Source organism: Ochotona princeps, chromosome 18 (genome assembly GCF_030435755.1).
Source record: "Ochotona princeps isolate mOchPri1 chromosome 18, mOchPri1.hap1, whole genome shotgun sequence".
In the NCBI taxonomy this organism is placed as follows: domain Eukaryota; kingdom Metazoa; phylum Chordata; class Mammalia; order Lagomorpha; family Ochotonidae; genus Ochotona; species Ochotona princeps.
Window position 1 is genome coordinate 174562 of NC_080849.1, and position 132687 is coordinate 307248.

General features: G+C 51.8%; 6 protein-coding genes and 1 long non-coding RNA gene across 11 annotated transcripts in view; 2 read left to right on the plus strand and 5 right to left on the minus strand.

Moving 5' to 3' along the window:
• LOC131482506 (activity-dependent neuroprotector homeobox protein 2-like) overlaps nucleotides 1-8431 on the minus strand; it is a 25722-nt gene extending 17291 nt beyond the window's left edge. Inside the window, exon 1 of the mRNA XM_058676856.1 lies at nucleotides 8087-8431. The gene's annotated coding sequence lies outside the window, so the exon portion shown is untranslated. The remainder of the gene's footprint in view (nucleotides 1-8086) is intronic.
• Nucleotides 8432-24523: 16092 nt separating this feature from the next.
• Nucleotides 24524-33084, minus strand: LOC131482489 (putative ribosome-binding factor A, mitochondrial). The gene is made up of 7 exons (XM_058676759.1): nucleotides 32768-33084; nucleotides 32029-32071; nucleotides 31527-31703; nucleotides 30852-30964; nucleotides 27248-27332; nucleotides 26837-26910; nucleotides 24524-24958 (listed from the first exon to the last, which is right to left on the minus strand). Exons 1-7 carry the CDS (start codon nucleotides 33082-33084, stop codon nucleotides 24793-24795), a joined length of 975 nt encoding a protein of 324 aa, XP_058532742.1. The 3' UTR covers nucleotides 24524-24792.
• Nucleotides 33085-33507: 423 nt separating this feature from the next.
• Nucleotides 33508-45380, minus strand: LOC131482546 (glyoxylate/hydroxypyruvate reductase B-like). The gene is made up of 6 exons (XM_058677081.1): nucleotides 45241-45380; nucleotides 41753-42137; nucleotides 40918-41089; nucleotides 36364-36542; nucleotides 35032-35128; nucleotides 33508-33873 (listed from the first exon to the last, which is right to left on the minus strand). The coding sequence occupies exons 2-6, from the start codon at nucleotides 42132-42134 to the stop codon at nucleotides 33705-33707; spliced, it is 999 nt and encodes a 332-aa protein (XP_058533064.1). The 5' UTR covers nucleotides 42135-42137; nucleotides 45241-45380; the 3' UTR covers nucleotides 33508-33704.
• A 1871-nt stretch (nucleotides 45381-47251) lies between these two features.
• LOC131477913 (thioredoxin-like protein 4A) lies at nucleotides 47252-70269 on the plus strand. Its single transcript, XM_058677001.1, has 3 exons — nucleotides 47252-47514; nucleotides 67552-67655; nucleotides 69988-70269. The coding sequence occupies exons 1-3, from the start codon at nucleotides 47362-47364 to the stop codon at nucleotides 70157-70159; spliced, it is 429 nt and encodes a 142-aa protein (XP_058532984.1). The 5' UTR covers nucleotides 47252-47361; the 3' UTR covers nucleotides 70160-70269.
• Nucleotides 70270-74939: 4670 nt separating this feature from the next.
• On the minus strand, nucleotides 74940-82721 carry LOC131482510 (uncharacterized). The gene is made up of 2 exons (XR_009247060.1): nucleotides 82616-82721; nucleotides 74940-75194 (listed from the first exon to the last, which is right to left on the minus strand). It is a non-coding gene; the product is annotated as an uncharacterized LOC131482510 (long non-coding RNA).
• Nucleotides 82722-87973: 5252 nt separating this feature from the next.
• On the plus strand, nucleotides 87974-112464 carry LOC131482554 (solute carrier family 66 member 2). 5 transcript variants are annotated; one of them, XM_058677139.1, is made up of 6 exons: nucleotides 87974-88315; nucleotides 92136-92269; nucleotides 96438-96491; nucleotides 99098-99133; nucleotides 107245-107461; nucleotides 111594-111922. In XM_058677139.1, the coding sequence occupies exons 1-6, from the start codon at nucleotides 88113-88115 to the stop codon at nucleotides 111799-111801; spliced, it is 852 nt and encodes a 283-aa protein (XP_058533122.1). In that variant the 5' UTR covers nucleotides 87974-88112; the 3' UTR covers nucleotides 111802-111922. The 5 variants fall into 5 exon arrangements, with proteins under 5 accessions (XP_058533122.1, XP_058533123.1, XP_058533125.1 ...); XM_058677140.1 differs by lacking the exon at nucleotides 99098-99133; XM_058677142.1 differs by lacking the exon at nucleotides 96438-96491.
• Nucleotides 112465-112722: 258 nt separating this feature from the next.
• Nucleotides 112723-120058, minus strand: KCNG2 (potassium voltage-gated channel modifier subfamily G member 2). The gene is given in 7 exon segments (XM_058676760.1): nucleotides 112723-113229; nucleotides 113232-113374; nucleotides 113376-113429; nucleotides 113431-113669; nucleotides 119452-119684; nucleotides 119687-119875; nucleotides 119878-120058. Coding segments are annotated over 7 exon segments (1203 nt in total). The 3' UTR covers nucleotides 112723-113065.
• Nucleotides 120059-132687: the final 12629 nt, after the last annotated feature.

The following is a 132687-nucleotide window of genomic DNA, read 5'->3' on the forward strand; positions in this document are numbered from 1 at the left end:
GACCACCAGGGCTTTGGGATCTTGCACCCACGTGTGGGAGACCCGGGGGAGGCTCCTGGCTTCAGACTGGCTCAGCTCCGGCTGTTGTGGCCACATGGGGAGTGAACCATCAGACAGAAGATCTTCCTCTCTGTCTCTCCTCCTCTCTGTATGTGCGCCTTTCCAATAAAAATAAATAAATAAATCTTTTCTGAATAAATAAATAAAACTTTAAAAAATAAATAAGACACCAGTTTGAGTCCCAATTGGCAGTTTCACTGCCAATCCAGTTCCCTGATAATGTGAATGGGAATGCAATGGAAGATGGCTCAAGGATATAAGCCCCTGCCACCCAAGAGGGAAACCTGGACCAAACTCCAGCCCTGGTGACTGAGGTCATTTGGGGAGGAAACAATCAACTGAAGAACTCTATCCTTTCTTCTACATAATTCTTCAAAGTAAATTTGTAAAAAAAAAGAAAGGAAATAACGAGAGCTGTCCAGGAAACAAAAACACTGGCATTCATATAATCCTACATAATAAAATGAAACCATGCAGCCAGTTTGAGAAACAGTCTGACTGGGGCCCAGCGTAGTACTCTAGTAGCTAAAGTTCCCACCCTGCATGCACTGGGATCCCATATGGACGCCGGCTTGTGTCCCAGCTGCTCTGCTTCCCTTCCAGCTCCCTGCTTGTGGCCTGGGAAAGCAGTCAAGGACGGCCCAAAGCCTTGGAACCCTGTACGCTCGTGGGGGACCTAGAAGAAGCTCCTGGCTTCAGATCAGCTCAGCTCCAGCCACTGCAGGTATTTGGGGAGTACACCAGTGGATGGAAGATCTTTCTTTCTGTCTCTCTTTCTCTCTGTAAATCTGACTTTACAATAAAAACAAATCTTTTTAAAAAATAGAACAATCTGACAGTTCCTGAAGAGTTAACTACGAAATTATTAACAGCCCCCAAGAGAAAGACATTCACAAACACCACACCAAGATGCCAAGAACTATATTCTTCACCATGATCAGAAAGTAGCCAGCACCCAGATGCCCACAACAGAATGCCAAGAGCGAAGTGTCGGTCTGTGTGGAGACACTGCAGAGTAAGAACAGTCAGACATTTGGAGAAAATACAGAGTACAGTAAATTCGTTAGACAAAATACAAGAGGATACTGCTGGGAGAGCTGAGGGGTGATGGCAAAGGGAACATAATTTCTTTTTGGAATAATGACAATATTTAAAAATTGTGGTGACACATGCTAAATGTGCTAGAAGTAATTAAATCACATATTTTAAACAGGAGAACTGTACAAAGAGATTTTTTTTAAGATCTGTTTTTACTTGGAAGTGTTACAGAGAGGGAGAGACACAAAGACAGATCTCCCATCTGCTAGCTCTCTTCTCAAATACTGGAAATGGCACAGCTGGGCTGATCTATGGGTGGGCGGCAGCGGCGCTGAGCTCTCGGACCACCCTCCATTGCTCTCCTTGGTGCATGAGCAGGGTGGTGGGTCACAACTGAGCAGCTGAAACTCAACCTGGCTTCCATTTGGAATGCTGTTGCTACAAGCAGAGGATCAGCTTGCTACACCACCATGCCAGCCCCCAAAGCAGTTAAATTCTACACTAATAAAGCTATTGTTAAAGCACTGGAAAAGATATCACTCTAAATCAAACCTGGTATGTCCCTGGACGAAGTAGTGGGCTGCAGCCTGTTTTCAACTGTCAGTGTGTATACAACAACTCCCCTGCAGCCTGGGATACTGAACCCCTCAAAAGCCTGGCTTAGAGCCCTAGCCTCCTACTGAGGCAGACCCTGGAAGCAGGGCGTGGTGGTTCAAGCAGCTGGGTTCTTGCCATTCACACCAAAGGCATGGAAGAGCTCCTGCTTCCTTTGCCTAATACCAGATGTTACAGGCAGCAAACCAGTGGGCAAGACATCTCAGTTCCTTTCTCTGGCTTCCAAATAAAATAAACTCAAAATAGAGATTAATATAGAAATAAACATTGGAGAGGTTGGTATTTTAGGTAGGCTACTGCCTACATGCCAACACCCCATAAGAGCAACAGCTTCGATACCAGCTGCTCCACTTCCAATCTACCTCTTAATGCTCCTGGGAAAGCAGCGGAGTATGGTTCCAAGTACTTGGAATCTGCTACCCACATGGAAGACCCAGAGGAGATGGTTTATTTGTGTTCTTCAGTGTAAAACATCACCTAGGTAGCTCTAAGGCAGAAAACTCAACAGCATTGTTGGTGCTGGAGGGAAGAGGAGGTACAAGGAAATCCCGCTTTGGGGGAAGATGGGCAAGAATATCAGGAGCACATGGAAGAGACATAACGTTGTCTGCATCTCTGGAAAACTGTTTGCTACAGGCCGCAGTCTGTTGCCATCATGATGTATCTGATGCTCACTGTCCCACATTTGCCTATGGAACCCTCTTGAGGCTGTTTTCCTTTGCCCCTTTGTTGACCTGCAGTCTATTTTATGCACAGATGTTCAGAGCTCATCTTGACAATGCTCTGGTCAGTCATTTTCCCAAGGAGTTTCCAGTTATGTTTTTTTAAGGTTTATATATTTTTATTGCAAAGGCAGATCAGGTTTATGGAGGAAAGGAGCCAGGAGCTTCTTCCAGGTATCCCATGTGGGTGCAGGGTCTGGAGGCTTTGGGCCATTCTGTATTGCTTTCCCAGGCCTTAAGCAGAAAGCCGGAAGGGAGGTGGAGCAGCAACGACACAACTGGCCCACATGGGATCCCAATGCTTGCAAGGTGAAGATTTAGCCATTGAGCCAGGGTGCAGGTCTGAGCTTCTGTTTTTGTCTTAAGGGTGAGTTATTTGAAAGGCAGAGCTACAAAGAGGGAAGCACAGATCTTTATCTACCAGTTCACTCCCCCCAAAAATGGCCACTATTGCTAGGCCCCTGCAATTCCGTCCAGGTCTCCCCTGTGGCTGACAGGGTCTCAAGCACGGGGCCATCTCCTGCTACTTTCCAGGCACATCAGCGTGGTGCAGAATTAGGACTCGGGCTGGTACCTGCAGGCTACCAGCATTGGAGGAATCAGCTTAACCCACCGTACCTTGGCGCTAGCCTCACTGTGGTTCTTTCTAACAAAGGTTGGATTTAGAAATCAAAACTGCACCACAAGTCCCCACTGCTACTGAAGTGCAACTGCCTCAGCTCAGCAGACAGAATATGGAATACCTGTATGGATGGGGGGGTGGCAGACTTCAAAAATCTGGATAATGAAGTTAGTTTCTAGAGTTTTGATGGTTCCCTTGTGAGTACAGAGGATGCTCTGTCTGTAATAATGTGCAGTAATGTAGCATCTTTTTTTAGCAACTTACTTTCAAATGATTTGGGGGAAAAAAGCTCTTCTTTATCTCTCTTTTTTTTTTTTCAAAATATGCAAACATTTACAAAATTTTGGAAGCTAAAAAAAATCTATCAGCCAAATGCAATTGGCAAACATTTTGGTTGCTTTATAATTAAGAAAATGCCAAGTAAAATAAAATGCAGGCCTGGCGTGGCAGCATAATGGCTAAAGTCGTCTCCCTGCCAGGATCTCATTCAGGTGTGGGTTCTAATCCTGGCAGTCCCACTTCCCATCCAGCTCCCTGTTTGTGGCCTTGGAAAGCAGTAAAGGACAGCCCAGGTCCTTGGGACCCTGCACCCACATGTGGGAGACCCAGAAGAAGCTCCTGGCTCAGCTCCAGCCGTTGTGGCCACTTGGGGAGTGAATCATCAGACAGAAGATCTTCCTCTCTGTCTCTCCCCCTCTGTATATCTGACTTTCCAGTAAAAATAAATATTAAACATATATATAATAAAAATAACATCAAATGGCACTGATAATGAAAATTTTAATTTCTATATGTTCAGATGGCAACTTGGCAATACCTAATATTTCCAAGGATAAGTTCTGAGCCTACAACTGTGCTACTTTTTTTTAAAGATTTATTTTTATTGGAAATAAAAAGTGTTAGGAATGGTTAGAGGAAGGACAGCCTACAGCGGGCAAGAAGGCTGAAGCTCACACATTCCAGGTGAACAGATAAACTTCACAAACTGAGAGAAGGGGTCAGCGTAGTAGCACAGTGTGTTAAACCACTACCTGAGACCCCCCATATGTGGTGGTCTAAGTCCCAGCTGCTCCGCTGCTGACCCAGTTCCCTGCCAATGCACCTTGGAAAGCAGCAGTGGATGGTGCAAGTGCCTGGGACCTGCCAACTGTGTTGGAGACCCAAATGGAGGGCCTAGCCCAAGCCCTGGCCATTTATGGACATTGGGGAATGAACCAGCAGATTCCTGTCTCTCCCTCTAACCCTAACCCTCTTCAGTAGGTAGCCAGATGACAGCTGGCTAGATAGAGCACTAGAGAAATGTGGAACATATTTTGTGAAAATTCAATATTAAATCAGGTCACAAAGGTGGACTGAGATCCAACTAACTGGGCAAGGGGGAAGAGCAGGAGGATTAACAACTAAGGGCAAGGACTTTCTGGACAGTAACAAGGAAAGCTAAAGCTTTGGAGTAATTCAGCTTCTTCTTAGATAGTGATGTGGAAAGTGTGTCAGCTTTCAGGGACTGTGAGCACTGTAGAACTGGGGGAATACAAAAATTGCAGCAAGTCAAAATGTGCTGAATTGAGTTTTGGTCTTCAGGAGTTTAGGCTAACAGACCTACTGCCAATAAACTGTTGACGCAGTTTAGCAACTAACCCCAAGGAAAGACCCTGCCAATCCCCCACTCTATCCGGCTCCTTTCTACTCACTTCTACTCACTGTCATCACACTCTGTAGGGTTCTTTCTAGAGCTAACTGTTCAAGCAGGACCAACTCCATGCATCTCAAACAAGGAAGCTAAACATAGGACTTCTGAGGAATAGTCTCAACTTACACAGCAAAACCCAATGGTGCTCCAGGACACAGGAAAAACACAGAGTACCAGCACTGCTTGGCTCTGAGGCAGGAAAGTCCTGGGCCGCTGGTCCTCGTGAGCTGGGAGGGACTCCAAAAGTGCTCACAGAGCCTACGTCACTTGTTCAAGGCTTGGCATGTGGGCCAAAGAACTGCAAAGCTTCTCAAATTCAGAGGAAGTATTCATTTTCAAACTTACGTCTGCCTATTCTTCCCTAAGTGTTACTGTGCCCCCCGAATGAACAACACAAATCCCTTTTTACTGTACAAAAAAAAAAAAAAAAAAAAACTTTTTTTTAAAGCAGATTCTTGCTGCTTTGAAGAAATCAACTTTATATCACAAAAACAAAAACACAAGTAAGTTAAATAACTCATATCCTCAACAAATCTTTCAAGATCCTTGGTCTCTTATCAATCATTTTGGGGAAGGGAAGCTCTCTTTTATCTATATTTTTCCCAGTGGAAAACATGATCATTTATCCTTTGATGCATTCTAAGACTTTATCATAACCTGTCCATTCTAAGACACAAGATATCCACACAAAATTCTCAGTGAACACACATGCTACTTTTACTGTTCGCCATTACTCTTACCACTAGGTACAATCTGTGTGCCAATAATCTACCAATCTACACACCTCAGCTCACAGCAAATTACCTTTATTCTCAAATTTTCTGGAGGATCTGAAAGTGCACCACGGACATGCAAAAGGAAATATTATTTCCTCTGTGTTTTTTAGTACTGTGAACATTTAAGGATATTCTTTTATGAGAAAAACACATTAGGGTAGTAATGTGTTCTAAGGCACAGGACCTTCCCTGTGCTTGGCTTGTGCAGAATCTAGACGCCATAAGGGAATTCCTCTGACAGACAACCCAGCACAGCACCAGCCAGGGTTCTGGAACTGCAAGCCGACATAGCTGTCACTCAGTTTCATTTACTACTGGTTCAGTTAGCTTCAGAAAATCCATCTTTCTAGACCTCAGCCCATCACCTACCAAACAGGGAGGTTGGAAACCTCTGCAGAGTGTGTCTGAGCTCATATCTGCAACACATTCCAGTTCATGAGCATTGAGTCTGCTCTAACAACTGGCGCCCTGCCACCCACATGGAAACCTAGATGAAGCTCCTGGCTCCTGGTTGTCTGGCCACAGGCCCAGCAGCCATTTGAGGAGTGAACCAGCAGACACAAGATCTGCCCCATGTAACTTTGCCTTTCAAATAAACTAATCTAAAACGTTTAAGGAAATACACAAGCCCAGCATTGTAGCCTAGTGGCTAAAGCCTCGCCTTGCAAGTGCCCAGATTCCACATGAGCACCGGTTTGTGTTCCAGCTGCTCTACTTCCCATCCAGCTTTCAGACTGTGGCCTGTGAAAGCAGCAGAGGACAGCCCAAAGCCTTGGGACGCTGCACCTGTGTGGGAGACCAGAAGAAGCTCCTGGCTCCTGGCTTCACATGGGCTCAGTTTCGGCCTTAATGGCCAGTTGGGGAATAAACCAGCAGACAGAAGATCTTTCTCTCTGCCTCTCCTTCTCTCTGTAAATCTCCTCTCCAATAAAAATAAGTAAGCCTTTAAAAATAAACAAACAGTAACCTAAAAAGCAGGACTGTGCCATAAATGAAAGCAAGATTCAGAAGGTCCAGGTTCAAACCCCAAGGAAGGATACTGCTCCCTAACCCTAACCCTAACGCGGCCCTGACAGGTCCATGACTCCCGGAGGGCACAGCAGAGAACACTAGGTTCACCTTCTCACACCAACAGCCATCAAGGAGTCACCAACAAACAGCGCGTTGCAATGGGGTAGGTTCCCCTGAAAACTCCTGGGATCCACTCTAGGCAGCTGCAAGTCTACCCCCTTCACCGACACCCCCATCAACCCCAAACCCACATCTGTGTCTTCCCTCCTCAGGGAACACCGGCTCCAGCAGGCACAGCTCCACACCCACCTGTCCCAACCCTCACCGTTCACACAGGGGCCCTTGCACCCCCTCAGATGCTACTCAGTCTCCAAGCTCTGTGTTTGCGGAAACCCGCGTACACAGGTCTTTCGCAACACCTGCCCCTTTACCAGCGTGTGCGGGGTACCGCTGGCCTCAACCCTGAGAGAGGGACCAGCAGAGGACGCGCCCAACCAACGTCCGCAGCCTTCAACAGCATCCAGACGTTCAAACCCATAGAAAGCGCCTACGAATGGAAGACCTATAATTCTGCGACTGAAATAGTGGACCGACAGTTACAATCAGTGACGTTCCAAGGCCAAACGTCTGTAGAAATGTTGTCTACACGGAGTTCGTCGCGGCCAGCAACGGCAGAGCAAGTGCTCCTCCGCTCGTGCGCATCCAGCACGCACAACCCAAAGCTCGAGGTGAGGGCGGGGTAGCCGCGACCCTTTCTCCGGGCCCAGCCTGGGGTCACGGAGGGGGTGCCCAGCCCAGGGCTGCACCTTCTCTTCCCGTCCCTCACCCGTCCGCTCCTCACCTTGCCCCAGTTCCCGTCTCTCGCGTGTCCGCCGTCGCACTCCCCGAGCTCCCCGTTACCCTCGTTCCCCATCCTGCTCCCGTATCCTCAGTTCCCTGAAACCTGGTCCAGTTCCATTCCCCGCCCTGTCCTCACCCCTCGCGTGCCACCAGTCCTGTCCCGCTCCCTGCATCCCCCTGTTCCCCGTCCCGCCCCCCTGCCCCATCCCGCCCGCCCTGCTCCCGTCCAGTTCCCTGTCCCCGTCCCGCCCCCACATCCCCCATTCCCCGTCCCCTTTCCAAATCCCGCCCGCTCCCGTCCAGTTCCCCGTCCCGCTCCCCGCCCCGTCCCTGTCCTTGTCCCCTTTCCCCATCCCGCCCGCTCCCGTCCAGTTCCCGGTCCCCATCCTGCCCCAGTTCCCCGTTCCCTGTCCCCGTTCCGTTCCCCATCCCGCCCCGCTCCCGTCCAGTTCCCTGTCCCCGCATCCCCCGTCCCCGTCCCCGTCCCGCTCCCCGCCCCTCGCGTGCCGCCCGTCCCACGTGACCCGAGGCCAGGGCGGGTCGAGGAGCGTCGGGGGACGACGGGCGCCGTTCGGGCCGCGAACCCCGCGCCCGGAGAACGTCCCGGAGTTCCGGAGGCCGCGGGGGCGCGGGCGGCGCGGGCAGCGCGGGCGGGTGTGGACGGGGCGGGCCGGGGGCGTCGCCGCGCGGGCCGGGGTGGGGGTGTACTCACCGCTGGGCTCCGGCTGCAGCAGCGCCGCGTCCCCTGCCGCCTCTCGCCGCGCCCCGCGGGGCCGACCGCGCCTCGCCGCGCGCGGCGGGACCCCCGCCTCAGCGCGAGCCCACCCCCGGCGCGGCCCGTCCCCTCCTCCCGGCGCCGCCAGAAAGAGAAAATGGCGCTCGAGTGTCTCCGGAAGTGACGTAGGTCCTCATTTGCATGAGGCCGCGGCCAGCCAAAGGGAGCAGAGTGTGCTGGGGGACCCTGGGGCACTTCCCACAGGCCCCCTGGGTCCCTGGCCAAGGCTGTCCTTGAGGCTCTGGGATGAGCGTGGGGTCCCCGGATGGAAGACCCCCTTGACCCCACACCTGGACCAGTGGCTGTCCAGCCAACCTCTTAACACCTCTGTGTAATTCTCACGAGAGTTTGGGTGGGTGGTGACGTCATCAAAGGGGGTGGGGAAGTGTCCACCATGTGATCCATCACGTGGGTCCACCAGAGCTTTTACTTCATTTACATGGAATGGGGTGGAGCCCTAGAAGTTAGTAGCCCCGCCCCCAAGTCAGAACCAATAGGAAAACTGTTTTGAGAACATTGCCTTGCCATTGGCCAATAGGACTTTGGCTATCATAATTCGGACAAGTGTACCCATGATTGGCATATCTTGGTGAAGCGATTGCATTGGGTCTTCTGACTTTGTATTCTTTCTCTGAGATGGTTGCCATGTCTTCCGTGGGATTTCTGTTTAAGTAAGCCCAAGATAATGTGTAGGTAAATTAGGTACGTTTGTCTGAACTCTCGAGCAACATAAAATTTCCCTTGTTCCTAGAATTTTAAATGCTGTATAGGAATAATAGTATCAAAATGAGTGGAAACGTGAAGGAGCAGGCGATTCTGGGTCTTCGTCCACAGAACTACCAAGTTCCCTTACATGGAATACGCCTGTGGAGGCAGCGGGAAGGCCAGACGCAGCGGCCAGAAGAATTTTCAACCATCAGGCTACTTATAGATTGAGATGACGAGTGTGAACCCCTCCCCTGGAAGTGTTGTCCACAGCCTGTAAACCTTGCCTTCTCGGGGGACCACAGTGCTCCAGACCCCTTTCTTGGCCACAGAAGGCCAGAAAGCTAAACTGTTGGTGGTGGACACCGCCCAATGTGTCACATTTAGGCTGTGGGGACAGACGTGCCCAGGCTGCCATGGGCCCGCACACCCTGGCCTCCCATAATACAGTTTCTTTCCATTGACACCTTCCATGCGGATTAGCCCCTGATAAGGAAATGTCCATGGCCTATCAATTGCCTTAGTGCTGTAGTGAAGTAACTTGAAGATAATGGAGGGTTTGCTCTTTGCGTTCTCCTGTGGACTGTGATTTAATTTAGGCATGAGCTACAGTGGTAATGGATATAATAGCCCTAAATGTCTCCCTTGAAGGTAGAGGTGAGGTCAAATTGTGCATGAAGTCCTCTGGCCTCCACGGGTCCAGACAGAGGTGCTTTCTGGAGATTCTAACACATTCCACAGGGCGAAGGCCCCTGGGTCCATCTCCCACTCCTGCCTCATCACCAGCCATTGAACTCAAGAGACGTGGGGAACGCCCAGGGTGCAACTCCTCCCTGCGGCCTCTCTCTGGGCCCCTAGGATCCTGCCTGTTCACTTTATTTATCACACAGTGGCCACCCTGGATGCTGGAATCCCTTTCCACTTTATTCTGCATGTTCCTTGTTCATCCAGACTCACATCTGCACCTGTCCTCGGGGTTGGCTTCCTTCCTCTGGTTACCTCATCAGAGTCCCACCAGCAGCTGGGACTCACCTGAGCCACTGCTGCACACTACAGTATGGGCACAGCACTCCCGGAGCAGGGAGAGCCATGTGTTAAGAGTTAGGGTGGCCCAGAAGCCTGCCCCGCCAACACGAACTCAGCAAGGTGAAGGAGCCCTGGCTGAGCGGAGCCCAAGGAGGTGGGACACCCTTGGCAGAGGATGAGCCTAACAGGCTCTGTGCCTGAGGGCACCTGCTGTGGTCTGGGACTAGGCTGAAGTGAGGGGAGGGCGGGGAATGAGGTCCCTTTGGTCTTTTGAAGGCCAACAGAACACCTAAGCAGTGTTTGCAGGGTGGATCATTAGGTGGCTCTGTATCTGGACATCTGAAGTGCTGCGCCCCCTGGTCCGATGGGGATCGATGATCATCAGGGAAGAGCAGAAGCCAGCAGGAGAGCTAGGAGGCTGCCAGAACTGTCCAGGGTGGAGGGAAGCCAAGCTGATTAGGGGAGGGGAAAAAAGAGGTCAGAGCCCAGGCACTCTGGGCTCACCTGTGAGGGTTTTTGTCTGGGCAGCATTTGCGCTCAGGGGATGTACTGACTCAACCCCGGACTGGTCCTAAGTTGGAGGGCGTGAGAGAGAGGGAGACAGCCAAGGAGGAGTAAAGAGGGAAGACAGAGGGGAGGTGGAAAGAAAAAAAGAGTGAAAGCAAGAGAAAGGAGAGATCACAGAAACCAGCAGTCCTTTGAGGAAGTCTGACCTCTGGGGTCACAGATGAGAAGTCATTTCCTCTCAGGCTCAGCCCCACAGCCACCCTTCCCTTTGGGTCATTCTCTCAACTACAAGCAGCTTGCTCCTTCAAGGCTGTGTCTTAGGCTGTTTCTCATTGCTAGGTCCAAACACCATGTCCTGCGTGATTTACAAGGAAGGAAGATTCCAGAAACCAGCAAATCTGAGGCTGAGGGACTGCATCCAGATCACCTTCCTGCTGGCAGGGGTGTGGCTGCACTGGAAATTACTGGGGAGATAGACAGCCCACACCTCCCAGCAGGGTCAGTGTGTCCCTGATCCCATGAACCAGTTGCCTTTACAGGTAGTCTGGTCTCGTGTGTCCCAATCCCCAATCACACAGGAGGGTGGCAAGGGAACTTGAGTTTCACACTTGGATTGGGATTATATATATAACTAGTTGAATCTCTAATGATTTCTTTGGGCTGATGAGAACTGCTCCATCACTCACAGAAGCTTCTGGTGTCATTTCCCCTGTCTGTATGGGTACACATGCAGCCCTCATCACCTGTGAGTCCCAAGATCCCATTTAAGGAACATGGGCTTGGCCAGAAGTTTTCATCATGGGGGCATGGCAACTGATGTCATTCGGCAAGGGTTGTGGCCCAGTGTGGTGATGCAGTTGGTGAAGTTCCCTCTGGTATCTGTATTGCCTATCAGTGCACCAAGTTCAGGTCCCAGCTGCTTCACTTCTGATCCAGCTCCCGGCTAATGTGCCTGGGAAAGCAGCTGAACATGGCCCAGCGCTGAGCCCCTGCACCCACATGGGAGAAACAGATGAAACTCCAGGTTCCTGGCTTCAGCCTGGCCCAGTGCCAGCTGTGGCAGCCACTTGAGGAATGAACTAGAAGATGGGAAATTCTCTAAGTCACTGCACCTTTCAAGTAAGTAAACATCAAAAAGCAAAACTGAACCAGAAGCCTCTGTGTCGAAGATGGTACTGCTGCTCAGGGGACGGTGTGGGAAGGTGGGCTCAGCCAGTGTGCCACCTGTGAATGTAGCAGCACAGCATCTGGCTTCTGGGCTGAGGGTCCTGGGCACACAGGCCAGAGCTAACCAGCCATGCCACTGACAGAGGCTGTGTCTCCTGAGGGCCACTCACCTGCTGCCTCCCAGGCACATCAGCAGGTACAGAGCTGTAGTCAGTGAGTAGTCAGCTATCTCAGGACACAGACATGGTCACCTTGAAGGCTGGAGGTCTTTAGAAGCTCCATGCTGGGATGTGAGTTTGTGGCTTTGCATCCAGACCCCTGGTCTGTGCTTGGGATGCCCAGGCAGGTGTACCCCAGGAAGGGGAGGGAGTAGTACCTTGAAGTACACACCCTTTGGTCCCCCAGCATGCACACCCATAGGAGTCTCCCTCCTAAGCAGGAGAGGGGCTGGACCTGGGGTGCTGAGTGTTGAGGCATGGAGGCTGGAGTGTTGTGGGTTGTCAGGTAGCAGTGATTTCCTCCAGGGGAAGCCTCAGGGGCCTTAGGGGACCAGATTAGAGCTGGCCCTGTGGGAGCCTCAGCAAGTTCCCAGCACTGGACAAGGATAAACCTCTGTGAGGTTGTAGATTATTAGGTATCCTGGGCAGCCTGCCTGTTGCACAGGACTTGCTATCCCATAATGCTTGTCCTTGCTCAAAATCTGCTGAGCTGCCACTTTTGGGCTCCCAACACACCCAGACAGAATTGGCTGCAACTAGAATTGAGGCTGGAGTCTGCAGAGAGCCATTCAGGTGCAGAGAGAACTGGGGGATCATTTTCATGCTAAAACAGCACCTATGAACCCTGTAAGGCAGGGACTTTTATTTAGTTGACTCTGTCTCTTAAGATTCATTTATTTGAAATGGAAGGAGAGGAAGAATTCCATTTACTGGTGCACTCCCCAGATGTTTGCCACGATCAGCTCTGGACTAGGTCAAAACCTGGAGCCAGGAGCTCCACTGCGGTCTCCCAAATGAACCCAAGCCCTGGGGCCATCTTCTCTTGCTCCCCACTCTCTCCCTGCACAGTAACGGGGTTGGAAGTGTAGCAACAGGAACCCTGGTGCAATGATACAGGATGCCAGCATTGCAGGCAATGGTGAGTTCATGGTGCCAGGGTGCCAGCCCCAAAGCAGGAGCTGTTCCCACAGGTCCCCACTCCTTTTTTTGAGCAGGGAGGAGGGCTTGGGGTTACCCCCTCCTGCATCTTCCTACAAGCAGAAATAAAACATGCCTTTCCCAGGAGGGGTAGAGTCCAGCTGCGCCAGTTGGGCCACTGCTCCTGGACAAAGGGTAGGGCTGCTCTCAGAGAAGCTTCTCACGCAGTCCCTCAAGGCCCCATGCAAACAAGCTCTGCAGACAGTGCAGCAGTCGAGGTTGGGGTACCCAGGAACCCCATGCAGGCTTGCAGACCACAAACCTATACAAGGTTGTCTACCAAGTTGCCATTCACCCTGTTCACATTGTAAGCCAAGTGTGTGAGTTCTCCAAATTCACCGTTCTCACTCAGTTCGGTGTGTGAGTTCACCCTGTTCACAGTATCAGCCAGTTGTGTGTGTTCTCTCAGCTCACACTGTCTCCAGGTGTATGAGTTCACCCTGTTCACAATATCAGCCAAGTGCTTAAGTTCTCCCAGTGCACACCATCTCAAGGTGTGTGAGTTCACCCTGTTCACAGTATCAGCCAGTTGTGTGAGTTCCCATGTACATACTGTTAGCCAAGTGTGAGTTCTCCCAGCTCACAGTCTCCAGGTGCATGAGTTCACCCTGTTCACACTATCAGCCAGGTGTGTGTTCTCCCAGTGCACACTATCTTCAGGAGTATGAGTTTCCATATTTACAGTGTTAACCAAGTGTGAGTTCTCCCTGTTCACACTGTCAGCCATATGTGAGTTCACCCTATTCAGTGTTAATCAAGTGTGTGAGTTCACCCTGTTCACACTCAGGTGTTTGACTCTCCCAGTTCACACTATCAGCCAGGTGTTTGTGTTCCCATGTTCACACTATCTCCAGATATGTGAGTTCTCCCTGTTCACACTAACACCCAGGTATATGAATTCACCCTGTTCACAGTCCCCAGGTGTGACTTCTCCCAGTTCACACTATCAGCCAGGTATGAGTACACCCTGTACACAGTCCCCAGGTGTGAGTTCCCATGTTCAGTGTTAACAAGTGTGAGCTCATCCTGTTTACAGATGTGTGAGTTCTCCCAGTTCACACTATCAGCCAGGTGTGAGTTCACCCTGTTCACAGTCTCCAGATGTGAGTTCCCATGTTCACACTCAGGTGTGTTCTCCAAGTTCACACTATCAGCCAGGTATGTGAGTTCTCCCTGTTCACACCATCAGCCAGATGTTTGTGTTCCTATGTTCACACTGTCTCCAGGAGTATGAGTTTCCATGTTCACACTGTCTCCAGGTGTGTGATTTCACATTGTTCACACTGTCAGGGGCGTTGAGTTCCATGATCACACTTACTCCAGGATTATGCGTTTCCGTGTTCACACTGTTAGTTAAGCATGTGAGTTTACCAGTTCACAAACTCTGTGTATGATTTAACTCTGATCATACTGTCTCCAAGAGCAAGAGTTCACCTACTTCACACTGTCAACCAGTTAGTTCCAATGTTGACACTCTCAGGTGTTTGAGTTCACCTTGTGTACACTATCAAAAAGGTTTGTGAGTTCCATATTAACACTTCACTAAAAGTGTGAGTTCACCATCTCTAGGTGTTCACCCTGCTCACACTGTCAGAAATGTGTGAATTCATCCTGTTCACAATTTCACCAAGTGTGCGAGAACCCTGTTTACACTATCTCCAGATGCAGTTCTCCCTATTCACACTATCAAACAGGTGTATGAATTCACCCGTTCACACTGTCTCCAAGTGTGTGTTCCCATGTTCACCCTATTCACACTACCATCGGTATGTGAAATAACCCTCATCGCACTTTCTTCAGTGATTTCACCCAGTTCACACTGTTGCTAAGTATGTATATTTCCATGTTCACACTGTCATCAGGTGTGAGTTCTGCCAGTTCACAGTGTCAACTAGTGCATCGGTTCCCATGTTTGCACTAACTCTAGGTGTGTGAGTTCCAACGTTCACACGGTCAGTCAGGTATTTCAGTTCACACTGTGCCAAGGGTGTAAATTCACACTGTTCACTATGTCTCTAGGTGTATGAGTTAACCCTGTTCATACTGTCTTCCGGTATATATATATGTTCCCATGCTCCCACTGTCAGCCAAGTATGTGAGTTCACTCTGTTCATACCTCAAGTATGTGAATTAGCACTCGTCACACTTTCCACAGGAATGTGAGTTCACCCAGTTCAGTATCCAGGTGTGAGTTCCCATGTTCACGTTATATTCTTGTGTGTGAATTCACCCTGTTCACAATATCAAAGGTGTGAATGCACCCTCTTCACACTATCAGTCAACTGTGTGAGTTCATCCTGTTCACAATATCAGTAAGAGGAGTGAGTTTACCCTGTTCAGTCAGCTTTTAAAATTTATATTGAAAGGAAGATTTTACAGAGAGGAGATACAAACAGAAACATCTTCTATTTGGCGGTTCACTCACCAGGTGGCCAAAATGGCCAAATATTAGCCAATCCAAAGCCAACAGCCAGAAGTTTCTTCCGGGTCACCCAATTGGGTGCAGGGCCCCAAGGTTTGGGGCCATCTTCTTCTGCTTACCCAGGCCACAAGCAGGTAGCTGGGTGGGAAGTGGAGCAGACAGGACACAAACCGGCACTCGTATAGGATCATGAAGTGTGCAAAGCTAGGCTTTAGCCACTAGACCATCATGCTGGGCCCAAATTTGTTCATCTTTTCAAAAAAAACAAAAAAACAAAAAACAAAAATAACAAAAAAAACCCCACAATTTCAGTGATGTTCACTGTGTTATTTTTAGATTTATTTATTCATTTGTTGGAAAGACATAAACAGGGAGAAGGAGAAATAGAAAGATCTTCCATCCACTGGTTCACTCCCCAAGTGGCCACAATGGCCGGAGCTACACCAATCCAAAGCCAGGAGCTTTTATCCAGGTCTCCCACACAGGTGCAGGGTACCAAAGTTTTGAGCCGTCCTCTAATACTTTCCCAGGTCACAAGCAGGGAGTGGATGGGAGTGGAACAGTCAGTACACCAATGCCTATATGGGATCCCAGCAAATGTAAGGCAATGATTTAACCACTAGGCTGTCACACCAAGCCCAATTCTACTGTTTTTTTAATTCCCCATTTCACTGATCTCTGGTAATTATTATTTGTTGGCTTTGGATTTGGTTTGACTGTCGTTCTCTTTGCTCCAAGTGTAGAGTTGTTGCTAAAGGAATTTTTTTTTCATGCAATGTTAGCACTATGTATATACCTCTGAGTACTTCTTTCACTGGATCCCATAAGTTGTGGCATTATGCTGTGTTTTCTCTCCATTCATCTCAAAATATTGTCTACTGCCCTTGATTTCTTCTGTTTGCTGAATGCATTACAGTAGCGTGTTGTTTACTCTCAGTTGGCAAAGCTTCCTGCTCTTCTATGTTAACTCATTTCTATATATATATTTTTAAAGATTTATTTTACTCTTATTGGAAAGTCAGATATGCAGAAAGGAGGAGAGACAAAGAGGAAATTCTTCCGCCCAATGATTCACTCCCCAAGTTACTTCAACGACCGGTGCTGCACTGATCTGAAGCCAGGAGCCAGGAACCTCCTCCAGGTCTCCTACATGGATGCAGGGTTCCAAGGCTTTGGGCCGTCCTCGACTGCTTTTCCAGGCCACAAGCAGCGAACTGGATGAGAAGTGGGGCTGCCGGGATTAGAACCAGTGCCCATATGGGATCCTGGCGCTTTCAAGGCAAGGACTTTAGCCATTAGGCCACCACACTGGGCCCAACTCATTTCTATATTCTGTGGTGAGCCACGGAGACACTTGGTAGGATTTCTATCTTCTGGAACCTATAACATTTACTAAGAATTCTACTATGGCTTTCCTAATATTCTCCCCTTGGAAAGTTCCTACAAAGATGACTGAATCCTTCAGCAAGAAGCATCCTCAGTCCCTAGGAGAGGGGTCATCTGGGTTAACAGTTGTTACACCCAGCTGTAGGCAACTGCCTAGCTTGCATTGTACCTAGGTAAGTGTTCCACTGCTGGGAGAGAAACACTGACTACTGCCCACAGGTGCACACAAAAGCAAGGGCTGGGAGCCTGCCTGGCAGGGCTAGTCCATAGTACCCACCAAGGAGTGTTGGGGCAGAGCGTAGGTGATGTTAGGCTGGGCCATGACACAAATTGGCAAGAGTGAGAACCAGGTCTAGGGGCAGCGCCTATGAAGGATCTGTGGGCTCATTTCAGTAGAACTGCAATACCCACTGGTTTGCTTGAGAGCTGGAAGTGGTGATGCATCAAGCTAGGCATGACCATGGAACTCACTGACACTAATGGGAAGTGTTGTTGGGACCAGCACCCCACAGGTGCATCCAAGAATTGGGTGTGGGACAGGCCAGGCCACAACATCCACCATCACACACAAAGGCTGAGAATGGGGAGAAAACTGTGTCAGGTAGGAGCCTACCACACATTGACATGTGTGAAGAGCTGGGTCCGGGAGTGGGCTGGGGCGGGGGGGACTTGAAAAACTCCCCTGTTGGCTGTAGCTTCCACTGGTTATCACTGAGTCAGGGCTGGTGTGGGCTAGGCTGGGCAAGGATCCTCCACTTGTTGACAGGTGTGTGGACTGGCTCAGGAGGTAGACCAGGCAGGGCCAGGCCAAACTGCAGCACACTGGCATGTGCAGGCATCAGGACAGAGTGTGGGCCATGCCAGGTTAGTCTATCATACGTACCACTCTGCATCAAAGTCAGGGTTGGGAGCGGGCTGGGCAAGGCTAGGCTGCAAAACTCACTAGCAAGAGTTGGGATTGAGGGTAGGGTAGGCCAGGCAAGGCAAGGCTGCAGCATCTGATGCCAAGGGCCAAGGTGGGCTATAGGCCATATCAGGCTGGGTTAGAACAACCACCAGCACACGAAAGATCAGTGGTGGAGAATGGGCTTGGGAGGGCAGCTAAGTGGATGCCTCTATTGGGATGAAGTTCCCACTGGTGAGTGCAGGGGCTAGGAATTGGATCAGATTGGACTGAACACGGCTGCATCATCCCTCCGTATGTATGTGGGCTGGGTCTGGGAGTGTGCCAGACGGGCTAGACTCCAGGACCTGCTAGCACTCAAAACAGGCAGAATGATTATGGGATGGGCTGGGCTAGGTCATGGCTCCTGCTGACCTACAAGAGAGCCAGATCTGGGGTTGCGCCAGGCAAGGCTGGGCTGTAGCATCCACTAGTGATAGTCGGAATGAGTGTGGGCTGTCTGGCAAGACTGCAGTGCCCGACACTGAAGGTCAGGAATGGAGGCAGGCAAAGTCAGGTTGAGCCAAATATCCATCAGTGTGTGCAAAATCTGTGTTGGGGAGCTGGCCTGATAGGAGAGCTTGTGGAACTGCCCTGTTAAGACACAGCCCCAGCTGGTGGGTGTCAAAACCAAAGCTGGAGGCCCAGCGCAGTGGCCTAGTAGCTAAAATCCTTGCCCTGAATGGGCCAGGACCCCTTTGGTCACCAATTCTAATCCCAGCAGCCCCACTTTCCATCCAACTCCCTGATATGGCCTGGGAAAGCAGTCCAGGACAGCCCAAAGCCTTGGGACCCTGCACCCGCGTGGGAGACCCAGAGGAGGATCAGGTTCCTGGCTTTGGATCAGTGCAGCTCCAGTTACTGCAGCTAACTGCGGAGTGAATCATCAGGTAGATCTGCCTCTTTGTCTCTCCTCCTCTTTATATCTGCCTTTCCAATGAAAATAAATAAATCTTTAAAAATATATAGCACATTATTAAACTTGTGCTTTAAAAAAAAAAAAACAAAGCTGGGGGCAGTCCAGGCCAGGCCAGCTACAATACCTGTCAGCACACATCTGGTTCAGGTTTGGGGTTGGACCAGGCTGGGCCAGTCTGCAACACCTGCTGGCAGGTGCAAGAGTCAAGAAAAGGGGCAGGACAGGCCCAGTTCAGACCCAATACCAGCCAGTTCACAATGGGGCCAAGGCTAGGGTTGGCCAGGCTGGGCTAGGCTGCAGCACCCTCCAGCACCCTCCAGCATGAGCTGGGACTGGAGGGCAGGCCAGGAAGAGTCAGGCTGCAGCACCTGCCAGCAAAGCCAAAGTGAGACAGATCATACCAGATTGGACCACAGCACCCACTAGAACATGCAAGATCCCAGGCCAGGAGTGACCCCAGTGAGGGGTTATGGGGGCTCCCCGGCTGGGCCACTGCTCCTACTGGTGAGCATGAGAGCTGGGACTAGGGACAAACTAGGTTGGGCAGGGCTGCAACACTGTCAGCCTGCATGCAAGCTGGGTTTGGGGGAGGGCCAGGCTAAGCCAGCCACTGCATCCACTGGTGCCTGCAAGAGCCAGGTTAAGTGCCAACTGACCAGGCTTTGCCACAGCATCCATTAACAAGTGCTGGAACAGGGTACAAGTTGTGTTAGACTGGACCACAGCACCCCATGGAAACTGCAAAATCCAGGACTGGAAGTGGGCTTAATAGGGAAACTACAGGTACTCCTCTACTGGACTGAAGCTCCTGCTGGAGAATATGAGCGTCAGGGCTGGGACAGAACAGGCTGGAGAGGGTGGCAGCACCCATCAGCACACATGTGGATTGGGTCATGGGGTGGGTGGGCTGAGCTAAGCTGTAACATCCATAGGTGTCTGGGATGCAGCATGGAACGGCCTAGTCCTCTGTACATACTGGCACGTGCAGGAGCTGGGGCTGGGGGTGGGCCTGGTGAAAGCTATTGGGGGTCCTCTCCCAACTAGGCTGCAATTTTTGCTGGTATGTCAGGTCTGTGGCAGGCTTGGCTGGTTTGGCCAAAGCACCTATAAGTTTGCATAGGAAGGGCTTGGTGCAGTGGCCTAGTGCCTAAAGTCCTCACTTTGAATGCGCTGGGATCCCATATGGGAGCTGGTTCTAATCCCAGCAGCCCCACTTCCCATCCAGCTCCCTGCTTGTGGCCTGGAAAAGCAGTCAAGGACGGCCCAAAGCCTTGGAACCCTGCATCCATGTAGGAGACCTGGAGGAGGTTCCTGGCTCCTGGCTTCAGATCGGCATAGCACCAGCCATTGTGGTCACTCAGGGAGTGAATCATTGGATGGAAGATCTTCTCTGTCTCTCCTCCTCTATATATCTGCCTTTCTAATAAAAATAAATAAATCATTAAAAAAGAAAAGAAAAAGGAAAAAGTTCGCATAGGACATGGGGCTGGGGACAGAACTAACCAGGCAACTATAATTAACAGTGTATGCATAGGCTGATGTGGGTGACGGACTAAACCGGATCCTGTACTGGCCGGCACAAGCCAGAGTCAGGTCTTGGATCACCCCAGGTGAGGTTTCTTTGGGGACTCCCCAACTGAACCACTGTACTCCAGGATCCATAATTTGTGGTCTGACCTTGGACCACATGTCGGGACTGGACCTCCTTGATTGCTGATGCTTTATGCTTTATGCAGTGCATGGTATGCCCAGGTGCATTGGGGGACAAGACGGCCAGCTCATTTAGGCCTGCAGAGGCTATTGAGTGCCTTGTCAGAAGATGAAGCGCGGAACAAGTTGGACAACTGTCCTGGGTAAGCTTTGGCACTAAGTGTCTAGGTGAGTGGATACACAGGAGTGGAGTGTCAGCCAACGGACCTTGAAGGATTTTCTCAACCCTGAGGCAACGAGACCAATGGTGTCTCAGAACTATCAAAATCACTCAAGTGACACCCTTGAGTATTTTTCTCTACATCAGGGTTTCTAAGATGACATCGAGTGGATATCCCCGTCTCCGAGGCTGATGGAGTTTGGCAGCTGGGAGTGGCCTTCTCCTTTCCCCCGCCCCCTTACAGAAGAAAAGGAAAATTGTAAGTATTTATCCCACCTACCTTCCTGCATGCTTTGACCCTCTCCACTCTAAGCAGTGGTCGTTAAGGGCAAGCATCCTTGTCAACTATACACACATCAAAAATAATTTTTAAAAAAGTTAAACTGTTAACAATTAAGAGTTGTTATAAAACCCACTGTTTTTAGGGAGCAGCAATTTAGAATATCCATGAACAAACAGGAATATACAACTATTCATAGGGGTGAGGAGGAGAAAAATCAATGCAAAACATCCCTAAGGAAGTCGACTTCAACAAGCAGATGAAGACATTAGCACACCTGTCTTAAATTATGAATACACTGCAAGAAACCAGGCCCACCAGGAGCAGTCAGGAGGAAAAAAAAAACATGAGCTGCAGAGTCCACCCATAAAGAAGCAGAATTTACACAAAAGAACCATATTCTGGAGTTGTAACGCACAATGGCTGAAATGAAATGCTCATAAAAGACGCCAAGCAGAAGATGTGAAAGCAGACAGGACCCATGCACTTCAATACTGAAAGTGTCTACTGTGAGCAGAAAGCAGACCAGATTGAGGCTCACGACCCACCAGACACAAAATGGAGAAGGGAGGAGGCAAATTCAATCAAAGATAAGTGTACACATTTAGGAAGATCAACAAACACAAGCAGGGAAGTCAAGTGACACACAAGACGCCTTGCAACCAAATGATTATAATCATAGATGGCACCAAGAGAGAACATCACAGGTCAGCAGTGTCCATGGGTGTCTGTGAAGTCCATTAAAGAACCAGATCTAGTAATGAAAGGCAGCTCAGATCATAAAAGATTCCCTAGATGCAAATTCTGAGATAATTACTTTCATGCCAAGGTGACATTAAAATGTAGATCATGGTGGGAACACAAATAATGTGATAGAAGCAGAGTGCTCTTGCTTTTACCTCCCTGCAGATAACCCCAATGAGTGCTCAGGAAGCAGAGGGAGCTTTCACATACTGGCTCTGGACACTCTGCCCCAACAGTAAAACAAAGGAACCTTCTCCCAAGTCACCTTTCTGGAATGAAAACCTACTGTATTTTGCTCAGCCTTCAGCCTGGAGTTGCTGAGCCCCAACAGTCCTTGTCTTCACAAACACCTTAAGAAGTGTGGGGTAAGCAACAGTGTCCGGCTGATGGACATCTCCAGTCACCTCCAGTCCAGGCACAGGCCTCGCCCACCATCACACAGCTCACCCCCAAGATCTATGTCCATCAACATGGGACATTACTTTTTCTTGACTGTGTGTGTGGAGTTCCTCTGCCACCTCATGGTCAAACCCAAGGACTCCTTTCCTGAGCTGCTGGAATTCAAGGAGGAAGCACTGACTAGGCCTGAGCACTGGACAAGTGTCTGCCCCAGACCCAGCTTCAGGCCAGTAAGCAGGGCATCCAACTGGACACCTGCAGCAGCCTCCCACTGTGAAGCACATGTGTGAAGGAGTAGCACTCTTGGATATGAGTGTCCTCATGGGAGCTGACCAAGGACACAAATTTCCTGTTGTGAGCAGCTCCCGCAGCTCCTGCTCTGCTCCGCCTCGCCCCGAAGGCAGCCATCACCCCTGGGCTCCGATGCTCGTCCTTACCTCCTCGCCCTGCGCTGCGCACCCCACGGCCCGCACCACGCAGTCCGCCCCGCGCACTCCTCCAAGGAGCACAGTCCGCGCCTGGCCCGCCCGCCAGGCGCTGCCCCGGCCCACCCGGCCCCGCGTGAGGCCGCCCACCTGGCCCCGCCACCGCCACCGCCACCGCCACCGCCATGGGCTGCCTGGGGAACAGGAAGACCGAGGACCAGCGCAACGAGGAGAAGGCGCAGCGCGAGGCCAACAAGAAAATCGAGAAGCAGCTGCAGAAGGGCAAGCAGGTCTACCTCTGGGTGCTGGGGAATCTGGTAAAAGCACCATTGTGAAGCAGATGAGGATCCTGCATGTTAATGGGTTTAATGGAGAAACATATTATCCCTAGATGGTGGCTCCCGTTCTCATCTTCCCGGCCGCGTCCTATCACATTGCATGCTGGAATGGCTCACCCTTAGAAACTTCTAATAAGAATACTATCCTGTTGCCTGAGGGGAGGGGGGGGGGGCCCTGCTACCTGACCCTAAAGATCCCTGAAAAAACCACCACCCACCACCCAAAAGTGGAGTGAAACTCGTGACTGGCACACACACAAGTGTCTCAACAATGCAGAAAAGGCACGTGCCGAGTGACTGCTTGACAATCACCCGTACCTTTGGCCTTTGAGAAATAAGTCCTTATGCAACCGTTGTGAATTAGATGTGCTCAAGCCCGAACCTACTACTAACCCTGCCTGCACTGCCCTCTGACTCTTCTCAAGTGAATACTAAGTCTTGAGTGCTCAATAAAATTCTCTGCATGTCTCAGCAAAAAAAAAAAAAAGTCCTGTTGTTAAATTGAAGGAGTAGCCAAAGGTTCACAGAGATTAGTACTTTAGAGACAAAATTATGAGTTTTATTTCTTAGGGTCAACACAGTGTGCACAGGCTATTCCTCTATGGGTGCTGGTTCATGCCCCAGCTGCTCCACCTCAAATCCAGCTCCCTTGTGGCCTAGGAAGGCAGCAGAGGACGCTTCAGGTCCTTAGGCCCCTGTACCCATGTGAGACACCTAGGTGCAGCTCCCGGCTTCAGCCTAGCCCAGTCCTAACCATTGTGCCTACTTGAGGAAAGTCAGAATGAGACAGAGAGAGAAGCAATCTTCCATCCACTGGTTCACTTCCCAAGTGGCCACAACAGTTGAGACTGGGCCAGGCCCTCCATCCACGTCTCCCATGTGGAAGGCAGTGGCCCTAATACTTGGACCTTTTTCTGTTGCCTTTCCCAGGCCACTAGCAGGGAGCTGGGGGACCAGAAGCAGGGCAGCCAAGACTTGAACTTGCACCTCTGAGATGCTGACATCCCAGGTAGTGGCTTCATTTGCTGTACCACAACACTGGACCCTCAGGAGCCCTTCTTCAACTGACAGCACACCCTTATCAGAATCTTATTTAGATAAGGTGTAACAACGTAATACAAGTTCATTTTCACGCAATAAAAATGAAAACACAGAAATCCAGTTTCTTCATACTATACATTTTTGGTTGAACTCTTTTGAAGGCTGCTTTGCAGGTTTTCCACTGGACAATTTGGGGACATTTTAAGTACCAAGATAAATGAACACAGTAACAATAAAAGTGTTGAACAGGACATGCTGAGTTTGTGCTGATTAAACTGAATAAAGCAAAGATATACTGAGAGTGAGACATTCACAGAGCATGCTGATCAGGCCCTGCCTGTGGCCACCCTGATTCCCACACGGATGTTATCGGCTCTGGTCCCTCTGCACTGACAGGAACTAGGGTCACGAGTCACACTGACCCATGCTGCTCAGCCAAGTCTTACAGCCTGACCCCAGTGAGGCCAGCAGCCCTGCAGGAGGTGGGGTGCCTGTGGAGGTCGCTGCTCCTGAGGTGCTGGGCCTTTGGGTCTCAGTTGCCTGGTCCTTACAAGCCAAGACCAGGTCTGTTGCACATTTGGGAGATTTTACAAAATAAACCCTAGCCAGGGGCCCAACAGTCAGGCCTCCTAATCCCCTAGCAGACACAGCAGCCCTGGTCCCAGGGTCACCAAGAAGCCCCTGGGAACTGTTGGTGCTAGACTGCAATGCCATTTTTTAATAAACAAACATATACTTGAGAGTTAGAGCTACAGAGAGATCTTCCACTTACTGGTTCACTCACCCAAATGTTCTCATCAGTCAGAGCTAGGCTGTTCTGAAGCCAGAAGCCTGGAGCTTCTCCTGGGTCTCCCACATGGGTACAACTTGGGCCATCCTCTGCTGCTTTCCCAGAGCATTAGCAGGGGACCGGATGAGACAAGAACCAGCACCCTCACAGGATACTGACGCCACAGCGCTGGTCCTAAGATACTGTTCCATGTTGGGCAGGATCTGTGACAATACAGGCATTTGTTTATTTTATTACACACTGAGGAAAAGCAGGAAGTCACATTCAGTCACATGGACAGGCAGACGCTTTGCCACAGCCAGCCCAGCTCTGGCAAGCCAAAGGGGTAGAGCCAGGGCTTCAGCCTTTCCCTCTTAGGCTGCTGCCTCCTCCCTTCACTGCCAGGTCTGGCACTGAGTCCAGACTGTTACCTGTTGAGCCAACAGGTGACTCTTGGGGAAAGTGGCTGGCACAGGGCTTGGGCCTCTTCTTTCTTGCCTGCTTTGTCAGCTTAGCTGCTGGCTCTTGTCATGAGTGAGCCATACCCTGTCCTTTCTCTTCCTCTGTTTGTACTCGGTGATTTGCTTGTTGAGTGCCTCATGATCGATGCCACAGAGATTCCAAGGCATGGTGGGAGCAGCGGTATCGCAATAGGATGGGGAGTCAGAGTCCCTGGGGAGGAGGAGGAGGGGCCTTCGTAAGCAGCACGAGCCAAGCCCGCCACTGCAGCAACCCCCTGTCCTCTGTGTACCGTGAGAGCTCTCCTGGGTGCCTACAGCAAGAGCAAGAGCCAGCAGTGAGCCTCGCAGATCTTGGTCTTGGTCTGCTCTGTCCTCAGAGCACTAGCTGACCACATTAACACTAAACACTCTTTTCCTAACTGGTTGATTGTCCCAGGTCTCTGCCAGCCACCTGATGGGAGTGCCTTACTGCCTACCTGCACATGACCTGAGGCACAGCTTCCAGCCCTGCGTGTGCAACATGACCTCTGACATGACTGCAGGGTCAAGGCAAACAGATGTGCCTTTTAGCCACTTACAGTGTCATTGTTGGCCAGAGTAGCGGGGGAAGGGAGAGGGGATTGTCGGAAGACACCCTCCTGCCCTTCCCTTCCTTACCTTTTATAAACTTGGAATTTGTGCTAACAGACATCCCTCACCAGTTTGTCTCTGGTGAGAACACCGTCAGTGGCCTCAGGGCCTGCTGGCAGGTTTCCCTGAGCCCTAACAGCAAGTTATTTTACGTATTTGAGAAGCAAAGAGACACACGGAGAGCCAAGCACATAGAAAGAGACTTTCTGTCCACTGGCACACTCCCTAAATAAGGAAACAAACAAGACTGGGCCAGGGTGAAGCCAGAAGCTAAAGATTCAACCTGGCTCTTCTAAGGGGGCAGCAGGAATCCCAGGCACACACTTGCAGGAAGCTGAATAGGGACCATAGGAGACTTAACCCAGGTGTTCCAACATGGGATGTCTGAGTCCCAGGCCACGAACCCAGGGGACCCTAACATGGGACATATGAGCTCCACGCCATGAATCCAGGACACCCCAGCAGGGGACGTGTGTGCCCCTGTCCATGAACCCAGGGCCCCAATGGGGGACATGTATGTCCCAGTCCATGAACCCAGAGCCCCAACGGGGGATGTACGTGCCCCAGTCCATGAAAAACCAGGGCCCCAATGTGGGTTGTACGCCCCCGTCCAGGAACCCAGAGCCCCAACGGGGTACATATGTGCCCATCCATGAACCCAGGGCCCCAACGTGGGAAGTGTGCATCCCAGTCCACATTTCTGCTGCTGCTGTGTCAAGCACCCATCCTGTCACCTGCTTGAGTCAGGCCTGGACAGTGCCTTAGGCAGGTGGGGCTGTGAGGAATGTCACTCAGTTCATGCTAGAAAACAAGAAGCAGAGTGCCTCCCCACCGCCAACACTGCCCCTGCAGCTCTCCGCCTGGAAAGACCTCCAAGCCCGAATCAGCCCTCTCTGCCTGGCCTTACACCCCCTCTTGTTGGTACTGTTCTCTGGCACAGCAGGTGGTCAAGCCACATGCTTTAGGCTGAGCCCTCAGGTCCTGAAAAGTGCCCGGGCTATGGAGGCTGTGCCTGCTCTGGCTACCACAGGCTAAGATGCGAACCTCCACAAACACCTGTGTCCTATCGTCATAGCCTTGTTAGTGCCTCAGAGGTTCACCCTGTGCTACAGCAAGCTCCTAGACCCACCTGATCTGATCAGCTCCAAACCCAGAAATACTCCCCTGCCTTCACAGACCCACTCCAAGTGCCACAGCAGGGCTGGGAACAGGAGGCCTCACTGAAGCCATGGAGGCACATGGAATACATAATGACACTTGCTGCTGTGACAACACAGGCTACTGTGCAGATGCATGCCAACCCAGCGATAATACGTCTGCTGTGTGTAGAAGCATACCAGGTCCAGGGAGAACACGGGCTGCTGCCTGCCATGCCCGCAGGGCCCAGAGGCAGGGAGGAGACTGCCAGGAGACAGAACCGTGCAACTGCCCAGTAGTGAACAATGCCCGCGTGAGCTACCTGAGATCCTCCTGCATGGCATCATCTCGTCCACCTGTAGATCCAAAGTCAGCCACTGCTAGCAGCTCATCAACCTGAAAAGGAACCAAGGGTGAAGCAACCATGGCTCCTACCCAGCCCACAGATTCACAGGCTCCAGCACACACCCTCACAGCTCCCCACACAGAGCTGGGATTCTTAACCCAATCCAAGCCCTTGTCAATCACTAGACTGCCCTTTAACCACATTTGAGCCCAGAACTCCAGCCAGATCTTCCACAGTGGTGAGCCATCACCTGCCACCTGAGGCCTCCTAGGGTGCACCATCAGCAGGGAGCTTGCATTGGAGCAGAGCCAGGATGCAAACCCAATCCATGATGGCATCCCAAGGCTGCACTCATGGCCTCTCCAACACGCGTTTCATCAATCTTACCTTGGCCAGGACCGCACTCTTTTTGTCTTGAATGAACACGATTGGAGGGACATTCTGCAGGGTCTGCTGGGCCAGTAGAAGATGCCTAAAGGGACACAACACACCCATCACCATGACACGCACAGGCAGATGCCCAGTACCTCTGTACACAAGCCTCACAAATAGGCCAAAGATCAAAGTGTTCACCTGTGGACGTCCCTAGAGCAGAGGACAATGCATCACAAGCATGTCACTCTCTCCATGTCTCTCCCAGGGCCTGGCCATGACCTCAGGCTCCAGGGCCAGACACTAAGAGCTGCCCTCTGCTCCACAGCCCTTAAGGGCCCAAAGACAGTTATGTCCAGCACCATTCACAACACAGCAGAGGACACTGTGGCTGCACTCACAGGCATTAAGCCTCAACATGGACGGGGGGATACGGGGAGCACAGAGTGGGCAGGTAGTCAGGAGGGACATTTCCCTCAACCAGGTTCTGATGACCTGAAAATAAGAAAGCATCGTGTTGTCCCAACATGTGCTGGGAACCTTAGGTTTTTTCACTTTGTCAACATGAAAGATGAAGAGACTGTTCTTAGCAACTACTGCAATGACCATGTGGCCTGAGCTCAAGCTGGCAGCATAGGAAAGCACTAGTAATTTCCACGCAGACTCCAAGCAGCATTTCTTATTTTCCCCCTAAAAATGGGGGATAATACTGAAGGAACTAGAGAGAGAGCTGAGAGAGAAGGTTTGGGGAGTTTGGCTTCATCATCTGGGTACCTCCATCGACATACCTGAGCAGAGCTCAGAAGTGAGGACCCCCAGGCCCTGGCTGTTGTGACCTACCTACCAGCATTCACTTCACTAGAAACTCAGCTGTAGAACTTAAAACCAAGTCCTTTAGAAGCTACTCAATGGTCTGGTGTGGTGGCCTAGCAGCTAAAGTCCTAGCCTTGAGTGCACTGGGATCCCATATGGGCATTGGTTCTAATTGTGGCAGCCCCACTTCCCAGCCAGCTCCCTGCTTGTGCCTGGGAAAGCAGTCAAGGATGGCTCAAGGCCTTGGGACCCTGCACCCGCGTGGGAGACCCGGAGGAAGTTCCTGGCTCATGGCTTCGGATCAGCTCAGCTCTGGCAATTGTGGTCACTTGGAGAATGAATCAGTGGACGGAAGATCTTTCTCTCTGTATTTCTGCCTTTTCAGTAAAAATAAATCAATCTTTAAAAAAAAGAAGGGAAAAAAAAAGGAAGCAAACCACTAATACAGAGGCCAGCACTATGGTGTTATCAGTGAAGCCACTGCTTCTGATGCTGGCATCCCACATACCATGGGTCTGAGTCCCAGCTGTTCCACTTCTAATGCAGCTTCCTGCTAATGTGCCTGGGAAAACAATAGAGGATGGATGGCCCAAGTGCTTGGGTCCCTGCATCCAACTGGGAGAGATGCATGGAGTTCCAGGCTCTTGACTTTAGTGTGGCCCAGCTCCAACTGTTGCAGTCGTTTGGGGAGTGAGCCAGTGGAGGGAAGCACTCTCCGTGTAATTCTGCCTTTCAAATAAATATATCTCCAAAATGCTTGTGACATTTAAAAAATCTGAAGAATAGCGTTATTCACATTTGCACATAGCCTAGGGCCTAGCTTGGTTGAAGACAGCAGGAATCGCATAGTTGCTTCTGGGTTGTCCTGATTTTGGCTAAAACAAAAAGAAACTCACCATCACAAACAGGTAGGTTTTTCTGGCTGGAGCCCACGGGCAGCTACAGTGTAGGAAAACCGCAGGATGTAGTATCCCTAGCTGCCGCTGTCCCGCAGCGACACTAAAATGACAAGTCATACTCTGAGGGTCTGGGAAAAGCCAGAACCACAATCAGACCCTTCACTGCCAAAAGCGGCTGCGTTTATACCCTTCTCTCAGCTGCCCCTGTCCCCACTGGACTTAGCTTTCCTCCCTGCTTTTCCAGCCCTCTCTCCACTTTCCCCGTCCGTCTTCCCCTGCCCTATTCTTCTCGTTCCGGCCCTCGTTCTCCTCCCCGTCTTTCTCTGTCGTAGTATCTCCATCTTTCTTGTCGTCGTCATCATCCATCCGTCCGTCCGTCCTTCCCTAGCTTTTACTGGTTACTTATATATTGTTCTCCACCAATCACTTCTCCCCAAGGGTCCACTTGGCACTACGTGATACGCCAGTAGCAATGACATAATCTCAGCAGGGGAATTAGCCCATCCCTGTGACTTCCTGTTTACCTGCTGGCGAGACCAACCCCACCTCCTGGCCCTGGGCCAGCTGCCATCTTGCAAAGGCCCCTACCAATCCTAGGAGCTGCTTTAGCACCCCGCTCCCCACACCCAGACACACACTGTAACCCATTGGGGTCTTGCAAAGCCTCACAAACTAAACAGTATGTGTATATGTGTATGTGTTTAAATGAAAGGCAGCAAGCTTATAAGATAGCTACATGGCAGTGTTTCCTCCAAAACCAGATTTGAAAACACAGGACTAATTTAATTATGAATTCCAGTTCAGCTTTTTTATAACTGCAGAATTACATGTTCACTGCCATCATATAAACATAATTTCTAAATGTCCCCTGGAAATAGAAACACAGATTTTAATTGCTAATACAAAGCTAAATTAACACACTTAAAATGTGTCTTTTTTTTGTGTTAAGTTACCTATTAGTCGAATTAATTACCAGCATGTGCATGCCCACATATGCACAGTGTGCATACACCCACATGCACCCACACGCACAGCGTGCATACCCTTACATGCATACACCGACATGCATGAAAACACAGCATCATTTACCCAGATGGACCTATACATACACATATACAGCATGCATACACACGTACCCCCCCCCACACACACACACAACATGCATGCGCCCAAATACACACAGCATGCATACATATATGCACCCATACACACAGGATCAAACACCCACGTTACGTATACTCCCACATACACATATACACAGCGTGCATACACCCACATGCATGAACATACAGTGAGCACACACCAATATGCATCCTCACATACACACAGCATGCCTACACCCACATGTACCCCCCCACAGCATCATACACACGTGCACCTGAATTACACACAACGTGCCTATACCCACATGTATTCCCCACACACACAGCATCATACACACACGTACACCTGAAACACACACAACGCGCCTACACCCACAAGTATTCCCCACACACACAGCATCATACACATGAGTACCCCACACACATATACGCACAGCGTGCATACACCCATGTGCACACACTCAGATCTGTGAGCTCTGCTCCTCTGCCCGCCAAGGACACCATTAAGGAATAGTGGCATCACCTACTTCAAGCACTGGCAATGACATGGCAGTGGATTTTCCTCTGGGGCTTCTGTACGTGCTCCAGGTGTAAGCACAGAATGGTAACAAGTACCAAGAGCTTTCGTCTCACAGAAATCTAATGGGATCAATCTCTGGATCCCAGACATAGGTCATGACCACAAGGAAACACTTCAATATTCAAGACAACACGGCCACCAGCCTCCAATACTCAGTAAGACATCAGGGAAGTCTACTGGCATATAGAATGGAAGCGTGCCTGTGTGGAGGGCAGCGGCCTCACCTCACGTGTGCAGCACTCCTCTGCAGGATGGCTGCCGTGCGCTGGTTCTGGGTGGTGCAGAGACTTGCCTTCCAGTACACGCGGCAGGCAGAGAGGTCTGCAGAGACAGAAACCTGCCACCCACGCAGCCCGCCATCACTGATCGGTTCAGGCAGGCTTTTCAGACGACGTTTAGCTCCTGACACCTTTCCCACTCTGAAAGTTGGTCTCACACAACCAGGCCCACCACTGCTACTGTGGGAAATACAGACATCAAACCTCACCTCCCACCTTCTCCACAATCCACAAACCACCCAGCTAACCAACCCGTGCTGACTTGTGGCAGTTGTCTTTATGTTGTCTGCCCTGAGACACTCAAGAGACATGCCTTCCTGTCATTCTAACCCCCGCAGCTTCCACATAGGTGCAATGGTACATGGGCCTGGGCCATCCTCCACTGCCTTCCTAGGTCACTAAGCAGGAGCTGGAACGGAAGTGGAACAGCCAAGTCTTGAACCAGCACCAGTGTAGGATGCAGCTCCTGCAAGTGGCAGCCTAACCCACTGGACAGAGCACTGATCCTGGGCTTCAGGATTTGATGAGACTCAGTGTGACCTGAGTAACCACCACCAGTGACCACATGCATACTCCACTGGCTGTCTCAACACACCTTCCCATCTGGTGGCCCACAGCTACCTTGGAGAGTTCCACGTTCAGGTCGCAGACCTCCTGGCTCACTTCTGGTGTGCACAGCAAATCAGCCAGCGCTTTGTGGAGAAGGCCGTTCAAGGCCCGCAGGCGCACATGGTCTTCCTTTTGGGCCTTCCGAGGGGTTCTGCCCATCAGGGCCTCCAGCCTGGAGGGTTTGTGGGTCTGACAGGAAGCAAGCACAAGGCCAAGGTACTACTACACACCTCACACCACTGATATCACAGGAACACAAAGGTATCCCATGATCAATGTGTACCTCGAAGTCCAAAGAGCACAACATCTGTGCCAATCTGCCTCCATGCCCTCAGCCGAGGGAGCCTGAGCCTGTGAGTGTTGCTAGTGCAAGCGTGCACACACAGTCACACTAAGAATGCCAGAATTGATCAATTTCAACATCAGCAAACATTTCTGAGAGGTCCTTGCCCATGTGACCGGTGGCATCCAGCCCCACTCAGACCCCAGGCCCTGGCAGATACCCTGAACTTACCAAGTGTGACCCCAATGAGGGTCCGTCGTACCAGAATTTCTTCCTAAAAAAAGAAAACAGATGTCATGTCACAGAGTGAGAGCAAATGAAAAAAAAAACCCCACAAGGACTAGCCCAAGGAGAGAAGATACTGCAGCTATCAAAAGGTGAATCTCGAGCATGGAAATTATCTTAATGGGACCTAAAATTCAGTATCCAACAGACAACAACACAAGCCAGGTCATCAAAACCAGTCTCAAGCCCGGCTCTTACTTGCACTCTGCTGCTAAGCTGCAAGCATCCCACTCTGACACCTGCAGGCCGCTGCCTGTTTTCTGGGAGTTACATGGCAGCGGGCGCCTGGTATGCCTCTCACAACCACAGAACTCACTGGCACACGCACCGCGTGACGCAAAACCTCCCTCCCTCTGCCTTTCAATAAATAATAAAAAGCATAATACACAAACGCATCATACCGCAGAAAAAATAAAGCAGGCAACAGAGTTGGTGGGCCCCAGTCAACAGCAAGAGGTACAAAGGGCAGCTGTGAGGAGATGATGGGCCCCGGAAGGTTTCTGGAGAGCACAAACATCCCCCACCCAGGAAAACCACCCGAAGAATGCCTCCACAGCTGCAAGGAAACACCCCACCTGGCACTAACCCGACTCTCCCATACCCCCACATAGCCGTCCCCACTCCCCGACACCCCCACTCCCCACACCCCCCACCACAGCCGCCCCAGGGACCACACTCCCATTACTTGGCTTTCGAAGCGAATTTCTTGAGCAAATTTTTGCTCCCGCAGCAGACAGCTGTCACACACACGCCTCGAGCCGGGCCGGGGAAGCCATCGTAACGGCCAAGCAGCGCCCTGAGCCCGGGACCCAGGTCCCACAGCCCGCGGCCCGGGGCCCACATGCCAGAAACTCCCGGGGCCCACGCTGGCGCCGCGGAAATGGCGTCTGCTCGACTGCGGGGGCGTGGCCCGAACAGCGTACGGAGAGGGGGCGGCTGTGGGCGTGACCGACAGGAGAGGGCGTGGCCGCGGTCCTCGGCCATTGGAAGAGTGAGCGACATGCCTGTGACGGAGTGGCTGGCATCTCCCTCAGCGTGTGGGTTTATTATCAAGCTGGAAACCCAGGCTGCGTGCACACAGGAACGAATGAGCGACTTGAGACTGCCCCTCGGTGGACCACAAAACTTGCCCTGATCTAGTATCCTCTTATTTATTGGTCCTTTAAACTTCCAGAACCCAGTGGAGCCTCCAAAAGGGTAGGCCTGTGGCCCCCCCCACCCCGTCTGTCAGTCACGCGACCTCGGCAACACCCGCCTCACAGTGGCTCCTACACTGGGACCCTGGTGAGCTCTGTCCACGGGGACGCGAGGCTGAGTGCTGCAGTCAGCCCGATGGCTGGACACAAGACACAAATTGTGAGAACAAGACGTCCTGAGAATCAACCAGGATATAACCAGGATGGCGACTGAAAATTCACAGCCTGATTCAGGGTTTCAATACAAGCACAGACCCAACATTTTAATCAGAATGCAATGTATGCGAGTAGGGGGTTAAAGGAGCGGGTTTTGGGGTCACAGCCGGCTAGTGGCGTCCCTTGAGACCTGCCACCAAGACCCAGCCTATGTTTGTGGTCTGAGGTGCAGAGCACTTGAAGAGACTGGCTTTTCCCCTTCAATCCTCCTCAGGCATGTGACAATGAAGGCAGCACTTCGTTAGGAATGGCAAGGCCTCTGAGAGCGGCCAGCATGCTCTCCACTAAGTCTTCCATCATCTGCCGTCGGGCCTGGTGAGTTGCACTTCCGATGTGAGGCGTTAGGATGATGTTCTTCAGCGTCAGCAAGGGGTGGTCCCTGAAACACAGATGGAGGGTGGCTGAACTTCCTGCTCTGGCTTCAGCTTCCCCCGTGCAGAGTCGTGCTAAACTGTACTTCAGGGGGCTGGCACTGTTGAATAGTGCTGGATGCCACATGGAGTCCCCAGGCACTCCATTTCCAATCCAGTTCCTTGCTAATGGCTTGGAAGGCAGAGAATGTCCACGTGCTTGGGCACCTACACCCATGTGGGAAACCCAGGCCAATTCTGGCCATTGTAGTCATTTGGGGAAAGAACCCTGGATGTAATATATCGGTCTTTCCTTCTGTTACTCTGCCATTCAAATAAATGAATGCCCTACATATTAGCATTAATCATATTAGAAATAACTGAAAAAAATATAACACACTGCTTCAGCTTTCACAGTGATGGCATCATCACATGGCATTCAATTCTGAGGAGACTCGGTGGGAAGCTAATTGGCATCTCACTCATAATACAAAACAGATATATCTTACATATGAGAGCCTCTGTTCTGGAAAAATCACTCTTTTCTCACTGACTAAACTCTATAGTCAATCCTGGTCAGCTTAGAGATTTAACTTCAAATATTCAGCTGACAAAAAATGTACTCACAGAACAGAAATCAAAGGAGTTGTTCATTAAATCACAGAATCAAGACATGAGACCTGACAGACTAGAGCATTGGAAAAAACAAAACTTAAAAATATGGGTGCTGGTTTGTGTCCCAACTGCTCTACTTCCATCCAGCTCCCTGCTTGTGACCTAGGAAAGCAGTAGAGGATGGCCCAGGTCCTTGGGACCCTGCACCTGTGTGGGAGACCCGGAAAAAGCTCCTGGCTCCTGGCTTTGGATTGGTGCAGGTCCAGCCGTTGCAGCCGCTTGGAGAATGAATCATCAGATGGAAGATCTTCCTCTCTTTTTCTCCTCCTCTCTGTATATCTGACTTTCCAATAAAAATAAATAAATCTTAAAATAAATAAATAAAACCCTATAGAGAGGATCCCCAGAGTACCAACCCTGGGTCCATTCATAGCCACCTGAAGCTCTGTCCGTGGAGGTCTAAATGCAGAAGTCTGTCTAGACCCCTTCAGGTCAAGTTCCCATCATTCTTTAGGTCAGTAAGCCTACAGGCTTCATTCCAGCAAGGCAGGTGGAGTCTGTGTTCCTGTTACCTGGGCAGGGGTTCTGGATGTGTCACATCTAATGCAGCAGCATGAATAACTCCAGTCTGAAGAGCCTCCACCAGAGCCTCATGGTCAACCAGCAGACCTGCGTGGAAATAAGCCTCTGGTCATCACATACAGGAAGGACTTTGGTCACTTCAGCTACTATTTTAAACACATCCCAATTTTGTTTGAAAAACATGTGTAACAGAGAACATGTGAGCTTCTTGCTACCCAGTTGATGATATCCAAAACCCAGGTCTGAGCCCATGTGCTAGGCAGAAAACTCAGCCCTCCCTGTGTGTCACCTGGCTGCATCCTCAGTAACTCAGCAAGGTCATTGGTCATGTCACATAAGGACACCAGCTCCTAAGTCACAGACATGCCCCAAGGTCATTCCTGACCTGGGCCGGACTGTCAAAGCATTTGAGCAGAGGAAACAGGGCTGCCATACAGTGGTCTGATGGCTGCATTTACAAATGGTACAAGCACAGAAACGAGCCTAAGTTGAAGTGTAACACAGTGGAGATGGGGAGCTGATGCTCAGAAGGAAAGTCCCACTTCAGCTCTGCCCTGTTGGGAGCCCCTCTCCAACCCTGCTCAGCCCTTCCTTGCTCTGGCTGGCTGCTAGAAGCCCATGAAGGCCTTTTCTGGGGCAGCTGTTGCCAGAACCAGTGTGACCCAACCTCTGAGGGAAGCAAGGTGTTGATTTTCAGAAAGCTCCTAGATCTAGTTTCAGGGTGAGCACTGTCTTCCTGTTTTGTGGAATGAACTGATTTGCATAACATACCCAGGGGTTACTGCGAACACCCGCTTTCACCCGCCTTGTCTTCTGGCCCCCAGGCCCGTGGGCACACTGCCCAGAGGTCTGCCCCCAGCACCTGGACCCTTTCTTCCTAAAAGCCACATTGATCCACCATGAGGTCTGGTGGTAGCAGGAGACCTACTATCTTCTAGGGTGCGTCAAATGCCACATCAACACCAAGACTTGATTGGAAGAGACACTAAGGAAACCCACCCTGTAAATTACTTGTAATTGAGCCCAAGCATCTGAATGATGCCACCCAGCCCACATCTCAAATGACTCAGATCTGAAAACTGCCATACTATAGCATCATCATCATCATCACTTTTAACCTAATCCAAGGTTTAAAACAATGTAAAGGCAAAGTGCCAGTGACATTTCTAAACAGAAGGTGGGTTCCTATAATTTGCCTCCCACCAGTCTAAGGGGACTTTGCATGGCAGTCATTCAGGAAGACAGGCTCTCCAGAAAAGCTAGAGGGAGATCTGGATTTTCTTCTAACCACGCTGACCTTCAGACTGAGGAGGACCCAGTACCTCTGCCAACGTTGACCAGCACTGCTGTTGGCTTCATCAGGGCCAGCTCCCGCCTCCCAATCAGGCCCCGGGTCTGGGGAGTCAGGCTCACGGCCAGCATCACAAAGTCCGACTGTGGCAGCAGCTCCTCCAGCTTCTCACAATAAGTGGCCCCAACGGCTTCCTCCTCCTCTGGCGTCCTAGGAGGGAAACAAGGAAAGGAAATCGTGCTCCCATCTGATTACCCCAGAGGGAGCATCCCAGAAAAAAGACCTGTTGGCCCCACATAGGCCAGACCACTACCCAGGACATGCTGCAGGTTGTGTACCCTCAGGAAGGGCCATGTGGCCCACTTGCCCTACTTTGAGTAAGTCATAAATACTCTTTCTGGTGGCAGGTCCTTCATATACCCCTGCCAGAAAATAGCCTCACCCTTGTGTCCACCTGCTAGTATCCCCATGCATCTCTCAGCGACACCCCTGCAGTTCCCTGCCTTGTCCAGAGGTCCACCTGTCCTGGCATCCCCACATAAATATTTTGCTGTTAGAACTATCACAGGGTCATATTGGATTCTTTTTCTAGACTTCACTCCTAGTGAAAATCCTTATACCCACTAACAGTCTTTCATGCTTTCCCTCACTACTCAGCTCTGCTGGTGAGCATTCCTAGGTCCAGTCAGGCAGCTCATGAGGAAGAAGGGGCAGATACCTGTGCCCTTATTCTCTCCCCCCCTTTTTTTTTAAGATTTATTTATCTTTACTAGAAAGTCAGATATACAGAGAGGGGGAGAAACAGAGGAAGATCCTCTGTCCACCGATTGACTCCCCAAGCAGCCACATCAGCCCAAACTGAGTTGATGCAAAGCCAGGAGCTTCTCCTAGGTTTCCCGAGTGGGTGCAGGGTCCCAAGGCTTTGGGCCATCCTTGACTGCTTTCCCAGGCTACAATTATGGGACATGAACTGGTGCTCACATGTGATTCTGGTGCATGCAAGGCAAGGACTTTAGCCACTAGGCTACTGCACCAGGCCCATGCCTTTTCTTCCCTCTCCCCTCCCTCTCCAGAGTCAGCTGGGCCCCTCTCAACCACCAGGATTCCATCTATGATCACCTGCTCACCCTCTGCTTCTGTAGGCACTCCAGACAGGATCATCTTCATCCCTACCTTTGCACCTCCAGAGACTGGGCCAGGCCCCAACAGCAACCCCACAGAGATGAGCTTCAGTAAAGCAAGAGGCTGCACAAACCCATTAAGGACTCAGGACAAGCAGCAGCATAGGACCCTGCTCTCTGCCTGCCTGGTGACTGTGGGTAAGAAAGGACCTCAACTCCTGCGCTTCTGATCCCAGGCAGCTGACTATTCGAAACAAGCCCCAAGCCCCAGGAGTACACAGAGTCACTGCAAAAGTTGGAAAAAAATGTTCTGATGAAGAACTTCCCAGCGTGGTATTTGACATGGCAGTTAAACTGCTGCTGAGAACACCCACACCCCATATCAGAGCAAATTTGTTCTGGTCAGTCCCCCTCTGCTCACAGCTTCCTGCCAATGAGAACCCCAGAAGGCAGCCGCTGGTAGCTTGATCACTCTGGTCCCTGCCACTCATGTGGGAAGCTCAGATGTTCCTGGCTCGTGGCTGCAGATAAGCCCCAGGGGTTGTGAGCATTTGGGGAGTGAACCAAAGGATGGACAATCTCTCCTTCCCCCAGTGGTGTGTATGTCCCCCGTTTAAGTGAAAGAATGAAAATAAGTTTTTAATTAAAAAATGTAGAATTTCCCAGCTATCACACCTCCATAAGCATTACAGAAAACAATGACATTTTCCTTGCTTCTTGCAAGACCAGAATTCCTTCACGTATTAAGGAGTGGTGACTGAGTGATTGCCATGGGTGCTAGCTCTGCACAGATACATGGTGTCAATGGCAGAAGTGTGGAAAGGACATTTGACCTCTGGGATTTCACATCCTTCAAGGAGACTGACAAGCAAAGGCCAGTGTGTGTGGCTATAAGTGGACAGATGTAGGAGGTCACGTCAGGTAGAAGGAAGCCAGGCAGGAAGCGGCCTAGACCACCTGAGAAAAGAGAACCCACAGGGCAGCAGGTGGGGCTCGCAGTCAGGGGTGGTCCTCACTGGCTCGCTGGAATGCAGCCCTAAGGATGACGGGCCAGCCAGAGCATGCATCACTAGCAGGTGGCATGCCTCACAGCAGTACCTCAAGTTGTCCATATCCGCCATGCTTCCCAACCTGCTGCTGGGATTTTGTTAATGAGTTAATAAAGTACAAACATTACATGACTGGTTTTTGATATTTAGAAAACCATATTTGGGGGCTGAAGCAATGGCTCAATAGGCTGTTCCTCTGTCTGCAAGTACTGGGATCCCATATAGTATCAAATTAAGTCTCAGCTGCTCCATTTTTAACACAGCTCCCTGTTTATGACCTGGGACAGCAGTGGAGATGGCCCAAGTACTTGGGACCCTGCATTTGCATGGGAGACCCACAAGACGCTTCTGACTCCTGGCTTTGGATCAGCTCAGCTCCAACCACTTGGGCAGTGAAATAACAAATTAAAGTGTTTTTTTCTGTCTCTCCTTCTCTCTGTAAATCTGCCTTTACAATAAAAAAAAATAAATCTTGGGCCCGGTGGCGTGGTCTAGTGGCTAAAGTCTCGCCTTGAATGCACCGGGATCCCATATGGGTGCCGGTTCTAGTCCCGGCAGCTCCACTTCCCATCCAGCTCCCTGCTTGTGGCCTGGGAAAGCAGTCGAGGACGGCCCAATGCATTGGGACACTGCACCCACGTGGGAGACCCGGAAGAGGTTCCAGGTTCCCGGCTTCGGATTGGCGCGCACCGGCCCGTTGCGGCTCACTTGGGGAGTGAATCATTGGATGGAAGATCTTCCTCTCTGTCTCTCCTCCTCTCTGTATATCTGACTTTGTAATAAAAATAAATCTTAAAATAAATAAATAAATAAATAAATAAATAAATAAATCTTAAGGATTTATTTATTTTTGGGCTCGGCAGCGTGGCCTAGTGGCTAAGGTCCTCGCCTTGATCCCATATGGCCGCTGGTTCTAATCCCGGCAGCTCCACTTCCTCTCTATCGCTCCTCCTCTCAGTATATCTGACTTTGTAATAAAAATAAAATAAATCTTTAAAAAAAATTTATTTATTTTTATTACAAAGTCAGATATACAGAGAGGAGGAGCGATAGAGAGGAAGATCTTCCGTCTGATGATTCACTCCCCAACTGAGCCGCAACGGGCCGGTATGCGCCAATCCGATGCCGGGACCAGGAACCTCTTCCGGGTTTCCCATGCGGGTGCAGGGTCCCAAAGCTTTGGGCCGTCCTCCACTGCTTTCCCAGGACACAAGCAGGGAGCTGGATGGGAAGTGGAGCTGCCGGGATTAGAACCGGCACCCATATGGGATCCTGGCGTGTTTAAGGCGAGGACTTTAGCCACTAGGCCACAGCGCTGGGCCCTAAAAAAATAAATTAAATAAATGTTAAAAACAACATCCTATGTTTCAACATAAGTTAGAGTGTATGAAATATATTGTATACTTTTTAAAATCCAGGAAAAGGTACTGGGATGAGCTGATGGGTGGCCCAGGTTGTACCGGGTGCTGCAGTGCTGGGGCTTGGGAGTAACTGGTGATGCGGAGCAGTGAGTGTGTCCCACACAAGCTGGGATTAGCCTGGCACTGGGGCCCTGGGCTGAGTAACTGGCAGGGAAGCAGCAGCTGTTCTCTGGGGGAATGCTCTCTGGGAGTGGAGTAGCCCAGACTGGAAGTACAAGCCCAGAGCTCAGCCTAGACACAGACCTGTGATGGTCTGTGGATAAAAAGCTGCACATAAACACTGGTGGTGCCAAGGCGGTGGTGGTGCTTGGGGGAGGTAGGGTAGTCAGAGGTAAACATTCTCGAGCTGCCAGCAAAACAGTAATCCCCTTTCAGTCGGCTGAGACCCTCACTGGAGCTTCTGTCCACTCTGCCAGAGTCAGTGGGCTCCAGCCCCTCCCTGGAGCTGCCGTTCACTGCCATGGTCAGAGGGTTCCAGACCCTCCCTGGAGCCGTTACCTACTCTGCCAGGGTCAGTGGGCTGCTTTTGCTGTCATTCAGCAGTAACCATGAACAGATGCTGCAGAAGCCAGAGCTCTCACCTGGGTATCTTTGCTAACTTCTCTGGGAGCTGTGACACGCTCTGGGAAGGGCCCAAGCATACGACTGTGCTGAAGAATCAATTACCCACCCCAGGGTGTGGACAGCATCTCCACAGTCAGAAAGTACCCTAGGGAGCAGATGTTTGGCCCAGCTTTGGGACTCCCACACCCCATATCAGAGAACCTGGGTTCGAGTCCCAGCCTACTCCTGACCCAGAATTAAGTAGTTTAATCCCTGCCACCCACATGGGAAACCCAGATGGAGCTCCTGACTCCTGGCTTGTACCTGGGGAGTGAGCCAGTAAATGGGAGATCTCTGTCTCTGCTTTGGGAATATTTTTTTTTCCTTCAGAAAAGCAGCCATACTAAAAGTGCTGGGGAATCCTCTGCTTCAGTTCACTTTAAGATTTTACCTGCGGTTCCTATTGTGGTACAGAATCTTCATTTCGAATGCCTTGGCCCTCTGTGCGATCTTATAGCCAATGGTGCCCATGCCGATGATCCCTAGAGAGGCCCCTGTCAGCCCCTGACCCATCCAGTTGATAGAGAAGCTCTTTGTCTCTGGTGCGAGAGCCAGCTGGCAACCTATATACACAAGTTGTAGAGTAAGTGCTGGAAACAACCCCTCAAGCAAAGCACACAGCCCTGGCAGGGCCTCTGACCCATCCCGAGTCCAGCAAGCAGCACCATGGACTTTGCCCTGGTTTCTGAGGAAGTACCCATAGGGCAAATGGGCCTCTCGAAACAAAGCAGCAGCCTGCGTCACACCTCTGGCCACAGCTTCCGGTTTGGGTGGAAACAGTAGCTGCACACAGGAAGAGCCTAGTTTTGCTGCTGCCTTTCTCAAATCCTTCAGGTAGAGCCCCATGAGGACCTGGCAGGGGACCCCAGGCAACCCTGGGAGTCCCCTGGCTGTGGGAAACAGAGCTGAGGCACAGGCTGAGCTGCCAGTCACCTGATGTTTCCACACTGGCTCTGAAACCACTTCACCTTCTCCAAGAATACATGAGGAAATCACCGTGCAAGACACCTGAGCACACAACACTTGTTCTGGGTGATCAGGCCTGGGTGCCACTGGAGGCCACAAGTGACCATATGGGGCCCTGATTCTCCAGGGAGAGGAAGTCCTGGGGTTGGTGTGGAAGGACATGTGCTTAAGACTGCCTATTTCTATTATTTTCATGTGAATGTTACTATGTATTGATCACTGACTCTGTGGAAAAATCAGGGCTCCAATGGGCATTTTACCTTCTACAACCCTGCGAGCTGCAGCCAGCAGTAAAGCCATGCCCAGCTCTGCTGTTGGGCTGGACACAGCATGGGGCGTGTTTGCCACCTTCACACCAAAGCTGGCAATGAGTGGCAAGTTGAGGTGGTCCACACCCACGCCTCCATTAGCGACGACCTTGAGGGAGGGCAGGCTCTGGAGCAGCTCTTTGTCTACCACTGGCTTTCCACCCCAGATGTACACGGCTTGGATCTTTGGACTGAGTTGTGCTTTGTTTTCCAGAAATTCTTTCATGGTAATGAGACGGAAGTGCTTCCTCAGGTCTCCAACATGGTCCTTACACACACCATGTGGTCCTTCATATCCAGATACCAGCACCCCAGGCAGCTCCTGGTCCCCCATGACCTGTAGAGAGAGAGCTGCTGAGAGAGTTATCTGCCTACACAACTTTCTCCTTATTTCCACGCAGATTCCTCGGGCATCTGACAGGAACCAGAACCCCCTCCTGCCCTGCCCTGCCTTACCTGTCACATGCCCTGCAGGGTGGCTAATCTTGCTTGATGGGAAATGACCGGGTCTTGGGTGCTTTTTCTTCCATGTTCCATCTTTCCTTTTCTGCACATGCTTTTTTCTCCCTTATGCTTGCTGTCTCCATCTCCTCCCCCACCCCTGTTCTGACCCTCTTTCCTCTCCACCCCTGCTCTGTCCCTCTCTCCCTCTCCTGCTGTCTCCCTCTCCTCCCTCACCCCTGCTCTGTCCTCCACTCCTCCCCCAAACCCTGCTCTTTCCCCTCCCCCAACCCTGCTCTGTCCTCTCCTCCCCCACCTCTGCTGTCTCCTTTCCTCCCCCACCCCTGCTCTGTCTCACTCTCCTCCCTCACCCTGCTATGTCTCTGTTTCCATCTCTTAGAGGCAGCCCTGTATAGAGATCTCTGTGATGAGCAGGGGAGCAGAGACAAGCACATGGCTTGAGATGACATCAGCCTGGACCAACACCTAGGGCACAGGCCCATGAGGGACCCTAAGCCACAGCCAACCTAGATAAACCATTCCTGGAGTAGTGACCCCTCTCTAAAAACCAGCAATGTGACAAATGGTTGTTTTTAGAGTCACAACTTTTTAAAAAGAGTTATGTATTTATTGTTTTGAAAGGCAAACAGAGGGGGAGGGAGAGACAGGCTCCAGAGAAGTTTGTGGTGAGGCACTGGCTTTCCACCCCAGATGTATACAGTTTGGAAGGAGAAGGAGAGGAAGGGAAGAGGGAAGAGGGGGGAAGAGAAAGAGGGCAAGGGAGAGCAAAGGGGAAGGAGAAAGGGAAGAGTGGGGAGAGGGAGATAGTTCATTCTGGTTTACTCTCTAAATGGCTGAAACAGCCAAGATAGGCCAAAGCCAGCAGCCCAAAATTCCATCCTGGTCTCCCAAGTGGATGGCAGGGCCTAAATCCTTAAGTCCTCACCCACTGCAGGAAGCTGGTCTCAGTCTCAGACACTAGAACGTCGGATGTGACCACCCTAAGCAACGGCCAAGCCCCTGCACTGCAAGGCCTGCTGTGAGTCCATTACTTCTCTTCCACCTGATGTATGCAGCTGTGGGGAAGGCAAACCTCATCTCAGGGTGACAGACGGGTCAGACTGGTAGCCTGCACCACTGCTTGTGACTCTTGCCATGACACCAGGGATCAAATCCTAACTAGCTCGCTGCCAATGCCACTGGGAGGCAGCAGATTTGGCCCAAGTGCTAGGGTGCCTGCCATCCTTATGGGAGACCTGGAGGGGTTCTGTGTTCCTAGCTTCAGCTCAGCTAGACCCAGTTGTGGACATTTGGGGAGTAAACCAGTGGGGAAAAAAAATCTCTGTTACTGCCTCTCACATTAATTAATTTTTTTAAAAGATTTTTTTAAATTATTGTTATTGGAAAGCTGGATATACAGAGAGGAGGAGAGACAGAGAGGAAGATCTTCCATCCGATGTTTCACTCCCCAAGTGAACCACAACGGGCCGGTACGCGCCGATCCGATGCCAGGACCAGGAACCTCTTCCGGGTCTCCCACGCGGGTGCAGGGTCCCAAAGCTTTGGGCCGTCCTCCACTGCTTTCCCAGGACACAAGCAGGGAGCTGGATGGGAAGTGGAGCTGCCGGGATTAGAACCAGCGCCCATATGGGATCCCGGGGCTTTCAAGGCGAGAACTTTAGCCGCTAGGCCATGCCGCCGGGCCCACATTAATTAATTTTTAAAAGATTAACAGAGGAAAAGTGAACAAACTTACTTAATATAACTTCACTTGGCATGAGGGACACAAAGGAAGAAAGGAAGTGAAGACACAAAGAAGCACCTATACTGAATTGGGCCAAGTGTGAACTCTGAAATGTGAGTGCCCAAGAGCTGGGCTGGTCATCAATCTTGTGGGGTGTTACTGAGAGAAGGGGCTGGGCCATTTAACAGACGTGTTTGAGTCACTGTCCCTGCTGTAGGACACTTTGCATGTGACTTCAGCTTTTGAAAATGTTTAATTATTTGAAAGATGGCATTATAGAGAGGAGGCGGGGTGATTCTCCCATCTGCTGGTTCACTCCTCAACTGGCTGCTGAGCCAGGCACTAGCAACATTTAAGTTACTGGGCCAGAGCAGCATATTTTAACTCCTTCACAGAAATTCACTAGTTAAACTGGCCTGCTTGTACTGTGAAAGTAAAAAAAAAAAAACCACCAAAGTGAACATTTGTCAGATGAGTTTAAAGTTCTATGTTACTTGTTCCTGAGTTGAAAAGATACTTTAAATATTTACATGCTTCCTCTGAGAAACCTCTGGCTTTCTCAGCACTGAGGCTAACAAGTAAGCTTGATCTTTGTGCTGCTGGAACAAGCTCAAGAATGCACTGGTCCAAAGCTCAGGCCACCACTGACTAAAGGGAAGCTAGCATTTACTTCCTCAACAGCCTTATTCAAGACAAGATTGATTTACTTCACAAGGAGGCAGTGCCAACCTGTCTTCCCACTTGTCCCATGATGGGTGATGATGCCCGTCCTTCACTCTGCTGTCTGTCAGCACTGGGACAGGACCCCAGCCAGAGCTCGACAGGAGGCTCTCATGCTGCCTGTGCGGCCTCTTCCAACAGGCACCAGACTTTGGCCACCACAGGGCAGAGTCCAGCACAGGATCCTAGGGTGCCCCAAGCAGTACACACTGTACGCAAAAGAGACCGAATGGGCACCCAACAGCTTGGAGGTGTCCCTGGGGCCTCCCTGGAACCTCATTTCCTCCACACTTCTGAGTCTCTGCCTCATGATACCATGAGGACTGGCTGGAAGGTGTCCTGTGTGGACAGCACTCACAGTTCTACTCCTCCCGACAGGGTGACAGCCCAGGGACTCATGTGAATATGATTAAAAGTCTAAGGTTACCCTTAATTGGCTGCCCAATGTAAAAAGATTGGATTACGTTTGTTGGAGTCTCAATTCAAGACTTCCTTAAAGTCCCTAGAAAATGGAACCCAGGAAGAGTGAACTTACCGTGCTGTTCCAATGGAAGTCAGACCGGCCTTTACACCTGCTGGGAGGACTGCTTCTCAGACCAGGCAAGTGAACAGGTGAGGAAGGTGATCCTTGAGCCCGCCCATGCAGGTGACGCCTGCATATCACGCATTCCGCAGTCCAGATGTGTGTGTTGGGGTGGGGGTGGGATCCCGGGGCTTTCAAGGCAAGGACTTTAGCCGCTAGGCCACGCCGGGCCCAAAAGTTCCAAATATTAAATCCCTTACAACTATAGGCTCTATAACTCACAAACAATAATTAGAACCATATTTCTATGATATTAATAAAAGCACCCTATAATTCTCCCAGCCAAAAACTTATAAGCAGCTAAAACAGATACATTTTCTATGCTCCAAAGAATTGCAAGGACAGGCTAGCCTTTAAGGTCACAGTAACTGTATTTATTGCCATAGCAGTTTCGGCTCATACTCCCATCACTTTCATTAGTTTGTAGGATTCTTACTTATCGAGCCATTTCCTAGAGGACATGCTACACGTCTGGGCCGAATTCCGGGGCACACAATAAGGTGTCCAGAAAAGGGATGGGCTTAATTGTGCTCCTGTGTGTATGTAGTTCAAGGCCCACTCACCAAGACATGATCAGTAACATTAACTCCCAAGCTCACATTAGTGGCAAAACCATCGCACAGGGGCAAACAATGCCTCAATGGATTGCAGAATTCTTAGCGGGGTGGTTGAGTGTCCATGCAAAGGGGAATAGACTGCGTCAAGGTGGTTGGAGAGCCATTGCCAGGTCCTGCCATACAGCTGGAAGCTCCTCATGGCCTTGCCAACAGGGGAGCTGTTCTCTTCACACCTTCCTGTCATCCACACCCACTGCATGGACCCCAGCAGCAGCGCACTCACCTTCTCTCCCCACTTTTCCCAGATATAGGAAGAATAAAAGAAATTGGAGGCACCCGTCTCATCCACTTTCCTCGACCCTCCCCATCCTAAACAGTGATTAATATGAGCATGCATCCTTCTCATCTGTGTAAACATCATCAAAAAAGAAAACACATTTATTCAAAGATTCATTTTTATCGGAAAGGTAGATTTACATAGAGAAGGATAGACAGAAAGTTCTGCCATCCTCTGGCTCACTCCCCAAATGGCTGCAACAGAGTCAAACTGATCTGAAGTGAGAAGCCAGGAGTTTCTTTGGGGTCTCCTGTCGGGTGCAGGGTCCCAAGCCCTTGGGGGCCGCCCAACACTGCTTTTCCAGGCCACAGGGAGAGAGCTGGATGGGAAGTGGCGCAGTTGGGATAAGAACCCACACCCATAGAGGATCTCAGAGTATGCAAGGTGAGGATTTAACCACTAGGCTATCATGCTGGGCCCGGCTTAGCCATTTTCTAAAATGAATTCTATGTCCATGAGAGAGAATATAATTCCAGCAGTCTGAGGGCTCAGAGACGCTTTCGGGTACGATTTCCATTTCCGGGCGAGCATGAGGAACGCTGGCTTTCCTAGAGACGCTGCCCTAAGTGCAGGCGGGCAGCTCTTCCCCTGCGGATCAGAACCCACCTTCACACACTTGTGGATCTCTTCCCGGCAGCTTCTCTGCCCAGGAGACGCGGCCTGAGGGGCTTCCCGGTGCCCACTCCATACCTGAGGACACCGCAGCCGCGTCAGCCTCTCGTGACGGTAAGCTCCGCACGTCCTGCGGCCAGACGCTCCCGCTGGCCACGACGTCACCGAGACGCCGCGCGCTGCCCATGACGTCACTCGCGGCGGCGGGAGCGGACGCCATAGCTCTCACACGTCGGCGCCCGGAAGGCGGTCCCGGTGCCGCGCGTCCGGCCAGTGACCATCGCGCACTCCCTCGTCCAGTCGCGTCCGGCCCGGACGGCGCGGCCACGCCGGGAGGGCCGGCGGGCGCGCGCACGCCTGCGTCCTCACGCACGCGGAGCGGACTGCGTCACTCGCACGAGGTCGCCGCGCGGTGGCGGCGGCGGCGGCGGGCGGCGCAGAGGTGCGCTCGCGAGGCTGCGGTGGACCGGGCGGTCGGGGCACCCCGGCCGCGGTGCAGGCCAGCCCCCCGGGCCGGTCCCCGCGCTTGTCTGAGCGAGCCGCCGCGTCGGCGTCCCCGAGCCCGCCATGTCGTACATGCTGCCGCACCTACACAACGGCTGGCAGGTGGACCAGGCCATCCTGTCGGAGGAGGACCGGGTGGTCGTCATTCGCTTCGGACACGACTGGGACCCTACCTGCATGAAGATGGATGAGGTTCTGTACAGCATCGCGGAGAAGGTGAGGCCGGAGCGAGGGCCTCCACGGCTGCAGGCCGTCCTCCGCTGCCCTCGCATCCATAAGTGGGAAGTGGAGCAGCCGGGACTTGAACCTGGGCCGTGTGGGATGCCGGCGTCCTGGCCGCTGCTACACAGCGTAGGCCCCTGTTTGCTGTTTTTGTGAGCCGGCTTTGGGGTGTGTGTGTTTTCTCTGTGACCCTCAATGCCCTTTGGATGTAATTTAGTTTCCAGTGTGAAGTGACTGAAATGCAGAGAACATTAACAGGAAGCTCTGCCCTGCTGTGCTGGAATGGCTGTGAGCTGTGTGCTTTATAGAAATTGTTGGTTTGAAAACATTTGCTCCAAGACTATGGATACATATGAGCTTACTGGGCCGGAGACCAGCTCCAGCCTAGAGTTTGGAGCTCGAGAAGGGTGCATGAGATAGGCGTAGAAAGAAGAAGAGAGAAAGAATGGAGGGACGGACCACTAGGATTCCTTGATCATTGTGGACATTGCGAGAAAGCTGTCCGCTTTATTTATACAGAAGCAGTACAAGGTTTTCTTTTAGGGGCATTTTGACATAGCCTCAGGGGGGCACAATTTACAGCTTCCTGAGAGATGATTGAGGAAGGATCCCACATTCCTTGCTTATCTTGGTTTGCCAGTCTTCATCCGCTCTCCTCAGGTCTGGGCTCTAACTTTGGCGCCACCTGTGACAACCAGGCCCCTACCTTGAATTATGTATGGGTTAGTAAGTCCGGGGTCTTGGTCTATGGGGATTGCGGGCCATTGGCACTAAAGGCCATTAGGTCAGCAAGTTCACAGTTTGTTAACTGAACAAGTAAAGCAAGAGTTATAACGGTGGAAAGAATTGTAACTAGCAATGAGCCAAGTTTACTCTATTTATGTTTCAATTCTACAATGGACAAGTGAGTGTTTCCAAAGATAATTCTACAAATTGTTTCACCTTAAGACAGGGCATTATCCATTCCAACGTTGCAGCCAAGAATTTCTCAGTAGACAACACATCTTATTCAGTAATACACTCTTACTACAATTCTTATTCTACAACTTATCCATCACTTAATGGGAGAAATACATCAAAAGAGAAAAAACAAAGATCTAAGACAAAAGGTTCCAAACATTAAGTTCCTCTACAACTGCAGGTTCTACAACCTCATAAGTGATCAAACAATAATCAAAAGTATATCTTTGTGATGTTAGTGAAATCAGCCTATATTTCCTCTAGTTAGAAATTATGAAAGCAGCTAAAGCAACTACAGTTTCTATGTTCTAAAGAGTTGCAAGGACAGGCTAACCCTTAAGGTCACAGTAACTATTTTTTTTTTTTGCCTTAGCAGGATAGCCTTTAGGGTCACAGTAACAAGATAACTTTTAGGGTCCCAGTAACAAGATAGCTTTTAGGGTCTCAGTAGCTATATTTTTTGTCCTGGCAGTTTTAACCCATACTCCCATCATTTCCATTAGTTTGTAAAATTCTTATCAAGCCATTTCCCAGAAAGCATGCTAAATGTCCGGGCCAGATTTTATGGCACTGGGTAGGTACACAATAAGGTGTCCGGAAACAGCATGGGCTTGATTGTACTCCTGTGTGCAGTTAAAGGCCCACTCACCAGGACATTATCAGTAACATTAACTCTTAAGCTCATGTTGGTTGTAAAAGCCATCTCACAAGGGCAGACAATGCCCCAATACAAAATTCTTAGTGGGGTGGTTGAGTGCCCATGCGAAAGGGAGTGAAAACTGCGTCAAGGTGGTCAGAGATGAATCCGCTAGGCCCTGCCAAGTAGCTGGAAGCTCCCTGGGCCCTGCCAGTCAGGGAGCTGTTCTCTTCACACCTTTGTGTTATTCACACCTACTGCACGGACCCTGGCAACTGGGTAGTGTGATGATACTGAGCTTCCTGCTGTTAGCTGCAGGTGCGCACGGTTCTGAAGACAGATTCCTGTGTGCCCCATGGAGCTGCATTCCAGTTTAGAGGAACAGTTGGTCACAACAGGGCCCCAGGCTCCCTGTTACCTCAACTCCATAATGGATAAAAATAAACATGGTATATTCCTGTGTGTCAGAGAGCCCATATAAGTACAGTTTGAAATATCCTCAGCTATATGGAGCATTGAGTTATGACAAGGCATTCTAAGTTGTATGTAAAGAGGATAAGCTCTATGAATTGTGGTAAGCATCCATGGAGGATGACTGAGGTCACTGAAGCCAGCGAATCTTAGAGGGGACACAGTACGTCTTTTGGGTATTCGTGATGGGGGCTGTCTGCTGTCAGTTCACGGCTGAGGTCCTGCCACCCACTGGAAAACCTTGATTGAGCTTCTGCTTCCAGGCTTTGGCCTGGCCTGGTCCAGTCCTGGCTGTTGACACATTGAGAATATATCATCAGAAACATTTGTCTGTCTCTGTGTCTCTGCCTTTTGAATAAACGAAAGTCCAACTTGATTGGCTGAGATTGTGGAAAACAAATAAATACGTATGAGTTGCTTCACAAGTTGTTGGGAAGTGGAATTAGATAAGTTACATTGATGCACAAATTTAAATCATGCATAATTTTTTTCATAATGTGCATTTTGCATGGCTTTTCTCAAGACCTCCTGTATGGTATTTGGCTAAAAAAAAAGTGGGGGGCCATTTTGCCCACTGTAGTGTGTGTGGCCTTGTGGGGGCCCAGGGGTGCAGATTTGCAGGGTGCCTAGGGGTTAGTGCCGGCGAGGGTGTGTGGAGACCTGGGGGCTCAAGCTGCGGCAGCTGGAGTGAGCCTGGGGATTTCTGCACATGCTTGGTTCTGGGAAGGGTCTGAGGAGGGAAGGGGAGGGCCCTGGATTAACATGCTGGTGCGGTGTGCTGGTGAATCAGGTTTGGGGAACTTTGAATGGACTAGGAACTTGAGTGGAAAGAGGGGTAAGGTCTCAGGCCAGCACATATGCCAGGAGCTTGGGACCCTAATGGATGAGCAGAGCTCCAGGCTAGCACACCATCCCATGGGCAGACTGGGCTTTGGAAGGCTGGGCTGGGGTGCAGGGACTGTGGATTGTCCAGGGAAAGGGGTAAAGGGATGTGTGGGAGGGAGACTACTGAGGGAGTATGTTGCAGTGGAGGAATGACTTCTGAGGGACTTCAGTTGATGAGACCCTTGTGTTTGCAGGTGAGCCAGGGACTGAGTGGTTTGGAGGGGGAGAAATTGGAGGTCCTTTAAGGATCAGATCAATGCACCAGCCCACATGGGAGAACTGAGCTGGGTTAATTAGCATCAACCACCACTGACCACCACTCACTGGCATGCACTAAAGCTGGGACTGGAGCCTACCCAGCAGGGCTAGATCACAGTACCTGCCAGTGGGATTTGGAGGCTCCAACTGGCTTGTGAGAGAATCAGGTCTGGGGCAGAGTCTGTGGGGGATATGTGGGCCTACACCCTGTGGAACTTCAATTTCCACAGGTTTGCTTAAGAGCTGGGATAGTGGTTTACGTGAGGGACGAGAGTGTGATGGGCAGAGCCGGGCAGAGCTGCGATACTCATTGGTTCCAGTGGAGGTCGGGGCTCAGAATAGAACCAACCCAGGGGGTAAAACCACCAGCTGATCTCAGTGATGGACTGTGGCGGGCACCGTGCTTGCTAGTAGTGCATGTAGGAGCCTGGACTGGGAATGCCTAAAGTTTTTTTAGGGGATTCCCCTGAACAAAATGGAGGAATCAAAGCATCAACCAAGAAAAGATGGAAAATGGAGTAGATCAATCAACCACCTCAGCTATATGCTTCCAGCGGAAAACTGGACAAGGGGAAACTCTAAGATGGACTATGTCAATCAGTGGACTCTGCACCAGCCTCATCATACCTGGACTGTTGCTGATGGTATGTTGGAGCTTCTAATTGATCGAGGTGACGCTCTGCTGGCTCTGCCTTCAAACCTGAGAGGGCCTCCCTAAGAGGCCGTTGAACTTGAACTGGACAAGTGGGATGCTGGACTCTGTATGGTGTGAACTTTTAATTAGGGAATCTCAACGGAACTTGAGCTGTGGTTATGCATTAAGGTGAAGGAATTCACCATGGGGGAAGGGTTTGGGGTGAAGGGGGTGGGGGGAATCCCAGTACCTATGAAATTGTGTCATATAATACAATGTAATTAATGAATAAATGAATATATATTAAAAAAAAAAAAAAGAGCTGGGGTAGTGATGGGCTGAAATAGGCATTACCATGAAACTCTTTGATACTCATGGGCACTGGGGTTGGGAACAGGCCAGGCTGGTCCGGGCTGCAACATCCACTAACTCATACAAAGGCCAGGTCAGAGGGGACAGACTATGTCAGGTAAGGGCCTAGCACCTGCTAGGAATGTGTGAGATCTGAGTCTGGGAGTGGACCTTGGGAAACTCCCCTAGTGGGTCATAGCTTCTGCTGGTGAGCATGTGGTTCAGACCTGGGTGTTGGGGAGGCTGGGCAAAGTAGCGCCACCCGTTGGCACGTGTGTGAGTTGGTTTTGGAAGAGGGTGGACCGGACAGATCCGAGCAAACCTTTTACCCACTGGCATGTGCAGGAGTTGGGATGGAGTGTGGGTCATGCCAGGCTAGGCTATCACACCTTCCAGCTTGCATGAGCCACGGGTGGGAGTAGTTGGAAAGGGCAAGGCTGCAGCACCCACCATCAAGAGTTGGGACTGGGGGCAGGCCAGAACAGGTCAGGCTGCAGCATCTAATGGCAAAGTCGAAGATAGGGGATGGGCTATTGAGCTGGGTCAGAGCAACCACTGACATGTGCAGAATCTGTGCCTGGGAGCAGGCCTAGTTGGGGAACTAAGGGGGTGTCCCAGCTAGGTTCTACTTCCCATTGGTGAGCATAAGAACCAGAATGGGGTGGAGATCTGGGTTGAACATCACTGCAGTGTCCCTTGGCATGGGTGTGGAATGGGTCTGGGGTGCGCCAGACTGGGCTAGACTCCAACATCCACTGGTGGCAATTAAAGCCAGTGTGGTTGTAGGACAGGGTGAGTGTAGGACAGGCTGGGCTAGTTCTCAACACTCTCTGTACCACACGAAAGCTGTGTCTGGGTGTGGGCCAGGTGTGGCTGTGCTGTAGTTCCCAGTGGTAAGAACCGGAATGGGTTTGGGGCCGTTCAGGCAAGACTACTGTTCCTGCCAGGACAGGAGGTAGACAAGTCAGCTTGGGCAAAGGACCCACTGGTGTGTGAAATCTGCTGCTGAGAGGAGAGCTGATAGAGGAACCTGGGGAACTCCTCTGTCAGGATGTGGTCCCTGCAGGTAAGCACAAGAATCAGGGCGGAGATGGGCAAGGCTGGGCCAGTTCAGTTCATAGCACCCACTGTCAGATGAGAACCAGGATGAGTACAGAACAGGCCGGGTTGGGCCGCAACAGCAGCCAGTTCACATTAGGGCTGGGACTGGTTTGAATGAGATGGGGTTGGGGACAACTGACCCAGCAATTCCAATTACCAGTGTGTGCATAGGTTGATGTGGATGATGGACTGAGCCAGTCAAGAGCCCCTACTTGCGAACACACATGAGAGTCAGGTCTGGGATCTCTTCAGATAAGGTTTTTTGAGGATCCCCACCAACTGAACCACTGGACTCAGAACTCCAAACGTTACAGGATCTGTGGACTGACTGTGGAGTGTGTGTATCAAAACTGGGCCTTCTCAGTGGCTAAGATGGAGCAGCAGGTGGCATGCCCAGATGCAAATGGTGGATATGGCAATCCATTGGGGCCTGCAGAGGCCATTTGGTACCATAGCAGAGGAAGGAAGTCAGAACAATTGGGTCAACTACCCCAGCCAATTATTGACAGTAAAAATCTGGGCAAATGGAAACTGTGAAGTGGACTATGTCAGCCAATGGGCCTTGAAAGGATATCCTCATCTTTGGATCAGTGAGATCGATAGCATTTCAGAACTATTGAAAGCACTTGCACAGAACCCTCGGAGAATGGTCTGCATCGGGGCCCCTGGAATGACATCAAGGGGCTGTTCCCCATCCCTGGGTACTGAGGCCTTTGGGAGGCTGACTTCTCCCCTTATCTGCCCCATCCCCCAGATACAGGAAGAAGGAAAAAGATCGTGGAAACAGTAATCTCATCAATTTTCTCTTAATCCTTGACCCTTCCCACCCTCATCAACTATGTAAACATCATCAAAAATAAAATATCAAATTAGAAAGAGATGAGGCTGGCACAATCAACAGGCTAATCTTTCTCCTTCAAGCACCAGCATCCCTTATGGGCTCCGCTTTGTGTTCCGGCTGCTCCACTTACCGTCCGGCTCCCTGCTTATGGCCTGGGAAAGCAGTGGAGGATGACTAAAGTCTTTAGGATCCTACACTCTCATGGGAGACCAACAAAAGGCTCCTGGCTCCTGACTCCTGACTTTGGATCAGCTCAGTTCCAGAGGATATAGCCATTTGGGGAGTGGATTAGCAGATGTAAGATCTTTCTGTCTGCTCTGTGTAAGCTGCCTTTCAAGTAAAAGTAAGTAAATCTTTAAGGGAAAAAAGAAAAAAGACACTGTGCTATTCAACAGACAATTAAGGTTACTTAAAAATAGCATACTAAATGTTATTTATTTATTTTAAAGGTTTATTTTTATTGGAAAGACAGATTTACAGAGAAAAGTAGAAACAAAGAAAGATCTTACATCCAAAAGAAAACTCTTCCATGCCTAAAAGGCTGTAATGGTTGGCACTCAGCTGATTGGAGCAGAAGCCAGAAGCCTCCTGCATGTCTCCCATGTGGGTGCAAGGTCCCAAGGCTTTGGGCCATCCTCTGCTGCTTTCCCAGGCCACAAGTAAGGAGCTGGAGAAACGGGAAGTGGAGCAGCCGAGATATGTACCGAACCGGTGCACATATGTAATCTCGGTGATTTCAAGGGAGGATTAGCCAATTGAACCATAGCATCAGGTCTGAAATGTTATTTTCTTTATTTATTTATTTATTTATTTATTTATTTTAAAGTCAGATATACATAGAGGAGGAGAGACAGGAAGATCTTCCATCCGATGATTCACTCCCCAAGTGAGCTGCAATGGCTGGTGCGCGCCGATCCGGAAGCCAGGAGCCAGGAACCTCCTCCAGGTCTCCCACGCGGGTGCAGGGTCCCAAGGCTTTGGGCCGTCCTCGACTGCTTTCCCAGGCCACAAGCAGGGAGCTGGATGGGAAGTGGAGCTGCTGGGATTAGAACCGGCACCCATATGGGATCCCGGGGCGTTCAAAGCGAGGACTTTAGCTGCTAGACTACGGTGCCGGGCCCTGAAATGTTATTTTAGATACAGATTTCCACACCTGGAGACATACAGACTTACACTAATCGATGAATTTGAACTACCATAGGTACATAGACACAGAACATGGGGAAGGGAACTTTTTTTTTAAAACAGGTTTTTTTTCCCTTTTATTATTTCTGTATTATCATTTTATGATACAGTTCCATAAGCCATGGGATTTCCCCTATTCCCGCTCCTATTCTCCCCCCCTCTGAGTTCCCCTATATTATTGCAACAGTATAGTTCCTCATAGACAGTCATAAGTCCATCATTGCGGGCATGGACAATGGCAGAGTCCAGCATCCCATTGTCAAGAAACATCCAGTGGTTTCACTGGGAGTCCATCCTCGATCTGGAAGTAGAGATACACACTAGACCATATCCTCACATCTGGACATGTCAGTTTCCACTACACAGTCACTATAAATCCCCCCAAGTGAAAAGCCACAAAACAAAACCAACAGCAGGAAGAAAAACAGAAATTTACAACATGCCACTGGATATGATAGTCTCCATTACACAATTACTATACATCCCCTTAAATGAAAAACTACAAAACAAAATCAACAACAGAAGGAATAATAGAAACTTAAAACACCATGAAGTTAAATAACATGCTACTGAATGACTAATGTGTCACTGAAGAAATGAAAAAGAAAATCAAGAGCATTCTTGAAGAAAATGATGTTACTGTATGACCGGTCAGTGAAGAATTTAAAAAGAAAAGTGTTTTGATGAAATGAAACTAAAAAAACATCAAAATCCAGGAGATATAGTTTCCCTGATCTTTGTTGGTGAGATGTATCTCCTGTAGACAACAAATAGATGGGTTTTGTGTCGTTAATCCAGTCTACTAATTGGCTGTAGGGGGAAGAACTGGGCTGTGAAATCAACCCTGTTCCCACACTAACCATCAGGGACTTGCCGCTCTGTCTCTGCTCCTGCTCCTGGTCAAATCAAACAAAGCAGCAGAACGGGCAGTTCTTTGGGGTCATCTCCCGAGATCCCAGTGAACTCCCCTGCCCATCTGGTTGCTGGTGGAGTTATGGGCACCGATGGAATTCAAATTGTCATTTCTGAATGCCGCTGGCCTGTTGGGGGGCTTCCAGGTGGCAGTAGGCAGTGTGGCTTACTGGAGGACCTTCCAATTACTCAAGTCTGTTTGGTTTTCTGCTGTGAATGCTTTATGGTCATTTGTAGCACGATTGGAAGCAGCAATACTGGGTGGTGGAACCAAGTGGGAGAGTGGTTCATTTGTCCTATCTGCTTTCCTCGGAATGGCTCCCTGTGCCTGGCCTGAAGCTTGTGCGTTTACAAACCAGTTTACATGGGGACAGAAGGTTGTCTTCTCCCAGAACAAAGTTTGTAGTGCTCTTGGCTGGCATGTAAGTGGAGGTGTGGAACCCAATGTGGTAGCCTAGTGGCTAAAGTCCTTGCCTTGCATGTGCCAGGATCCCACATGGGCACTGGTTTGTATCCCAGCTGGTCTGCTTCCCTTCCAGCTCCCTGCTGTGGCCTGGGAAAGACCCAGAAGAAGCTCCTGCCTCCTGGCTTCAAATTAGTTCAGGTTCAGCTGTTGCGGCACTTGGGTTGTCGGCCAGTGGATGGATCTTTCTATCTCTGCTTCTCTAAAAACCCGAGTTTCCAATAAAAATAAATAAATTTTTGAAAATGAATAAATGAATATAAAAAGTAGAGTTGTACCAGCCTTGGGAAAGGGGGCCACCATTCCCTATAGAACTCTGGGTCTTACTTGGCTGCCATTACTTTTGTCTAGGTATACGGCTTGTTTAAAATTGGAGTCTTCGGTGGATATAAAGTGCTAGCTTTTCTGTTTCTGTATTTTCTCTTTTTTTTTTAAGATTTATTTTATATTTTTATTGCAAAGTCAGATATACAGAGAGAGGAGAGAGAGAGAGGGGAAGATCTTCCATCCATGGTTCACTTCCCAAGTGGCCGCAACGGCTGGAGCTGAGCCAATCTGAAGCCAGGAACTTCTGGATCTCCCACACGGGTGCAGGGTCCTAAGGCATTGGGCTGTCTTCAGCTGCCTTCCCAGGCCACAAGCAGGGAGCTAGATGGGAAGCAAGGCCACCGGGATTAGAACCAGTGCTCATATGGGATCCCAGCGCGTTCATGGCGAGGACTTTAGCTGCTAGGCCACAGCACCGGGCCCTATTTCTGTATTTTCAAACTGAATGTTTTCACAAATGGAGAAAATTGTGGATACCTATGTTAATTTCAGCTTCATGTAGAAGGTACTGAGGAGTTGTGAGCTGTCTGGGAAGACTGGCTCTCCCAGCTGTGTTGAGCTTTCCAGGCTGGAGCCTGCCAAAAAGTGAAGCAGACGGTGCCACGGCAGCACAGCTTGCTAGAGCTGCCCACCAGAGTGCACCCTCAACTGTTCTTATAGGAACCCATCCCGCTTCTGCCAGGATGTGTCCCCAACTCCCCACCCCAGCAGAATGGACTGGGCTAGCTCACAGTCAGGAAGTGCTCTTGCTGACAACGATATTTTTCCGGAGTTGAGAAGCTCACATAGCTTGTGTGTGTCAAGGACAGTCAATGGAGGCCACAGACAGGCCTGCCCCTGTGAGGCCCGGCGCTTGCTCAGGATATGTGGGAGGGAGGAGAGGTGATGTTTGGTGTGGCTTCTCTTTCTTCGCGTCGTCTGTGATTTTCTTATTGAAGAAAGTGTTGGATAAAACAGGATTTGCATTTTGAAGATTATATGGAATCGAGTTGGAGTTTGGATATCATTTACAAAATGCAGGAGCTGTTAAACCACTCTGAAGAAGGTAGGGCTTCTCACGTCATTCCCTGCCTGGGAGATGGTGACTCTTAGCTGCCAGCAGGGCTCTGAGCTTTCCCTGGGGTGTTCACTGTCCTTGGCAGCAATGGACTTGGTGCATGGAGCCTGAAAATAACACGCATGACTACTGTCTTGGTGAGATAGCCAAAGTTTATTAGTGGCATCAGACTTTTTTTTTTTAATTATTTATTATTTAACTTCAGTAATTACATTGTATTATGTGACACAATTACATAGATACTTGGGTTCTCTCCACCCCTCCCCAAACCCTCCCACCATGGTGGATTCCTCCACCTAGTTGCATAACCACAGCTCAAGTTCAGTTGAGATTCCCCCATTGCAAGCGTATACCAAACATAGAGTCCAGCATCTTATTGTCCAGTCAAGTTCAACGGCTTCTTAGGTATACCCTCTCTGGTCTGAAGAGAGAGCCAGCAGAGTATCATCCCAATCAATTGAAAGCTCCAACATACCATCAGCAAAAATTTACATCATTATGGAATTAATTGACATAGTAATGAGTAACCAATATGTTAAAAGTAAATGCGAGTTCCCAGTCACCTTCTGTGACCACCTCACCTATACTTCAATTTTAGTTTATATACAACATATAACATTCAAAACATAACATGTTATACGTAACATCATATCATCTTAAATTAAGGCAAACATGTGGTATTTAACCTTTTGGGATTGGCTCATTTCCCTTAGCATTATGGTTTCCAGTTTGGCCCATTTGGCCACAAAGAACTGCATTTTGTTTTTTTTAATAGCTGAGTAGTATTCCATGGAGTAGATGAACCATAGCTTTCTTATCCAATCCTCTGTTGATGGGCATTTTGGTTGCTTCCATGTTTTTGCAATTACTGATTGTGCTGCTATGAGCATAGGAGTGCATGTTGGTTTCTCATAAAACAAGTGTTCTGGATATATTCCTAGGAGTGCTATTGCTGGATCATACGGTATGTTGAATTTGAGTTGTTTGAATATTCTCCATACTGATTTCCATAGAGGCTGTACCAGCCTGCAGCCCCACCAGCAGTGGAGTAGGGTTCCCTTTTCCCCGCAACCTCGCCAACAAGTGTTGTTGGTGCTTTTATTCATGTGGGCCATTCTTACTGGCGTTAGGTGGTACCTCATTGATGTTTTAATTTGGATTTCCCTTATTGCCAGGGAACTTGAGCATTTTTTCATATGTTTATTTGCCATTTGGGTTTGTTCCTTTGTGAAGTGTTTGCCCATTTCCCGTGCCCATTTCTTGAGTGGCTTGTTTGTTTTGACATTTTGGTTGTTTTGTAGCTCTTTGTATATTCTGGAGATCAGCCCTCTATCACCTATGTCGTGTGCGAAGATCTTCTCCCATTCTGTGGGTTGCCTTTTTACTTTGTTGGTTGTTTCTCTAGCTGTACAGAAGCTTCTTAGTTTGATGAGGTCCCAATTGTTTATTTTGGTCCTGATTTCTACTGCATTTGGAGTCTTTTTTAGGAAGTGAGGGCCTACCCCTAAGTGTTCCAGTGTGTTTCCAACATTTTCTTCCAAAAGTTTGAAGGTTTCTGGATGTAGGTTTAGATCTGTTATCCATTTAGATCTGATCTTAGTGTATGGTGAGAGATGTGGATCTATTTTTTTGTTTCTGCAGGCTATCAACCAGTTGTCCCAACAGCATTTATTGAACAGACCTTCCCATTTGCCTGGATTGTCGTTTGTCTTTTTGTCAAAGATTATTTGGCTGTATCTGTGTGGGTTTCCTTCTGGTGTTTCTATTCTGCTCCATTGATCTTCCTCTCTATCTTTGTGCCAGTACCACGCTGTTTTGATAACCACTGCCCTATAGTATGTCCAGAGGTCCGGAACTGTGATTCCCCCTGCTAACTTCCTGTTTTTTCAGGATGGTTCTAGCTATCCGTGGTTTTTTGTGCTTCCAGATGAACCTTTGGATCATTGTTTCCAGTTCCATGAAGAATGTTTTGGGCAATTTGATTGGGATTGCGTTGAATGTATATATTGCTTTTGGCAGTATAGACATTTTAATGATATTGATTTTACCTATCCAGGAGCATGGGATGTTACTCCATCTTTTGAGGTCTTGTTCAATTTCTTTTTTAAGTAGTTTGTAGTTTTCTTCGAATAAGTCTCCTACATTTTTGGTTAGATTTATTCCCAGATATTTCATACTTTTCTCTGTTATTTTGAATGGTATCTTGCTGGTTAAGTCTTTTTCCATCTTGGGGCTGTTCGCATACACTATGGCTGTTGATTTTTGTTCATTAATTTTGTACCCTGCCACTCTACCAAACTCTCATACAAGTTCTAGCAGTCTCTGTATTGAGTCTCTTGGCTCTTCTACATAAAGAGTCATATCATCTGCGTATAGTGAGAGTTTAACTTCTTCGTTTCCCATTTGGATTCCTCTGATTTCTTTTTCTTGTCTTATGGCCTCAGCGAGTACCTCTAGGACTATGTTGAATAGTAGTGGAGAAAGTGGACATCCCTGTCTTGTTCCAGATCTCAATGGGAAGGGTTCCAGTTTTTCTCCATTCAGTATGATGCTGGCGTTGGGTTTTTCATATATGGCTTTAATTATGTTGTGGATTTTTCCATCTATGCCTACCTTGGTTAGGGTTTTTAGTAGGAAGTGGTGTTGGATTTTGCCGAAAGCTTTTTCTGCATCTATTGATACTATCATGTGATTCTTGTTTTTCAGTTTTTGGATGTGGTGTATCACATTTATGGATTTGCGAATGTTGAACCATCCCTGCATTCCAGGGATGAATCCTACTTGATCTGGATGAACGATCTGTCTGATGTGTTTTTGAATTCTGTTGGCTAGGATTTTGTTGAGAATCTTAGCATCAATGTTCATCAAAGAGATAGGTCTGTAGTTTTCCTTCTCTGTTAGTTCTCTGTCTGGTTTTGGGATTAAGGTAATGTTGGCTTCATAGAATGAGTTTGGAAGGGTTGCCTCTTTTTCTATTGTTTTGAAGAGTTTGTAGAGGATTGGGGTCAGTTCTGTTCGGAATGTTTTGTAGAATTCTGGAGTGAAGCCGTCTGGGCCTGGGCTTTTCTTTGTTGGGAGGTCTTTAATCACTGATTCAATCTCTACTTCAGTTATGGGTTTGTTCAGGTCGTTTGTTGCCTCTGGACTAAGTTTTGGCAGGTGGTAGAAGTCTAAGAACTTTTCCATTTCTTGGTGATCTTCTGATTTGTTGGAGTACAGTGCTTTGTAGTAATTTCTAATTATGGCCTTAATGGATGCGGTGTCTGTTGTTATGTTGCCTTTTTCATCTTTGATGCTGTTAATTCTTGCCTTCTCTTGTTTTTTCTTTGTCAGTCGGGCCAGTAGGGTGTCTATCTTGTTTATCTTCTCAAAAAACCAGCTTTTTGATTCATTGATTTTGTGTATGTTTTTTTTTATTTCTATCTGGTTGATTTCCTCCCTTGTTTTGATGATTTCTTGTTTCCTAGTGTGTGTGGGGCTCTTCTGCTGTTGTTTTTCCAATTCCTGGAGGTGTGTGTTTAGTTCCTGTATTTGGCGCCTCTCTTGGGCCTTGACATGAGCTCCAATTGCGATGAGTTTACCCCGTAGCACTGCTTTGGCAGTGTCCCACAAATTTTGGAATGTTGTGTCAGAGTTTTCATTGGTTTCCATAAATTTTTTGATCTCATCTTTAATTTCTTCTCTGATCCATTGTTCGTTTAATAGCATATTGTTCAGCCTCCAAGAGTTTCTGTATTTCCTGGGACATTTTGAATTGCTGATTTCCAGCTTCATTCCGTGGTGGTCTGAGAGGGTACATGGTATGATTCCTATCTTTTTGAAGTTATTTAGGTTTGCTTTGTGTCCTATCATGTGGTCGATCCTGGAGAAGGTGCCATGCACTGCTGAAAAAACTGTATAATCTGTGGCCTTAGGGTAAAAAATTCTATAGATGTCAACCAAGTCCAGTTGTTCTATTGTTTGTATGAGCTCTGTTGTTTCTTTGTTGAGTTTTTGTTTTGTTAATCTGTCTATTGTTGTTAGTGGGGTGTTAAGATCACCCACTATTATTGTGTGCATATCTATGTCTCCCCTTAAGTCCGTAAGTAATTGCTTCACGTAGCTAGGTGCGTTTGAATTTGGTGCATATATGTTCACAATGGTAATTACTTCCTGATGGATCAGTCCCTTCACCAATATATAGTGTCCTTCCCTGTCCTTTTTGATGTGTGTCAGATTGAAGTCCACATCATCTGAAATTAAGACAGCTACCCCAGCCTTTTTTTCTCGTCCATTGGCATGAAATATCTGTTTCCAACCTTTCACTTTCAGCTTCTTCGAATCTCTTCTGGTTAGATGTGTCTCTTGTAGGCAACAGATAGTTGGGTGCTGTTTGATAATCCATTCTGTTAATCTATGCCTTTTGATTGGTGAGTTCAGGCCATTTGTGTTAAGGGTTAAAATTGAGAGGTTGTGATTTTGCCCTGCCATACTTGTTTTTGTGGGTGTTGATATCTGTGTAATTGCCCTTCCTTGTGTGGACTTTAGTGGGGAGATCTTCCTGTTTGCCATCTTTGCTTATGATTCACCTCCTTTTTTTCTGGATTTAGTGCATTTCTAAGGAGATTTTGTAGAGCTGGTTTTGTGCTGGCATATTCTTCTAATTTCTCTTTGCTGTGGAAGTATTTGATTTCGTTCTCAAATACAAATGAGATCTTTGCTGGGTACAATATTCTTGGTTGACAGTTGTTCTGATTCAGGATTTGGAAGATCTTTGTCCATTCTCTTCTTGCTTGTAAAGTCTCTTCAGAGAAGTCAGCAGTGATCCTGATTGGTTTTCCCCGGTATGTGATCTTTTCTCTGCTTCGTACTTGTCTTAGGATTCTTTCTTTGTCTTCGTTGGAGTGGAACTTGAGCACCATATGTCTGGGTGAAGATCGCTTTGGGTCATATCTGCTGGGAGTCCTCTGACCGTCCTGGATTTGGGCTGGGTTCATGTTCCAAGTGTTTTGAAAGTTTTCCTGTATAATTTCGTCGAGCACCATTTGCATTCCTGACTCTTTTTCCGCTCCTTCAGGAAGGCCAATAATCCTAATATTTGATTTTCTGAGGTTGTCTTTCATTTCTTGTATGGTCTTATTGGCTTTGTTCAGACTTGTCTCCAGCTGTTTCATGAACTGGGTATGTTCGTTTTGTGTGTCTTCTGTTTCAGAGATCCTCTCTTCTGCTGTATTTGTTCTGTTGGTTAGGCTCTCAATTTTGTGCTCTAAGTCAAGGATTTTACTTTTCATTTGTTGTATTTCTGAGGCTATGTGGTTATTGAATTCCTTGAAGTCCTCCCAATTCTTCTCGTTGTCTCTGACATATTTTAACATTATTTTTTTGAATTCCTTGTCTGGTAGATCTTCTATGTCTTCATCTCGCATCTCCGAAACAGACATTGGCTTTCGATCCTTTATTGGTAGGGTGTTGGCACTCTCATCTGGATCATTACCTTTTCTGGTATTTCTTCCCATTGTGTTATTGTTTCTTTTTTGAGAGACCTAGGCACCAGTGTGCTGAGGGGTCTCCAAGCACTATCCTGTAGAGATCGGAGTCTGCAGGCGTGGAGTAGCAGGGTGTGGGAATTTTCAAGGCACTTTTGGTGCGTCTCCAGAACACTGGACCTCAGGGCGCCACTTCCAGGGCCCAGCGGATTCAAAGCGCACTCTCAGCTCGTCCCCTACAGGTATGCTACCACAGGACGTGGGGGAGTGAAGGCACTCTCTGTGCGTGCCCCCTGTGCGCGGAATCACAGGGCTCGGAGCATGGGACTATAGGGCGTGGGGTGTTCCAGGTGCTCTCTGGAAGCGCCTCCTGTGCAGGCCCGCCCACCCCAGCGCTTGCAGGGGACCGACCGCCCCAGCGCTAGCACGGGACTGCCCAGCCCAGAGGCGTGCTTGGGTTCCTGTGGGATAGCACCGCCCAGCTGAGTGCCAGACCACAAAGGCACGGGGGAGTATCCAGTGTGCCTTTTGCCTTTCTCCCAGACACAGTTTTGGCAGTTTCATGGCACTCGCCCTGTGTAGACGCTGGAGTCTGGGGGTGGGGGAGGGGCGGGGAGACGAGCACCAATTGTGTTCAGGCTCTGTGCATGCCCCTGGGGGGCCAACTCCCGAAGCCTCCAACCCACCACTGTCCCCACCCAACTCACTCAAACCTCAGGTTCTTGCAGTCTGCCTCTTCCTCTGGTCGGAATCCTCGCCGCAGGTGCGTCTCCCGACTGCTGTGTCCGTTGCTGGTCGCGGCGGGTGCAGGCGGCTGGAACCTGGAGGCTGCGGCTGGGGCAGGTCCCGGCGGGGCTTGGCGACCAGGGTGGGCGGATGCCGGCAGGTCCCGGTGATTCAGGGTCCTGGTGACCAGGGTGAGCAGATGCCAGCGGGTCCCAATCACCGCTCGTCCTCACGGCCACTGCGTCTGCGGGTCGGTTTGCGGGTCGGTCTGCGGATCGGTCTGCAGATCGGTCTGCAGATCGGTCTGCGGATCGGTCTGCGGCTTTCAGTGTCTGCATTCAGAGGTGACTCAGCAGGTCAGGAGCGGAAAGTCGTCTCCCCTGCCCTTTCTTTTGTTTTTCCCTGGTTGCTCTTCCGAGTTGTGTGGATTTTTTTGGTTCCACACTGTCCAGGGAACTTCACGTTCTTCTCCCTGTAGTTCTATGCTGCTCCACTTACTCTTTTGTCGCGTTCTAGCCCTCTCTGTCTGTGAGCTCTCTCACAGTCTTCCTCCTATGTCGGCCATCTTGTGAGTCTCTAAGTGGCATCAGACTTTTATAGACTAAGGATCATGTAGGATAAGGGAGGAGGTATTGAGCTTATGTAGTGCCCATAAACCTTTCTACAGAACCCATCAATTGTTTCCACACCCTTGTTTGGAACTATCTTTTGTATATCCCATTAAGTGTTCTCATTCACATGATGTCCATTCAGTTGTTCTCATACAAATGAAATCCAATCAGTTACACAAATGGTATCCAATCAGTTGTTGTCATACAAATATTATCCTATCAACTGTAATCCTATGTCCTTTTAGAATGACACTGTCCTTCTACACTGGGGCATTGGCAGGCATGTGGAGAGAGTTACCAGAGAAAGAAAGGAATGGAGGGGGGTGTTTCATCTGCTGGTTCACTCCCTAAATATTTGCAGTGGCTGGGGCCATGCCAGGCCAGTGCCAGTAGCTTCTTCCATATCTCCAACCTCACTGGCAGGGTCCAGTCACTGCTGCTTTCCAAGGCCCTTTAGCAAGGAGCTGAATGGGAAGTGGGGCAGCCGGGACTCAAATCCCATATGGGATGCCAGAGCTATAGGCAGCAACTCTGTTCTGTCTCTCCATGTAACAATTAATATTTTACCATTCTCAAGTTATCTAGCCTTGTTTATTTTTGCTGCATTATTTAGAACAAATCCCAGCATATCATGTTATCTCATTTATAAATTAGAACTGTTCTTGAAGTAAGTCTGTGAAGAAATGTGAATATGTGCTGGTCTCCCATGAGTGCCAAGCAGACAGTACAAAATGAGGGAGCTGGTGAGGGTACATCTGCTCTCAAAGGGTAGAGACCACAAATCCACAGGCAGCTGAAGGCAGGGCTGTGCTCCGCACAACCAGGAAGAGAGTGCCTCTGGTTGCTGGCTTCCTTGTGCCACAGTTGCTCCCACAGCACACCAGGGCCCACAAGTTTAAGGTGGTCACATCCAGCTCCCTGCTTTCCATACAGCTCCCTGCTTGTGGCCTGGGAAAGCAGTCAAGGACGGCCCAAAGCCTTGGACCCTGCACCTGCATGGGAGACCCGGAAGAAGCTCTTGGCTCCTGGCTCCTGGCTTCAGATTGGCTCAGCTCCAGCCATTGCAGCCACTTGGGGAGTGAATCATCGGATGGAAGATCTTCTTCTCTCTCTCTCCTCTCTCTGTATATCTGACTTTGCAATAAAAATATAAAATAAATCTTTAAAAAAAGGAAGAAATAGTCAAGTGTTTAAACACACACACATGCACACAAACATGATCCTGTCTCCTGTCCTGTGTCCCTGTCCCAAGGTCTTTAGAACAGTTAAGTGTTTATACACACATGCACACAAACATGATCCTGTCTCCTGTCCTGTGTCCCTGTCCCAAGGTCTTTAGAACAGTTAAGTGTTTATACACACATGCATACACACATGATCCTGTCTCCTGTCCTGTGTCCCTGTCCCAAGGTCTTTAGAACAGTTAAGTGTTTATACACACATGCGCACACACACACGAGCCTGTCCTATGTTATAGAGGTTCTGAGGAATAGTGAAATTTACACATATTTAAGGTTAATAAAGTTTATAACTGAACATTGGCATTAATGAAACATTTGATGTACAGGCCCGAAAAATCAGAAACCTTGATAGTTAATTGTAACATATAATAGCATGTAACAGCCACTGATGGTATAATATACAATTATAAAAATGCTTGGTAATTTAACAGAACGATCATGAATGAAGCAGGACCCAAAATATTGTTTTGTATTAGCCATGTGACATTTCTGAAACAGTGTACATAATTTTTTTTTTATAAGCCTTAAGAAAAAGCAGGGAAGGGTCTTTAGTGAAAGAATCAGAGAAGGAGCAGGAGGGAAGTGTATCCGGAGCAGCAGCAGCAGCTCCTCTGGTGTGGAGGGGTGAGGGGTGTTTTTATTCTCCCCCACTGTTTTATTTTTAAATACTGTCTGATGAGCTTACATTTGAGGAAAATGGGTCCAGCTGATCTTGCAAGCATTCAGTCCAGAGCTGTTGGTGGGTAGGAGCTGGCCAGGTTCTACAAGCATGTTATCAAGCAGAGGTGTGATGTAAATCACCACTTATAGAAGTGCAGGTTGCAAAAATTCCCATGGGTATTACTGTAATTCGGCCGTGGATGTTTCCGGAGAACATTCAGAACTTGTCCCAGCAGAACCAGGCTGGACTGCAACACCCTTGGTTCCAGTGCAAGTCGGGACTGAGAGCGGAGCCAGCCCAGCGATTGCAACCACCAACTGATCGTGGCGATGGACTGTGCCGGGCCCGGTGCTTGCTGGAACATGCGGGAATCTGATCTGGGAATACCTCAAAGTTTCTTTGGGGATCTCCCCTATCGAACTGCTGGACTCAGAGCCCTGGCTAGGAGAGGACGGAGGACGGAACAGGTCAGTCAACCACCTCAGCTAAACGTTGGGCAGCGAAATACTGGGCAATTGAAGACTCTGTGATGGACTGTGACAATCAGTGGATTCTTCAATGACCTAATCGAGCTGGGAGTGATGTGACTGGCAGCGATCCATAACTGGAGGACTATTAAGACCACTTGAGCAAGTATCTCAGAGCATGCCCCACATCCGGGACTTTGGGCGGGTGGGAGACTGGGCGGGGATTCTCCCTCAATATCCCCCTTCACCTCAGATACATAAATAGTATAATAAAAATATATATTAAAACAAAAAAGAACTTGTCCCAGAGTTAATCAATTGCTGAACTATTGAGAAATGTTATAGTCAATTGTAAAAAGGCCTTGTGGTGTTTTCTTGTATGTTAGCGCTGTTCACTTAAAAACTGTCCTACTATGGTCCTGGCATGATGGCTCAATGACGAAACCCTCATTTTACAAGACTGGTACCCCATATAGGTTGGTTGATATCCTGGCTGTTCCACTTCCCATCCAGCTCCCTGCTTGTGGCCTGGGAAAGCAGTGGAGGATGGTCCAAAGCCTTGGGACCCTGCACTCACAAGACCTGAAGAAGCTCCTGGCTCCTAGCTTCAGATCGGCTCAGCTCCTGCCATTGCGGTCGTTTGTAGAGTGAACCAGTGGACGGAAGCTCTTCCTCTTTCTCTGTCTATAAATCTGATCTACCTTTCCAATAGAAATAAATCTTTTTTAAAAAGTCCTATTATGACATAAATTCTTGTTGTTTTATCTCTTTCCTGTAGGTGAAGAATTTTGCAGTTATTTATCTTGTGGACATCACAGAAGTGCCTGACTTCAACAAGATGTATGAGCTGTACGACCCGTGCACTGTCATGTTTTTCTTCAGGTGTGTTGGGGGTGGTGTGGCTATGGGACTGACTGAGCTGAAAACCCCTAAGACCCTTTCAACACTTGAGAAGGAAGCTGGGGCCAACTGATCTGGGTTAGTCTTTTGAGTAAATTCCACAGTGGCAGTTCCAGTTTCAGTGTTGTTTATCCAGTAACAACTTGCTCATTTGCAACCGCGTGGCTGGAAATCCAGGCAAAGTATAAATAAATGGAAGTTGTTACCTGCACCACCATCAGGGGGCACCAGCATTTTGTGTGGTAAATAACTCCCTGACTACGATGGCAGTAACTTAATTTAATTGTCTGTTTTTCCTTGTTTGATTTTCCTGGTTTGATTACTTTGTTTATAGGTACAGTAAGTTGGCTACTCTGTAGTTCTGTTGTTGACTGTGGAGAAGTGCCACTCCCATGGTTTCCGCAGGACTTGGCTGCAGCTAGGAGAGCTTCAGCCACATGCAGGAGGACGTACAGTCCGGCTGGGCCTGGGGCTCCTGTCAGGGTCAGCTGCATTCTTTCCTCAGGATCCCTCTGTCTGTGAAGGCAGCATAGCGGTGGGGAGTCCCTCTCAGGACCTGCCAGCTTGACCTGTGCAAACCTTGCTTTGAGAAGGCCCACCTGGATGTCCCCAAGACTAATGCAAATCGCTGGGAAAGAGCCCCTGCCTCTGCAGACCTCCCTCTGTAGAGCTGGGCCCCAAAACCTCGGGCTGGCAGTCATGCTGTTTGTCCAGGCGAGGCTCTGCAGGTAGCACTGCTCCTGTATGGAGCTCGCTGTGAGGCTGAGTGGGAAGGGATGCCCACTGACCTGTTTCATGTGGCCTGGCCCAGAAAGAGCTGCTTCAGAACTGGGAGGAAGGCCGTGATGCAGGACTGTCTCCAAAGACAGCATTTCTAAGTGTCACATCCCCGCATCTGCTCAGCCTACAAGCAGGGAGAAATTTTTGGCTGCCACCTGTTTGAGAAGATCCTAGGGGTCTCCCACCCCTGAGGCTCCCCCTTTTTCCCAAAGCGGGGGTCTTCTCCACTGAAGCCAGTGGCCAGGAACACTACCTAGGTCTCCCACATGGGTGGCAGGGGACCAAGCACTTGGCCGTCCTGTGCTGCCTCCCGCGATCAGCAGGGAGCTGGAAGTGGAGCCGCTGGGACTCAGCCTGCTTCCATACTAGGTTAGATGCTGCCTCACAAGCACGTCTCTTGTGCGTGTTTTTTCACAATGTCCTGTTTCCTGCTCCATTTCCCAGTGGTAGGCCCTCCCTTCTGCCCCTCACCAGCACATTCTTAGGTCTGTTCAAGGCTGACTGGGCCTTTTTACTAGGCTTCTCAGAATTCTTCCAATATTGAGCTAGACAGAGGGATCTGCCTCCTCTGAGACGTGGCTGGGCTGTCCCAAGGGATAAGATTCCAAGAAGGGCGGGGTGTCAGGCTGGTGTTGTGCTCGCTGTGGGTCTGACAGTGTGCCCAGAAAAGGGGATGAGATCTGCAGTTTCTATGAAAGTAGTGCTAGCACTATAAATGCTCCAGTTATATTAACTGAGCCCCACCAGGTGTCAGGGCCTAGTGCTATATCAGTGTCAGCTAAGATGGGATTCCACACTCATTCAGCTAAACCAGGTATCAGGACCACAGTGGCAGCCTGCCACACAGCTCGGTCCAGCCGTCAAGAACAGTGAGTGACGAGAAACAAGCAAGAGGTGGCAAGAGATCAGGGCCAGATCCTGGGCTTCCAAGACCCCGTCCAGGGGGACGGCTGGCAGCATCGTCCTGAGGTGAGTGTGAAGAGAGGAGTGCCTCAGATGTGCCTCGTGGCCTCCTGTGGTTGAAAGGGCCTGCCATGAAGCACGGTCATGGAACAGCAGGTTGAACCAGATGTGGGATCTTGTTAGAACCACTGATGATCCATCTGCAGCAAACCGGGGAAAATTCACACAGGTGTAACAGGGTTTTGTGAACATAAATACAAAGTCAGGAGAAAATCTGGCCCCTGAAGAGTATAGAGGTGGTTTGCTTCTTGAGCATGGCAATGAAATGTCACTTGTGTTTTACCTTGTCGGGCCCTGGGAGTACTGCATAACTGTGCCCTGCCTATTCCCTGCCTGTTCCCTGTTGATTCGTGCAGCCCCCTCTGCTAGTTTGTTGTCCCATGTGCCAAGTGTACCCTTGACCTTGAGTTGCCCTTAGGGTATTTGAAGGAAGCACAGAGCATGCCTGCATTGAGCGCAAAAGCCATGTTGCCTCCTGGCAGCTGAGTCCTCCACTCTGTGGTCAGCAGCTCTGTGCAAGAATGGTTCAATCTTGACAAGATTTTCATGGGATTCAATGGCTTCTTTGCAGGAACAAGCACATCATGATTGACTTGGGCACTGGCAACAACAACAAGATCAACTGGGCCATGGAGGACAAGCAGGAGATGGTGGACATCATAGAAACTGTGTACCGTGGCGCCCGCAAGGGCCGAGGCCTGGTTGTGTCTCCCAAGGACTACTCCACCAAGTACCGATACTGAGGCCTGTGTGGGGTTATTCATATCCTATGCCAGGCTCGTGAGCTGGAGATGCTGTGCAGTGTGCTTGCCCAGGTGGCCGTGAAAATAAACGCAGCAACTTGATGCGGGGATTGCCGATTGTACTCACAGTCCATTCTTGTTTCCCTCCGGCTCAGTATGCTTAGCCGTCAGCTGGGGCTCAGCATAGCCAGGTGCTGCCAGCTCAAGAGAAGTTTGGGAGGAGGGCGCAGACAGCATCTGTCCATCTGAGGCTGACTGAGGGTCCTCAGGGCTCTGCCTGGCTCCTGGGTTGGGAGGTGCTATGCCCCAGAAACAGCCTTCTGTAAGGCTCTGCAGAATCCCCATCTCCATAGGGACACCGGCCGTGTTGGGCAAGAACCACCTTGCTCCTGGATAGGACTGTGGTATGTGATCCCAGGACCTAGGGCCATAGTGCTTGGGTGCAGACAGCCAGCACAGTCCATCCCAGCCTCCAGATAGTGCATTGCTGTTCCCAGGAGGGCTGGTGCAGCTGCCTTTCACTCCCTGGGGCTGTTTGTGATGTGTAGGTATACTGACCCTGCAGTCCCCTCAGTGGGGGTCTCACTTCAGGGCTGGTATTGGACACAGTGGGTTAAGCCACCACCTGAGACACCTCTCCCATATCAAGTATTGGTTCATATCCTGGCCGGTCTGCATCTGGGATCTGGCTCCCTGCTAATGCAGTGGGAAGGTCAGTGCTTGGTTCCCTGCCACCCAGGTAGCAGTTCCTGACTCCCGGCTTCAGTCTGGCCTGGCCCCAAGTATTCCAGGCATTTGGGGAGTGAACAAGCAGATGAAAGGTTTCCGGCTCCATCTTTCCCTCTCTGCCTTTCAGATAAATGAATAAACCATCTATCCATATATAACTCCTTCCTGCAGTACCCACACTTTGATATGAGAGTGTGTGGCACTCCATGGCAGCTGCTGTGGCTTTCAGACCCAGACTCTTGTCTACTGACCAAGTGTGAGCAGTAGCCGTTACTGCAGTCTTGTATACATGTGGAATACACAGGTATTACTTTGTACATGCATGCTAACACAGTGTCCACAGGTGCACAGGGAGTGTCTTGTGCACATGTAAATACACAGGCGGTGCCTTGTGCAGCTGTGTGTGAGCATGTGAAGCAGTGCCTTTGGCTGCTTAATTAGTGTGAAGATGCTTAGTGCTGTTGTTTGATTATGGTTGTTAAAACATGAGGAGTACTTAATGAGACAAATGTTTAACATATAAATAAGCAGTTTTGCTACATGTACAGATTCAAATAGTTTGTTTCCATGTGTGCAACGAGGAGCAGGAGCCCACTGCATAGTGTTGTGAGGCCTGGCATCTGACAGTTTGCATGCTAGGCACTTCCTACGTGTGAGGAAGAGACTCAGTGGTACTGCTTGTTCGGGAACGTGCAGATCCATGGGGAACACCAAAGCCACCGGGCTGGACTCAACAGACTGTGGCAGGTGTTACTGAGTGCATGGAGGAGGCAGAGTGCTTTGCACCTGCTGGGGTGGAGGTGTAGAAAAGCAGAGTTGCCTAAAAACAGGTGGGTGGTGTTCACAGTTAGGCCTGGTGCTGCCTAGCCATTTAACTCCACGCCAGTGTCCCCACAGGACCTCACAGCAGCGTTAGCAGAGCAGCCAGATATTGAGTCCTGAAGAGAAATGGACAACCCTTAGACCACCTGGCCATGTGGGAGAAGTCAGTCTCCACTCAGTATTTGGTCCCTGTTGCATGAACTGTCCGGTACAGACAGACCCAAAGCCTGCAAGATTCTGGTGTGAAGTTGGTGAGTGTACAGCCATGTCAGGGACTATTGACCCTGAGTGGGCTGTGGGTCATCTCACTGATGGGCAGCAGCGTTGTATGCCTGGGTTCCACATCTGTGTCTCATGGACATGTCAGAGGGGGCTCTGGGCCTCTTGTGGGAGCAGGAGCCCAACCTTGAACCTCCATGGAGGCCTGTTCTCTAAAAGTAGCCACTTGAGGGGCTTCCACGTGAGTGTGGGGGCTGCATGTGAATGCCACATTGTTTGCACACTAGTGTCATCACCTGCCTGTGGTTTGTAATGATGCTGACTAATGGCGTCCCAAGTCTACCTTGCCTTCTTCCAGAGAGCAAGCAATCACAGATACCAGAAAGGGAAACTCAAGCTTAGATTGCCCCAAATATAGTCACAGGGGATGTGCACTTGAGCCCCAAGCTGCTTGGCTGCCAGACCTGGCCTCATCTGCTGGCTCTGGAAAGATCACAGTCGGAACAGCTGGCAGAAACCACAACCCTGGATGTGCAGACAGCGGGAGCACGCACTCCCACAGGTACTGGGTGTGCAGACAGCGGGAGCACACATCCCCACAGACACTGGCACATGTATTTACCGCAGCAGCATTTGGGAAAAATCAGCTAGAAAGTAGGCAATTCAGAGGACTGCTACACCGCAGACAGTGAGCTAGAACCAAGGACACCGAAGGGCAGGATGCCAAGTGTCTGCAGTGGATGAGCAGGCTGAGATGCTCTGGGTTTCTTATCAAAATGTAGGTGTGAATGAGTGCACGGAGGACCCACCTCACCTTCGCTCTTTTTAAATCATTTAACAGCTTTGAGAATGCTTCTTGACTCTAGTATTTTATAAGTTTTTACAGTTTATGAATCCCCATTTAAAAAAGAAATCACCATAGATGTTGTCACTGCAAAATCTTTGCTGTTCTTAATCTCCAGCTTTTATTATTAAATTTTTAAAAGATTTGAGGGCCCAGCGCAATAGCGAAATGGTTAAGGTCCTCGCCTTGAATGCACCTGGAATCCCATATGGGCGCCAGTTCTAATCCCGGCAGCCCTGCTTCCCATCCAGCTCCCTGCCTGTGGCCTGGGAAAGCAGTCGAGGACGGCCCAAAGCTTTTTGACCCTGCACCCACGTGGGAGACCTGGAAGAGGCTCCTGGCTTCAGATTGGCTCAGCTTCAGCCATTGCAGCCGCTTGGGGAGTGAATCATCGGACGGAAGAGCTTCCTGTCTGTCTCTCTTCTCTGTTTATCTGCCTTTCCAATAAAAATAAATAAATCTTTAAAAAAAAAGATTTATTTGAAAGGTAAGTATAGAATGGGGAAGATGTTCTTCATCTATTGCTTTACTCCTGGAATGGCCGCAATGGCCAGGATTGGGCCAGACTGGAACCAGGAGTCTCCCACAAGGGTGCAGGGGCCCCCACACTTGGGCCTCCCTCCACTGCTTTCCCAGGCTATTAGCCAGCCCATGTGGGATGATGGCATCACTGTTAGTGGCTTTTTACAGGCTGTGCCACAGCATGGGCCTCCATTCTGGAAGCCCCCCCTTTTTTTAATTTCCTCACGTAGGTCACGTCTTTTTCTTTGTGTAATCCTTGGAATTGTAAGTCATGGTAAAGACACTTGTCTTGCCACCACTGAGTACCACGATGACATTGGGTGTGATCTAGCATGTTTGGCTTGTTTTTCATGGCTCTGTCTTAGACCCTTGCTTTCCCAGGATGGGGAGACATCCTAGGAAGTGGATGATGACTGGTCATGAACTTCCTGGCCTGGTCCTTACTGGGCCACTCATGTGACTCATGAAGGAAGGTCATGAACCCCCACATTGCTTTGTGGCATTTTTAGAATTATGGTCAGGAGCTGCGAAAGCAATGTCCACAGTGTCCTGGTCAGCTTCCTGCTACTATGGGCAGTCCACAGGTGTCCTTCCCTGGCCTTTTAGGTGGCCATAGCCTCAGTGTCTCCATGAACAAAAAGCTTGAAACTCGTTCACGAATTCAGTCAGGGGATAGAATGTATAAGGTTGCAACTCAGGTCTGACCTGCCAGGATGCAGGGGCCATGTTCCAAAACCAGAGGTCAAGTGGGGACTGTCTTTCAGAAGCCAGTGCTGGGGCAGCTGGAGGAGGGGTTTCCTTTTGGGAAAAAACCCTCAAAGCCACGGTGCACAAGAAGGGGTGGAGGGGCTGGAAATAGTCAGGGGAAGCTCAGTCCCTTTTGTGCCGTGCTTGCACACTGAGTGTGTTCTGTGTTTGTGTCACAGTGTGTGAAGGTTGAGTGCATTCTGTGTTTATCTCAGTGTCACACTATTGAATATGTTCCATGATTACCTGTCTGGGGTGTGTTCCACCTTTATCTGTCTCATTGCATGTTGAGCATGTTTCATGTTGATGTTTCAGTATCTGAGTGTTCAATGTGTTTCTTGTATATGTCACAGTATGTCAATGTTGCATCTGTTCCACATTTATCTGTCGCACAGCGTATGAAGGTGAATGTGTAGTACTCTGACAAAGGGAGTCGAGTGTGTTTAAAACTGGAGAATGTGTAATTTCAACAACTTAGTCTTTGAAGATTTAACCCTACAACAAGGGTTTATGTTTTTATAGTTTCATGGCTTTGTGTTAAATGAGGTTTAAATTACCTGTATGAATATAGTATTTGATGCCAAATTAACTCTCTCTGCTTCACTCGCAAATGTCCACAACAATCAGGGCTGGGTCAGCCCAACGCCAAGAGTCAGGAACTCCACTCAGGTTTCCCATATGGGCGGCAGGCACCCCACCTACTCAGGCCAGGACAGCTATCCCCCAGTCTGGACCTGAAGCAGAGCTGGTAGCAGGCACTCCATTATGGGATTCAGGAATCTCATCTGGCAGCACCCACCCCTAAAATGATGTGGTTTTCAACCTTGGGGTTAGAATAATGACCCATTGCTGAGCAAGGTAGGATTGTTGCTCCAAGCACACAAAGACCACTTTGACTGTGATTTGGAAAGGAAAAGCTGTATTTTCAACACTGACCAACAGAAGAGCTGGAGAGGTTAGGACACAGACTGCCCGTCAATGTGCTGTCCAGGCTGGGGCGCAGCCCTTCATGGTGAGGTGGTGGAAGGCAAGTGCTGGCTCCCCCTCTCCTCATCAGCAGGTTCTTTCCATCACCCATGCTGTGGGATTGGCATTTTGAGGTTCTGTTGCTCTACATCCGCACCTGTACTCTTACGTCCTTGAGCAGTTCTCCTGAGAAATGAGAACTTTAGAAATAGGGTCACACCTTGGCCAGGCACAGGGCAGGGAGGATTTGGGGAAAGGAGCAGAGAACAGCATCTGGTATCAGCCCTGCTGCTGGGAGTCCATCCTTGGGTGGTTTGGGCCACATGCCTCTGCCTGTAGCCACACTCAGGAAAGGCGTTAGTGACTATCAGGTAACTGCTTGTTAGGGCCTGTTTATCATGACATGAAGGTGGGCAGCAGTTTGCATCACAAGGGAATAGCTGGCCTTCCATTCAAAAGCAGCTAAAATTACAACAGCCAGGCAGAGAACATGACAGCCACGGATCATGTGGAAGAGGAGAATATCAGATGACAGAAGAGCAGTCACGGGAGAGGGCTCCAGTGGTGGAGTCACAGGTGATTCTGAGTTTGAGGAGAATGATGCACATTACACACAGCTGATTTTAGTGTTTAAATGAGAGCTGTAACTGATACCCATAAAAACATTTATTTTAAAGGCAGAGCTGTGAGAAAGTGTTGGGAGACAGAGGGAGGCAGGTGAAGAAACACCAGAGTTCAGCAAGGCAGAGGGTTCAAGGTGTTTGGTTGTTACTGATGTGGGATTGGCACCAGCTGGATGTCTTTATTTATTTGTTTGTTTTTAGAGATGTTTTTTTTTTTTTATTGGAAAGGCAGATCAGATTTCCAGAGAAGGGATGAGGCAGAGACAAAGATCTTCTGACTGCTGGTTCACTCCCCAAATGGCTGCAACAGCTGGCCTGACCCAAAGCCAGGAGCTTCTTCCAGGTCTCCCACACAGGGTAGGGTCCCAAGGCTTTGAGCCATCCTTCACTGCCTTCTCAGGCCACCCAGGGAGCTAGATGGGAAGTGGAACAGCCAGGACATGAACTGGCACCCACATGGGATCCCAGCAAATGCTAGGCAAAGACTCTAGCCACTAGGCTATCATGCCAGGCCCCAGCTAGATGTTTTAATTAAATATTCTGCTAACATCTAGAAGAAGCTCCTGGCTCCTGGGTTCAGATTTGTTGGGAGCACTGCACCTGTGCCCTGCCCTAAGGAGAGCCTGGACCCTACTTCCTCTTGGAGACAGGTTTCAGGAAGTGCCCTGTGATTGGCCCTTTACTGCTTGCCTCAGGCGTGTAAGCTGATTGGAGGATTGAGAGATAGCCAGGGGCCTCGGGGGAGGGGGAGGAGGTTCTCTGTGTAACGGAAATAACGGACTTAACTGACTTAACTGAAGGCTTCTGGGTAACGGATTTAACGGATAGGAGGGATATATAAGCCAGGGGCTTCTGCCCCAAAGAAGGAACTGAAGGTTGGAATAAAAGTGCCTCTGAAATGCTCTCCAGTATCGGGTGATTTCTTCCGCGGGACGGGAGACACAGATATCTGGTACCGTGACTCGGACAGAAGTTAGCTGGTGAATACCAGGAAGGTAAGTAGCTGAGCAGATCGCTCAGGGAGCCGCTTACAGCGGGAATTAGTTTACAACTGAGCCTTTTGCTCAGGAAGCCGCACAAGGCGGGGACGTGCACGTCAGGTTCGCAGGTTAGCGACAAGAAAAAATAAATAAATAAATAGAAAAGTTCGCAGTTGGCGACAATAAGGTTCACAGTTGAGTGACTAGAAAAAAGTTAGAGCAATGGGGAATTTGTCCTCCACTGTGCGCATGCAGCACCTGCTGCAGAGATTGTTAAGTGAGTCAGGAGAGTCAAACTCGGAGGATAAGGAAGAGGCCTCTGGAAGTGAGTCTTCTGAGGATCCTCCACCCATTAAAAGCTTGGCTAAATGCTTTGCTCTGATAGCAGTTCTTGGGATGCTGATTTTGTTAGTCAGGCCTTATATTGCTACAGGTGGCCGCTTTTGGATTCATGCAGACCTCCATTACCTGACCCTAAGTTTTCTGTTGCCTTGTTTTCTACCTTTTAAATATCTTTTTAGTATGATCCGAAAGAAAAGGTCAAGAAAAAAAAAAAAAAACCACGATTTTATCTCTTGTAATTCTTAAGGTTTCATTTGTGATGTTTTCAAAAATATAAAATTTTATTGCAAATAATTTGTTATAGAAGTTAACTGTAATTCACTATTAAATTATTTCAAGGTATAAGTTAAATTAATGTGGTATTTATTTTATATAAAGCATTTTTATAGTTTAAAATAATTCTTGTGTTTTCGGCTGGTTATCAAACTTTTCACTGCTTTAAATTGGTAAAGATTTTGTATTTGTTTTAAAGGTATTTGAATGATGATTTCATGTCAATAACGAAATCTAACCTATAATGTGTTATACTAACAACAACAAAAACCTTCTTCCAGATATTTTTAGCCATCCTTAAAGCGGCATCCAAGAATTCAAAAGTTTCCAAAGGGTTTCCCTTGGTATTCTTATGAGGCCTCAAGAATGCCAACGGATTTATCTCCCGTTTTGTGGAGACAGTTAATCAGGTTGATTGGATTAAGATTATTGCCAAATGTAGTAAAATTTTGTCGTGTCAAACTGTTATATACATCCATGGAGTTGTGAAGGTTTAAATTTTAGTTTGCACTTTTAATGATTTAGCTCTACAGTTGTATCTGGTTGTTTACTACATATTCTTAGGATAGCTATATTACTGGGAAGACTAAAATTCGCATTCTTGCAATGATGAAAAGATTTCATAGCGGTGACTTTTCTTTCTCAAGGTCTTTGTTCAAGACTATTTACTTGATGATTTTACAGCTGGTTTCTGGAGAACACTACTATTACTAAGTTTGATTGAGAATAATTTTTTTAAGTCTCCAAAAGCATGTGTTTGTGTGTGTGTGTGCGCGCACATGTGTGTTTTAATGTTTGTCTTCTGTATATTCTAGCTTTTGTGAATTAAGTTTAAACTTCCTGTAGGAAACATTTTAAAAAGCAGGTAAATTAATGCATACATATAATTTGCATATCAACAGCAAAAGCAGGTTGCCTTGAGCTCTGAATTCTGCAGACACTCCCAGAGCTTTCTGATAGGATTGTAAAAATATCTAAGTGATTTTAAACCTTTGCTACAAATTCATTTACTTTGAATAAGATTACTAGTTAACATGGATTTCTTAAATTTATGTAACTTAAATTACTAATAATTATTTTTAAAGTATTATATCATTGATACATTTATTATTAACCTGTATTCCTGCCTCATTTATAACAGGAAGTAGGCCTTTGGGATAAATGTTTAGTAAAGCTATTATTTGACAGTTTTCACTTTATACTAACCCTATAAGAGTAAGCAACCTGGTACCTCAGACCCAAGGCCCAGATCCCGTCCTCATTTGGGGGAGAGGATCAGTCTGTATTTTCCCAAAATATGAAAATGGTCCGAGGTGGATTCCTGAGAGGCTTGTACGGCAAGCTCCTGCTGCTGAGTCTTGTGAAAGCTCGGGTAGTGGCCAAGATGATGGCATTTCAATTGGAAGATCGACGGGACAAGCAAGTATATTAGGCTTTTATATATTATATATCAGTATTTGTTAAGCACTTAGGTCCTGATATTTCCTGCCAGTTTCTCCTTAAATCAGACTATCAGATTGTCTGGTGTGTGACCCCAGCTGTTGGGGGTATGGAGCTCTTTTTATAAATAGCTCAATTTCTGCCCATGCTTTTTCTTGGAAGGTGGCATACCAAGAGTTTTGTTCAGACACTGAGCAGCGTAATGCTGCTGCAGGAAACCCCCAGTGGAATTTAGAACAGGCAGTGGGGATCTACAGGGATGTCTCTCCAAAGTTATTCAAGGAGCCAATGAGCCTTATGTTGATTTTGTAGCTAGACTTATTCAAACTGCCTCTAGAATTTTTGGGGAGGTGGAGTCAGCAATGCCTTTGGTAAAGCAGTTAGTGTATGAACAGGCTAAAAAATGGTGCCAAGAGGCAATAAAGCTGTGGAAGCGTAGAAAAAAAAAAAAAAAACTATGCTATATAAACAGAAAGGGGGAATAGGGATCAATATAGATCCCTAAAGGACAAGCTAGTTATTATTGTTTCAGGTGAGTATTAATATTAGTAATTCTACTGTGCCATCACCCTGCATTGTATTGACTAGTTAAACCTTAGGAATAGTGGCCATTCTTTTACAGATAAAAACAGTACATTTAGAGGACGTAAGTATTCCTACTAAAATCCTATGCAGAGTATAACCACAAATTCTTTTGAGGTGAAGCCTCCGTTTGTGCTGTGGAAGCAGCAATGTCCATGATTTTTGGAGGCCAGTTGCAGAATTGCTTTTATCCGTTTGTGTTTCTTGTTAGCAATGCTAGTTAGGCAGAGATTCACTTAACTTGTGGAATAGATTGTTTTCTTTCAGAATGTTGGAATACAACTGAGTACCCGCTGGCTGTGGTGAGGTGCGTGCCCACCTATTTTCCCAGAACGATGACAGTTAAAGAAAACGACCTGTCAGTCCACCTGCGGCCAGAGTATGACTTCAGGGTTACCGCTGCCACTGTAACAGCAATAGCTACCGGCGGTTATGACTGTGTACGCCCTGACGTGGCAGATCTCTGTGGTTCTTCAGACACAGGAGCAGTTTAACCAACATGTTTGGACTGGCTTACTAATCATAAGCTGATGAGTGAACTTGACTTAAGAACAGGTGGACATGTTATCTGAAGTCCTCTCAGTTTCCAACTTGCAGCTAATCTATTTAGAAGCCTTTCAGTTTATTTGAATGGGACTTGAGATGTTTAGTTTGATAATTTACACGGGTTTATTTGTATGGGACTTGGGATGTTCAGTTTGATATAATTATACATATGGTAATCCTGTTCAATCTGTATCTGCCCTGCCCTGGAATGCTTGGGTATTGTGCACCAGTAGGGGTAGGTGTTCAGATATATCAGCTTTTGCATTTATTGATAAGGTAGTGATAAAAAATTGTAATTATAGTAGTAATAGTTCTAGAATATGGGAAGATTTTAAAGTTAATTGCAGTTGTGATGTTATCTATAATGCTATTTATGTATGTGTACAAGCTCCATTTACCTGGATTGTGTGTTACTCCTTCTATTGTCACCAATGGGTCCCAAGCATTGAATTTGCCCAGAGAGTTATCCGCTATAAATAGCACCAAAGTAGAGATTGCCACGGTAGAGCAATGGACAAATTGGATACTAAAGGGTCTTTCCTTTGCACGCCAATGGGCCGGTATAGTAGGCCTGGGCCTTATCTTATTTCTTTGGGGGTCTGCAGATGCTTCATCTTTGAGTATGGCATCAGCAGCAGCAACAGCGGCTGCTAGTGCAAGCTGTGCTTGCCCTTCACAACAGAGAATCCCCAGAAGTCTGGCTAGGCATGTTGGACTGGTAGTCAGAGACGGGTAAGTATCCGAAAAGGCTTTACCAACCTAAGACAGGCGCCACGTTCCTAGCCACGCGGTTTGCCCATGACGGGTAAGGAGAGCCTGGACTCGGAACACCTAAGACAGGCACAGTCCCTTGCTTAATAAAACAAAAAGGGGGAGTTGTTGGGAGCACTGCACCTGTGCCCTGCCCTAAGGAGAGCCTGGACCCTACTTCCTCTTGGAGACAGGTTTCAGGAAGTGCCCTGTGATTGGCCCTTTACTGCTTGCCTCAGGCGTGTAAGCTGATTGGAGGATTGAGAGATAGCCAGGGGCCTCGGGGGAGGGGGAGGAGGTTCTCTGTGTAACGGAAATAACGGACTTAACTGACTTAACTGAAGGCTTCTGGGTAACGGATTTAACGGATAGGAGGGATATATAAGCCAGGGGCTTCTGCCCCAAAGAAGGAACTGAAGGTTGGAATAAAAGTGCCTCTGAAATGCTCTCCAGTATCGGGTGATTTCTTCCGCGGGACGGGAGACACAGATACAGATTGGCTCAGCTGTGGCCATTTTGGTCATTTGGGGGGTGAACCAGTGGATGAAAGATCTTTGTCTCTCCTTTTCTCCGTGAATCTGATCTGCCTTTCTGATAAAAATAAGAAAGCCCCCCCTTTTTTTTTGTTAAAAAAAAAAAAGCCACCAAGCAAAAAAAGCAATCCTCGTAAGAGTCAGGGCTATGGTGCACTGGGTAAAACCACGGCCTATAATGCCTGGTCCCATATGAGTACCTCTTCAGTCCCTGCTGCTCCAGTTCTGATCCAGGTCCCTGCTGATGTACCTGGGAAAGCAGTGGAAGATGGCCTAAATGCTTGGGCCCGTGCATCCCTAGGGGAAACTCCTGGCTCCTGGTTTTAACTGTTTGAGACTTCAAACAGCATTTATTTTACCTTCAAGACTCCATATCTAGATCCACTAGAAATGCAATGTTTGCAGTGTGGAGGGGTCTGATGACTGCAGGCTGTGTGATTGCAAATCAGTGGTCAGAGTCTGTCTAGCTTGTGATTCATGTTCTGATTGAAGGCTATCAAAGATTGAGGTCCTGTGTGGTAGCCTAGTGATTAAAGTCCTTGTCTTGCATGTGCTAGGATCCTATATGGATGCTAGTTCATTTCCTGGCTGCTCCACTTCCCATCCAGCTCCCTGGTTGTGGCCTGGGAAAATTGGGGGAGGACAGGACGGCCCAAACCTTGGGACCCTGCACCCACGTGAGAGATGCAGAAGAAGCTCCTGGCTCCTGGCTTTGGATCAGCTCAGCTCTGGATGTTGTGGCCACTTGGGGAGCACGAGCCAGTGCATGGAAGATCTCTCTTCTGTCTCTCCTCTCTGTAAAAATCTGACTTTCAAAACAATAAATAATCATTGAAAAAAAAAAGTTGGGGAGGGGATGACATTGTGTTATGGTAGGCTAAGCCTCCACCTGCAGTGCTTACATCCCACATGGACCAGTTCAAATCCCAGCTGCTCTACTTCTGATCTAGATCCTTGCTGTGTGCCTTGGAAAGCAGTCAACAATGCCCCAAGTGGAGGCCCAGATGAAGCTCCTGGTTTTCGTGTGGCCCAGCACCAGCTGTTGTATCCACTGGGTGATGGGGGATTTTCTCTCTCCCTCCCTCTCTCTTAACTCTGCCTTTCAGAGGAATACAGTAAATTTGAAAAAATATTAGGAGTGTGGCCAGTGTTGTGGCATGCCAGACTAAGCCACCTCCTGTGACCCCACATCCCATCTGATGTGGCTGCTCCACTGAGGGGTGCTTGCCCAGGCTCATTTGGGGACTGAATCAACAGATGGAAGATCCTCCTCTTCTCTCCAACTCTGCCTTTCAAATAATAAATAAATATTTAAAGCAAGAAGATTAGGGGAGAAAAAATACTCCCCATGAAATGTAATGTTCAAATAAATGTACATTTGAGAAACTATGACCAAGATATTTTAGTCGGTCTGTTTAGAAAAGAACATTTTCTGTGAATTAGAGACAATACTTTGCCTCACAAACAAGTAGGGGATTCTAGTGTTCATAATGGAGCCAGCAGGAGATACATACATGCAAGGTGCACAGTGGCCTTACCATTTGTTCTTTCACAGAAGCTTCGATCCCAGCCTGCACCATCAAATCACTTACATTCTTCTGAAGGTCCTCAATGTGATGCCCCATTTCTTCCAGTAGGAGGTTAGGGAGAATGGCAGGGTGAAATCAGCGCCAGGGCCCATCAGTCCCTTCCTAAGAGTGCTTCTGACCTGGAAACCTGTAAGTTTCTTGCTTGCGCATGGATTAGGGATAGGAGTTTGCTGTGTTTTAGCCAAATTCTGAGTGTGCAAATAAAATGGAAACGACCGCTTCAAAAATTCAAAATTTCTAAGATCTTCCCACATTTGAGAATACTTTTTGTTCTGGGGAACAAGGTGTGGTGGTGCGGGAGCTTGTTTCCCTCAGCTCTAGCATCCAGTGTGGATGCTGGTTCAAGCTCCAGCTGCTCCACTTTGCATCCAGCTCCCTGAGAAACAGCCTGGGAAAGCAGCAGAGGATGGCCCAAGACCTTGGGCCTCTACACCCTCATCAGAGATCTGGAAACGGCTCCTGACTGCAACCCGGCCCAGTTTGTGGGGATGGAAGATCTTTCCCTAATTCTGAATTTCAAGTAAGACAAATAAATTGCTGGGCAGATATTGCCCTTATCTGAAGGTGCTCAAACTGGAAAAAAAAAAATATTCTGCCCTAATTCTGCTTGATTTCTTGTTTTTTGTTCCTAAGACAAAGCAGGCAGCTGCCACAAGGCTTGGGAACCCCCCTGGGTGGTTCTGTGCATTTCTGGGCTCCCGGATTCCCTAAGAAACAGTCCCAGCTGAGTGAACGCGACCTCTGTGGTCCACAGAAAGGATATTCCTGAGGGTTAGCGTTGCAGTTAGAGCTTGAAAATGTTCTTGGATCTCTTGGAATAGATTTTCTGCCTAAAAAAAAAAAAAAAAAAAAAAAGGAAAAAAAAATTAGCCACAAGAGAACCAAGTGCACTACCGCTTCTCTGCGTCACATCCAAGATGTTAGGGTGGCTGCCCCGTTCTACTTGGTTTGCTATTTGGACATTTTGATTCAAAGGGAACAGAACCCCTTCTCCACAAATTCTGTGTCAGTAGACCAATCAAACTGCAGGTGGAGGGGGGGGGCCCTCCATCAAGCTTGCTGCCTCCCACGCACATCCTGACCCCCTCTAGGAGAGCAGGCAGCTCTGGGCCAGGGTTGGAACATGATGGTTTCACCTTTGTCAGAAGGAATCTCCAAGCTGGACAAATGCCTTCAGAGCACGTTGTCTTCTGCCACCCCCTCCCACCCCCCCCCCCCCCGCCCTCTCCCGTGCAGAGGGGAGGGAGCACTCACCACATTCTGCAGCGTGTCTGAGCGGGTTTCTGGCTGGCGGTCATCCATGGGGCCGAGGCGCCTAGAGTCGGTCAGGGCAGCGAGTTCAACACCACTGTGGCTCCTGCCCAGGGGGAGCTCCCAGCAAAGCAGTCTGTCCGGGCGGGTGACCCAGTCGCACTCCTTCCTTCTTGTGGCCGGAGGGGCGGGGCCAGGCCAGCCCGTGATGCAGCTGTTTGGGAGGCGGGAACTGTTGTTGCAGTGCAGTGTCCTGACTTGGGGCGTCCCCTGGACAACGGCAGCGAGCCCTGCCTTCTGACATCTGAGTTGACAAATTTCTAAAATGACGCCATTGGTGAAGACCTGGCCACCCCTACACTGCCAGAACTGGCAGGTGGCCCAGGGTGTGTCACCGCTTGAATCTCCATAGGCCTCAGCAGCTTCTTTCCAGTTGTTCCGGACCTTGACACCCCCACTCCCTTTGCCCACTTCCAGGTCCTGCTGTGGCTGCTGGGCACTTGGCTGGGCTGCAGCTCTATGGGGGCAGGGCACGTTTAGGTCATCCCACATTCCCCAGAGCCCAGCCCAGTGACAACACACAGAGGGTTAGCTTACTCGGTGGTGGCCACACATCCCTGCAATCCTTAGTCATCCAGGAAATGTGGATGCCACCCCTGCAGCCCCACCCTGTGCCCTGTGGTGGGGAGCCCTTCAGCATCTGGCCTACAGCTACTGCCCTTGGAGTTGACCCACCATGGGTCTGAGCTCCGAGTTGCATCCATGCATGTTCACTCAGCCACGATGTGCCTGCAGGTAGAGGCAGGACCACCCAGAGGTGGCTCAGAGGGCCTGTCTTGGCTGCCGCCCACCTACTGCTGCCTTCCTGCCCCCTTCCGTGTCTTCCTCAGGAGAAGCCAGGCCTGGCGCACCCAAGGGTGGCTCAGGTGTGAGGAATCCTGGTGGGCGGCCCCTGGCTTCCTTTTGAGTGGCAGCAGCCACCCACAGAGGCAGGCAGCATAGGTGGCTGCCTCACAGCTCCTGGGAAGGCCACACCTGAGACAATCCTGTCAGAACCACACACTGGCTTCAGAACAGACTTGCCTGAGCTGCCTCAGAACAGCCAAGATATCCTCTTCTGGAGAAAGTTCTCGAGCCTCTGCTCTGCTTCTCTGGGAGCACCAAGCTTTTCAGCCTCACCCAGGGAACAGCCCAGGTCACACTCACAGCAGGACCAGACGTCCTCTGCTGACTTCAGAGCTAGTCCCTTGCGGGTTCCAGGCAGTCCCCTCACTGCACCTAAGGGAGCTCACCCCTTGGTTTCAATGGAACATGTGGAGATACCACAGTCTGCTCTTTCCTCCTCTCCTCTCCCCTTCCATCCTCCCCTCCCTTCCCTTCTCCTCTCACCTCTTCCCTCCTTTCCCCCCCCCAAGGAGGGAGCAGGGTTCTCACTGAATGGGCCCAGGACCCAGCATGGAGTCAGGTCAGAGGCTGAAGCGGATGGTATGGTGGGGCTCCCAGGGGTAACCTCACCAAGGACTGCAACATAGACTGCTGAAGCATGACAGAAGAGTTCAAAGGAAGATTCTGGGGCCTGGTGCAATAGTCTAGTGGCTAAAGTCCTTGCTTTGCATGTGCCAGGATCCCATATGGGTGCCAGTTTGTGTCCCAGCTGCTCCACTTCCCTTCCAGCTCCCTGCTTGTGGCCTGGGAAAGCACTCTTAGGACCTTGCACCCATGTTGGAGACACAGAAGAAGCTCCCGGCTCCTGGCTTTGGGTCAGCTCAGCCGTTATGGCTACTTGGGGAGTGAACCAGCAGATGGAACGTTTTTCTGTCTCTCCTCTCTGTAAATCAGACTTTCCAATAAAAATAAATAAATCTCTCTAAAAAAAAATGAAGATTCTGGAAGGGGAGGCACTATAGGTGTGTGTGTATGTGATTCAGTCACAGGGTCGTGTGTCAGTCACAGGGTCACAGGGTCGTGTGTGTGTCTCAGTCATTTGGGTCGTGTGTGTATAATTCACACAGGGGTAAGTGTGTTTCTCAATCACACAGGGTTGTGTGTGTGTGTGTGTTGTAGTGCCCAGATGTTGAGATTCCCCAGAAATTACCAGGAGTCTGAGCCAATCCAAGTACACAAGGATGGTTTATTCAAGCTCAGCACATCCGAGCCTGGGTTCTTGGTTGAGAGCAGGCTGCTGGCTGATCGACTGGCCAGCCTGCCTGCCAGGACCAACACCCCTTGTGGCCCAAACAAATCATTCATAGGGGTTTTATAGGGGCAGTCCAAAATAGCTTGAAAAGGAGCAATTCACAACAGCCTGCAAGGTGAGGAAGAATACCACACATTCCCTACCTATCTCGGCTGGACAGCACATGCCTCCAGCAACTAAGGTAAGCACCCACTTAATAACTTGGAGCCATCTGTGAGATATCCAGACTTAGGTGGACCTTGATTCATAAGAATTGGGAACCATCAGTGCTAAAGGTCATACAGGCTGTCTGGCCTGCAAGTTCATACAGTTTCTTAGTAGTAATGAGCCATGAACAAATGGTTGGAATTTTGATACTGAGGATCTTCAGTGTCTCAGTCATACAGGGCTGTGTGTGTGTGTGTTTGTGTGTGATTCACACAGGGGAGTGTGTGTGTCTCAGTCACACAGGGTCGTGTGTATATATGTGTGTGATCCAGTCACACAGGGTGGTGTGGGCGTGATCTCTGATTCCTGGTAATGTCTAGAACAAGCAGGTCAGTGGTTGCCTGAGACCAGTAACTGTGGGGGTGGAGAGAAACTGTTTACTTAGTAAGTGCAGCATTTTATTTTGGGATGAGGGGCGTTCTGGAACTAGATGAAAATGCTGCACACCCAGCATTGTGACTGGATGAGGACAAATCCATAAAGTCCGTGGAAGATGGAGTTAAAAGATGTTTATTTTAGGGTCTGGCGGAGTGGCCTAGGGCTAAAGTCCTCCCCTTGAGCGCACCTGGAATCCCATATGGGTGCCGGTTCTAATCCCAGCAGCTCCACTTCCCATCCCTGCCTGTGGCCTGGGAAAGCAGTCGAGGACGGCCCAAGGCTTTGGGACCCTGCACCTGCGTGGAAGACCCGGAAGAGGTTCCAGGTTCCCGGCTTCAGATCAGCGCAGAACCGGCTGTTGCGCTCACTTGGGGAGTGAATCATTGGACGGAGGATCTTCCTCTCTGTCTCTCCTCCTCTATGTATATCTGACTTTGTAATAAAAAATAAATAAATCTTTTTTTAAAAAAGATGTTTATTTTAGTGCAGAAAACCTGAAGTCCGTGCCTTTAGGGTGTCCTTATAAAGTTCATAGAAAACATGTTATGAAAAAAAGTGTGTTAATCTCTGATTTTTTGCACTAAAACAAACTTGCGACTTTTTTCAGTGTAGTTTGTATGTAAAGTGCCCGTGAATTCCCTTTTAATAAAGTGGCCAATTCTCAGGGAGGGTCCGGACTCTGGGAGACGACTCCAGAAGGAGGCTGACCGGTCAGTGGCCCTTGATCGAAGCTTGTTTGCATGTCGAGGCGTCCCCTCGCCCACCCCCTTGACTGTGGGGGACAGGGCTCCTACACGCACATCTTCTCCACCCCGGCAACCGGCCGCGGGAACAGCAGCGTACGCGGCCACGTGGAAATGGCTGGGCACACTCTAGGACCCGGCGGAGCCGCCCGCCAGGCCGGCGAGGGCGGGGAGCCGGCGAGCGTGACGTCATGGGGCGGGTCCGCGCGCGGACGGCGGAGGGGTGCGCGGTCAGGGCGCGCGGACGGCGGAGGGGAGCGCGGACTCGGAGGGGCGGTCTGGGCGCGCGGACGGCGGAGGGGTGCGCGGGCTCGGAGGGGCGGTCTGGGCGCGCGGACGGCGGAGGGGTGCGCGGTCAGGGCGCGCGGACGGCAGAGGGGCGCGCGGTCAGGGCGCGCGCACGGTGGTGGGGCGCGCGGGTCGAGCGGAGCCGCCCGAGGCCGGGCCCGAGGGTGCGGGGCGGCGCCTCTCTGTAGCTCTGCCCGCCAAGTGCGGCGGGCCGTGAGCCCCGCCCCGCCCGGTGTCCCGTGAGCCCCGCCCGCCCGGTGTCCCGGGCCGTCCTTACCTTCGTTCCCTCCCGCCAGGCCCGACGGCGGAGCGCGCAGGTGGTGGAGACATGTGGAGGTGACGTTGCGCGCAGAGCCCGGGGGAGCGCACGCCCGCGGCGGGGATGGAAGCCGAGAGTCTGGCCTGGCTGCTGGCGCCGCTGCACCGCCTGGTGTCCTGGGGGGCGGCTGGGGCCATGGTCTTCGGCGGGGTGGTGCCGTACATCCCTCAGTACCGCCACATCCGTCGGACGCAGAGCGCAGAGGGCTTCTCCACCTACGTGTGCCTGGTGCTGCTGGTAGCCAACATCCTGCGGATCCTCTTCTGGTGAGCGGCTGGGACGGGGCCGGGAGAGGGGAGGCCGAGACTCCCTGGGACCCCGGAGCCTGCCCGGTCCTTCCCCTCTTTTCAGGCGGCGGAGTAGTCTTGGGCTCTCTCGGAAGGAGAAAGCGGCTGAGTCGCTCACCCACTTCTGCCCCTCTCCGGCCAGCAGCTTCCTCTTACCTGCTAAGGAAATAAACTGGTTTTAAGTGAGTCCAGGCCAAAAGGAAGAGGAGAGCCGGGCTCCAGCTGCTGCCCAAGGTCGGGAAGCAGGTGGGCAGCTGTCCCAGAACTTGGCCCTTGGACGGTCGTCACTGAGCCAGCTCCAGCTGACCCCACTAAGACAGACTTGCCTCATTTTGAGGACGTGGGGGTCCTGCTTTGTGTGGGTGGCCCTCCACTGGCAGGAGGCTGACTAGGGCCACCTTGCAGGGTGCTCTGTTGAAAGAGTTGAAAACTGCTTACTCTTCCACCTCCCACAAACTGAGTGACAGCGGCCAGGTGACTGGAGTGGCTTTGGGCGCAGTGCCACGGAAGCAGGTCCCGGAATGTAGCCTGGGCTGCCTTTGCTGCTCCCCTGCCCAGCTCCTGTTTGCAGACTTGGGGTTCTGTGGAATACAGCATAGTGGAGAGCTGCCGGGAAGGAAGTTCCTGAGAGTGGCTTTGCTCCCAGCACAACTCAGCACCCCAGACAAATTTCCTAGACTCTCACGTCACTACCAGGTGTACCTGGGCCCTGAATGTCTGGGCTAGGGTCTCATGGGTGCTGAACACTGCTCACAGGTGAGCCTGGAGACCCTGTACTCCGAGTCGGCCTGGGCCCATGGAAATTTTGTGTGGATCCAGGAGGCTGCGAGGGTAGAGAGTACTGGATCTTTGTGCAGCCAAGTGCCCATACCACATGTACACACAGCACACGTGTGCAGACAGGGCACATGTACACACAGCACATGTGTGCACAAAGGGAATCGAGATTGGTGTGGAGGAGGGAGAGTAGCTCTTCCCAGACCTGGGAGCTGGGTGACTGTGATGCTGGTGGGATGCAGAGCTCTTAGTGTGGGGTAAATAGGAAGTTAGTGTAGGATTGCTGAGCTTGAAGTCACACCCCCTCATGCAGTGCTGCTCTCCTTGTCAGAGTGCCCTCTTTCCCAGGATGCACATTTTTGTCTGGGAGCTGGATAGGGATAGCATGAAAATGGGAACTTGTATGTGTGCTGTGGAGTTCACCGATGGCCGCACCCCAGGAGAGAGGGTGCCCAATTAGCCTGGGCAGGGGGCTCTCGCCCTCTCCAGAGGAACACAGCGAAGGGGTTGCAGGTGATGTCTGTCTCTCCCCCCCTCCTCTGCTCCTCCCTGTTTGTGTTCATGCTCTCTAACTTTATCACTGTTCGCACTGCATTTATGCCAGGACTTGGAACGTGTATCTTGGTGTGTGAGAGGAGCCCGGAGTGAGAAGATTAGCGCGGTCCCCCCATCACTATACAGGCACCGGAGAGTAAGGATGAGGCCGATGGACCCTGTGGGACTGTCATCTTGGTCATGGTTTTGGCCACATCCTGAAAGTGCATATGCACTGGGTGGAGATTGCAGTGTCAGAAGCCTGGGCAGGGGGCTGAGAGACGTTTGTGGACTGTGATGGAGAAGGGGAAAGGAGCCAGGTGTGTGCCGGTTGCTGACCGGGTGCTCCAGTCCTGTCATGCAGGAAGTTGAGGGGCGCAGCGTGTGTGCCTGCTGGCGTGCCCACGGGAGCAGCACTGGCATCTCTGTCCCTCAGCTCAGACCTCTGTGTGCACCAACTTGCAGGAGTAGAGTACAGTGCTGTCCTGCTGGCTCGGCAGCTCAGGTGGTTAGGATGAAAGGAGCTGGAACCAGCCTGGCTGGTCAAGGTTGGCATGTGTTTCTTCGGCTTTGTGAGAGGACGCAAGTTAGACTTACTCTGCTGTGTTTGAGAGCTGCTGGATGTGGCCTGTCTCCATCCTCGCCCTTCTAGCTGCAGGTATGGCCTGTGGACACCAGGCTCATCCCCCGTGTTTGCAGCGGTTGGAAGTGGTCTCTCCCGAGGACGTGGTCAGGGCTCACACTCAGTCCGATGACCAGGAGTGAGGGTCATGGCCTCTTTAGCTGCTGGCCTCACCCAGGCTCTGTGCTCTGAGGGCACAGGGGTCATGGGTGATACTCCTGTGGGTGTAAGCCTGCCATGCCTAGCCTTTGCCCTGGGCACACAGCAGTCTGTGTCCAGCGGGTTCTGGTCTGTCCATGTCTCTGCATGGCTGCCTTGCTAGGCCAAGCTCTGATGAGACTGCAGGATCCCCAGTGGCGTTCTGCCCTTCCAGGCCCTGGCTCTCTGTCACCTCTGCCGGCCGCTGCCTTGTTCCTGTCCCTTGGGATGGCTGTTGTCTGCAGGACTCAGTAGCTTCCAGGAGATGTGCCTGGGATGTGGGCTCGGCCTGGCCTTGGCATCTGTTCTGTGCAAGCAGCTGGGCAAAGTGGGGCCCCAGTTGGGGAAGACCCCATGGGAGGGTGCCAGATGTCCTGTCCCCTCAGAGCCCCGCGGAGACCACCACTCACCCTGGTGGTGAACATGGACTTGAGGGTTGGACACAAAAGCAGATCCAAGTGTGGCTTTCCTGTTACCAGGACATTTTCCCGGGTGTTGAAGCAGACTTCTCCAGCTGGGCCATGACACCAGGCTGCAGGCTTAGGCATTGTTGCCCATAGATCGCTGGCAGTGAGGCCACTGCTAGTGTTGTGTACTGTCTGGGCACTTGGGGTTCTTCTCGGAAATCTCAGGTCAGTAGGACTCGGGGCTTCTGCCCTGTTTTGCCAGGGCCTTGCTTGGCTGCTGCTTCTCAGAAGACTCACTACCTTCCCCCAGGCCTGGGCCACAGTGGGCCCTGCTGTGTTCCCCATGTCTGGGATTTCAGCGATTTGGACTGTTGAGCACACTTGGACTTTGGTGTTAGCCACCAGTTTAAGTCTTGGAAATACCCTTTCAGGCCAGAGAACCCCAAACCAATTCTCACCAGAACAGGCAGACTGGGGTAGGGTCTGGGCTCTGAATGATCAGGCAGGGCCAAATCTCACCCTGGTCCTGGTGGCAGTGGGTCTGGATTTCAAAGCCATCCACTCTGGGTCTGGGACCTATGACCATCCACTCTAAGTCTGGGTCCCACAGGCATCTGTGCTGGTTCTGGGACCTATGGCTGTCCACACTGGGGTCCCACAGCCATCCACACTCGGTCTGGGTCCTACAGCCATCCATGCTGGGTTTGGGACCTACGGCTGTCCACATTGGGTCTGGGTCCCATAGCCATCCACTCTGGGTCTGGAACCTATGGCCATCCATGTTGGGTCTGGGTCCTTCGGCCATCCATAGCAGGACCATAGGTCCCATTGTGGGACCTATGGCTGTCCATGCTGGGTCTGGGTTCTCATGGCCATCCATAGTAGGTCTGGGGTCCCACAGCTGTCCACGCTGGGTCTGGGGACCCATGGCTATCTGCTCTGGATCTGGGTCCTTTGGCCATCCGCACTAGTTCTGGGTCCCACAGCCGTTCATATTGGGTCTGGAGTCCTATGGTCATCCACACTAGGTCTGGGGTTGTATGGCCATCCACGCTGGGTCTGGGTTCCCATGGCCATCACTGCTGGGTCTGGGTCTCCACAGCCCTCATCGCTGGGTCAGGGGTCCCATGGCTGTCCATGCTGGGTCAGGGGTCCCACAGCCGTCGTCACTGGGTGAGGGGTCCCACATCTGTCCACGCTGGGCCTGGGCTCCCGGTGCTGCCACCGGCTCCCCTGACCTGCAGCCTCTTTCCCTCCCCAGGTTCGGAAGGCGTTTTGAGTCCCCACTCCTGTGGCAGAGCATTATCATGATCTTGACCATGTTACTGATGTTGAAACTCTGTACTGAAGTCCGTGTGGCGAATGAACTGAACATAAAACGCCGCTCGTTTGCAGGTTGGTGACTGCGGCTTTTGAAAATAGAAGTTGACTTTCAGGTGTCTGAGTCAGCAAGTGTGGTGTGTCTCCTGTTCCTCAGATGAGGCAGGAGCCGCTTCCACTGCACCAGATGGCCCCTCTGCCTGAGATCAGTTGTGCACTTGGTGCTGAGTTGAGTTCAGCAAGAGTTTTAGATGTGAAACAATTTGGGAGAGTGTTGTCTCACTGCCAGGGCGAGGGGTGATAGCCTCCCTGCAGCTTCCTTGTTTGGGCCTCAGTTTCTCCCTCAGAGCTGGACATGTGTCCATCTACCAAGGCCCAGGCAGGCAGCATCTCTGGCTTCACATGTAGTTGCACTGGGGTCGCATATACCTTATCCTGTGTACATGCAGGATCATGCTCTCACGGGCTGCTTGGAGAGGACACACAGGGTCTGCACATGCTGTGTGCTACTAACACACTTGGCACATACTTAGGATGTGGGCTTCTGGAACAACACACACAGTCTGCATGCTCTGTTCTACTCACCCGTAGTACACATAACACATGGCAGCCCTGGCCATTCAGTGACTCAGAGCAAACAAAGGAGTTCTTCTCCACTGGACATTCTCTGTGTCCCTGCGGGAAGGTACTCTCCGGGCTAGTGGTGCTCATCTCCTGCTGGTCCCCCTCTAGGCCTTGGGGGGTCTAGTCTTGGGCCATAAGGGCCATGTTGCTGGGGAAGGGTGGGCCTGTGGTTCTTCCGAGGGGCTGCTGTGGCCTGAGACCTGTGTGGCTCTTTCTGATTTTGCCCTCCTACTCTTGAAGAGGGCCGTTCCTCTTGCCTTCCACATACCTTCCAAGTTGAGGTGAGCATCCTTGTGGAACCAGGCTACCTTTGGCTCTGCCCAGGTGTCTGGACAGTGCTGGGCAATTGAGCCATGGAGACCATGCCAGGCTTGCTTCTACTGGCTTCGCCCTCTTCTCTCCCTCCCCTGTCCTCCTCTCTCAGTCTCTGGGCTCTGATTTGAGTTGAAATTTCACCAGGCTGGAGCCAATGACACCACCCTGCCCAGAGAGCTATGTGCCGGAGGCCAGCCAGAGTCGGGAGGTCAGAGCTGTGGGCTCAGATTTCATCGGAAGTATCTGGAACACTGGGACGTGGTTGGTGTCTCTCCTACGAAAGCTGTTAGCGTGAGACCAGCTCTTGAAGCCCTGTCTGAGATGTTGTGGCACAGGGAGGGTCCGTGTGGACTGCGACCAGTGGGCTTAGGAGGGGCTCTGCCAGCACACACTGGGCATGTCTGCTGTCAGGGCGCCTGCTGTTCTGGCCGACTTCTCAAGAGGAGCATGTATGCTTTGTTCATCAGAACTGAGTTGAAGCCCTGAGTCCCAGTTGACAGGGCTCTGCAGGCCTGGAATCCAGATCTCCAACAGGTGGCTCTGCCACAGTGGGCAGAATCGAGAGCCCCTGGTGTCCACACGTCAGTCCTCTGGGGCTGAGGGATTCTGCTTGGGATATGGCCCTGCAGTACTTGTGGATCCTGCTCAATCCCAAGAGTCCCCGACTCAGACACTAGGGGTGTCACTCACACCATGCTATTTGAGTATGGGTCACAGCTCCTTCTCTGTGAGCCACACAACATGGGCCCTGGTATCTTCCAGGGTCACTTGGACGAGACATGTGGTTTGGTTCATTTTCTCTTGGCTGTCAGAAGTGGGGAGGATGGGGGAGAAGTGCAAGGCTCTGGGTTAGCTGCCAGTTCCTCTCAGTGTGGGAGGTTCTACCTGAACTCACTCTGGAGCCAGTGAGGGCTCTCAGCTCATCCAGCCTCACCTGAGGACCGAATGTGTATGTGTGTGTGTGTGTGGCCCCAACCATTAGTGTGAAATCACTCCCTGCTCTCAATGGATGGTCAGGTGTCCAGAGAAGCCGTCAGCATTTTCTAGCTGCCTTTTGTAGGGTTTTCAAGTTCAAGGTCACCAGTTCAGTTTGAAAGTTAAAGAAGCACACCTGGTGTGGGAGAAACAGCAGGTGACTAGGAATTGTAAATATGAATTTGTTGTTTGATTCCAAGGACCACAAGTGCCCTTGTGTCCCCAGCCCAACTAGCTCCCGTGTGGCCCTCTGTGTTCTGGGCAGCCGGCCAGCAACTGTGTGGACCTCTCTGTTTTGTGCAGATCCTTGTCCCCAACCTGGCCAGCTCCCGTGTGGACCTCTGAGTCTCTGTCTAAGCCTGTCCAGACCCTGGTCTTTGGCTTGGCTTGTGGGGACTCCCATTGTCAGGTTCCCTGTGTCGGTTGTTGCCAGCTGGGCCACGGCCAGCCCTACTGGTTTCTCTTGGCGATGAGTGTATACCCCTGGGCAGGAGTGATAGGCCTCTCCCTGGATTTTCATGTTGACTTGTAAGTCTTTTTTTTTTTTTTTTTTTAAGATCTATTTATTTTAGGGCCCAGCATGGTAGCCTAGCGGCTAAAGTCCTTGTCTTGCACGTGCTGGGATCCCATGTGGGTGCTGGTTTTAATCCCGGTGACCTCACTTCCCATCCAGCTTTCTGTTTGTGGCCTGGGAAAGCAGTGGAGGATGACCCAAAGCCTTCAGACCCTGCACGTGCATGGGAGACCCGGAAGAGCTCCTGGCTCCTAGTTTCGGATCAGCGCAGCACAGGCCATTGCAGTCACTTGGGGAGTGAATCATCGGACATTTTATTTTTATTGTAAAGTCAGACATACAGAGAGGAGAGACAGAGAGAAAGATCTTCCTTCCACTGATTCACTCCCCAAACAGCCATAATGGCCAGAGCTGAGCCGATTCAAAGCCAGAGCCATGAGTCAAGAGTCTCCTCTGGGTCTCCCACACGGGTGCAAGACGATGATCCTAAGGCTTTGGCCATCCTCCACTGCTTTCCCAGGCCACAAGCAGGTAGCTGGATGGGAACTGGGGATGCTGGATCATGAACCGGGAGCCAGATGGGATCCCGGTGTGCTCAAGGCAATGGCTTTAGCTGCCAGGGTACCATGCTGGCCTGGCTTGTGAATCTTGTAGTGAAAAACATGTTTGTTCGCTCTTTCTTCTGGGTGTGGATGTAAAAAGTCATTTGTGTGGTGTTGCCTTGCCGGTCCAGACTCTGGTTGCTCAGTCTCTGACTGCGAAGCCTCGTCAGTTTCCCCACCGTGGACCCTGGCCTAGCCCGGGATCACCAGGATGTCACATCCCGTATCAGGGGACTGGGTTTGGGTCCCGGCTCTACTCCTTCCTGCCTTTGTGTCCTTAGGAGGCAGGAGCGATGGTACAAGAACTTGGCTCCTTTGCTACTCCTTAGATTGAATTCCCTGTTCCCAGCTTTGGCCCAGTGATATGTGGAGAGTGAATGGGCAGGTGGGAGTTGTTTGTCTCTGTGTGCAAATAAATCAATAGGCTTTTCAGAGAGGGCCCTGTGGTGTCTGCACTTCCTGTGCATGGCCAGGGTCTGTCCTTTCTCCCAGAAACCTCAAGTCGGGGACATGGCACCTGGAGACTAGCCACAGTCTGTGTGGGCACTGTGCATCTGGGAGGTTGGGGATTGTGCTGGGCCTTTTCTGTGGGCGAGAAATGTTTCACTCATGCATATAGGTGGCTCGACCTCAAGCCTGTGGTGACCTATCCAGGCCATTTCACCTAGCCTGTGCTTGGCCCTGTCTGTTTCCCAAGACACACATGTGTGATGGGACTACATCACACGCATGTGCCCTGCAGGGGTGTGAGGCAGGGAGGGGCTGCCAAGGGAAGCTTCTGCCGCCAAGCCGCCGTGGCAGGCCGAGCCTAGCTTGGGTTGTGTTCTCATGCTGCATCCACGTGCTGGGCAGTGCAGCTCTTGAGTGGGGATGCCACGGTGTGTGTGCTCCGAGAGCAGTTCCCTTGGTGCCTCAGGAAGTGGCCTGGGAGGTGGGCTGTGCAGCTGGAGCATCATCCCGTGGGTTCCCTGAGAAAGCTGGCCCCTGAAGGTCACCCATGTCCAGGGCCGTCACTGAGTGTGGGGCAACCATTGCACTTTCTTAGAGGTTTGGGAGAGGGTGAAGGAAGGTGGTCCGCAAAGAGAGATGGAATCGGAATCTTTCTGTTTCTTTTAAAGAGATGCTAAATGGGAAATGCAGCTGTTCACCCTGCTAAAGCTGCGTGTTTTTTGTCTTGTCTTTCTGTGTCTTTCTCTGATTTTTTTTTATGTAGCTGCTGATATTAAGGATGAAGGAAGCAAAGCACCCCCCAGGCGGTCCTATCTGGGTATGTAGTAGGTAGCACCTGCATGGACTGCTCCGCACCTGTCCACTGGCCCTCCTCCCTCATGACTACCTTAGCGTACTGAACCTTGTTACCAAGCATGGCGTGTCTGCAGCCTGCTAAACACCCCCAGCACTGCATGACATATTTCCTAGGAGCCTGTGTGTCTCTGTGTGTGTGCACATGTGTGAATGTGAGGGGGGGAGGAGGGAGGAGGGAGGGCGATGAGCAGGGTGAGATGAAAGGGAAGGGCTCTCACCATCTTCATTATGTTTATTGCAGAGTCGTTCTCTTTCTGATGCTGCTGCAAATGTCATTGCCTTTTTTTCTATCTTGATTTGCTCATTCTAAGTTTTTTTAGAAAGAACATTGATTTTGCGTAGCGACCTGCGTCCTACCCACTTGCTGAATCCGTGTTGCTCCCAGTCGAAGCTCAGAATGTTTTGGATGCTTTTCCTGGGCTCTGCACCTTCTGTTTCTCATTCTCTTGCCCAGTTGCGTTTGATGGAAGAGGAGAGATGGGTGTGCTTCTTTTGGTCTTAGAGCTGGAGAGAAGGTGTCTACAATCTTAGCTTCAGCTGTTCTGTCATCACCTTGTACTGTGAGGAGGGACCTCTGAGTTGTCTTGGGAAGTTTCTCTGACAAGTGTACTGGAGGTGACCCGAGCTTACCTGAGTTTGTCATGGTACTCTCATCCCCTGCTCAGTCTGAGAGGGGTGCTCCAAAGCGACATCTTACGTGTCAAGAAAGCCTGAGTTCTTGAGTGTGTCACGTTTACCAGTGCTGGTCTGTGCCTCATGTTGACCTGTGCCCCATGCTGGTCTGTGCCCCATGTTGGCCTGTGCCCCGTGCTGGTCTGTACCCAGTGCTGGTCTGTGTCCTGTGCTGGTCTGTGGCCCATGTTGGCCTGTGCCCCGTGCTGGTCTGTGCTCTGTCTGGTCTGTGCCCTGTGCTGGTCTGTACCCAGTGCTGGTCTATGCCCTGTGTTGCTCTATGCCCTGTATTGGTCTGTGCCCCGTGCTGGTCTATGTCTTGTGCTGGTCTGTGCTCTGTCTGGTCTGTGCCCTGTGCTAGTTTATGTCCTGTGCTGGTCTGTGCCCTGTGCTGATCTGTACCCAGTGCTGGTCTATGCCCTGTATTGGTCTGTGCCCCTTGCTGGTCTATGTCTTGTGCTGGTCTGTGCCCCATGTTGGCCTGTGCCCCGTGCTGGTTTGTCCCCCATGCTGGTCTGTGCCCCATGTTGGCCTGTGCCCTGTGCTGGTCTGTCCCCCGTGCTGGTCTGTGCCTTGTGCTGCTCTGTCCCCCGTGCTGCTCTGTCCCGCATGCTGTTCTGTCCCCTGTGCTGGTCTGTGCTCTGTCTGGTCTGTCCTGTGTGCTGGTCTGTCCCCTGTGCTGGTCTGTGCCCCGTGCTGGTCTGTGTCCTGTGCTGGTCTGTGCCCCGTGCTGGTCTGTCCCCTGTGCTGGTCTGTGCTCTGTCTGGTCTGTCCCCTGTGCTGGTCTGTGCCCCGTGCTGGTCTGTGCTCTGTCTGGTCTGTGCCCCATGCTGGTCTGTGTCCTGTGCTAGTCTGTGCCCCGTGCTGGTCTACGCTCTGTCTGGTCTGTCCCCTGTGCTGGTCTGTGCTCTGTCTGGTCTGTCCTCTGTGCTGCTCTGTATCTGTGCTGGTCTGCGCTATGTCTCCCTGAACAACTTTGGGCTTAATACTCAGGCAACACTGACCTTAAGCAGGGTTGAGTGGTGCTGCTTCATTTCTGTGTTTAATGAGAGACTGCAGAGGTTATGATCATTGTTGTTGAAATCCTTAGCATTGCCTGGGGACTGCCTGGCTTTGGTCCCCTGGTCAGAACTTGGCCCAGTCTGCTTCTCTGCTTGTGCACTGCACTGATAGGATAGCCTCCCTGCTCACGGTTCTCATCTGGGGGGTTGCTGCCAGTGGGCCTCCCGTGTTGCCCCTCTCAGTCATCTGCGGCCTCTTGCTCACCCTTTTGTTGGCCCAGCAGCAGACCTGTTAGTCCTGATGGATATCTTTGAAGAAAAAACTTTTGACTCTCTATGTTGAGCTTTTACTGTTTTCTAGTTTACTTAATCCCAATGTTATTATTTCTTCCCTTTTGCTTGTTTTGGGCTTAACTTTTTTTTCGAGTTTCTTAAGGTGGAAGGTTCCATTATTGGTTTGAGGTTTTGTTTTCTTGCATCAGCATTTGCCGCTAACCAGTGCGATGGCCATGCCTGTCCACTTTGGCTGGTCGTGTTTGAACATTTTTTGGTTTCCTGGACACATTGATTACTTAGAAGTGTTGTTACTGGCTTCAACTTGATCCTGAGTCCTTGTAGTATGTTAATGGTGCATTGAAACTGGTCCCACCTGTGGTGCGTGTCCTGCTGTTCAGAAGGACTGGTTTACCAGGCCTGGGTAGCTTGTGGGGTGTGGTATGTGCTTGAGCTGATCAGTGTGCCAGGCCTGGGTGGATTATGGGGTGAGGATGTGTACCTGGGATGATTGGTGTGCCAGGCTGGGTGGCGTGTGGGGTGGGAGTGTCTGCTTGGAGCGTTTGTTGCTCATTGGCATTGATATCTGCAGCTCTGTTCAATTCTCTCTTTCTCTCACCAGATGTTGCTTCATGCACTTTGGGACCCTGCCCGGTGGGTATGTTCATGGCTGTCACACTGACGGGCTGACTTTTTGTTACTCTCATGCTTTTTTGTTTGCTACCTCTGGTACTAATGTAGACACTGTGAATCCTGTGGTTGCTACTGGACATAGTAGTTACCTTTTTTTATTCTTTTAGCATTTTAGTGTCTTTTGTAGGCAGCGTGTTGAGTCTTTGCAGAATCTGTGCTGCTCTTTGCTATTATTGCTTATTTCATTCATGGTCAGTGTGATGTTGGATTTATATCTGAATTTTACTTTCCATTTTCTGTGTCTCTCATGTCTTTTTCTTGTAGGTGTTTTCAACTGTTGCTTCTTTGCAGCTTCCTTTGCTTTTAAGTGAATACTTTCTTGTGTAGCATCTTTTTTTTTTGAGATTTATTTTATTTTTATTACAAAGTCAGATATACTGAGAGGAGGAGAGATAGAGAGGAAGTAGAGCTGCTGGGATAAGAACCAGCGGCCATATGGGATCAAGGCGAGGACCTTAGCCACTAGGCAACGCTGCCGAGCCCAGGTGTAGCATCTCAACTCAATAATGATATTTTAAATTTTATTGCTTTTCTCAGCTTTTTTTCTTTTCATTTTATTTGAGAAGCAAAGAGCCGAAGAGAAAAACATCTTCTATCCGCTAGTTGACTTCCCAGACGCCTCCATCACTGCCTCCCGTGGTCTGCATTAGCAGGTGGCTGGGATTGGGAGCAGAACTGGGATGCAAACCCAGACCCTTGTGTGTGGGACTTGGATTTCCCTGTGGCGTTGTCACAGCTGCTTCTGGCACCAACTTCACCTGGCCCTCCTCACTTCTCTGTGGTCACACACACACACAAGGTTTATTTATTTTTCTTGGAAAGGCAGATTTTTAGAAAAGATTTATTTGTTTCTATTATAAAGTCAGATATACAGAGAGGAGGAGAGACAGAGAAGATCTTCCGTCCAATGGTTCACTGCCCAAGTGAGCACAACGGCCGGTGCTTTGCCGATCTGAAGCCAGGAGCCAGGAACTTCCTCCAGGTCTCCCACGTGGGTGCAGGGTCCCAAGGCTTTGGGCCATCCTCGACTGCTTTTCTGGGCCACAGCAGGGAGCTGGATGGAAAGTGGGGCTGCCGGGATTAGAACTGGCACCTATATGGGATCCTGGCGCATTCAAGGCAAGGACTTTAGCCACTGGGCCACGCCGCCGGGCCCTGGAAAGGCATATTTACAGAGAGAAACAGAGAGAGAAGGATCTTCCATCTGGTGGTTCACTCTCCAAGTAGCTGCAATGGCCCGAGCTGAGCCATTTGGAAGCCAGGAGCCAGGAACTTCTTCCAGGTCTGCTACACAGGTACAGGGTCTTAAGACTTTGAGCCATCTTCTGCCATTTTCCCAGGCCATAAGCAGGGGGCTGGCTGGGAAGTGGAGCAGTTGCGACATGAACCAGCACTTCTGGGCTGAGGATTGTCCTGGTCCCGCTCTGTGGTCTGAGTCGCCCTGTATGGTCGCTTCCTGTAGCATTCCACCTCTGCTGTTGTTGCATGGTTCTTTGTGGAGTCCCTGGACCAGCACAACGTGTCTGTGTGCAATGGCTGTCTGGGTGAGTTAGGAGAGAATAAAGGCACTGTGGTCTGTCTCCCCTGAGCTGTGGCTTCTTTGTGGCATCACTGGCTTTCCACATGGAGAACCTACCCTCTGTTCCCTGTGAAGCAAGTCAACTGCTGGCAGCCCAGTCTCCCAGCCCTTATTTCTGTGGGGGCTGCTGTACTTGTAGCCTTTCATAGAAAAGATTCTTTTGACTGGCAGAGCCAAGGGAGAAGTTGAGTGAGAGAGAGGGAGGAGAGGAGGAGAGAGAGCTTCTACCCACTGATCTACATGCCGCAGCAGCCAGGTCTTGGCCAGGTTGAAGCTGGGAGCCATTAACTGAGTCTGGGACTCCCAGTACCCATGTACTTGGTCTGTCACCTGCTACCTCCCAGGTTCGGGAGAGAAGCTGGGTTGTAAGCAGAGGAACCAACCTTGAGCTGACATGGATATGGATGTCAGCACTACAGTTAGCAGTAGAACCCACTGCTATGATGCCTGCCCCTTACTATGAAGGCAGCCAGACCGTAGGGGCCATGGGTCAGCCAGCCGGGACATAGGGGCTTGGGTCAGCCAGCCGGGACATAGAGGCCGTGGGTCAGCCAGCCGGGCCGCAGGGGCTTGGGTCAGCCAGCCGGGCCGCAGGGGTCGTGGATCAGCCAGCTGGGCCATAGGGGCCTGGGTCAGCCAGCCGGGCCGCAGGGGCCTGGGTCAGCCAGCCGGGACATAGGGGCTTGGGTCAGCCAGCCGGGACATAGAGGCCGTGGGTCAGCCAGCCGGGACATAGAGGCCGTGGGTCAGCCAGCCGGGCCGCAGGGGCTTGGGTCAGCCAGCCGGGCCGCAGGGGTCGTGGATCAGCCAGCTGGGCCATAGGGGCCTGGGTCAGCCAGCCGGGCCGCAGGGGCCTGGGTCAGCCAGCCAGGACATAGAGGCCTGGGTCAGCCATCTGGGCCACAGGGGCTGTGTGTTAGCTTTCAGTTCCGTGTGCTCTCCCAGGACTACAGAACCCCACAGTTAGCTGTTGGGTTTACTGAAGTTTCTTGGAGTGCATAGGTGCCTTGCTCCTGGTCTCCCCGTCCCTGGTGTCTGTTGATCAGATCCTGTTGTCAGTGTGGCCCCTGTGTCTGCAGGATCGGGTGTGGTGTCAGACAGGACCCCCAAGTCTTCAATGCCTGGGCAGTTGGGGTCACTGTTTTGGTCTCTTCTTTGAGTCTCTGACCCTGGTCTCTGAGCTTCCCTCTCTTTCTGGGCACATGGGGTGCTGCCGGTCTTGGCGCATTCTTGGGTGCTGCTCATTGCCCAGTCCTCTTTTTTCTGCATCCTGCAGATTGTATGATGTCTGCCAGGTCAGCGTGAAGGTTTTGTTTGCATCGTACATGAACCTCAAGTGTTCATGTGGTTCTGCTTTGCTTGTTATCTTCACTGCCTCCTTGTTGGGCAGTAGTACCCTGGTCTTCCCCAGCTTAGTCCGTGTCCAAGACTTGCAGGCAGTTTCTGTCCAGCTTCCCCCTGGGGACTGAGCACTCCACCCCTCTGTGCCATCCTCTAGTACGTTAGACACTCGAGGTGCCTGTACGAGCAGCTGGGCTGCCTACTGCTTCTGGGCTTGGCTGCACTGCTGCTTCATTGGCCAGCTCTGGCCTTGACCCTGTGGGGGTCAGTGCCATTGTCTCTCAGGCAGCTGATGTTGTCCACCAGCTGCTTGCTCACTCATGCATTGCAGTGTTGGTGTTGGTTGCTGAGGTCCAGCCTGGCTCTGTGCCCAGGTGGGCTCTTGGCTGCCCGTCCTGCTGCTCCTATATGGTGACTGCATTGCTCCCTCTTCTACTCCCCACCCAGGTCCTTGTGACTTCTGTCACCTGGGAGCTTGAGGTAGTCATACCCATGGGGAGCGCAGCGGAACTCATGTGTCCAGGAGCCCATGCAGGGGCAGTGGTCAGCCTCTGGGGGCAGGTGCAGTGCAGGTTTTGGGGGGCTTGTGGGCTCTTGGCTCTCTGTACTGGCCTGGTCCTTACATCCTGGGGTAAGCTTGGGCAGGTGGGTGGTCACACAGTGGGGTGAACTGGGGTGGGTAGGTGGTCACATAGTAGCCTCTGCCCCTGCTATGTGGTTGGAGCTGGTGGGGAGGTGGGTGAGGATCTGAGGCTCTTGGAGCTGAATGGGCAGAGAGGAGGGGGCTGACAGCTTGCACTGGCCCTGAGAAGAGGGAGCCCTGTAGGGGCTGGTGGCCACTGGCCCTCCTACCCTCCAGGGACTTCCTGCTGTGTCCTCTGATGGTGACTCCTGGGCTGTAGTGGCTGCCGGGTCAGCCTGGACTGTGGTCTGTCCAGCTCTTTAGGCCCAGCTGCTGCCTCCTGGCCACCCGTCCTAGCCTTTTCTGGTGAGGAGTGCCTGTGTTCTCTGGAATCCCTTTGCAGGCTATGACATGCTGAGAATGAGGGACTTGGTGCCCTCCAGGGATCTCTGCCCAAGTCACCAACCAATGTGGCGGTCAGGGCAAAGGAGGCGGAACACGTGAGGCAATAAGAGTTGCTGCTGCTGAGAGTGGTGACCATGGTGTGTGGGGGAGGGTAGGCGGCCAGGTGGACCTGGTCCTGGGGCCACAGGCGGCTAGAGGTGTGAAACCACACATCTCTCACGGGAGATGCTGGCCGGGCTGCGTGGGCCTCCTGTTATTCTCCATCTTTCAGGTGGTCAGTGCAGGCTGAGTGCCTATCCATGCAGGAAGCCCTGCTTCCCGGAGCCTGCTGGGCTACGCCCTGCCCAGCCCATGTACCCCCTGCCTGTAACTTCTGCCTGCTCTGTCCTCTGCCCTGGTGTCCTTGGCCCCTGGTTGGCAGGCATCCTGGCTGGCACTGCTGTGTGAGCCCTGGAGTCCAGCCACCCGGGCTGGAACTGCCTCCCCGGCACTGTGGCTGCTCCATATCTGCTGCCTCTGGCCCGAGCTTGGTAAGCTCTGGGCTTGGCCAACTCAGCTGGCGTCCAGCCTGGAATCCCTAGGGCGTGTCCAGCGGGCAACCTGGGCGGGGTCCTGGCTAGGCTGAAGCTGACACTGCACCTGCTGCCCCCTGAAAATAGAATGAGAGCCATGTGAGAGCCTCGTGCTTTGGGAGTTCCTGGTAACACATGAACAACAGTAGGAAGAGGACTGCTGTTGGCTCGACCCTGAAGCTGTCTGTCTGTCTGTCTACCTGCCTGCCCTACCTATCCATCCATTCATCCACCCCATCATCTACTTGCTTACGCATTCGTTCATCTCTCCGTCCAGCTTTCCACCTGTGTGTGTCTCAGGTGTGGGTTTGGGGCTGGCTTGGCTCCCTCAGGGAGGGCCTCCTTCCCAGCATCTTGGAGTTTGGGGCCCAGTGCTACTGCAATGCTGGAGGCTTGTGGGTTCCCAGTGGTCATGGGGTGCACACAGGGCTGGAGGGTTGCTGGCTTGGGCGGAAAAGTACTCTGCTCTGCGAAGTGGCGTCAGCTTTGAGGTATGGAGCCGTCCTGCCTCACTCTGGAGGGCTCCTGGCTCTACCCCCTACTTCTTTCCCCATGCTTCTGTGGCCTTCCCTGGGCTTGTGCCAGGGACTTGGCACCTTCTGAGAGCTAGATGGTCTGTTGCTTTCCAGTAGCCCTGGGGACCTTCACCCTACTGGCTGCCCTGACTCTGGGTCATGCTCAGAAGGACGTTGCTGGAGCCACAGAGGACAAGCCACATGAGGGCACTCACGGGCTGTTGCAGCCAGCCCCCCTGTGTGACTCCCCTTCCTGGTGTGGGCCTTTGAGGGCTTACAGGTGATGCTTGTGCACCTGGAGGTCTTGGCGGTCCTGACCCAGTAATGAGTGTGGCCCGCGGATGCCAGTGGCTTTCTGTTTTGTACCCTGGTGCTGGCACTTTGGGAGAGTGTTGAGTGGATTGGGGCATGCTCACGTCCAGTAGTGTGCCCCTTGCATGGGGGAGGCTCCTGCAGCACGGTCACAGCCCTGTGTGGCAGGGTTGAGGTCTTGAGTCTGCATGATGGGCAGTGAGTGGAGCAGTGTCCTCTTCCACCCCCCGCCCTCAGGCCCAGCAAGGTGCAGATGTGTGGCTTCCCAACCCCCTGCCAGGGAGGGACCTTCCCCAGCTGATTGCCATGAGCCGCAGGCCTCAGTGGAGGCTCAGATGGAGTGGAGTCCACCTTCCCTTCAGATGATGGAACTTATGACCACACTGTGTGTGACAGACTGAAGGCCTCATGTGGCACAGGCGTGATGCATGGCAGTCATGTGAGTGCTGGGGTGTCTGTGTGTGCCCTGACAGGACCCTCGCTCGGGTAGAGCAGAGGGGCTGCCTATTTTTTTTTTTTTTAAGATTTATTCTATTTTTATTACAAAGTCAGATATACTGAGAGGAGGAGAGATAGAGAGGAAGTGGAGCTGCCGGGATCAGAACCAGCGGCCATATGGGATCAAGGCGAGGACCTTAGCCACTAGGCCACGCTGCCGAGCCTGGGGCTGCCTATTTGTATTCTGGATCAGGTGCTAGCCTGCTTGTGCGATGCCATCCCTGGGTGGATGCTGGCCCCAGTCACCCTGACCTCTCTGTGTAAACATGGCAGAAAACCCCGCTCTGTTGCAGACAAGAGGCTGTCGGCTCTGTGTGCCACAGTCAGAGGCTCAGGCTGGGGTCACCCCGTGTGCCGTCCTGTGGGATGCTGGGGCTGTCAGTGGCAGGGATAATGGGCAGGCCTGGACGCCTTTGCTGGGTACTCCCTGAATGAGGGATTACCATGAGCCCATCGCTGGCATGGACGGGCCCAGCAGGGCTGTGGTTTGCATGTGTAAGAATGGCGACTCACAGAAGCCGGGAGGTCCACCAGGGTCCTGTCTCCGGTCTTAGCCCTGAATGCCTCATGGCTTCATCTTCGAGCTGTGTGTCCTGAAGGAGGCCTTGTCTGCCCTGTGCCTGGTGACCCCAGTACTTTCTGTGGTGAAAAAAAGCATAGCTTCTGCCAACTTGCTTTTATTTGTTTGTTTTTTATTTTGACTGGTTTAAGGTTTGTTTACTTATTTGAAAGGCAGTTACAGAGAGAGGAGAGGAGAGAGACAAAGATCTAGCATCTTTATGGTTGGAGCTGGGCCAGGCTGAAGCCCTGAGTTTCTGCCAGGTCCTTGTGGGTGCAGGGGACATCCTCTGCTTCTTCCCAGGCATTGACAGGGAGAGGGAGAACAAATGGAGCAGCCAGAACTTGAACCAGCACCATGTGGGCTGCCAGCACTGCAGGTGGTGGTTTGCTTTGCTGCACCACAGCAGCAGCCTCTGGCGGCTCTAGGCTGAGTTGCTGGTTTGAGGGTTTAGGATATTCTGTTTGGGAAACAGCCGCTTTCATGGAAATGAGATGTTCAGTTTTTCTCCCAGTCTATGGCTTTTTCTTCTCTTAATGGTGTTCAGCAACAAGTGGAAATTCCAAATTTCTATGAAGTCCCTTGTCAATTTGTTCATAAATGTAACAGAAATTATTTATTTATTTAAAAGAGACAGATATCCTATCTGCCTGTTCACTTCCAGAACCTACATTTGGTTTGGGTCAGGATGTACATTGGGGTGTCCCTTGTGGCTATGTGGAGTGTGCATCGAAGTCGGCCCTGTGGCTACATGGAGAGTGCATTGGGGTGTCCCTCGTGGCTGGGCCACAGTGTGATTAGGGTCTGCCTCATGGCTGGGCTGAGTGTGCATTGGGATATCCCTCGTGGCTGGGCCTCAGTGTGATTAGGGTCTACCTCATGGCTGGGCTGAGTGTGCATTGGGGTGTCCTTCGTGGCTGGGCCACAGTGTGATTAGGGTCTACCTCATGGCTGGGCTGAGTGTGCATTGGGGTGTCCCTCGTGGCTGGGCCTCAGTGTGATTAGGGTCTGCCTCATGGCTGGGCTGAGTGTGCATTGGGGTGTCCCTCGTGGCTGGGCCACAGTGTGATTAGGGTCTGCCTCATGGCTGGGCTGAGTGTGCATTGGGGTGTCCCTCGTGGCTGGGCCACAGTGTGATTAGGGTCTGCCTCATGGCTGGGCTGAGTGTGCATTGGGGTGTCCCTCGTGGCTGGGCCACAGTGTGATTAGGGTCTGCCTCATGGCTGGGCTGAGTGTGCATTGGGGTGTCCCTCGTGGCTGGGCCACAGTGTGATTAGGGTCTACCTCATGGCTGGGCTGAGTGTGCATTGGGGTGTCCCTCGTGGCTGGGCCACAGTGTGCATTAGGGTGTCCCTCGTGGCTACGTATAGAGTGCCTGAGCAGGAGGCTGAGTGGGTAAGGAGCAGGACTCATGCTAAGGCACTCCCAGTGGGATTTGGTCACCCTGAGTTGTGTCCCACCACAGTGCACACTGCTGCCTACACCCATCCACCCACTGCTGCCCACACACCTGCCCACATTCCACATAAGGCTCCCAACAAGAGTGCGGGGCAGAGGGGGAGGTAGGTACTGTGAGCACCATCTCTCTGCAGGGGTGGTACCCTGGTTTGCCTGGTTATGGAGGGAAGGGGATGGATCCTAGCTCACCTGCCCTTCCCCTCTCTCACTCTCAGACTTCGACCCCCATCACTTCTGGCACTGGAGCAGCTTTGGGGACTACGTGCAGTGTGTTCTGGCCTTTGCGGGTGTGGCTGCCTATATCACCTACCTGTCCATTGATTCGACCCTGTTTGTGGAGACCCTGGGCTTCCTGGCTGTGCTGACTGAGGCTATGCTGGGCCTTCCACAGCTCCTGCGCAACCAGCGCCACCGCTCCACCGAGGGCATGAGGTAGGGCACGGGAAGTGGTAGGGGAGAGGGCACTGTTTCCAGCTCTGCTGCTGATTGTAAAGAGGAACCCATAGCAGGGATTGGCTAGGGTGGGCTGGGCTGTGAGGACAGAGCTAAGGACGAGGGGCAGTGTCCATCATGGACACTGGGGCGGGGCAGGGGGCTTCTGGGCTTCCCGCTGTGGGAAATGGGGGTTAAGGCCTGGAGGGACTCCCCCACCATGGTGTGTGCTCCACTGGGCTCCCATGGGCTGTGTTGGGACATATCTAATACACGTTTTACATGGTGTATATAACATGCGTGAGTATAGCAGCCCCAGAGGAGCACACAAACCCAGTGGTTGTGGCACATCTTTGGTCCAGTGTTGTGGGTGGGCTAGGAGCTGGGGGTGCTGCCCTAATATGTCCAGGACCCATCTGCTCAGGTGGCTGATCTCCACATGTGTTCAGTAGTGTACGTATGGATGTGCACATGTACACTCAGACTTGTCCACTGAAACCACTGACCCAGGAGATGGCCTCTCCATGGCCTGAGGCCACTGCAGCCTGTAGTGTCCTGGGTCCGGGGACCTGCCGATAGGGAGAGAACATTCCCATGAGGTCCTGTTAGGCCCCAAGTGGGAAGGCAGGGGTGAGGGCTTTATCAACCCTGGCTTCCAGGGTCTCCTGCCCAGAGTTCCCAGTGTTGGTCCGGACCTGGTGGGGCCTCAGCCACTCTGTGCCATCAACATGAGCTGTGATGGTCCCCCACTGTGGGTTTCTCTCCAAGGGCTCTGGCCATCGAACATGGAGGGCTCTGCCTTCCTGGGTCTGGGCATCCACCTCAGAGACCAGGGCACAGCTGGCCTTGCACTGCCCCAGCCACCTCCCTGACCATGGCAATCAGGCCACAGGCTGCCTGGCTTTTCCTGATTCTCTGTAAATGCACAAAACCATCTTCAGGTCAGGGCCCTGGTTTGACGGCTCCATGGGAGCTTTGGTGAGTTGCTTGTGGCTCGCTGCATGGAGAGGAGGCACAGCACAGTCCCCGCAGCCTGGCAGAAGGGGGCTCTTCACCATGTGTATGTTCCTCCTCCCATGGGCCTGTGTGTGTTCTCTGCATTATCTGGTTTCCCAGTGATGTTGAGGACAAGGGGATGTTGCTGTTCAATGACTGTTTCACCATGGCTAGGCCATGTGTGGCTGGGAGTGAGCTTGTAGGTTACATGGAGGCCCAGGTGGCAGTGGCCGTCTATCTAGGTTTCCAGGAGCCCACATGCGGGGTACACACAGAAGGAGTAGATGTTGTGTTGTCTGCCTTCCAGAGAACAGGGTACCGTAGCCTCACCCTGGGCCCCCTGCTCTGTGCTGGAGCCGAGCGTGAGTGTCGGGCTACCCAGGCTGTCTTTCAGAGCAAGTCATTGCAGGGTGGCCATCCCTTGCCTGATGCAGGGGATGGGACATGGGATGCTGGCTCTGTCCTGACACACCACATGTCAGTGCTGCACCCCAGGTGTGGCTGTGGCTCTGTCATGGCTGCTGTAGTCTCCAGGTGCTAAGCCAGTGCGACACTGGGCCTCCCAGGCCTGGTGCTCCTGCCTGGCCCTCTTGAGTGGCTGCCCCTCAGCTGCCCTGTCTTTCTGCTCAGGTCTGAGGTCCCAAGTGGGTGCTCTGGGACTCATGGGGTGGAAGGTCCAGCCAAGGACCAGAGGAGGTTTGAGACAGCGCAGGTGGCAATGCCTCGGTGGACAACAGTGGGACAAGCCTCCCCCTCCCGCAGCGACAACCAGCCCAGAAGCAGCATGATCTGCAAGTGGGGCGGAGACGGGGGCTGCACAGGCAGACCCCTGGCCCCTGGGCCAGAGCAGCGCATTCAGCAGAGGAGGCTGGACAAGGGGTGGGCAGGTAGGGTTCAGAAGCTGGAGTCGTACCGTGTGTCACGACTGTGGTGAAGCTGAGGCAGGACTTGGTCAAGGAAAGACGCTGAGTCTGCTAGAGCTCCACTGTGTGCTTCCATGAAATGCAAACTCAAAAACAGCGTCACCTTCTGGGGAGCAGTGACAGCCGGAGGGCAAGTTGGGCTCCTTTATGGAGCCACATGCTGACAAACCCTCCGCCTGAGTCTTCACCCAAAAACTCTAAAATAAAAATAGACTGCAGACTAACCTAAAGTAGTCAGAAGGCAAACAGGAGGTGAGCATGGTGGAGCTAAACATCAGACAGCTCATTGGGAAAGATCACCAGCTGGATCAGACCGTGATCCGGAGTGGGAGTGGGAGACCTCATGAATGAGCAGGGCTGGGGCGGGCCTTGGGGTGCGGTGGGTCAAGCCACTGCCTGTGATGCTCATTTCTGATCCAGCTTCCTGCTAAGGCCCCAATGTAGGGTGGGGGGTGGAGGCAGCTGCTAATCCAGCCCTTGGGCCCCGGCCACCCACTCGGGAGACCCAGGTGCAGTTCCAGGCTCTCAGCTCCAGGCTGGCCCAGCTTCGGCTAATTTGGGAGTTTAGGGAGTGCACCAGCAGGTGGAAGACCTCACTCTGCCTTCTAAGTGGACAAAAATAAGTAAGTAGGAAGTGGGGATGTGACCGCCCAAACAAGGTGGGCTAGGGCCCAACTGTGCTGAGGTTGCACTTGTGGGGTGAGGCTGCAGGCGACGTCTGCAAGGGAAGGTGATCAGCTGCTCCAGTTCTAGAAGCGCTGGGCACAGACTGCACCTGCCACCCAGGGCCTCCTTGGCCATGCCACACCTGAGGTCATTGTCTAGACTGTGACCCCAAGGAGGGTCTGGTCCTGAGTGGAGGTCAGGTGAGTCTGACCACGCCCCCGGGGTGTGCAGGGTCAGGGATTCCATGCAGTGGGAGTCAGGTGAAGGGGCCCCTCCCGGACAGCTGGAGTCAGCATGTGTTGCTTGGGTCCGGGGCCAACTGGGAGTGGTGTGTGGGGATAGTGGAGGTTGGAGTTCATAGTGTGGCAGGTGCAGAGGTGGGCCACCACCAGGAGGGCCACCGTTGCCTTGTTAGTGGGAGACCCCAGGGCAGGAGAGGACCCAGGCTGGGGCAGCTTCAGCCATCTTGCCTAAAACCATAGTTAAAACTGCAGATCACAGGCAGCCCAGCAGCTCATATGCTGGGAGCCCACCCTGTCAGCCTCTGCCAGGGGTGGAGCAGGTTCTCAGGCTCTCTTCTCTTCCCCTGCTGATCCCAGACATGGTCTCCCTGGCTGCCTCTCAGCTGTCTGACAAAGCTGAGTGCTGCTTCAGCTACTCTTTGTGTAGCTCTGGTACCTTGGCTGTTGTCCAGGCAGGAGTTGAGGGGTCTGCATGGCCCCTGGTGATGGTGACCCCAGCACAGGACCCCTGGGCTCTCACCATCTGTGTCGTATGGGAAGAGAAGCATGTGGGGTTATCCAGGCCTTGGACATCATAGGCAGGTGTTTATTCCATGGTCCCAGGTATGGCTAGAGACGCCCACACATCAGGAGACTCTCTGTCAGATCACTCCTTAAATGCCCAGACCATGGAGTACACTAGCAGGAACCTAACCACTTGGGCGTTCATTTGCTGCCTTCTGAGATGCAGAGTTGGCAACTGAATGGAGACTCAAAGCTGGACACTCCGCTGTGGCATATTCCAGGTGTGACAGCAGCCCTGCTCCCAGGCAGTCCATCTGGGCCCTGAAGTAGCAGACAGAAGGAAGCTGGGGTCATCCCTGGGTAGCCTGAGGTTGAGGAGTGTCCTCACTTCTAGGGGCCCCATGTTCACCTCTGTTTTGAGGCTCAAGGGTACCTCTTCTCCCCAGCCTGGGGCTCAGCCTGTCCAGCCTGCCTGCAGCTTGAGACTAGTGGAGTGTACTTTGAGCAATTGTGCTATGCTCACTGCTTGGCACACCTCGGAAGATGAAAAGGACAAGAGTGGCAATTGTGGTCATCTGGAGGGGACATTGCACTGTGAATAGGGATGGAAAGGTCCCCCGGGCACCCTGTACAGCTGTCTGGATTGGCACTGGCCTTTCTGGCCAACACCTCTGGCCAGGAGGTGGGTTGACCACCCTACCCAGAGGCAGGCCACAGAGGGGTGGGAGGAAGTGAGCCCTGCTCCCCACCTGCCCTGTCCCTGAGTCCCGTCCAGCCACTGACTGCTTCTTGTCTTCACAGCATCAAGATGGTGCTCATGTGGACCAGTGGAGACACCTTCAAGACGGCCTACTTCCTGCTCAAGGGTGCGCCTCTGCAGTTTTCTGTCTGTGGCCTCCTGCAGGTGTTGGTGGACCTGGCCATCCTGGGCCAGGCCTATGCCTTTGCCCGCCACCCTCAGAAGCCAACACCCCATGCTGCTCACCCTGCCAGTGCCAAAGCCCTCTGAGGCCGCCAAGGAGGACTCTGCTGTGGGACTAGGCAGCAGGCAGGCTGCGGTGCCTACAAGGGGCCAGCTGGGTCTTGGTGTAGGGTGCAGGCTGACCAGAGGGTGGTGGGCCCCTCCAAGGGGACAGGAAGAGCCAGACCAGCACTATGTTAAGTGGTCCTCAGCGTCATGCTGGTACCTGTCTCAGCCCAAGGCTGGCATCTTGGGTGAGGGCAAGAGCCTATAGCCTGGTTGGGGGGGGCGGCACAGATTGCGGGAGCAGAACATTATAGGTGGCAGGCAGCACCTGGAGTGCAGTCCACCTCCTCTGCCCTTGTCAGCTCTCCTGTCACTCAGGCTGTGCTTGCTGCCACATTTGACCCAGCTGCTGTCGCCTGTACTGCACAGGGATGTGTCTGTCCACGGAGACAGGATTTGTGTGCGGCGTTGGCCCCTCGGCTGGCTGAGTTGGCTGTACTGCTCACCCGTTGCACCTGGGCTGTATAAACTTCATCCAGATGCCATGTCCTGTGTGCCCCTCTGGGCACTGCCCTGGGGAGGACTTGGGGAGGAGGGGCTGCCTGGGATGCACTGGCTGCTACAGACTCTTCTGGGAGTGCTGGGCACTCTGAGCTCATGCAGAAATAAACTTCTGAAGGCTGCCTGGTTGCAGCTCTTGGCTGAGCCTGGCCTCAGAAAAGGGCGGACAGGAACTGGCTGGAGCTGGACAGGGAGTGCAGCTTCTCCAAGCAGCAGATGTTGGGGCAGTGCATGTACTTGGCACCTCCCCAGTGGAACATGCTGGGCCTGGAGCAAGGTAGGATCAGGTCTGGGCTGGGGGCTGCAAGCTGCAGGCACCCTCCTGCCTGTGTCCATATCATGACTGGACAGAAGTGGCAGCTCCCAGGTACACCTTGCAGTTGCTTATTGCCTGGCCCAGCACAGCCCAGGATGTGGGGGACACCCCTCCTATTCATATGCTACTAGTTTTCTCTCTATGGAGTCTGTGGTGCCCACAGAATCAACACGCAACCAACAGTGGTACTGACCCTGAGGAGGGCTACATGGCCAGGACCTGGTTATTCATATTGCTCCCTGAGTACAGCTGGTGTGGGTCATGTGTGCTGTGGGAGGATCCCCATCACAGGACACCCTTCTGTGGTCCTGGAACCCCATGGAGGTTGCGCTCCCACCTCTCTGGGCTCCTGCTGTCCCTGCCACGGGTGCCCCTCCCTTCCGTATTATTCTGGGCTGGCCATGGAAGGGAAGGGACCCCGTTGCAGGCTCACCTTGGGCTGGCTGCAGGGCGCCTCTGCACATGGAACTTGGCATAGGAGTCTGAGAAGGTGTAGAAGGTGGCTGTGACAGGCAGGGCCAGCAGCAGGATGCTGCTGAGGATGCCACCGAGTGCCACCACCTGGCCAGGCAGGCTGTGCGGCACCATGTCTCTGTGGCCCACCAGTAGCTGGTGGGCACACTGGCAGAGTCACGGTACACGCCCAGCTCACACTCGGCTAGGTGCACGAGTGGCACGCATAATGCCATGGCCACGCAGAGGAACAGCAGCAAGAGGCCGAGCTCACGTATGCAGTGACACGGTCAGCCCCAGCAAGCACAACCCTGGCGAGTGGTGCGCCAGGCTCATTACAGAGTGCACACAGTGGTTCCAGCAGCCCGCGCTGGCCAGGGCCCATTCCCACTGGCAGCCATGCCAGCAGTGACACCAACAGGGGCATCATGGCTGCGATGTCCACGAGGTTCAGCGATGCCCGCAGGAAGGCACAGTTGCTCTTAGCCTGCAGAGAGCGCAGCAGGAGCTCCACTAAGAACCAGGCCACGCACACCACCTCCAACACAAACAGGTTGCGGCACTTGCGGGAGCACTCGCCCTGTGGAGGAGAGGGGACATAGGTTGGAATGTGGGTGCCTGGGGCATGCAGTGTTCCTGGGATTGTTGCCTGAGAGCCAGTGCCCGTGGCTGACTCAGCCTGGGTTAGGGGTCTGAGAGATGACCATGGAGAAGTGCCTGGCTCCTGGGGCTGTGGGTCATTCCCAATGTGACTGCCTCAGAGCCTGTGCCTGGTGTGGGGAGCAGGGACACAGACTGAGATCCCAAACTGGCTCTGACTCCCTTCCCAAAAGAGCAGACCCACTGCTGCAGAACATAGAGGGGATGAGCTGGGCACTCCTAGACATGATGGGGGTCTCACCTGGGTACTCTCCGACACGAAGGGGTTGACCTAGGCATTCCTAGGCACATGGACTGAGCCAGGCATGCCCATGCATGGAGGGGCTGACCTGGGCACTCCTAGGCACAGTGGGGGGATAACCTGGGCACTCTCAGGGACAGTGGTGGGGGGTGGGCAGTAGCCCAGGGACCCAGGTAGCTGAGCAGGATGCAGCCCTGGCTGCAGGCTGCAGAGTGCAGGGGCCACGGCGACTGAGAGCTGGGGGACAAGGAGTCTCAGGCGCCGACCCCAAGGTCCCAGAGAAGCAACTACAGGCAACTTGTTTGTGGAGGAATCTTGGCCCTGGCACACGGCTGCCACTGATGGGAGCTGGACAGCCGAGCGTGCTCAGGGAGACAGAAGGTGCCCAGACTGTCACTACAGAGCAGCCCACCGAAGGTCTCCCCAGGGACTGGACACTGCAGCTGTGGGAGTGCCACCAGCTCTCCTCAGAGATCCTCCTGGTCGCTACAAAGAACTAACAAACAGGCAGCCCATGCTTGGGGGTCCAGTGTCCAGTTCCACCTAGTTGTTAAAGGCAAGGCCTCATGGACATGGTGGAGGGCTGGGACCCAGGAGGAAGCAGACACAGGCCTGACTTGGGAGTGACCAAGTAGGTGACGAGTAGGTTCTAGAGTGGCCACGTGTCCACAGGACCTGGAGGGAGGATGACAGCTGCCTTTCACAACCCTGCAGAGGGCAAAGCCCCACCTGGGTCTTGCACATGGATGACAGGGCCCAGCTACGTGAGCCATCACTGCCACCTCCAGGCTGCATGTCTCTACAGGGCTGGAGGCAGCGGTGGAGCCAGGACTGGACTCCAAGCCTGCGGGCCAGCATATGGTGTCCTTGGCTGTAAGCCAGTACCTGCCTGCTCTATCCTCATCACATAAACTTGCAGCAGTCCAGATGTCTACTGCTGCCCCTCCTAGGTATCCATTTGCTGTCAGGGCAACACTTCAGGGCCAGCACTGATCTCCATCTTGATTGCTGTAACTGCACCTTGAGGCTGTGTAAGTGCATAGCTGACACTCTGCACTGTGTCACACTTCCTGTCGCCACAGTGTCACTGCAATGCCACACTTCCTCTCCCAAGTGTGTCTGCAATGCCACACTTCCTCTCCCTACTGTCAGTGCAATGTCACACTTCTTCCCGTAGTGGGTCAGTGCAATGCCACACTTCCTCTCCTTTCAGTGTCGGTGCAGTGCCACATTTCCTCCCCCAACAGGACATAGTACAATGCCACACTCCCTCTCCCCACAGGATGTAGGCAATGCCATGTCCACAGGTTAGGCCCCTTTCTGGGCAGCCTGAACAACACTGGCTGTGGTCATTTACTTGAATTTTTGTTACCATCTTAAACTATCACATGGCTGAAATGTGCATTTCTCTCATCATAAACATCTTTTCTAAAATCCTGCTTTTGGAGGGCCCACCATGTGCCCTGGCCCCTGCTGGCACAGTGGTGAGAGGCACATACTTATGGGGAAGGGTTCTGTGGGCAAATCGGAATAGGAGCCACTGAGGTCTTGACACATACAGAAAACTTCTAGAGGTATCCACGGAGCAGGCCACTGCACCTGCAGGTAATTGAAGGTGCTGAAGTGGAGTAGATCAGAGGGCCTCCCTGGGTCAGACCAAGATACCTACCATCACAGTTGGGGGCTAGGGGAATGGGTTGGAATGGGCCAGGCTAGGTTGTATCACCTAGCCAAGCTATGCTTGGGTGTGGGTCTGGTAAGGTTTTTTTCAGGACACCCCAACTAGGCCACAGCACCTACCGGCACATGCAAGAACTAGAATTGGCAGGCTGAGCTGGGCCAGACCACAGCAGCCATCAGCAAAAGCTGGACTGAGGGTGGGGCAGGCCAGTCTAAATCACAGCACCTGCCTATGAGTGTTGGGGCTGAACTGCAGCACCTGCTGGCACTTGCGAGAAATAGGGCTGGGAATGTGCCAGGAAAGGCAGCAGCACCCTGTGCACATGAAAGCTGGGCTGAGGGGCAGGGCAGGGCAGGGCAGGGCAGGGCTGGGTTGCAGCATCTGCTAGCGCGTGTGAGAATCCAGCCTGGGGTAGGCCAGGTAAGGTTTCTTCAGGATTGCCCTGACTAGGGCACAGCACCAGTAGTGCATGTGAGAACCAGGTCTGAGGACCTCGCAGGTAAGGTTTCTTAGGGGGCTTCCCAACTAGACTACTACATTCAATCCTTGTTTTGGGGGAAACCACTGACATGTGATCTGACCCTGGAACACATGTTGCAGGACTAGGCCACCTCGGTGGCCTAGAATGGAGATCACACCCAGATGACCATGAAAGACAAGACAGCCAGGTCATCTAAAATCACAGAAGACTTTGAGTACCTCATCAAAAGATGGAAAGGACAGGTTGAACAACATTCCAGTCCAGGCTCTGCAACAGGCTCCCAGGTCTGTGGACACACAGGTAAACACAGACAGCCAACAGGCTTCAGAATTTAGCACTTCATGTGTAATGAAGCCAACACCACCTCAGATCAAGACCACTCAAGTGGACATCCTCGAGTGCTCTTCCCCATACTGGGATCTCTAAGGTGACATCAAATGACCATCTCCATCCCTAAGCAATGATGTAGCTTGACAGTAAGGAATGGTGCACCCCCTACCCAGCCACACACTGACCTCAGACACAGAAGAAAACACTGGAATCTCTCACCTACCTCCCCCAATCCAGACCCTCTCCACCCTACATGCATCTGAAACCCCCTCACTCAGAATTAAAATAACAGTTAAAAAAAAAAAGTCCTTTGATGTGGTACCATGGTATAGTAGGCTCATCCCAAATGGGCAACTGTTCATGTTCTGTCTACTCCGCTTCTGATCCAGCTCCCTATGGCCTTGGAGGCAGCAGGGGATGGCTCAAATGCATAGCTCCTTGTACTCACATGGGAGACAGATTGAGGCTTGTGGCTTCAGGTCAGCTCAGCGCTGGCCACTGCAGCTGAGAGTGAACCAGCGGATGGAGTATCTCTCTGTAACTGTCTTTTAAAACAAAACAATCTTTTTTGTTTAAACAAAAGCTTTACTCTCATTTACTTGAAAGGTGGAGTGGCAACATGCAGGGAAGAGAAAGATCTTTCACCTACTTGTTCACACCCCCAAATGTCCACAGCCAGGTCTGGGCCAAGCTGAACCCAGGAGCCAGAACCCAAATCTGCATTCCAGTGTGGAATGGGCAGGGACCCAAGCGCTTGGGTCAAGCCCTGTTGCCTCCCAGGGTGTGGTGGCAGGACGGACACAGGACACGCCAATACGGGGTGACGTGGTCCCTGCACCAACAGCTGCTGTTCACCGTACAGCTCTCCCTAGGTCTCGGCCATTGCTAGGTTTCCTGTCCTCTGGCGATGCATGGTCCTTACTTGTCAGAAGTTCCCACACATGAAGGACACATGCTCTTTGTCACAGATGCAGCCATTTTATGCTGAGATCGCAGTCCTCTGCTTAAATCTGGGTGAGGGCTTTTATCGGGGTTTCGCCAAATATTTCCTTTCTGTACAATTTCTGGCTTTCTCACAACCTAGGAAGATTCTTCCCTGCCCTGGATGTTTAAATGTGCTCAACTATGCTTCCTTTTATTAACTTGTGGAAGTGGTGTGGTGACCCAAGTCTCCCATACAGCTGGAAAGTTTGTAAGGCCCAGCGCCACCCTCTCCTGGCCTTCCCAGGAAGCCTTCCTCCTGCCCTACACCCCACAACCTTCCTTGGTTTTCCAACTGCAGGCTCCAGAGTCCTCTCCTGAGTGTGGTTTCTGTGGCCACTAAGTACCTGTTTGGGCTTTTAAACTCACAGCATATGTTTCAATTTCTGCTGTTACTAAGTATATCTTTGCTGGGTTTCTACTTAAGAGTGTTACTTCCCAGTATCTGGTGTTACTAAGTATAGATTTGATGGGTTGTAGGTTGGGTTACTCTCTGTGACCTATTAGCATCCCAGCTCTTCTGGTATCTGCCAGGAGAGGGCAGTCTTACAATAAAGTCCTCAGGAGCCTCATCCTCCCAGATCCACACTCACTCTGGACTTGGCCAGGCCACCTTTGCCAGAGAGCATGGGTACTCATGGCAGAGCTGAGAGAAGATAGTGTGTAGGTGCTGCTGCAAGACTTCCTGCTTGGGTCCACCTCCTCCACCCAACTGCCTTCCCTACCCACCAGCCTACCCGGCCTCCCTCACACCTAGCCTCCCCTACAAAAGAGCCTCCCCCAACACAAGAGCCTCTACCACCCAGCCTCTCCCCCCCCCACGGACCTCCCCCACATAGCAGCCTCCTCCACACACCAGGTGAGTGTGGGAGGGGGCAGGTGGCTATGGGACAGGGGCAGGTGAGTGAAGGGGATAGGCCAGGTGAGTGTGGGGGCGGGGGAAGGATACAAAGGCTGATGCTGGCATGTTCACTCTCATACGTCAGGGGTCTACCACCCTCACATGGTCCTCCCACCCACACCCGGGGCTGCATCTTGGGGCACTAGGCATTCCCAGCCTGCAGACCAGGTAGAAACAACCACGGCTGCACCTCTGCTGTGGGACATCTGCTTGTTGCTGGCCAATGTCGACACAGGAGCTGACTCAGGTTCTCACCAGTGGCCAGAGGTGTCTCAGTCCGACACAGGAGCCATGATGACGGACATCTGACATTACTGTATGTAGGCCCAAGCATGTTCCAGTATAACCATGTGCACAGTTGCCCTTCTCCTAATGGGTGGAAAGGAAGACACTCCTGAGCCGGCCCCCCAGGACACCCGAGCTCTCGGCACAGCTGTGTCCTTGGCACAGCTCTAGGCTGGGCTGCGAGCCTCGCTGGGGCAGGGGTGTCTCCTGGGAGCAGGTGCTGGGTTGGGTGAGGGGACTGGATGTTCATTTGTTCAGTTACTCTCCAGGCAGTATAATGGCAAGACTTACTCCTTGTGGCCCTCGTGACGCTGGGGAGGCCACACACAGGGCTGTGTGGGATCCAGTGTCAGGCTCCTGGGCTGGAACCCCTCCCCTCAACCTCAGGCAAAATTCTCCGGACCAGCTACGCGGAGGGGAGGCTGTCAGGGAAGGTGGCCTCCCTTCAGCCCACCAGGCTTTACCTACTGGGTCCTCACTCTTCTAAGTTTCACCTGCAGTCTCCAGTGTGACCAGAAGTGAGGCCTTCCAAAGCCACCAGCATGTCCCCACTTGTCCTAAAGTATCCACAAACCCCACTCGGCTGTTCTGTCCCGTGTGGGTGCAGCCTCCCAGGCCAACAGGACACAGAATTGGTCAGTGGAAGGGGGAGGCAGCCATGACCCACCCTGGGGTTGATGTGGCCCTGCGGACCCCAGGGCAGGTCTAGCCCTGCACACCACCTGCTCTTTGCTGAGCCACTGAAACCAACTTCTGGCTCCAGCCAGCCCGCAGCCCGGGCCGTCCTCGCCGCCCTGCTTACCTGCTCCTCCTCGGCGAGGATGTCTGGCATGGTGCTCAGGCACAGGCCCATGGCTGTGATGGCCATGAAACCCATCGAGACGCAGGTGAAGAATTTCCCAGCGGGGATCAAGTGCAAGTTGTCCAGCATGTCGGGCAGACGTTAGAGGCCACGCTGCAGCGGCCCAGGCCCCAGGGTTTACGTCAGGGTCTGCGGCTCACCACGTCCCGCCTCGGCCATCTCCTCTCGTGGCAGCGCAGGTGGCGCAGGCAGCAGCGCTCTAGCCACGCCTGGTCGATGCCCCAATAGGCCAGCTCCTCGCAGAAGGCAAGTGTGCAGGGTCCCCACAGCAGCCGCAGCTTGCCGGTGTGCAGCAGCACTGTGATGGCGCGGAAGGCGCAGGGGCTGTGGTCCAAGAACACTTTGCGGCTCATGTCATAGTCTCACACACGAGAAGCAGCTCGTGGTGACCGCGGTAGGCCTGCAGGCGCTCCAGGAGTGCAAGCGGACAGCATGCCAGGGCCGCCCAGGCCAAATGCACCCAGCAGCCTCCCACATTGATGACGTGGCACGGACGGCCCACACCTCCGCTGCTTTGGGACTCTGCCGGTCCATGAAGCAGGGTCATGGGTTCATGTGCCACGCAGGCCGAAGGGCTTAAGAGCTGCCAACTAAGTTGCAGGGCCTGTGAGAAAAGAAGGGAGTGTGCATCAGCCTTGGATGCTGGCAACCGTCAGCCTGGTCCTCTCTTGCATGCCAGGTGCCCGCTGAAGGGCGATCTGACCTCCATCTAAGGTCAGAGAACAGGACACGGCTGCCCAACAGAACTGCCTGGGGACACGGGCCTGGGATCTCCAACCCAGAAAGGTGGAGAGGGTAGGCTCCAGTGTGGCAGGGGCTGAAATGTACTCCAGATGTGTCTGGATAAGCAGCAGCCCCAACAGACCTGGCAGAGGCAGGGGGAGACCTGCACACTGTGCGGGGCCTGAAGGGGCTTCTCCTGGAGACCCAAGGGTTAGGGGCTGTCCCCACCCAAGAACTGCCTTAGGGTTTCCTTCCAGCACTTCAGAATCTGTCTACTAGCTGATGAAATAGGTCTCAGTGTCCATGTGAGACAGACACGACAGATATTAAAAACCCATTCAGAAATGTAAACTATAGCCAACCCTGAAGGGAAAGGGACTCTGACTTGCAGAACTGCCACTCGAAGTTCAACGTTACCTTCAAGAAAAAGAACCACAGGGGGCACAGTAGTTGGAAGAGAACAGGACAGCCCCGGGAGTCAGGCTTCCCAGGCAAAGACCTCACACAGGCAGCATGAGCTTCGCTTGCAGAGCCAAGGCAGCCACAACCCAGCAGCAAGAGGGGAGTTGCAGGTCATGAAGTTCAGCGAAGACAGCCATGACAAGGAGCTGTGAACATTCACAGGAGGTTTCCACGGCTGAAGAAAGAATCAAAGCTGTGAGATGGGCCACTCAGGCATCCTGAGAGGCAGAAAGAACAGTGCCTGGGCAAGCTGCCAACATGGCACTCTCACAGCATAGCTGTTGTCCCACCTGCAGGAGCAGCTGGACCCCCTGTGTCCCACACTGCTGGGAGGGGTCAGGGGTGGGTATAGAAGAGCATGTCCCTAGAGGTAACAAACAGCACCTGGGACCCCAGAGGCCCCGGGGTCATGGTGGCTGTGAGGTCGCAGAGGGCAAAGGCTGTCTTTATGCCAGCAGCATAAACTATATGGGCCCTGGCTTGACAAGCAAGCATGTGAGGTCCTCTGGCACACAGAGGGAGCAGAGGGGATGCCAGACAGTGCAGGGACCTGGTTCTGCAGGAGCTCAGAAGCACAGCCTGACATCAGAGGTGCCACCATGGCCAAACACCCCAGACACAAACACAGTGAGAACCATCATGAGTTCTGCGCAGGGATAAGGTGGCAACTGAGGCAGAAATGACTGTGAAGGGATGGACAGTTTCAGCAGGTGTGTGCACATCAGCCCAGCACCAAGGTGCATCTCACCTCGAGCTGCCAGGATGTGGTACCAGCGTGGGGGTGAGAGAAGTGGCCCTGTTCCTGCAGGGCTGGCCCTGGGAGTTGGCTCTGTGGAAATGGAAGATGCAGGCACCATGTCACCGGGGATGGCAGTGCAGCTGTAAATGCTGGACCTGATCCAGACACCCATGAGAGTGCCTGGGAATGCCCACACCACTGTTGCCCGCAGCAGGGCCAAGAGTGAGGCAGGCCATGGCCGGGCGGCTGACACCTAGCACTGGTTGCTGCAGGAGACCCAGGAGAACTGGCTACACTGGGTGGAGACACTCAGGTGGCTGTAGGAGTGACAGCCTGACCCAGCAGGTCACTCCCCACGGAGAGCTGAGGGTGGTTAGGGTTTTCACACAGCTCAGCTGGGATGCCCAGAGCCCGGGAAGCCCCACATCCCTCCACACACTACAACACCTGCCACAGAACCATTTGGAGCTATGTGGGACCCAAGGGCTTGCCATGTGCCTGAATGCAGCCTCAAGAGCATGCCAAAGGGGCAGTGCCTGTTGGGAAGTCTGCCTTGGCTGTGGGAGAGAAGCTGAAGACAAGGAAACTGTCTCAGGTCAGAGGTTTCATGGGCAGGAACAACCCCCAGGGCAATTTCACAGCAACCAGAGAAAAGTCACAGAACCTAGTGGAAAGAGGGTCCAGTGGGGCCGGGGAGGTGGACGCTGCACCCAGACCACAGCCACACCTGGGGATGCTGCCTGGACTCGTGTGGGAGATGCAGTTCGTGTCCTGCCTTGGCCGGCCCAAACCTGACCGTGTGAATGAGACCAGCAGATGGGGGCTCTCTGACTCTCCCTCTCTCTCTGTTGCTCTTTTACATAAAAAAGTAAAAAAAAAAAAATTTAACAAAAGTACGCTATTAGTAAAGTGAAAAAAACTAGCACTATGTGTGTGAGATATTATTTCAGAAATACAATTCAGCCACGAGACAACTCAATTAAAAAATGGGTAAAAGTGTCTCCAAAGGGGACATTCACATGGCCAGCAGTAAGCACAGGACAGAACACTACCTGAGCTCCAGGAAAGTGGAAGTTAAAATCAGCATGAGCTGCCACTTCACTCACCAGGCCGGCAGGTCGAGTGGGAACTCCATGAGAAGCCATCATGGCAGCCCATGCTCCCTGTGCTCTCAGCACTCAAGAGCACCCCACCAGCTGCCTCACTCCCCAGAGACGCCCCAGGGTTGGGGGGAGAGAAGCCAGGGGCCAGCAGGGGCCAGGAGCTCCATCCAGGTTCCCCATGAGGTGGCCACAATCCGACATGAGCCACATCAGCGTCTCCCAGGGTCCTCACTGCCGGCAACCTGGAGCCAGGAGCTCCAGTCAGGGACAGATCCCAGGCATCCCAACGGGGCCCCACCCATCCTGCCAGGCAGGGATCACACCGGCCCTGGATACCTCAAACTTCTCACAGACCCTAGATGATTATTTTCCTTTTTACCCCTTGCAAGTCTGATAGCTTTACAATCAGGGCTTTGTTTCCTCCACTGAACTCTGCAACTTTCTCAAAGACCAGCTGAGTCCACAACAGTTCTCTGTTCCATGTGGAACATCAGATGTTTGGTGTCTTCGGATTTATTTAATTTAGTTTAATTACAAACTGGCAGAGGGAAAGAGAGGGAGAGAGGAAAGAAAAGAAAGGGAAAGAAAGGATGGAAGGAATGAAAAAGAAAATAAACAAAAGGAAAAGACTGGAGAGAGAGATCTATTCCCCAGCCCACTCCCCAGATGGCCATCATGGCTGGGGATGGCCCAGGCCAAAGCCAGGAACTCCATCCGGGTCACCCATGCAGGTGGCAGAGACCAGCACTCTAATACGGGATGCTGTCCCCGATGCCAATCTGACATCTTGGTCTGTATGTAACTGCCTCAGTTTCCCTCCAGAATCATGAGGTGAAGGTCTCACGGGGTGGAAAATGTGTGGGATACAAAGCTTACTGGACTAGGACCCCACCCAGAGGTGCTACCCACATTCTCCAGTGTGGCTGAGGTGAGGGCTGGCCTGGGCCAACCAAGGCATGGGTTCTGAGCTTGATGCAGAGGTAGAATGCTCACCTGAGAGTCACAGGCTGACCACTGTCACGACCCTCAGGTTGCACTGGAGCCACAGGGACGACCAACACCACCACCCACAGGCTGCACGGGAACCATGGGAAGGACCAGCGCTATCACCCACGGGCTGAACGGGAGCCTCAGGCTGACCACTGGCATGACTCTCGGGCTGAACGGGAGCCACAGGAAGGACCAGAGCCACCACCCACCCACAGGCTGCACGGGAGCTACAGGAAGGACCAACGCCACCACCCACAGGCTGCACGGGAGCCACAGGAAGGACCAGAGCCACCACCCACCCATAGGCTGCACGGGAGCCACAGGAAGGACCAGAGCCACCACCCACCCACAGGCTGCACGGGAGCCACAGGGACGACCGGCACTACGGGAGCAAAAGGGCTCCACAAAGGAGCCTTGAAGCCACATCACTCCCATCCCTACCCCAGAGGGACATGAAGACAAACACCTGAGGCAGGGCTGTCCCAGCTCATGCTCTGACAGGGTGGCTCAAGCACTGCTTCTTCACAGCCAGACGTGAAAGCAGCCAGGCTCAGAATCACAATGTTTGCCACCCTGGGGGGCAACATATGTCTCCTCACAGTTAGATTTTTCTAATTCTAATAGATGACTTGTAGCACACAGAATCCAGCTCACACTCAGTATGCAGCAAAGCCAAAATTTAAGCTATTTTGGCCCTACAATCACACACTGACTATGCCATGGCTAACCACAAGTGTGGTTACCGAATGTGACCATTCATATGGTGGTACCTGTTGCATTGCAGGCCCAACGGTCCAAGTGGTCACCTGGATGGCACACAGCAGCTACAGCAGGAGACTGTGGCTGTACCTAACTGTGGCCAACCAGCAAGTTACAGAGGAAGCACATGGCCACCAGAACCTCTGTTCTCCAGGATAGACACAGGTACATCTGTGAGTTATGGACTCCACAGTGGCCAGCAAGAAGCAGGTATCCTCGTCCATAGGCACCTGGAGGGGCCATGCCGACTCCTCATACCTCCTGTGGAAAGTCAGCCACAGCCAAGGCCACTGACTTTGAAATCTGATGAGTGCTGTGTGGAGAAGAAGCCCAGATCCCACACCAGAGCCCTTGTGTTCTCTACACAGGTGTGGATTGCTCAGCCAAATACCAGCCCCTGAGCCCACCCTGCCGGGACATGCTGGGGCAGGTGAAATGCCAGGCAGGAGGCCAGCCCCGAGGTCAGGGCCGGCTTTCCCCCTCACCTGCTTTCACTCCTCCAAGGAAGAGAACCGCTAAAATCTGCTAAGAAAGCTGCTGGACTGGGAAGTAAATGCGGAAGTCCTCTGGAGCTCCACCCAGTGGGGAGCAGGCCCTGCGTGGCTGGGACCCATTCTGAGAGATCAGAGGTGAGGGTGGACACCCCTGGGGTCCCCCTGGTGCTAAGGAGCAGCCCCATCCTCACTGTGACTGTGGTCCTGGCAATGGGACTACTCCTTCACCACCGCTGAAGCCCTCCTGGCACAGAACCAGGGCCTAAAAAACCCGGTACCCATTAGGTGTGCAGACCAACGCAGCAGCACCCCAGTCACAGGCAGAGGAAGGGCCGCCCTACCCCCAGTACCCACCCCCACAGTTCCACTGGTTGCCTTTGCCACCACCACAGCACATCCGAGCAGGCTTCACAAACCGACAAGGCCATCCCACGGCCACTCCAGGCAGCGAGACAAGACAAGGAAGCCCCACTGACTCCAGCAGGACCCTGCTTTGGCCAGAGCAGAGCTGGGTCGGTGTGCTGGTGCTCTGTGCTGTCAGGATGTGCTAGCAGCACATCCACTAGCACGCACCTCCTGGGGCTGGGGCGCACACAGGGCTCCGCCCTTCCCCCACTCGCAACCAAAGAGCACATTTCAAAATCCTCTCCTTCCCCTGCCCATAAGACACCCAATTTGTTTCCAAAATTATGCAAATCCCACGCTTCAGAAAGGACTTTGCAGGCAGGAGAACACAAATTCACCAGGTCGAGGGAGGGAGAAGCGCAGGAGTCCTTCCCAAGCTAAGAGCCCCTGGTAACGCCCCAGGGAGAGGAGGGCCTCCGCTCCGCCCCAGGAGAGGCTGGGGACTTCTCAGCGCGAGTGGACGATGCTCAGAGTCAGTCCCTGCGCCTCCTGCCTCCATTAGGCCCGGAGTGAGGGAGTATTTTCTAACGGACCCTGGCAGCGCCCGACTAGATCAAATCCATTATCCTCTCTGGCCCGGAGGGAGGCAGAGCAGGAGGCCTCCCGAGATTCGAAAAAGCGGAAATGGGGCCAGGCCCCCTTCAACCACGTGCCCAAGGATCAGTCCGAGACTGCTGGAGTGCAAAGGTGCGCGTGAAAGGACGCCGCTGGCTCCTCAGGTGCTTGACGTCTTGGAGGATCGTTAGGAGCATCAAGGGAGCCCTACTCACCCTGAGAACCCAGTGCAGTTAGCCCAGGCTTGGGACCCCACCCTTTCTCCAGGCTTGCACCCCTCCACGAACCATTGACAAGCCAAGCATCTGAACCAGGGGCCGCTCCCCGCATCCCTGGTTCGGTACCACGGACACTTGGGCAGTGATTACCACAGCGGCAGCTCGGGTCACCTGCCCAGATTCAGGTCTGTGCGGGGTCGACGAGAGGGCCAGCTGTGCTCACGTGCCCACGAGTGAAGCTTGGTGATGGGCGCCCACGCCACCCCCCAGCACAGTAGGAGAGACCCAGGCAAGTGCCTCAGCGAGCGATCACCCACCCTCGCTGGTGGAACTTCCAGGCGCTGGGGAATCCCCAGCGGCCCCTTCCCCTCTCGGTGTGTGCCCACTCCCTCTTACCAGGGCTCCCGCAGGACAAGCTCTAACGGAAGGGGCAGCAGGAAGCCACTTGGCCAAGCCTGTAAGCGCCTCCCGCTGGAGCTTGCCTCACTTCGGGGCTGAGGGCGGCACCCCGCACAGACCCACCCGAGCCCACTGTTCCTCCCCCAAAGCACCGGCCCCTATTTGGCCACACTGGCTCCAGATCGGTGCCTGCGCCTCTGCCCCGCTCCTTCCTGGTCCCTCCAGGCAGATCCCAACCCGAGCCCTGCCGTGCCTTGCAACTCTACAGTGTACACTTTGGCTTCTCTCCTGTCCGGTGAACCCCAAAGGTGAGCCTCGGGCCACTTCAAAGGGCAACTTTACCTGGAGTTGGGACTGTCCCAAAGGGCTCTACTCGCCCAGAGTCGTAGTCGTCGTTGGGGCGGAGCGCAGCCTCTCTGGAGCTGCCGGTGCATCCCCACCAATGGTGGCGCAAAGCCCCCTCGCCAGTAGGAGCCTGGGAGGGCCGGGGGAGCCTGGAACAGAGCTCAGAGATCTTACCGCAGACACGCGGCACAGGTGCGCAGTTGCAGTGCACACACCCGCGCGCTCGGGTGCACTCACTTCACCCCTCTCGTGTTCACCCTGTGGCCATTCCCCAGCTGCCTCCGCGCCTCAACACCACCAAAGCAGAAGACAGGTAGGCCTCTGGAGGGTCAAGCAAAGCCAGGAGGTCTCGGCCAGAGGCTGCTGGACGAATAGGGGACAATTGCTCGGCAAGGCTCTGGTCTAGTTTGTCACTGAGTGGGCGCAGTGGGTTGCTATGCATGGCGCCAGACATGGAAACCTCTTGGATGCCTCCCACAGGGGTCACCGTTCTGAATGGGGGGAATTCCCAGAGTCCCCAGCCCAGGAGTGTGATCACAGCAAGAGAAAATGTGCAAATGCAGTCAGCCCAGAAGGCGCCAGCTAATCTCCGCCTTGGGACACCCACAGGCAAACCATGTTGGCGCCGGAACCATCAGAGCAACTTAGCCCGGCACCCTGTGCGTGCCCAAGTTCCTCATCTGCCGAGGGCTGGAGGGATCTGCCTGTCTTCGGGTCAGCTTCTGAGCAGCAGGGGCTGTTAACAGAGTGAGCCAAATACCTTAACTGAAGGGAAATGTCCCCTTCCCTGCCCACCTCCTATCCCCTGTCCAGTGTTCTCATCTTTGAATGAGTTGCCCTTGGGATACACCTGGCAGAGAGTAAACAAAGTAGTGCTTACATTGTTTTAGGCCCTTCTATCACTCATCACAATCCAATGGGGTCAGGCTGGCCAGCTTTTCACGTAGAGCAGACAAGGACACCAGATGACCCATGTCATCGGGCCCTCCACAGACCCTCCCCACAGCCCCACAGCTCTGCAGTGTCTTCTGGATGCACAGCTGCCTGGTCGTTTCCCCAGGTTCGCCTCCTTTCCATGCTCCATGCCACATGTCTCTCTCCTGTTTGTCTTGTTTCTGTTAGACATGTCTCTGATCCTTGTTGGCCAATGCCAAGGCTCCCGGGCCTCCTGGCAGCCCAGGTCCTGTGTATCAGCAAAGCCTCCATCATAGTGACAACCTGGGGATGGGACCAGGATGTGTCAGTGGCATTTCTTATACAGGAGCACCCTCTACTGTGGCTTCAGGTCCTGACTCAGCTCTGTCCATTGCGGCCATTTGGGGAATAAACCGGTGGATGGAAGATCTTCCTCTCTGTCTCTCCTCCTCTCTGTATATCTTCCTTTCCAATAAAAATAAATAAATCTTAAAAAAATTTCTGTTAAAAAAAACCCAGCATCCTAATACAAATAATGGACTGGATTTTTGCCACCCAGGAAATGAAAGTTTTCAGCATTTTCTCATCTCCAACATCATTTTAAGTAATCTTTAAATAGAGTTCTATTCTGCATAAAATACAGAAACTGAAAAACTAAAACCCCATCACGTTACAGTGTTTTTTTAAAAAAAGATTTATTTATTTATTTTTATTACAAATTCCGATATACAGAGAGGAGGAGAGACAGAGAGGAAGACCTTCCGTCCGATGATTCACTCCCCAAGTGAGCCGCAACGGCCGGTGCTGTGCTGATCCGAAGCCAGGAACCTGGAAACTCTTCCAAGTCTCCCACGCGGGTGCAGGGTCCCAAAGCTTTGGGCCTTCCTCGACTGCTTTCCCAGGCCACAAGCAGGGAGCTGGATGGGAAGCGGAGCTGCCGGAATTAGAACCGGCGCCCATATGGGATTCCGGCACATTCAAGGCAAGGACTTTAGCCGCTAGGCCACGCCGCTGGGCCCTACAGTGGTTTTTTCTTCAGCTTTCCACCGCTGTAAAGGACTCTGCCAGGGTTGGGGGTCTGGCACATTTTTTAAAAATTGTTTTTTTATTTTTATTTTTATTTTTATTTGAAATGCAGAGTTACAACAGATAGAGAAAGAGGGAGGCAAAGATCTTCCTTCTGTTGGTTCACTCCCCAAATGGCCGCAACAGCTAGAGCTAAGCTGATTCAAAGCCAAGAACCAGGGGTTTCTTCTGGGTCTCCCACCTGGGTGCAGGATCCCAAGGCTTTGGACCATCCTCTACTGTTTTCCAGGCCACAAGCAGGGAGCTGGATGGCAAGTTGAGTAGTCGGGGCACAAATCAATGCCCATGAGGGATGCCGGCACTGTAAGGCGCATGATCAGTCTGTTGAGCCATCATGCTAGCCTCAGACACATTTCTTTGATCACTGCACCCCATGTCAGAGGGCCTGGTGTCAACACCAGCTCTGTCCTAGCTCCCTGCTGGTGCACACCCAGGAGGCAAGGCAGGGCTCAAGTACTTGGGTCCCAGGCACGCATCTGGGAGACCCAGACTCTAGACTGAGTTCCAGGTTCTTGACTTTGGCTTGGCCCAGCTTGGTTATGAAGCAACAGAAGGAAGATCTTGTCTTTCTGACATCTGCTTCAACTCTTGTTTGAGACAGCCCTATAGCAGTTGCCGAGTCCCACGGAGAGAGCCTTGCAGTCACTGAGTCTCACAGCTGTGCTGTCTAGGAAGTCCAGGTACTCACCTGTGGCAGGTGCAGGGGTGAGTCCACCCAATACCCCGGGAGGAGCCATCTTGCATTTGTGTTCTCAGTCCATGGTGTGGAACCCGACTCTAACTGGCCCACATCACAGAAGGTGTGACAAGGACGTGAAGGAATGCCGTTATCAAGGGAGGCACCACAATGCTCACACTTCCTAGTTCCCACCTGAAGTTTACACATTCTGCTGTGATCCTCATCTTCAGAACAAGAGGAAACACTTCTTTCTCTCTTCCATTTGATGTAAGCACCTTTGTGGAGGCAGCTCAGACCCCAGGCCCATTGTCATACAAAGCACAGTTAAGTGGATATTGGTATTCCAGAGTTTCTCAATCATCCCTGGCACCACACCAACAAAGCCAGCCTCCTCAGCCCCAAAGCCCAGATGGTGCCATCTGCCCAGCTCCCAGGCTCCAATTTCCTTCCACTCGACCTGTCCAGATTGCTCTGTGGCTCCTGCAGGTGCCCTGAGAGCTGCCTACTTAACCTCCCTCAGGGCTCCTCTAGGCCAAGACAGACCAAGCACTTCTCACCGCTTCAGTGTCTCCCTCTGGGGCTCCCCCTCTGCTCGGCACCCCTCAGTCCCCCACCCTGCACCAACTGATCTGTTTCCTCCTCTGGTTTTGTGCTGGGGTCCGTGCGGTGGATGAGGGGGACACGAAGGTGTGAAGAGTATTGTCCCTTGGCAGGCAGGGCTGCAAGGAATTTCCCGCGTATGGCAGGGCCCAGTGGATGTCTCCACAACCACAAGAATGCAGCTCCACCTTCCTTTGCATGGACACCGGATCACCCGGCTGGCCCACTGTACCAAGCACAATGGCTGGGGCTGCCCCCCGGCCATGTGGAAGGGTCAACAGAGCAGAGGTTTCTGTTGCTGCTGTGTGCCAAGTCCCTCAGTCGCTCCCACTGGGTGGACTGGCTGCCTCCCCCAAGCTCACACATCACACCCAGGCATGCTAGGAAAATATAACTGACTGCCTGGAACACCAGATGTGACCAGCAGTGTGCTGGGTCGGAATGTGGCCACATGGAAAGGGTGGTGTTCACAGGTCCCATCCTTTGCTCTCACTTCTTCCTTCCTAAACCTGGAGCTCCATGCCACCCACTTCCAGTCTCTGCAGAAGCTTCCGGATCATGTAGTCAGGATGTGAAAGGCCAGAGAAAGCCACAGCTGGCCTGGAGCCCCAGCCAGGCCTTCCCCGGGGAAGCTGAAGGGCAGGGCAGCTCAGGCTACACAGCACAGCCCCCACACTCAGCCACTTCCTGGGCCCTTAGCCCCTACAGACTGCAAACAGCAGAGGGTCCAGTCACCAGGACGTGTGTGTCAGGGGGAACAGGTGCCGCTGTTCTTTGCTGAGCCATGCTGAGCCCCAAGGACTTGCCATGGTTCTGGAAAACACTTCCAGCTGTAACTCGGCTTCCAGCAATGAGAATGCAAGCCCACAATTTGGCAGGCAGCCCTGATGTCACTCGGGATCTGGTGTGCAGCCCAGTTTGGTCTCTGCAGAGCATGAGGGGCATGCTGGGCAAGGAGCACCTCATCTGTGGACTGCATGTTGCCTAGGGAACTAGCTCATGAGGTGCCAGTCAGCAGTCCTTGTGCTTCTGCTCGGCCTCCGAGGGCTCCATCACGGACACGTACTCACCTCGTCTCTTCCCTGGGCACTGTGACATGTGTGCATGCACAGGAGACACAGGTGGTCCATGGGAACTGTATTTACTGTTGGGTGGGTGGGTGGGTCGTGGCTCCCCCTTTGAGTCTGTCGTTTAATCTTCTGTGTTTACCTGCGGCACCTGCTGGCGTACTGATGGAGACAGGCAGCATCTGGACAGCTTATTCTACAATTCTGTAAACTTCTCAGAACTCAAGGTGCTCTTGTTAACCACAGGACAATGTGGTAAACTGAAGTTAAGCAAACAAATGCCCACGTTGAAGTAGAAAAAGGAGAGAGAGCGCTGGGTTTGCCCCTTTCTAGTCACAGACCTTGAGTGCTGCTGCATGGCGGGGAGCTCACCACTGTGCCACAGGGCTGCTTTCAGACAGAACCTTGGCTGAAAACCTCAAGTACTTGACCAGCCAGGGCCTCCGGGGAGCGCGTCTGACTTTGAGACTTGAACTCCAGGTCCACAGTGTCCGCTCGTCCTTCCGCTCCCCCTCTGCTTTCTTAGTGGTGCTCCCAGGTGGACATGAGGGTCTGACTACTGGAGGCTTTTCAGGTGACGCTGGTGCTGAGAATGTTCTGGTAAAACTCCCAGGAGGCACTGACCGGCTGTGTTCAAGTGCTGTCCACTGCTGAACAGACCACTGTGGGCAGCAACAAGGAGACTGACATCAGAGTGTAGTTGTGGAGCAGTGGGGTGACCTGCTGGTGGAGGTGGTGTTGCAGCCCCCATCCCCGGATGGAGAATCAGCAGGGAATAACACCTTGGATCTGCACACCAAGCTCCTGTCCTGGAGCTCTGCTCAGTTCACGGCTGAGGTGAGATTCCCAGTCACTCGGACCTCACTTCAGGGCTCCCAGGGCCCTGCTGCTTCTCCAGGAAAGGAACGCTTAGTGATGGTTCAGAGGCAACTTGGGGGGCAGAAGAGGAGCGTGCCAGCGCGTGTTTGTTGTGGGAGGGCTTGCTGCTCACCATCACGAAGGAGAAAGGGGCCCAGGGACTGCTGGGCACCCAGCAGTGGGCACTCCCGGCAGAGGACCCGACCCACTGTTCTCGAAACGCCCAAGCCTCCAAACAGGACTGCAGCAGCTAAAAATAGAGATGCGACGGGTGATGGTGACAAGTGCAGCCCATCTCCCCTCTCAGAGCTGAGAATTTCCAATTTGGTTAGCAAGTCTCTCCTAAGATGTTTCTGCTGGCCGGCACTGCAGTCATCACGTGACTGCGGATGGAAACCACCCCGAACACGGCCTGTTTCTCAGACCGTGTGACTCCTGTAGGGATTCGCGTGGAGTGCCAGGAAGGGACACACAGTGTCACACAGAAACCTTGTCATCAGCGGTGCAGGGCAAGGCTGTGAGCCGACACAGTGCTGTCTGCCGGTCTCTTAACTCATCCCCCAACTCATCCGGGGTGCTGACTCGTCAAACTCAAAACACAAAGGCCTATTTGTGGGCACGGCCACAGCTGTCTTTGGTCAAGGTTCCCGTTAGCACGCAGCAATTGCCTGTTCAATCAGAGCTTCCTTTAACATGCCTGGGAAGGCAACGAAAGATGGCCGAGGTCTCTGGGCTCCTGCACTCATGTGGGACACCTGGAGGAAACTTCTGCTCCAGCT

Excerpts from the sequence above, each read along its gene's own strand:
- LOC131482489 (XM_058676759.1), bottom strand. The coding sequence starts at position 33,084 with ATGTCGCTCACTCTTCCAATGGCCGAGGACCGCGGCCACGCCCTCTCC. Across the intron at positions 31,704-32,028 it reads CCTCATTGGGGTCACACTTG|ACCCACAAACCCTCCAGGCT; the intron begins GTAAGTTCAGGG and ends GCTTCCTGTCAG. Across the intron at positions 27,333-30,851 it reads AGGAGTGCTGCACACGTGAG|GCATCTTCTACTGGCCCAGC; the intron begins GTGAGGCCGCTG and ends GTGTCCCTTTAG.
- LOC131482546 (XM_058677081.1), bottom strand. The coding sequence starts at position 42,134 with ATGGGGGACCAGGAGCTGCCTGGGGTGCTGGTATCTGGATATGAAGGA. Across the intron at positions 36,543-40,917 it reads TACCACAATAGGAACCGCAG|GACGCCAGAGGAGGAGGAAG; the intron begins GTAAAATCTTAA and ends TTTCCCTCCTAG. Across the intron at positions 35,129-36,363 it reads GCTGGTCAACGTTGGCAGAG|GTCTGCTGGTTGACCATGAG; the intron begins GTACTGGGTCCT and ends ATTTCCACGCAG.
- LOC131477913 (XM_058677001.1), top strand. The coding sequence starts at position 47,362 with ATGTCGTACATGCTGCCGCACCTACACAACGGCTGGCAGGTGGACCAG. Across the intron at positions 47,515-67,551 it reads TGTACAGCATCGCGGAGAAG|GTGAAGAATTTTGCAGTTAT; the intron begins GTGAGGCCGGAG and ends TCTTTCCTGTAG. Across the intron at positions 67,656-69,987 it reads ACTGTCATGTTTTTCTTCAG|GAACAAGCACATCATGATTG; the intron begins GTGTGTTGGGGG and ends GCTTCTTTGCAG.
- LOC131482554 (XM_058677139.1), top strand. The coding sequence starts at position 88,113 with ATGGAAGCCGAGAGTCTGGCCTGGCTGCTGGCGCCGCTGCACCGCCTG. Across the intron at positions 99,134-107,244 it reads TTTGGGACCCTGCCCGGTGG|ACTTCGACCCCCATCACTTC; the intron begins GTATGTTCATGG and ends TCTCACTCTCAG. Across the intron at positions 107,462-111,593 it reads CGCTCCACCGAGGGCATGAG|CATCAAGATGGTGCTCATGT; the intron begins GTAGGGCACGGG and ends TTGTCTTCACAG.